The 124,955-nt window shown below is 43.0% G+C and overlaps 11 protein-coding genes across 11 annotated transcripts; 2 read left to right on the top strand and 9 right to left on the bottom strand.

Annotated features, from left to right (window-relative positions):
• Positions 1–7,659: 7,659 nt before the first annotated feature.
• On the top strand, positions 7,660–10,595 carry LOC132831503 (ferritin heavy chain-like). The gene is made up of 4 exons (XM_060849681.1): positions 7,660–7,905; positions 8,283–8,429; positions 8,591–8,716; positions 10,163–10,595. The coding sequence occupies exons 1-4, from the start codon at positions 7,804–7,806 to the stop codon at positions 10,319–10,321; spliced, it is 534 nt and encodes a 177-aa protein (XP_060705664.1). The 5' UTR covers positions 7,660–7,803; the 3' UTR covers positions 10,322–10,595.
• Positions 10,596–12,111: 1,516 nt separating this feature from the next.
• Positions 12,112–21,820, bottom strand: LOC132831502 (ferritin heavy chain, oocyte isoform-like). Its single transcript, XM_060849680.1, has 4 exons — positions 21,518–21,820; positions 15,152–15,298; positions 14,914–15,039; positions 12,112–13,492 (listed from the first exon to the last, which is right to left on the bottom strand). Exons 1-4 carry the CDS (start codon positions 21,761–21,763, stop codon positions 13,337–13,339), a joined length of 675 nt encoding a protein of 224 aa, XP_060705663.1. The 5' UTR covers positions 21,764–21,820; the 3' UTR covers positions 12,112–13,336.
• Positions 21,821–21,956: 136 nt separating this feature from the next.
• On the top strand, positions 21,957–38,518 carry LOC132831504 (ferritin heavy chain-like). Its single transcript, XM_060849682.1, has 5 exons — positions 21,957–22,189; positions 26,960–27,437; positions 31,221–31,367; positions 34,237–34,362; positions 36,641–38,518. Exons 2-5 carry the CDS (start codon positions 27,336–27,338, stop codon positions 36,791–36,793), a joined length of 528 nt encoding a protein of 175 aa, XP_060705665.1. The 5' UTR covers positions 21,957–22,189; positions 26,960–27,335; the 3' UTR covers positions 36,794–38,518.
• An 18,157-nt stretch (positions 38,519–56,675) lies between these two features.
• On the bottom strand, positions 56,676–68,928 carry LOC132831501 (ferritin, higher subunit-like). Its single transcript, XM_060849679.1, has 6 exons — positions 68,827–68,928; positions 67,733–67,879; positions 66,986–67,111; positions 57,791–57,937; positions 57,056–57,181; positions 56,676–56,822 (listed from the first exon to the last, which is right to left on the bottom strand). Exons 1-6 carry the CDS (start codon positions 68,926–68,928, stop codon positions 56,676–56,678), a joined length of 795 nt encoding a protein of 264 aa, XP_060705662.1.
• A 4,983-nt stretch (positions 68,929–73,911) lies between these two features.
• Positions 73,912–84,551, bottom strand: LOC132831238 (ferritin heavy chain A-like). The gene is made up of 6 exons (XM_060849250.1): positions 84,450–84,551; positions 83,414–83,560; positions 82,376–82,501; positions 75,010–75,156; positions 74,284–74,411; positions 73,912–74,056 (listed from the first exon to the last, which is right to left on the bottom strand). Exons 1-6 carry the CDS (start codon positions 84,549–84,551, stop codon positions 73,912–73,914), a joined length of 795 nt encoding a protein of 264 aa, XP_060705233.1.
• Positions 84,552–88,929: 4,378 nt separating this feature from the next.
• Positions 88,930–91,799, bottom strand: LOC132831472 (ferritin, middle subunit-like). Its single transcript, XM_060849635.1, has 4 exons — positions 91,698–91,799; positions 90,019–90,165; positions 89,343–89,468; positions 88,930–89,076 (listed from the first exon to the last, which is right to left on the bottom strand). Exons 1-4 carry the CDS (start codon positions 91,797–91,799, stop codon positions 88,930–88,932), a joined length of 522 nt encoding a protein of 173 aa, XP_060705618.1.
• A 4,429-nt stretch (positions 91,800–96,228) lies between these two features.
• On the bottom strand, positions 96,229–99,168 carry LOC132831438 (ferritin heavy chain, oocyte isoform-like). The gene is made up of 4 exons (XM_060849589.1): positions 99,067–99,168; positions 97,306–97,452; positions 96,558–96,683; positions 96,229–96,375 (listed from the first exon to the last, which is right to left on the bottom strand). Exons 1-4 carry the CDS (start codon positions 99,166–99,168, stop codon positions 96,229–96,231), a joined length of 522 nt encoding a protein of 173 aa, XP_060705572.1.
• Positions 99,169–104,664: 5,496 nt separating this feature from the next.
• LOC132831355 (ferritin heavy chain, oocyte isoform-like) lies at positions 104,665–107,145 on the bottom strand. Its single transcript, XM_060849448.1, has 4 exons — positions 107,041–107,145; positions 105,318–105,464; positions 105,044–105,169; positions 104,665–104,811 (listed from the first exon to the last, which is right to left on the bottom strand). Exons 1-4 carry the CDS (start codon positions 107,143–107,145, stop codon positions 104,665–104,667), a joined length of 525 nt encoding a protein of 174 aa, XP_060705431.1.
• A 3,255-nt stretch (positions 107,146–110,400) lies between these two features.
• Positions 110,401–113,137, bottom strand: LOC132831356 (ferritin, heavy subunit-like). The gene is made up of 4 exons (XM_060849449.1): positions 113,036–113,137; positions 112,113–112,259; positions 111,806–111,931; positions 110,401–110,547 (listed from the first exon to the last, which is right to left on the bottom strand). Exons 1-4 carry the CDS (start codon positions 113,135–113,137, stop codon positions 110,401–110,403), a joined length of 522 nt encoding a protein of 173 aa, XP_060705432.1.
• A 794-nt stretch (positions 113,138–113,931) lies between these two features.
• LOC132831183 (ferritin heavy chain, oocyte isoform-like) lies at positions 113,932–117,087 on the bottom strand. The gene is made up of 4 exons (XM_060849195.1): positions 117,073–117,087; positions 114,488–114,676; positions 114,235–114,360; positions 113,932–114,087 (listed from the first exon to the last, which is right to left on the bottom strand). The coding sequence occupies exons 1-4, from the start codon at positions 117,085–117,087 to the stop codon at positions 113,932–113,934; spliced, it is 486 nt and encodes a 161-aa protein (XP_060705178.1).
• Positions 117,088–118,799: 1,712 nt separating this feature from the next.
• Positions 118,800–121,400, bottom strand: LOC132831337 (ferritin heavy chain A-like). Its single transcript, XM_060849423.1, has 4 exons — positions 121,299–121,400; positions 119,423–119,569; positions 119,166–119,291; positions 118,800–118,952 (listed from the first exon to the last, which is right to left on the bottom strand). Exons 1-4 carry the CDS (start codon positions 121,398–121,400, stop codon positions 118,800–118,802), a joined length of 528 nt encoding a protein of 175 aa, XP_060705406.1.
• Positions 121,401–124,955: the final 3,555 nt, after the last annotated feature.

Here is a 124,955-nt window from a genome sequence, read left to right on the forward strand (position 1 = left end):
TTCTTCACTCTCCTATCTACCTGTGACTCCATTTTCAAGGAGCTATGAACCTGCACTCCAAGGTCTCTTTGTTCAGCAGCACTCCCTAGGACCTTACCATTAAGTGTATAAGTCCTGCTGAGATTTACTTTCCCAAAATGCAACACCTCACATTTATCTAAGTTAAACTCCATCCGCTACTCCTCAGCCCATTGGCCTCTCCTCATTTCAGTTTTAAATGGTTTAGCCTGTACCCTCAGACTGTGACCCCTGTGTCTGGACTCTCCTGACACTTTGGTACTGCGAAGAATTTATGAACAAAGAGGCAGAGAGAGGTCTAAGGGAAAGAATCCCAGAGATTAATGTCCAGGCAGCTGACAGAACAGGAAGTCACAGCTGAGAAGGAAGCTTCGGGGCGGCACGGTGGCACAGTGGTTAGCACTGCTGCCTCACAGCGCCTGTAGACCCGGGTTCAATTCCCGACTCAGGCGACTGACTGTGTGGAGTTTGCACGTTCTCCCCGTGTCTGCGTGGGTTTCCTCCGGGTGCTCCGGTTTCCTCCCACAGTCCAAAGATGTGCGGGTCAGGTGAATTGGCCAAGCTAAATTGCCCGTAGTGTTAGGTAAGGGGTAAATGTAGGGGTATGGGTGGGTTGCGCTTCGGCGGGTCGGTGTGGACTTGTTGGGCCGAAGGGCCTGTTTCCACACTGTAAGTCTAATCTTCATTTATATAGAACCTGTTACATTCAAGGGGCATCCCAAAGTGCTTCACAAATCGTTTTTGAAGTGTTCTCACTATTATTTAGGAGGCAAGTTCAGTTTGCAACCTTGCGCACAGAAAGGCTCTGCAAATAACTCGAGTTTGCAAGCGCAAATCATGCCAGAGAAAGAGTGTCTTGATTAGGCCTTTCTCATTCAGGTTAGGCTGCAAGTTTCAGAATACATGATAATTAACCTCTGTGGACAGCAGGTGACTAGCCAGTCAGCACTGATGAATGAACAGTCAGCATGACTCAGTTGAAATGTCATGGGTTCAAGCTCCAGTCCAGGAGTTGCATGTGTGACCCAGGGTGACACAGCACTGAGGGAGAACAAAAGTACTGTGGATGCTGCAAATCTGAAATGAGAACAGGAAAAGGTTAGAAACACTTGCTGAGCCAGACTGAGGACTGTCTGTGAAGAGAAGATATGGCCAAAGTTTGAGGTCAAAGATCCTTGGGTTCCAACAAAAGAGTGGTTAACCTTCCTTCTTTTTGCTAATGCTGCTGAGAGATCCCAGGAATATCCATTTTATTTCAGCAATGGAGGATTGTCAGTTTGAGGGATTGAGTGAGAGAGGTTCAACTGGGGTATACTCTGTGACTGCTGCTGAGAAAAGAGGCGTGATGCCGAACCCATCTGGATCCTATCAGGACGTAATTGCAAGAATGTCAAATTACAATGGGAACAACAATTTATGCTGTGTGAGAAAAGGGTGCTGATCGGTGGAAAGGTTGACTCTGATTGGTTGAGGCATTGTCCTAGAAATTGCCCAAAGAATTATTCTCCTTAAATCATAAAAGGCACAACATCTAGGTATCCCTGTAGGAGATTGGTATCTGCTTATAAGTTTACAAATCTTCCAACAAGTGCAAGCGAACCATACCGGAAGCTTAACTGATAACCTCAAATTGGATGTTAGTGTAATTCTTGGCACATTCAAATTGTTCTTCAAGTGTTGTCTAAATGTGAAATCACATCAAACCTTAGACATTATATATTCTAGGTTTTACAAACCACACACTGTTTGAGAAGGATCTGTACTCTGCCTATTCCAAATACTCAATATTTCAGTATAGCGCTTCCCCCAATACACTATCTTCCATAAGAATTTTGCTGAGACTCAAGAGTTGGATCATTGGGGGATAGTTAGAAGCTGTATTACTACACTCAGGCAAGAAGATATGGCATGCTCATTAATTTTGTGATGATAAATTTGACAGAGACTGAACATAACGTCTTTAATTTGATTTGATTTATTGCTGTCACATGTACCTGAGTACAGTGAAAAGTTTTGTTTTGCAAGCAGTACACACAGATCATAGCAAACAAGGACATACAGATCAGAGTGCTTAGACAGAGAGAGGTATACAGAGTTACGGCAACAACATTAGGTTTGAAGTGAGTGAGGTCCATTCAGCAATCTGATTACAGCGGGAAAGAAGCTGTTCTTGAATCTGTTGGTGCATATGTTTAAGCTTCTGCATTTTCTGTCTGCCTGCTTGTCTGTTTTATATGCACAGAATGTAACATAATTACAACTTTCCTGATGAAGGAGCTTGGCCCGAAACATCGATTTTCCTGCTTCTCCGATGCTGCCTGACCTGTTGTGCTTTTCCAGCAATACTCTAATCTTGGCTCTAATCTCCAGCATCTGCAGTATCTATTTCTCCCTACATAATTAGAACTGTTGGGTCTCAGATTAACAACATTTTGGACAGGACATTGGAATAATTTTGTACTTTTTCTTTGTATGGTGTTATGGGGATATTTTACATAAGATGCAGACATGGCTACTGGATCAATACTTCTGACAGTACTGTACAGTACTTCTTCAGACCTACACTGGTTTAAAGGCTGAGAGTATGTGCTTATATTGCAGATGACAGTCATGTAGTGGTACTGTCATTAGACCAATATTCCAGAATCGTATTCTAATATTATGGGGATATGCATTTAAAAAGTCTGCAATCTGGGCAGCACGGTAGCTCAGCGGTTAGCACTGCTGCCTCACAACACCAGGGGCCCAGGTTCGATTTCACCCTTGGACGACTAGAGTTTGCACATTCTCCCTGTGTCTGTGTGATTTCCTCCTGCAGTCCAAAGATGTGCAGGTTAGGCAGATTGGCCATGGGAAATTACTCCGTAGTATCCAGGGATGTGCAGGTTAAGTGGGTTAGCCAAGGAAAACGCAGGGTTACAGGAATAGGGTGGGTCTGGATGGGATGACCTTCGGAGGGTCGGTGTGGACTTGATGGGCCAAATGGCCTGTTTCCACAACGTAGGAATTCTAGGGGGGAAAAGATAGTCTAATGGCTAACTCTGTGGTTTCACCAATGGCCCTTAGGGAAGGAAAGTAGTCTGGCCTACATGTGACTCCAGACCCAGAACAATGTCGTTGACTCTTAACTGCCCGCTGGGCAATTAGCGATGGGCAATAAATGCTGGCCTAGACAGTGACATCCACATCCTGTGAACGTATAGTAAAAAAAAACCCAACAGGGAAGAAAATCTGCTGTCCTTACTTGGTCTGACCTACGTGTGAATCCAGACCAACAGCAATGTGACTCTTATGTGCCCTCTGGAATGACCTTTATGTCAAGGGCAATTTAGGGATGAGCAATAAATGCTGGCCTTGCCCTTATCACATGATTAAATTCTTAAAGTTGCCCTCAAGTGACTCATCATCTCACGAGTCTACAGTTGAGTTCATTACCATACTGAATTGCTAATTGCTCCTTATTACTCAATGCCAGCTGGTCAGCAGTATTACAATAAATGACATCATTAATCTTAAAATCTGACAATGATAGATTGAACTGAAGAGAGACATTATGAGGTTGGTGTGAGACGTGTTGAGAACCACCTGGACGCTAAACATGATTCCAATCACATCCCATATCTGGAGTTAATATTTACAACTCATTAATTGGCTTTGCACTCTGCAAATTTTTGTGTTTGCTGCTGATGCATCCATTTGTCATTCTTAAGCCAAGTCCAATTGCCTTGCACTCATCTAATTACTTTGACATGTTTCCTGCTGGGTAGGTAAATCAAAGCCTCAAAAAATGAGACAAATAATTTAATGATGAAGATGCTGGAGGGAAACACAAAAGTGGGAAATCTTCTCTTGTTTGTTTGAAATCTCCACACAGTCAGTTTTACATGAGACGGGTAACAGGGCTGGAAACACTGACTCTGTTTCTCTCGCCACAGGTACTGCCAGAGCTGCTGAATTTCTCCAGCAATCTCTGTGCTTGTATCAATTTCACACACCCTGCCATCCCACCAATTTCAAATTTCAGGTTTCTTTATTCTCTCATTGGACGAGCCAGAGTTTGTTGCCAATCCCTAATTGCCCCTTGAAATAGATGGCTGGCTCGACCATTTCTGAGGGCAGTTAACAGTCAACCACAGTGAGTCTGGAGTCGTGGGTAGGTCAGGTTTCCTTCTCTGAAGGGACAGATGGGTTTTTAACAACAATAAATGAATGTTGTCCTGGTCACCATTACTGAGACTGGATTTCAATTCCAGCTTTTACTCATTCAGTCAAATTTCATCAAATTCCATTAGCTGTCTTATGAACCGGTATCTGAAGAGCTTTAACCTGGGGTTTCTGGATTCATGGTGCAGTGACATTACACAAAGCCACCAACTTGCTACTGAATTTTCCATCGAATCTTATTGAAGTAAAAGGATTGGCATTTAGTTCGTGCCTTTCACAACCTTAGGACATCATAATGCACTTTACAGCTAAGGAGCTTTTGATGTGTCATTACTCTTCTAATGCAGGAAAAAATGGCAGCCAAGGTGTGCACAGCAAAATCCCACAATAATGAGGCAATGACCTAGTAGTATTATTGCTGGCCTGTTAATCTGGAGACCAAGGTAATGTTCTGGGGACCTGGGTTTGAATCCCACTATGGCAGATGGTGGCATTTGAATCCAATAAAAATCTGGAATTAAGAATCTAATGACGATCATAAATCCATTGCTAATTGTCAGGAAAAACCCACCTGGCACACTAATGCCCTTTAGGGAAAGAAATTTGCTATACTTACCTGGTCTGACCTACATGTGTCTCCAGACCCACAGCGATGTAGTTAACTCTTAACTGCCTCTGGGCAATTAGGGATGGGCAATAAATGCTGGCCTAGTGAGAGGTGCCCTCATCCCACGAATAAATAAATAAAAATATGGCATGGGTGCAATGTACACGATCCCATGGACACTGTTTAGAAAAAGATATCTTAGATTACTTACTTACAGTGTGGAAACAGGCCCTTTGGCCCAACAAGTCCACACCGACCTGCCAAAGCGCAACCCACCCAGACCCATTCCCCTACAGTTACCCCTTCACCTAACACTACGGGCAATTTAGCCAGGCCAATTCACCTAACCTGCACATTTTTGGATTGTGGGAGGAAACCGGAGCAAACCCACTCAGACACGGGGAGAATGTGCAAACTCCACACAGACAGTTACCTGAGGCAGGAATTGAAGCCGGGTCTCTGACACTGTGAGGCAGCAGTGCTAATCACTGTGCCACTGTGCCGCCCAGCATTGGAGTCAGGCCAGCGAGCTTGGCGTGAATATTGGACAGGGACCAGGATATCTTCTTCCAAACAGTGTCCGTGGGATTGTTTACATTGCACCCAAGTGAGAACTCAGGCATGCCCTCGACCTGAATGACTTGAAAAACACGGTGTTCCCTCAATGCTCCCTCACTGTCAGTGTCACTGAGTCTCTAGTGTGGGCTTTGATGCCACAACCTCTAACTAGGAGAAAGTGCCAGCCACTGAAGTCACAGCCAATACAAATGCAGTAAGTCGGTCTGCACGTGTCCCGATGCTTCACTGTCTGTGACAATCGATGGCCCTGCATTGTACTATGAATGATCCAGAGGTGCGACCACTGTCTCTGCACATACTTTTCAATTAAATAGAAAGATAATGAATTTCTTAACTCAAGGGGATAAACCATTTCCACTTAGCATTTGTAAACTCATGAGAAAGCATTTCACTCAAAAGCCCAGATAGAAATAATGTATTTTTTTGTCGAAAGCCATGAAATAATATTCTGACATGTAAACATTCACAGAGTGCCTGAATCCTCATTCATTTGGAATTTAGGTTGGTATTGAAGGAACAGTCCAGATTGACAACAAGGAGGTGGGACTTATACTAATCCTGGACACGCTGGATGGTGGAGGAACATTTACAGAGGCTGCTGAGTTCAGGAAATCATTTTACCTTTAAAAACATCTTATTGTGTTTACAATGCGATGCTGCAAGAGAGGGCAGGATCATGTGACATTGTATCAGCTCTTCTGATGATGAACACTGTCTCATTAGAATCACTCACTATCAGACTTAACCCCTTACACTACAGTGTCAGCTGCTTGCTCTTAAGAGTTGTCTCGTCATAGGTGGCTGGCAACATTTCCAAACTCAAATGAGTGTGAGGTACACACAGATGCTGAGTTTCGCCAGTAATTTCTGATTCTCTAACATTGTGAATGAAGCAGGTTTACAGGATCATTTTTGTTAAGAGCTTCTCACTAACGTGACTACAGATTGCAGTTATTCGGGAACAGGTACCATCAACTCCAAAGTGTTTTGTTACACCTGCCCATCCGTTGGTGCTGACTGCAAACTCAACCTTAGTTGTTGAGACACTGGGTAGTGAGCAGGCCCATCCACCTCACGTAGGTCAGGGATGGTCCCTAGTGCCCACTTAGCATTAGAAGGCCTGCTGACTGGCTGGGCCAGAGCAGAGATGTGTCTTAGGCTAAAGTCCTAGGAGCATGAGTTCAAATCCCCACCACGGCAACCGGTAGAATTTGAATTTTATTGATAAATCTGGAGTTGAAAGCCATTGCCAATAAATGGAGAGCATTATAGTATAATCGATAGTCAGAAAAGCAATATTTGGTCCAGTCATGCCCTTTTAAGGAGGGAAATCTATGATCTGGCCTGGCCTACATGTGACTCCATACCCACAGCAGTGTGGTTGTTTCCTAACAGCCCTCAGTGAGTACTGCATATGGTGGTCTTGCCAGCAATACCCAAATCCTATGAAAGAATGAATTCAAAATATTGATAAAATTGTTGGGCAAGTTTTCAGAATTATCTCCATATATAGAACTTCGATTATCTGAACAAGATGGACGGGGAGGACTTTGTCCGGATAAATGATTGTTAGGAAACTGATTGTTTGGATAATGGATAATGTTTTTACATGCCAGGTTTGACTCAAAACAATGGAAAACTTCCCCCAATTCCTGTTGACTCCAGTCTTGCCAAGGTTCCTGAATGTCACACTGGGTAATCCCATTTTCCAGCACTTGGCCCATAGTCCTGTATGTTTTGGAATTGCAAGTGCACACCTTGGGGCTGCATGATGGCTCACTGGTTAGCACTGTTGGCACATAGCGCCAGGGATCAGATTCAATTCCATCCTCAGGTGACAATGTGGAGTTTGCACATTCTCCCTGTGTCTGGCGGATTTCCTCTGGGTGTTCTGGTTTCCTCCCACAGTCCAAAGATGTGCAGGTTCGGATGGATTGGCCATGGGAAATTGCCCTTTATTTCCAGGGATGTAGGTGGATTTCCATGGGAAATGTCAGGTCATGGGGATATAGGGGAGGAGTCTGGGTGGGATGCTCAGACTCAATGGGCTGAATGGACCCCTTGTGCACTGCAGGAATTCTATCGCAATGTCTATCACCCCTCAAACTGGCTATCAATGTCTCAAGTTCCAACATGAACAGATTCCTTTGTTAATTCAACGTGGTTAAGGAGTTGACGGTAAGGAGCCCAGTACTGGAGGGGTTAACCATTTTTTGCTGAATCATCTCAGAGAGGCGGTAACAAGATTGTGGGCGGTGTGTAGCGCGATAAATAAGAGGCTCGGGGGCGGATGTAGCTCAGAATTCGGGTTGTATTCTTGCTTCAACAGTGTTTGAACGGAATAGAACCCTAGTTTCTTCCTCCCTAGTCCAACTTTTTCAAGAAAAATTTTTTTTTAACACTTTTCCTTTGGACAACCACAGCAAGATCAGATCATGGCTTCCCAGGTTCGCCAGAATTACCACCAGGATTGCGAAGCGGCGATTAATCGCCAGATTAACATGGAGCTCTATGCTTCTTATGTCTACATGTCTATGGTAAGGCTGGGCAAATGCTCTTATCAATTTTTTTTTCATCAGCCTCTGCATTAAAGTTGAATCTGTTCTAGTTTCTGGATTGGGGGGAGGTGGGTAGTTCTAAATTAACCTCTGTCTCTCATAAAGCCGTAAACCTTTTTTAAAACCAAACTTGTAGCTGATTCCTTTGTCTCTCTCTCTCTCTCAAGCAACGCCCTTTCCCTCCCAGCACGGTAACTTCATTCTGGCTAGAAGATTTCAGTTTGTTTTACGAAACAAGTAAACAGTAACTTCACTCAACTTTTTTTTAGCCTTTCACTGTAAGTTCAATATTTTGTATTTTTAAAATGCGTTCCTTTAACTTTTTTTTCTTCTTTCCCCCCCACCCCCCTCCTCAGTATGCCTTCTTTGACCGGGATGATGTTGCTCTGAAACACGTTGCCAAATTTTTCCAGCATCAGTCCCATGAGGAACGGGAACATGCAGAGAAGCTGATGAAGTTTCAAAACGAACGAGGGGGCCGTGTGATCCTTCAAGATGTCGCGGTTAGTTTTAGAAACAAAGCCACATAAATGGCCTCTACGTGCAAGCAGCAGACTACATCATGTCTGTCGTCGTCTTCAAGACTTGTCTGTCTAATCACCACCTTTTTTTTAAAAAAAAACTTTAATCTGATCTATCTTTTCTTTCCCCCTCCTCCCCCCAGAAACCTGACCGTGACGAATGGAGCAATACTCTAGAAGCCATGAGGTGTGCCCTCCATCTGGAAAAGACTGTGAACCAGTCTCTGCTGGAGCTGCACAAACTGGCTTCTGATAAGGGCGATCCTCATGTGAGTATCGATTCCTTTGTTACCTCCCAAACTGATCCTAACCTGCTTTCTCCTCTCCACCCACCCAAATAGAGCTTTTGTTAATCAAAAGTACTAAGTTAACAACAGGGTTCCTAGCACAACTTTGTACATTTAATGCTGTTCAGGCCTTTGTATTTATACAGATCATCCTTTTTCAAACTTTATCAAGTTTAAAAACAAGGGCTGTAGATGCTAGAAACCAGATTCTAGATTAGTGGTACAGGAAAAACACAGCAGTTCATGCAGCATCCAAGGAGCAAGAAAATTGATGTTTTGGGCAAAAGCCCTCCATCAGGAATAGGTATTCCTGATAAGCCCTCTTGCCTGAAATGGTTTTTTTCAAATTTTAGTGTTGAAAGTGTTGCTGGAAAAGCACAGCCAGTCAGGCAGCATCCAAGGAGCAGGAGAGTTGACACGAGCCCTTCAGGAATTCTCTGAAATGTTGACTCTCCTTCTTGGATGCTGCCTGACCTGGTGTGCTTTTCCAGCAACACTTTCAGCTCTGATCTCCATCTGCAGTCCTCACTTTCTCTTTTTTTTCAAACTTTAGGCAAGTTAACACAGCAATGCTGAATGGAGTGCATTTAAAATATCTTGTGCACTAGTTCTGATTAGTTTATCAACACAATTGGCTTATGGGTTCCTAAAAGATTAGGATTAAATATTCACTTAAACAGTCACCATAGGACCATTTCCTGGCATGACTGGTGAATGTAAGCTGAGCTTCCTCACCTCTGGCAAGGGGAGGGCTGTGATAGTGGGACTGCACTGGTGAAAATAACTAAGTGTTGAACACTTGCTGGTAGCACTACAAACCAGCTACTCGCAGCAACTCTAGTCAGTTGCTTATCAGTTCATCTGTTCGAAATGTACAGCATGGAAACAGACCCTTTGGTCTGACTTGGCCATGCTGACTAGATATCCCAATCTAGTCTCTCCTGCCAGCACTTGGCCTATACCTCCAAACCCTTCCTATTCATATACCCATCCAGATGCCTTAATGTTTTTTTCACAACTTTGTTGAAGGTGGCAGTGACTCCAGTGGTTGGCACTGCCCACCCTCATGCCAGAGGCCTGGGTTTACTCCAGCCTACTGTCTGTTGCATGGTCTACTTGGGAATCTGCTGGGTACTTTGGCTTGTCCTCCCTCCTTCTGCCCCTGCCTCAAAAGCTGGGCAGTTTAAATTAACCAGGATTTGGGGGGGGGGGGGTGTGGAAAGCTTGAATGGAGTCCTCTGCAGAGTTGGTATAGATTCAGTGGGCCAAATGGCCTCTTCCTACAGATTTTGACCACTTGAGGATTGACTGACTAAATATGACAAAGTGCTGTTCTTATCAACAAACAAGTTCAAGTCTTACCTGCTTGTTCTAAAACCAGAACACATTTTCTAAAAGCCTAACTACTCTTAATATCCTGCCTCCTAGATGTGTGACTTCCTGGAAACTCACTATTTGGATGAACAAGTCAAAGCTATCAAGCAGCTTGGTGATTTCATCACCAACCTGGTCCGTATGGGAGCTCCCCAGACTGGCATGGCAGAGTACCTGTTTGACAAGCACACCCTAGGAGAGAGCAGCAGCTAAAAGATCCACCACTTTGAAATCAGTGTGCCTCTAAAACCACCTACAAAATGTTCTTTTTTTAACAAGTGAATGTGTTTTTTGTCTTTGAATGGAGTTAAGTCTTTGGTACTACCTTTTTTCATGGGTATTAACTTTGAATTTTTGAGTAAGGGAAAGGTGAAAGTAAACATGCTTTTGGGTCAACTTCAGTGAAACTTTCTATCAAGTACACACATTGTGAAGCTATATGGCACAGCTGCTGATTTAAGGAAATAAAGGTTTTCAAGTGTTGAAACTGTCTGTTGATTGATTTAAAATGCACTTCATCTATACTCCAAGTAGCTGTAATCTTTTTCCAGTCTCTCCACCCCCATCTAGCAGTCAATTTTCAACATGTACTTGAGTTCCCCTCTGTTTGTGCTTAGCCTGTATCCTTCTGCCTTCATCCTACCCTTCCTCTGGAAGTTCACTCCACACCCAAAACACTTTGATTTTAAAACAAAATAGCCCCTTTAGATGTTAGTCTTTCCCTGGTTGGTTTTTTTTTGGAAGCCCTCAAGAGGAAAAACAGCTGATAGCTATTAACATTCCACACAATAACTCACTAATTCAAACACTTCATTCCTAGCAATAGTCTTAAGTCTTTCCTGAACTGTCTCCCAACTCCATATCCTCTAATATGGAGCCCTTGCTCAGCCTGCAAGTCTGGTCTGGAGCCTCCTGGTTCGAATGGAGCCATGTTCACCTTGTCCTGGCTTTGCTTTCCCACCAATACTGGAGATATCCCCTTTTGCCATTTAATTTAGCCTTACTACTCTTCATATGCCACCATCTTAATTAGCCTTTTTTTTGTGTAGCACTTGCTGCTGCAATTGAGGTAAGACCTGCTTTACAGGAAAGCAGATGGACAAGCCCTGCACTCTAACCTGAATGCTGCTACTCTACCACCACCTTGAAGCTAGCTAATTAGCAAACTTGCCCTGAATCACATGATCTAATTAGCCCTTCATGCAGAATATTAAGGGCTTTAGTAAAGTACAAGTAAACAAGTGTCTTAGCACTCTGCCCTCCTCAATCTTCTTGGTTACTTCCTCCAAAAATAAAGTCCAGTTTGAGAGATAATTTCCTTTGCAAAACCATGTCAACTATCCCTAATTCCTTGCTTTCATAACTTCCCACAACAACCTGAGACACATTAGATCAGGTCCCAGAGATTTATGCACCTTTATATTTTGAGACCTCCAGCATTTCCTCTTCTGTAATGTGAATTGTTTTTAAAAAATGTCTATTTAAATTTCCCTGAATTCTTCCAGCCTACATTTTCTCCACAGTAAAAACTGACAATGTTCATTTAATATATCTAAGGCTCAACACAAAGATGATCTATAAGGGGCCCCATACTTTGTCTAGTTGTTGATGGGCGTGGCAATGGTGATTATACTCTCCAAGTGATTCTGGATGGCTTATAAATTAAAGGATGCTCTGCTTTATAATTTACTTATCAGTCTGATCAGGGATATTTATTATACACCTCTGGAGCAGGTAGGACTTAAACCTGGGTCTCCTGGCTTAGAAGTAAGGACATGACCACTATACAAACAATTGTTTCTTTTGAAATGTATAACTTATTTTGCATCTATCCTAGTCAATGTTTAAGACAAAAATAGACTTGCGAATGCTTTTTCTCAGCAGTACTCACATTCGATATCACTGAATGACTGTACAAAATTTTCCTTTCTACAATTTCCTTGTTCAATGAACAAGCACTTTAATTGTTTCTGGGTACATTCTCTGTAAAGGTAATGCCTTAAACACAGTCCTCTTGCCATCAGTCAACTGCCTCTGCTCATGAAGATCTTCCAGTGGGGAGTGGTAGCAAGCCATATATTTAGCAAAGAAAACCAGGCTTGTAATAGACTTCGTACAGAATGATGTCCAAATGTTAGTAGATCCATTAGATTAGCATCTATAAAACTAGCCCTTTAAAATAATTAAACTCTTGGAAGTACAAATACCAGTGTCGCTATATTCCTCCAGCTTGCTTACCATCTTTGTTCAATATGAACCTTGTGTAACTTTTCCAAACTGTGACCTCCATCTGCTGGTTCAAGCCCCAATCCTGAGATTTTGAACACAACCTCATCTGGCATTGCCAGGATGGTAGTGAAGGAGTGCTGCACAGGTTGACCTGCTGTGTTTTGTATTTGATGTTCAGCCTGTTTGGCAAACATTCATCCTCCACCAACAACATTTGGCCATCGTGTCTTTTCTGCTGTACACACTGGCTTCCCTCCAGATGTGTGACACCACTTCAAAAAGACTTCATTGGCTGTGAAAGGCTCACCCATAAAGGTAAGTTCTTTGAGGTGCCCTTGCAGATTTTGTTTCTTAAGATTTTGTGTGGGACTGGAGCACATAGGTCAGAAAGGATTCCAGTTTAACCATGGGTCTGGATGATTATATTGTCACAACTGCAACACTACACAAGGTGGGTCCAGGTTCATGTAAATTAGGCTCGAAAGAAGTTGGTTCCTGAGACTGATTGCTATTAAGGAAACAACAGGCAGGAAAAGACCAGCAAGTCATCAAGGTTTGTCACTAGGGCAAGTTACACAGGGAGAAATGGAGGAGGCATCTGACAGGTTACCCAGCCAAGCACAGGAGTTCCTCCATATTCATACACTGACCCAGTGCAAGTTTCCTCAATTTTAAAATGAGCCCCAATCTTTCCTTGTGGATCCAAGAAACAGCGAAAGGCAAAACAGTAAACACTTAACCACTTTTATTTGGGAACAGATTGCTAAGTGTATTCTTTCTGGAAGTACTTATCGAATGGATTACTGTTGCCAAAATGGATTCACTTTAATGCCACAGTCCATTTATTCCAGCAATAACAGTGCTATAATGTAACATATGGGACAACACGATCTACTGTTCAATTTTGCTATAGATTCCCATCTGGCTGGTCAGGGTGATAACTTGGCAGAACATGAGGCTGTGCTCTATTGACATACGATGGCCAGGTGTCCTTGACTGTTAGCTACCTTCCCCCAGGGTGTGCTTGTCGAACAGGTACTCTCCCATGCCATTCTCAGGAGCTCCCAACCGCTTCAGGTTGGTGATGTGATCTCCAAACATCCTAATGGCCTCAATTTGCTCATTCAAGTAGTTAGATTCCAGGAACTCACATAGCTGAAATAGAAAGAAAATGTAGTGCTGAGGACTGCCTCTATACCAATACTTGTGTCACTCCAGACTCTACTGATAGATTTGGTTACCAGCCTCAGTTCACGTACATTGTTCAGTTGAATAGTGAAGCACATTTCAAGCTCAAAATTATCCACAACCAGTCAGAGTGTTTAATGATTAGATCCTACTCCTGAATTGGTAATTGGCTAGCTCATTTGGCTGGATGGCTGATATTTGATGCAATGTAATGCCAACAGCGTGGGTTAAATTTCCGCACTAGCTGAGGTTACTGTGAAGGATTCTCCTTCTCACTCTCTCCCTATGCCTGAAGTGTGGTTCACCCTCACATTAAACCACCAACAGTTGTCTCTAATGAAAACAGCAGTCCTTTTGTCAAGTCAAGACTACGGCAACTTTACTCGAGTCAAAATCCCACAACTCCCTCCCTAATGACATTGTGGGGCTACCAACAGCTGCAGCAGTTCAAGAAGGCAGCTCACCACCATGTTCTCAAGGTCAACTAGAGATGGGTAATAAGCCAACAGCGCCCACATCCTCTGAATGAATTTTTAAAAGTTTCCTGATACAATAGACTATTGAATCTTTCTGCTATCCTTCAAATAAACGCTGTTGTAGTTTTCTCAGATGAGAAATAAGTTTACACTATAGGTTTGTTCCCCTTCTGTAAGATGGCTATAAACCCTTGAGAATGTATCCAACTAGTCACTGGCTAAAGAGGGATTTTCTGATGTCCACTAACTGATCTGAGCGTTTGTGATATGTGTTTCCAAGTGTTTTATGCAGAGTCACTGGCCTAACACCAGCTTACAATCACAGGTTGAAACTGAGGGGGCGTTTCTATCCTTTCTGGGTGCAATGTCTCTTTGTATTAAATCGGTAAATCATGGCCATGAGCTTGTCTCCTGGTTTTATAACCAAGGTGAGTCAAACAAAACAGCTATTAAGTACGTTGCTTTGTACGTTCGCCCCTCTATGTTTAATCATAGAACTGCTTAGCACAGGAGACTATGCAACCTCACACTTCTATGCTAGCTAAAAGGAAGAGTCATCCAGTTTCTCCCACTCTCCTCCTCATTCCCCACAGCCCTTCAAATCCTCCTATATTTATCCCTTTGGTAAGTTACCAGAATTTGCTTTCACCATCCTTTCATAATGCTCTGTGTTAAGTTTAAAAAAAACACGATCCATTGCTCTGTTTCTTTTGCCAATTATCTTGAACCCTAATCTTTTTGATATTGACCTTCCAGCCAGCACAAATAGTTTCTCCTTACTGATTCCAGGAGGGTCTCTTATAGCTTTAAACGACTGCGTTAAATCTATACAGAACTATTCCAGTTCTTAGGGCAACAAATGTATACATCAATTCAGAGTGGAAAGGGTTTGGCAATGTTTGGTGAACTCACAACAAGATCGTTGTGCTCGGATGCCACTTTGTGTAGAGCCAGGATAGATTTGTTCACTGTTTTCTCCAGCTCCAGGGCCTGTTCCATAGCTTCTAAGCCATTTCCCCACTCATCCCGGCTGGGTTTCTATGAATAAAGACAATTGGGTCAATGGAGTTGAACCAAATCGCTTAACATTAAGAAGAAGGCATTGGGAACAGGGAAGAAAAAAGGGTAGAGAGATCTCTCACCCACTAACCTTGATGTCCCAGAAGATGATGCGGCCTCCACGTTGATTCTGAAAATCCATCAGCAACTTTGCATGTTTCTGTTCCTCAAGTGCCTGCTCAAAGTAGAACTTGGCAAAGTTCCGCAAAGCAACATCTTCCCGGTCAAAGTAGTATGACTGAGGCAGAAAAGAACACCGCACAATGACAATATTTAAAACACCACCTTCAAGGGACATGCCACCCCAACATGAATATACCCAACCTTTCATTTATAGTCACCCTGTCAACATCCTATCATTCATAACCAACTCAAAGCAGACTATGAAACCTTTAAGGCTTCAAGAGGCAATCACATAATCTTCTCAGGGCAAGTAAGAATATGTGTCAGCTTTGTACCAGTATGTAACACACAGACCTCAGAAAAATCTGAGTTTGCATTTCTCTCCAGAGAGGATACATGTCCATTGTAGTCATTTACGTGCACCTCAAGAAGTTCTCCAAAGTGACATCTTCCTTTGCAAAACACCCTCAGAACATATGTAAAAAACCCAATGGTTTTATTATATTTCAGAGACCAGGCCTGTTATCCCTGGTTTCCCAGCCAGTATTTATCTTTCTACCATAACCAGTAAAACAAACAGGTGACTTAGTAGAGAGAAAGCAGTTAATGTCCCGAGTTCAGTGACCCTTCTTCAGAACTGTTCTGGACTCCAAACATTAACTCTGCTCTCTCTCCAGAGAGGTTGCCAGACCTGATGAGTTTCTCCAGCAATTTTTGCTTTTGTTTCAGATTTCCAACATCCACAGTTGTTTTATTTGGTCACTGTCTTAATGATTCTGTCAACTTTTATTCTTATATAAGAAGCAAGAGTGTAACTAGAGAAAGGGTTGGTCCACTAAAGGATAAGGAAGGAAGGTTGTGTGTCGAACCTGAGAAAATGGGTGAGATTCTCAATGGTTACTTTGCATCATTGTTCACTGAGGAACAGAGGTGATGAATGCTGAAATTAGAGACAGAAGTTTGTTTACTCTGGATCACGTTGACATGAGAAGATGTATTGGGTAGGCTAAAGGATATTAAAGTAGATAAGACCCCAGGGCCTCCCAGGTTGCTGAGAGAGGGAAGAGTGGAAGTAGCTGAGGTCCTGACAGATATCTTTGTAGCATCCTTAAACACAGGTGAAGTGCCAGATGACTGGAGGGTTGCTCATGTTGTCCCCCTGTACAAGAATGGTATTAGGGATATTCCAGGTAACTAGAGACCAGTGAGCCTGACGTCAGTGGTGGGAAAGTTTGGAAAAGAACGGGCTTATCAGTGATAGGCAACATGGTTTTGTGTGAGGTAGAGAGGACGTGACCAAGTTGAGAGATGAAGGAAGGACTGTAGATGCCATATACATGGACTTGAGTAAGGCATTTGATAAGGTTCCCCATGGTAAACTCATGGAGAAAGTGAAGTCACATGGTGTGTAGGGTGTTCTAGCTAGGTGAATAAAGAACTGGTTGAGCAACAGGAGACAGAGTAGTAGTTGAAGGGAGTTTCTCCAAATGCAGAAAGGTGACCAGTGGTGTTCCACAGGGGCCAGTGCTGGGGCCACTGCTGTTTGTAATATCCATAAATTATCTGGAAGAGGGCACTGTTGGTCTGACCAGTAAGCTTGCAGATGACTTGGAGTAGCAGAAAGCATAGGGGACTGTCAAAGAATACAGGAGAATATAGATAGACTGGAGAGTTGGGCGGAGAAGTGGCAGATGGAGTTCAATCCAGGCAAATGTGACGTGACGCATTTTGGGAAGTTTAATTCTAGAGCCAACTATACTGTAAACAGAAGAGCCTTGGGAAAAGTTGATGAGCAGAGAGATCTGGGAGTTCAGGTCCATTGTACCCTGAAGGTGGCTGCGCAGGTGGGTAGAGTCGTCAAGAAGGCATTTGATATGCTTTCCTTCATTGAACGGGGTATTGAGTATAAGAGCTGGCAAGTCATGTTAAAATTGTACAAGACATTGGTTTGGCTGCATTAGAATACTGTGTACAGTTCTGGTCGCTACATTACCAAAAGGATGTGGATGCTTTGGAGAAGGTGCAGAGGAGGTTTAAGAGGATGTTGCCTGGTATTGAAGGTGCTAGCTATGAAGAGAGGTTGAGTAGTTTAGGATTGTTTTCATTAGAAAAAAGGAGATTGAGGGGGGACCTGATTGAGGTCTGCAAAATAGGGTATAGATAGGGCAGATAGAGATAAGCTTTTTCCCCACATGAGGGATTCAGTAACGAGAGGTCATGCGTTCAAGGTGAGAAGTGAAAAGTTTAAGATGGATACACATGGCAAGTACTTTACGCAGAGGGTGGTAGATGCTTGGAACGCGTTGCCAGCAGAGGTAGTAGAGGCAGGCACGGTAGATTCATTTAAGATGCATCTGGACAGATGCATGAGTAGGTGGGGAGCAGAGGGATACAGATGCTTAGGAATTGGGTGATAGGTTTAGGCAGTAGATTAGGATCGGCTCAGGCTTGGAGGGCTGAAGGGCCTGTTCCTGGGCTGTAAATTTTCTTTGTTCTTTGCTTTGAGGAAACTGGTATCCTGTGTTTTCTGCATACGTGAATAAATATCAGCAAAACACCTTGCTTGCTGTTAAGTATTTTGGGATGTCGTTAGGTTAAGAAAGGAGCTATACAATGCAAATTCTTTCTTTATCAATGAAATTGCTAATGTAAACATGTCACACTGCAGTTACATCCTCCTGCCACTGGAGGTTCTTCAGCAGCTCCAACTATCATAAGGTGTAATTACAATATGACAAGCTTATACACTTTATAAACAGGCATCCGCATCCATAAACACCAACTAGCCATGAAACGACACGACCAGCTATCCTCAGTAGCCACACACACAGATGACAAGCAACATGAATTCGACTGGGACAACACTACTATTATAGGACAAGCCAAACAGAGAACAGCCAGGGAATTCCTAGAGGCATGGCACTCATCCATGGATTCAATCAAGCACATCGAATTGGACCCCATATACCGACCACTGCAGCGGACAGCTGGAACTGACAACTGGAAGCGGCAGATTCAAACCACTACAAATGCCAGAGGAAAGATCACAGAAGCACTTCACAGGAGGCTCCCAAGCACTGAGGATGTCACCTAGACAGGGGACAAAACGTCTGCAACACAAATTCGGCGAACAGAACCACAACAGGATTTTGCTATTTTTATACTCATTTCTCTTTGCAATAAAGACAAGTGTTCCATTTGCTTTCACAATTACTTGGTGTAACTCCATGCTCACCATTGTGATTAATATATGATAAGCCAGATCCCTCTGTAATGCAGCATTCTCCAGTCTCTCTCCATTAAATAATATTTCATTTTTTTAGATTAGATTAGATTTCCTTCAGTGTGGAAACAGGCCCTTCGGCCCAACCAGTCCACACCGACCCTCTGAAGAGTAACCCGCCCAGACCCATTTCCCTCTAACTAATGTACCTAACACTATGGGCAATTTAGCATGATCAATTCACCTACCCTGCACATCTTTGGACTGTGGGAGGAAACCGGAGCACCTGGAGAAAACCCACTCAGATACAGGGAGAACATGCAAACCCCATACAGACAGTCGCCCAAGGCTGGAATCGAACCTGGGATTTCTATTCTACTGAAGTGTACACCCTCACATAGTCCAACATTATACTCCATAACTTAACCTATCCATTTCTCTTAAACTCCTATCCTTCTCAGAATTTGCTTTCCTACATATCCTCATATCATCAGTAAATCTAATTACAATACAGTCTGACCTTTCATTTAGGTGATTGCAAATAGTTCAAGTCTCAGCACTGGTCCATTGTCGCTTGACTAGTTAACAGTTCACCAATCTGAAAATGACCTTTTATCCTGACTCTGTTTCTTGTTAGTCAGCCAGTCCTTTTTTTTATTGGAGGATGAGGCCATTACTGGCACAGCCCACATTTATCGTCCATCCCTAATTGAGTTAAGAGTCAATTACATAGCTGTAGGTCTGGAGTCACACGGAGGTAAGGATGACAATTTCCTTCCCTAAAGGACATTAGTGAACCAGATGGGCTTTCGCTCGCCCTCCCACAATCGACTCTTAATTCCAAATTTTAATTAATTCAAATTCCATTACTTGCCATGGCAGGATTTGAAACTGGATCCCCAGAATGTTGCCTGGGTCATAGATTCCAGAGTGTGGAAGCAGCTCGTTTGGCCCATTTAGTCCACATGACCCTCCGAAGAGCATCCCACCCAATCCCTCCCCTCCCAAGCTATCCCTATAATCCTACATTTCCCATGGCGAACCCACCTAGCCTGCACATACCTGGACACGACAGGCAATTTACCATGGTCAATCCACCTAACTTGCACATCTTTAGACTGTGGGAGGAAACACACACTAGGCGCAGGGAGAATATACAAACTCCACACAGTCACCTGAAAATGGAATTAAACCTTGGTCCCGAGCACCATGAAGCAGCAGTGCTAACCACTGAGCCACCCTATTGGATCAATGGATTAACAGTTCAATTATAATATCACTAGGGTGTCACCTCCCTCTATCCATGCTAACACAGCCCCCCAAACACCATGAGCTTGTATCCTGTCAATTAACTGTTTATTCATCCTTTTGAATGCATTTTGTAAATCCAAATATTGCTAAACCCCCTTCTTTACCATACTTGTAACATTCACTTACAACTGTAATAAACCTGTCAGGTTCCCTTTCACAAAACCATGTTGACTCTGCCTGTTTGCATTATGATGTTCTAAATGACCTGCTACATTACTGAATTCTAGCAATTTCCCAATCTTAGATAATAGCTTTATGCTTCCTGGCTCCCCACTTTCTTGAATAGTAATGTTATATACTCTGAACTAGACTTTAATTATTATTAGGGCTACAAATCACACCCACCCATGATGTTTTTCCTTTGTCACTTATCTCCAACCAAACTGAATTTATATTTTGGGATGGGAAAGTGAGGGAAGATGTTGGAATTGTTTCAGGGCATGTGTTTTAATTGAGATGAAAATACAGAGGTCCTCAGCTGTGCTGTGTGGGTTATGTTCCATTGTATAGGTTGCACTGGATTTTATTTGCTACTGTGGAGTCTTGCTATTTCTGCATTGAAGCTGGTGTGTTAATGTAGGGAATGGGATGGCTGGTGTTAGGTTAGACAGTGTGGATGTATGGGAGCACCTTGCTGGGATGTGCTAAAATCCCTTGTGACACATCCTAGACTCTGTAGGATGCATCAGGATATACTGTCTTGAATGGGATGTGCTTGATTGTCTCCTGGGATTTACCTCCAAAGATATGTTCATCTGAATGTGATCTGTCAGACTGTCTCCTTAACATGCTGGGTTTCCCTCCTTGCATGTTCAGAGTTGAACATGACTGGCTGGATTTTTATCTTGGGGTCTCCTGTGGACGTGCTGGGATTCCTTTCTGGGATTTAACAGTGAGAATATGCTTGGATTCTCTCCTGAGATATGCTGGAAACTTCAGGATTTTCTCCATGCTTGTGCTGGGATTCCTTGCTGGAAATGACTGAACTGCATGGGAATATGCCGAGGTCTCTCCTGGGATGTGGCAAAGTGAATGGGATAGTCCAGGACTACCCACATTATGCATGAGGCAGTGAGGATCGGCTGGGTTTCCCTATTAAAAAGTATTGGCATCAGTGGGATCTATTGAATTTCCTGTTGGGATGTGCTAGAGAGAATGATATCTGCTGGATTCCCTGTTGGAAGGTGCTAGAGTGACTAAGAGTCTAGGGTGTGCTGCGTCTGCAGGATTCCTTGCTGGGTGTGCAGTACTGAATTGCATCTGCTGGGTTTCTTGATTTGATGTGTTGGATCAAACGGGATCCATTTGCTTCCTTGTTGTGGGAATGTATTGGAGTGAATGGGATGTGCTGGATCAAATGGTATCTGTTGGATTTCCTGTTGGAATGTGCTGAAATAGGATCCAGGAAATCTTGATGGGGGACATGCTGGAGTGAATAGGGTCTGTTGGGTGTCCTGATGCAAAGTATTGGATCAAATGGGATCCGCTGGGTTCCTTTTTGGGGGATGTGTTGGAGCGAATGGGTTGTGGAGTAGGTTGAACCTGCTGGATTCCTTGCTGGAGTGTATGTGCTGGGTCAAATGGGATCTACTGGATTCCTTGCTGGTGTGTGTGCAGAATGTCCTGACTTCATGTGCTGGGTCAAATGGGATCTGCTGGATTCCTTGTTAGGGGGTGGGCATGTTGGAGTAAATGGGGTGTGCTGGGTGATCGGATGTGCTGTGTTGGATCAAATGGGACCTGGTGGATGTACAGGAGTGACTAGGATCTGCTGGATTCCCCGCTGGGATCCACTCTCACCATGGACAGGTAGACATAGAAGGCGGTGAGCTCCTGGTTGATCTGTCTGTTGATGCCTTCCTCACATTCCCTCGGGTAGTCCTGACGGTTTTTGCCCCATTTCCGCGGGCCCTGGGGCCCCCTCCGGACCTGCAGCTGTGCCCGGGGGGCGAGGGGGTAGCAAGGCGGGCCCGGGGGTGGCAGGAGGCGAGGTGCGACCAGGAGGAAGCGACAACTGCCCGTTAACAGGCGCCACAGGCTGCCCATGGCCTGGGCTCAGGTGGCGTCTCGAGGCGGGGGAGCGCGCACGGCGCCGTGCACGCGCCCGATCGGGGCCACGCGCGCCGACTCCGCTCCCACTGATTGGCTGCAAATGGCGGGGTTGGGGAGCGCGCGCGCTCCAACCGTCATGTGGGGAAGGGGGGAGGGCGTCACGTGGACGCTCCCTTGAGCAGCATCGGGGCGGGTCGCCATTTTGGATGTGGCAGGGCCTCCGCCATCTTGGGTATGGAAAGCCCTCGAGTTGCCACAAAGCTCCGCCATCTTGGATGTGGCGTCCACTCTCCTCTTCCCCACAACAACAGAAATTGGTGGTAAAATCTCAGCAGATCTGGCCGCAATGGTGCAATCTGGATGACAAAAATCTCATTTGTTTGATATGTCGAACTTGAAGCCGGGCCTCCTGGCTCAAAGGTAGGGATACTACAAGAGCTTTTATGGGTGTGCTTTACTTTGTGGCCCCACCAGTAAGAACATCTGTGTATCCAATTGAGTATTTACAAGCAAAGTTCATTATGAGCATATAGATTTACTTTAATTTAACCTTATCAGCCTGTTCAAAGATGTAATTACACACCTCTGGCACAAGTGGGACTTGATCATGGTCCAAGGATAGGGATACTACCACTGCACACAAGAGGGCCCCATTCCCTGTCTTTTTATTTTTCTTTGTCTTAGTAAACGAAGACACGTTGTGACTAGACTTTATTGATTTTTTTTCTCCACCATCAGGAAAGTACCTGTGTGGCATGGGTCTGCATTAGAAGGGCTCAGGTAATGAGTTCCAGCTGGACAGACCATTGCCTATTACCCAACAAACACATGCTCACTGAGCTCCATGTGGAGATTAATTAGTGATTCTCCAGGGGCCTTTATCACAACCCTAATAAAGAGCTCAGTGTTAAGACCTAGAGGCTGTAAAGTGCCTAAGGCACATTGTCAATCGTCAACTTTGCCCTAAGTGGTATGGACTAATTTTCTCCTTTTCGTAGCTAACATTAACATCTAATGACCATCCCGATCACTCCCTCACCACCATTGGCACTCCCTTTGTTTGTTGTTCTGGGCACCCTCACCATTTGTTCCACTTGCTTCTCCTCTGCCTCTATCAACAGCTGAAAAACCACCATCTTCCAACGAAGAGTCACACTGTACTTGCTACATTAACTGTTTACCTCTCCACAGATGTTGAGTTTTGCCAGCTATTTTTGATTTTATTTCTGACCTCCAGCATGTGTAGTATTTTGCTTTTATATTATGTTACTATTGGAAAAAGATGGGATTAGTTGATTTGATCTAACAGATCAGAACTGGCATGCCTATGTTTGCTTGTGTGCTGAATACATGATTCTGCAGTTTGTTTTAAGAAGACGGATCAGAACCAGAAAAACAATAATATAAAAACAAACTACTATACATGCTGGAAATCAGAAATAAAATCAGTAAGTCATGGAGAAACCCTGCAGGTCTGGCAGTATCTGCAGAGAGAAAGCAGAATTAACATTTCAGATCCAGAGAACTTCCTTCAGAACTATTTTAGAATGGGTGGATGTTTGAAGACTGTGTGCAGACAGAATGGAGTGGAGGACCTCTCTCTATCTTGTACAAATTCTGACTCCATTGAAGATGTGGGAGATCTCAACTCAAAGCAGGAAGTGCTAGAGAACCTCCACAGGTCTGTAGCATCTGTGGAAGAGAGAAACAGAGTTAACGTTTCCAGTCCGACATTATCCTTCTTCAAAACACCAGCGAAGTGTGTACCATCTACAACATGCATTACAGAAATTCACTTGGCTCCTTCAACATCTCTTGCTAAACCCATGACTTCCTCCATCTAGAAGGACAAGGACAGCAGAAAAATATATGAACACAACTACTTGAATGTTCCCCTCCAAGCCACTCACCATTCCAACTTGGAAATATATTGTTGTTCCTTAAGTGTCACTGGATCAAAACCCTGGAATTCCCTTTCTAACAGAACTACGGTGGTCCCTACACCCTAAGGACTGAAACAGTTCATGAAGGTGTCTTATAACCACTTTCTCAAGAGACAATTAGAGATAGACCAGTAATACCCGAATCCCAGAATGGATAAAAAGAATTGTGGCTTCCTTCTACACAGTAACCATTGTCTAATTCAATGTATGATATAATCTCATGGAGATTAATAGCTTGTCTTGATTAGAATAGAATTTTATGTATATTAAAGTTTTGAATTCAGTTTGACAAAAAAGATTACTGAAAATGCATTGCATTCTGATATTTATTTTTGTACTTTCCCAGTGCAATTCCACTGGATTCTCCCTGATTTAACAGAGTGAGTGTTCCTACCGTAGGATAGGGGTCCATTAGCTGGCTGGCTAGTTTACGAACAGAGTAATACTCACGTTGTGGGTTCAATTACTGCATCAGCTGAAGTTACCTTAAAGGTCTCTCTTTCCCAACTTCTCCCCTCGTCTGAGACGTAGTGACCCTCAGGTTAAACCCCCGCCTAATGACCGAGCAGCCCTATGGTCTGGTCATACTATAGAGACTTTACCTTATACTTGATAGAATGTTGAGTTTTAAAGGCAAAACAGAAAATAGAAGGTATGACCAAAGTATACAGTACATTGATTGTCCAATGTCTTATACAGAATGAAAGAATTGCTGTGGAGTGACCATTCAGCCCATCTTGTTTGTTCTCTAGGAGAAAGTGAGGTCTGCAGATGTTGGAGATCAGAGTTGAGAGTGTGATGCTGGAAAAGCACAGCAGGTCAGGCAGCATCTGAGGAGGAGGAGAGTCAACATTTTGGGCATAAGCCCTTTTGTCAGGAATCCTGATGAAGGACTTATGCCCAAAACGTCTATTCTCCTGCTCCTCAGATGCTGCCTGACCTGCTGTGCTTTTCCAGCACCATACTCTCGACTCTGCGCTGATTCTCTGAGCATCTCACTTTGTATCATTCTTCCCAACACATTGTCCCTTTATAAATAATGGTTTAGTTGTCTCTTGAATTTAATTTGATTAGAAATTATATGAATTTAATTTAATTCACTCTAGTGCCACTCCTTCCCCACAAAGTTTCCTCTTTAGATAATGATCCAGTTCCCATTTTGATTGAGAACAGAGAGTGCTGGAGAAGCTCAGTGGCTCCAGCAGCATCCCTGGAGAGAGGGATAATGTTTCCAGACCACTATGACTGTTCTTCAGAATGGAGTCATACATGTGCTGGGTTCCAAAGAAAAATCATACAGGACTCAAAAATTAACTTTGTTTCTCCCTCCACAGAAGATGCCAGACCTACTGAGTTTCTCCATTATTTTCATTGTGAGTCTCCAGCATCTGCAGAACCTGATCCAGGCAGTTCACTCCTGATCAGAGCAGCTAACTATTCAACAATGAACTTACAAATGATGAGTGGGAGTAGGCCACCCGGCCCTTCAAGCCTGCTCCAGCATTCACCATGACCATGGCTGGTCTGACTGTGGCCTCGACTTCACATTGCTCCCTTTGCAACACCCACCACCCCACCTTACTACACCCCGAAATCCTTGTTAGTCATGAATCTAACTATCTCCTTAAAAACATTTCACACAGAGAGTGGCGAGTGTCTGGAATGGGCTGCCAGGTGTAGTGGTTGAAGTGAGTGCAATTTAGTCATTTAAGAAACATTTAGACAGATACATGGATGGGATGGGTGTGCAAGGATATGGAAAAAATACAGGTGAATGGGACTAATTTAACGTGAAAACTGGGCAGCATGGACAAGTTGGGCTGAAGGGCCTATTTCCATGCTGTAGACCTCTATGACTCCTTTTCCACCTCATCTGGGGAAGAAAATTCTACAGACTCAAGACTCTCTTGAGAGAAAAACGTTCTTCTCATTTCTGTCTTAATGGGGAGACCCTGTATTTTTAAACTGTGTCCCCTCATTCCAATCTCTCAGACATGGAGAAACCTCCTTTGAGTCTCCAGCTGATCATGTGATTTCAGGACCTTTTATACTTTAATAAGTTCCTTGAAAGCGGAGTTGCAGGAAGACAGGAGAGTGAAGAAGGTGTTTGGTATGCTTTCTTTTATTAGTCAGTGCACTGAATATAGGAGTTGGGAGGTCATGATGCAGCTGTATGGGATAATGGTTAGGTCACTTTTAGAATACTGCATACATTTCTGGTCTCCCCCATATCAGAAGGATGTGGTGAAACTTGAAGGGTTTGGAAAAGATTACAAGGATGTTGCCAGGGTTGGAGGATTTGAGCCATGGGGAGAGGCTGAATAGGCTGGAGCTGTTTTCCCTGGAGCGTTGAAGGCTGAGGGGTAACGTTATAGAGGTTTATAAAATCATGAGGGGCACGGATAGGGTAAATTGACAAAGTTGCTTCCCTGGGGTGGGGGAGTCTAGATCTAGAGGGTATAGGTTTAAGGTGAGAGGAGAAAAAATTAAAAGGGACACAAAGGGCAACGTTTTCACGTAGAGGTGGTGCATGTATGGAATGAGCTGCCAGAGGAAGTGATGGAGGCTGGTATAATTACAATATTTAAAAGACATCTGGATGGGTACATGAATAGGAAAGGTTTAGAGGAATATGAGCCAAATGCAGGCAAATAGAACTGGATTAGTTTAAGATATCTGGTTGGCATAGACGAGTTGGACCGCAGGCTCTGTTTCCGTGCTGTACAACCCTATGACTCTAAGATCACCAACATCAAATATTAGAGGAAATTTTAGGATGAGTGAACCCATTGGGATAGACAGAGAGAGAGAGAGAGAGAGAAATTTAAAAAAAACGGATCAACACCTTTGTTAGGATAACTGACAGAAGACTGTCACACACAAAATGTTTCTGTTTCCCTGCTGATTTCAACAAAAATCATTCCTCACCTAATATGATACAAATAAAAATGTAAGAACTGGGAATAGGATAAGGCCATTCAGCCCCTTGACCTTGTGCTGCGATTGATATAATCATAGCTGATCTAATCTCAGCCTTAACTCCACTTTCCTGCTGTCCATAACCTTTCAACCCGTTACTAATTAAAAATCTGTCTATCTCCTCCTTAAATTTACTCAGTGTCTCGGCACCCACTGCGCACTCTGGGGGAGTGAATTCCACGGATTCATGACCCTTTGAAATAAACTTCTTCTCATCTCTGCTTTAAATTGGCAGATTTATTCCAGAACTGTTGACCTCTCGTTCCAGATTGCCGCACATGAGGAAACATCCTTTCAGAGGGAAAGCTCTGAAGATTCACCTGTCAGAGCCTTCCTGATGCGGACGAAACCACCAGGACAAAGTCAGAAAGCCACCGAGCCGATTTGTCAATCCTTCCCAAATCTCAGGCCATCTCACCGCCACTCCCTGCTGTTCACACCTGAGCTGCTTGATTAGTTGGAAGATCTGTCACTCAATAAGCATGTAGCAACTTGAAGGGAGAGTGGGCTGTGCCTGAGCAATAATATAAATTCGGGGGCACCTGCGACGTATTTTCAGATGTTGACTCTGAATGCCTGGAGCAGCTGTTCCTGAGTCAATACCAGCTCTGAGGATTTGACCCTGTTTTAAAGACCGGTTCAGCATGGACCATAATATCCGCCTGAATTATCACAAGGACTGTGAGAGTGCTGTCAATCGCATGATCAACATGGAACTCTACGCCTCGTACGTTTACCTCTCCATGGTGAGTTTTGAATCTAAAGCAAATTCCAAACCTGTCAGGAATTCATGTTGGTCTTTTCAATCTGTACCCTCCCCTTGAAGGATCAGTGGTAACTTGAACAGAAAACAATTTTTTGATATTTTTCCTTAGCTTAAGTATGGAAAATAGTTCCTTCCCCCAGTCTGTTGCATGAAACGACTGAGTTTATTGACCTTTTGTTGTACTGCTATATGTCTAAGATGAAGAAGATGAGACTAGGTGTGGGCATGGATGGAGTCGGAAAGACTGATGCTCTAAAATTTTTATTTCTTTATTTTTCTAATTTATTCCTATGAACTATAATGCTGAACTATTCCTTTACTTTCCTAATTTTTTTCAAAGTCATAGAGATGTACAGCACGGGAACAGACTCTTCAGTCCAACTCGTCCATGCTGACCAATTATCCTAAATTAACCTAGTCCTATTTACCAGCATTTGGCTCATATCTCTAAAACCTTACCTATTCACATACCCATCCAGATGCCTTTTAAATGCTGTAAATGTACCAGCCTCCACCACTTCCTCTGGCAGCTCATTCCACACATGCACCACCCTCTGCGTGAAAACGCTGCCCCTCAGGTCCCTTTTAAATCTTTCCTCTTTCACCTTAAACCTATACTCTCCAGTTTTGGACTCACCTACTCTGGAAAAAGACTTTGGCTATTTACCCTATCCATGCTCCTCATGACTTTATAAACCTCTATAAGGTCATCCCTCAGCTTCCGACACTCCAGGGAAAATAGCCCCAGCCTGTTCAGCCTTTGCCATAGCTCAAACCCTCCAACTCTGGCAACATCTTTGTAAGTCTTTTCTGAACCTTTTCAACTTTCACAACATCTTTCAGATAGGAAGGAGACCAGAATTGTATGCTATATTCCAAAAACAGCCTAACCAATGTCCTGTAGAGCCACAACTTTACCTCCCAACTCGGATACTCAATTCACTGACCAATAAAGTCAAGCATACCAAGCGCCTTCTTCACTATCCTAAACACCTACAATTGTACTTTCTAAGAATTTGACTTTAAGTATCTGTACTTTTATACCTAAGTAATGCAGCACTTTAATTGTACTCATTTGAGTCCATGTGACAATAAAACTAATTCAATTCAATAATTTCTGGGAGTACAACTTCCAATCATTAGGAATCTTTAACGAGCTAAGACTGTATTCTCAGGTGTGCAGTTTAACACTGTCTTCAATGTGAAATCGCTTTAAGAATATTGTATGTGTCCGATCTAACTTGACTAAAAAAGCCTGGGGCACCTGAGAACTTGACATTTGGGAACCCTCTCTTAGCCTTTACTAAAACAAAGCAGGAAAACTGAAATAAAAACAGAAATTGCTGGAGATCTCTGAATGCATATATGAATAGGAAGGGTTTAGAGGGAATATGGACCAATTGGAACTAGATTAGGTTGGGATATCTGGTCGGCATTGATGGGTTGGACTGAAGGCTGTGCTGCCGTGCTGTAAATCTCTATGATTCTATAAGAGCTGAAACGATAACCCTGCTTTCTCTCTACAGCCAGACCTGCTGAGTTTCTCCAGCAATTTCTGCCTCAGCCTTCATTATTGACCTACCCAAAGCAGCTGAAATCACCTCCAAAGTTTCAAATGTCAATAAGCAAACTGAAGACTGATTTTTAAGCTTCATTAATGACTGTTGGTATGACAGCTGAATGAAAATGCCTTGTAAATAATGAAATCGGACATATGTTTATCGCATGATTTCCCAAACCAGTGAATAGGGACGAGCACGTATTAGTACAATGAAAATAATGGATTGATTCTGACAAAATGATAACAGATTATAAGCCTCAGTAAATTGAAGGGAGCTGAGGCATTTCTCTTCCAATATGTGATAATAACCAACTGGCCATTAAAACTGGGACGCGACTGACAAAATCCTGATTCTAAAGAGACTTTTTTTCTCAATTATGTCACAATCTGAGGGAAACAGCTCCACTGCCACTCCCTCACCACCCGACGCCTGGAGGAAGAACGCTTCATCTTCTGCCTCGGAACACTTCAACCCCAGGGCATCAATGTGGACTTCACAGTTTCCTCATTTCCCCTCTCTCCCACCACCTTACCCAGTTCCAACCTTCCATCTCAGCACCATCCTCATGACCTGTCCTACCTGCCAATCTTCCTTCCCACCTGTCTGCTCCACCCTCCCCTCTGACCTATTACCTTCATCCCAACCCCCATCCACCCATTGTACTCTTTGCTACCTTCCTCCACCTTCCTCTCTGACCTATCACCTCCATCCCCACCCCCATTGTACTCTTTGCTACCTTCTCCCCAGCTCCCCCCCCCTTTATCTCTCCACTATGGAGGCTCCCTGCTCCTCGGATGCTGCCTGACCTGCTGTGCTTTTCCAGCACCACTCTAATCTAGACTTTCCTTCTGCTGATGCCTAATGCAAAAACCACTTGACTCAATGATAATAAAAAATGGAGGAATTCTTTTCCCACCCAGAGGGTGGTGGGGGTTGGGAGGTGGGGGTAGGAGGAGGTCTGGAATGTACTGCCCAGAGGGTAATTGAGGTGGGAAGCCTGAACCTTTAAAACAGTTCTTGGATGAGCATTTGAAGCGTCACAACATTAAAGGCTGTGGGCCAAGTGCTAGAAAGTGGAATGAGTTCAGATTTAGTCTATTTTTGACAGTACAGACTCAATGGGTTGAAGGACATCTTCAGTACTATATAATTTGATGATTGTATGATTCTAAGATAAGGATTAGAAGCTGCATTAGAACAAAGGGGATGGTAGCGTAGTGGTAATGTGTAAGGTTTGTGAAGGTTTGTAGCTCAGGTTGAGGTTTAGGGTGTAAGTTTGCTCGTTGAGCTGTAGGTTTGATATCCAGGCATTTCATTATCTGGCTCGGTAACATCATCAGTGGCGACCTCCAAGTGAAGCGAAGCTGTTGTCTCCTGATTTCTATTTATGTTTGTCCTGGATGGGGTTCCTGGGGTTTGTGGTTATGTCATTTCCTGTTCGTTTTCTGAGGGGTTGATAGATGGTATCTAGATCTATGTGTTTGTTTATGGCGTTGTGGTTGGAGTGCCAGGCCTCTAGGATTCTCTGACATGTCTTTGCTTAGTCTGTCCCAGGATAGATGTGTTGTCCCAGTTGAAATGGTGGGTTTTTTTCATGTGTGTAGTGCTAATGTTGCAGGACTAAGAATCCAAAGACCTGACTCAATGGTCTGGGATGTGAGAATCAGGCCAAGATAAACTGGGAACAGGGTAATAAGATAGCAATATATTTTTGACAGTACAGACTTGATGGGCTGAAGGGCCTCTTCTATACTGTATGATTCAATGACTTCAAGTACTATCACAGATTGACTTCAATTGATGAATAAATCCAAGCTAAAATGCTATTCTAAGTATTAATGACCATCAAACTGAAATTATTGAACCATCTGGTTCACTCCTGCCTCTCAGGAGGAAGAAATCTGCTATTTCTTCATGGATTGGCTTATAGGTGACTCCAGCCTCACAACAATGTGTTTAATTCTCCTTAACACCACATGGACTGTAGTGGTTCAAAAAGACAGCTCACCACCACTTTCTCAAGGGGCAATTAGGGACAGGCAAAAAATACTGGCCATTCTTAGTGACATGCGTACCCTAAGAATGAATAAAATAGAATCCCTCCGTATCTTTCCCATGCTGGCAAACAGATAATCACACTTTGGAAACCCGTTAAATTGATTTTCCTTTCATTTCACCCCATCCTGTCCTCTGTTCTGCAGTCCTATTACTTTGACCAAGGATCTATTGCCCTGAGCAACTTTGTGAAGTTCTTCAAGAAGCAGTCAGACAAGGAACGTGAGCAAGCGGAGAATCTGATGAAATTCCAGAATCAACGAGGAGGTCACATCGCCCTGCAAGATATCAAGGTTAGCCTGTCGAAAGCAACCAATAGGAACAGATTTGTTATATACCAAATGTTGCAAACTTAATGTCTATTAAATTGGGGACGGTTGAGAAAAGACTAATCAGGATGTTGCCAGGGATGGAAGGTTTGAGTTATAAAGTAGGCTTGGATTTTTTTACTGGAGTGTAGGAGGCTGAAGGGTAACCTTGTAGAGGTTTATAAAATCAAGAGGGGTATAGATAAGGTGAATAACAAAGGTCTTTTCCCTGCTTTAGGGGAGTTCAAAACTGGGTGGGTGGGAGGGGTGGCATATTTTTAAGGTGAGAGAGGGGAAAGGTTTAAAAAGAACATGAGGAGCAACTTTTTTATACAGAGTGGTTAGTGTGTGAAATGAACTGCCACAGGAAGTGGTGAATGTAGGTACAGTTACAGTAATTAAAAGACATTTGGACAGGTTAATGATTAGGAAAGGTTTGGAGGAATATAGATCAAATGCTGACAGGCGAGATTAGTTTAGTTTAGGAACACGGTTGATGTGGACTAGTTAGACCAAAGGGTTTGTTTCTATGCTGTATGACTGTATGGTTCTGTAACAGTAGCTTCGACAAAATGTTGCTGGAAAAAGAAACAATCAAGATCTGCACTACTAAAGGTAAAGAGTGAATCCATTCACTTGTTTCAAAGGGTCCAAAACAAACTAGCTATTGACATCATGTTGTGATTGTACAGGACATTGGTTCGGCTAGTTTTGGAAAACTGCATTCAGTTCTGGTCTCCCTGCTATAGTAAAGATATTCAGAAAAGATTTACAAGGATGTTGCCAGTTTTGGAGGGTTTGAGCTATAGGGAGGGGCTGAATAGGCTGAGGCTGTTTTCCCTGGGCCGTCGGAGGTTGAGGGGTGACCTTAAAGAGGTTTATAAAATCATGGGGTGCATGGATAGGGTAAATAGATATGGTCCTTTCCCTGGGTGGGGAGTCCAGAACGAGAGGGCATTTGTTTAAAGTGAGAATGGCAAGATTTAAAAGGAACCTAAAGGGCAACATTTTCACGCAGAGGGTGGTGCATGGATAGAATGAGCTGCCGGAGGAAGCGGTGGAGGTTGTACAATGACAACATTTAAAAGTATCTGGGTGGGTACGTGAATAGGAAGGGTTTTGAGGGATATGGGCCAAGTTCTGGCAAATGGGACTAGATTAGGTTAGGACATCAGATTGGCATGAATGAGTTAGGCTGAAGGGTCTGTTTCTGTGCTGTATAACTCTATGACTCTATGATTGTATAACTCATGCTGTTTTACATTCAGCTCTGGAAGAATTCTTGAACAAATCCATTCTCTATTCATTACTCCATCATTCTGAGAAGGAATTATCACATAGGGGCAGATGGAATGCTCTTCTGAGATTAGGACATTAACATGTTGCTTTAGCAGTAGCCCTGTGTTGTTTCTCATAGCCTCATTCTCTGTTATATTTCAACCCAAAGCTCCACATTAACTCGGCATCCCCTTAGTGCATGTGCTACATGAGATGTTTGTGTCCAATTAACAACAAAGTGAGAAAGGAAGGTAGGAACAAGAATAGGCCATTTAGACCCTATTCTGCCATCTAATGACAGCATAGTTGATCTGTGGCCTAACTCCATCTTGCAGCTTTGGCCCATATTCCTTAATATCTTTGCTTAACCAAAAAGCCTTCACTCCCATGTTACTGCCCATTGTCTCACTCTCTGCAAACTTACTGCCCATCAAAAAGCTTGCTGGAAAATTGTGTAAGATTCTGACACGAGAAACAGGAGCAAGAGTAGGTTATTAAGACCCTTGAGCCTGCTCTGCTATTCAATAAAGTCTGGACTGATGTGATCCTGGTCTTAACTCCTACCCACTCCCTATATTCCTTGACGGTTATAATTAAAAATCTAACTCAGCCTTGAATGTATTGAATGACCCTGTCTTCATTGCTCTTTGGGATAGAGAACTCCCGTACAAGGCGAGACATCTGTGACAATGCCATCACTTTAAGAAAATTATTTTGTCCTTGGTTTTTTTCAAGAGGGGTCATAAAGGCAGAGGTGCCGATATGTCTACTTTAACAGTGGCAGGGGAGTGGCCAGTACTCCCGGTTCAGGTTTTTTCTAGTTTGGTTTAGTTGTAGCAGAGAACCCGCTGGTAGTTGTAGCAGAAATTACCACAGTGCAAAAAAGGTTCAATGTTTCAGCAGATGATCCCTGCCTGACTTTTCTCTCTGAAATCTCTCTTGCCTGTAAGAACCTGTGTTTGAGTTTACCTTTTACCAAGGGGTGTGGTTATGGGAGGTTACAGATCAGCTCATTGGTTAGGTTGTTGTATCTAGTGGTTAATGAAGGGCTTTTGTCCGAAATGTCGATTTTGCTGCTCGTTGGATGCTGCCTGAACTGCTGTGCTCTTCCAGCACCACTGATCCAGAAATAAGTTTTCAAATAGTTAAGTCGTTCTAAATTCTATTTTCTTTTGTTCGTGTTTCAACTGTAATGTTTAAACAAATTCTGTTTCACTTAATGCCGAGTGGTTTGACCAGCTGCATCAAATATCCACTATACACCTGCCTTTAAAATAAGAAAACATTAGGGTCTAGGCTACCTTCTTGAAATATTTTGAGGGGGTCTGGCCTGGTCTGTAAGACATACTTTCAGCACTCACCCTGTCCAATTTATTTTGTGATGCTTCTTTCAATAAAATCACCTCTCATTCTTCTAAACTCCAATGTGCACTGGTCCAAACAGCTTATGGTTTCCTCATAAGACAGTCCTTTCATCCCAGGAATTGATGTTGTGAAGAATAACTGGATAGTTAGATTCCAGGGATTCCCTATGCGTTCTTTGTTTGTCCTGATTATCACTAACTTTTCTCTCTAGAGACCAGAACAAGATGACTGGGACAGTGGTCTGCAGGCAATGCAGTGTGCTCTGCAGTTGGAGAAGAACATTAACCAAAGCCTGCTGGAGCTGTACAAACTCTCGAAGGATAAAAGTGACCCTCATGTACGTATTCAGTAAAAGAAATATAACCTAAGTTTGTTGGGTTGTTGGAATTCAACTTGTAATGTGTTGGTGGAGAGAGATTGAATTTTTTTTGCATAATATTGATATTGTAACGGTCTCTGAAAACCGTGTTAACATGGATGGTCAGGAAATAGAAATGCTGCAAGTGTGCCATTTGGAAAGGCCTCACTATTTGTGACAAGTTTGGCTGCTCCTACAGGCTCAGAAGCTTTCGTAACTACAAGTGCTGTCACGTCTCTTTTTAACTGAATGCTTGAAGCCCTTCCACTCTCTTTGGCTTGCTGCTCCATTCAGATATGTCAACTCAATCCTTTCAGACAAAGAGATTTAGAGTTACTTGCAGACTTGCCAATCATGGCCCCTTTAGTGGTGACAATGATGTTTGAAATCACTCAGTTTTTGGAAGGAGGATATGTTTTGGTGGATGCCAGTGGTTAATAATCCCGGAGGTGGCAGGATTATTGCATGAGGACAGCTTGAGGAGCCCATGCTTCCTATGTGGTGGCTCAGTGGTTAGCACTGCTGCCTCTCAGCGCCAGGAACCCGGGTTCGATTTCAGCCTCGGGCGACTGTGTGGAGTTTGCTCATTATTCCCATGTCAGGGTGGGTTTCCTCTGGGTGCTCAGGTTTCCTCCCACAGTCCAAAGATGTACATGTTAGGTGAATTTGCCATACTACATTGCCCATAGTGTTCAGGGATATATAGGTTAGGTTCATTAGTCAGGGGTAAATGTAGGGGAATGGGTCTGGGTGGGATACTCTTCGGAGGGTCAATGTGGACTTGTAAGGCGAAATGGCCTATTTCCACTCTGTAGGGATTCTATGATGATCTCCAGTTCTGAAGAACGAAAGGTGATCTCATCGAAGAAAGCAGTGTTCTTCCAGGTCTCGTGAGGGTATGAACAGGAAGGATGTTTCCTGTGGCTGGAGGACGGTGATCTAGAATCAGGAGACACAGCCCCAGACTAAAAGGACATTTAGGACTGACAAGATATGAATTTCTCCATTTGCAGAGTGGTGGAATTCTCTCAACCAGAGGGCTGTAGAGTCAAGCCAGCGGAGTTCTATAAATCTAAGAATCTTTAAAATATCAAGTGAGATAAATGGTGTTGAGGTAGAAGATTAGCCATGGTTTAGTTGATGGAGGAACAGAGGGGCTGAATGGCCTACTTCTGCTCCTGTTTTCTACACTCCTGTGAACCTACAAATGAATAGAATGGGCCTGTAGAGATTGATTAGAAAGTGATTATGTTATTTGGAGTTAGAAAAATGAGAGACAAGTCTATTGAAACTTATAGAGTTCCTAGAGAGTTTGATAGGGCAGATACAGAGAGGCTGTTCCCCTGACTGGAGAGTCCAGAGCCATGGATTATAGGGTCACAGTAAGAGGTTAGTTGAGGAGACATAAAGGATGCTTGCCTTTATCAACCATTGCATTGCTGTTAATATCTGGAAAGTCATGTTGGAGCTGTACAGAACTTTGGTTCGGCCACAGCTGGAGTACTGTGTGCAGTTCTGGTCACTTCACTATAGACTAGACTAAAGGGGGTGCAGAGGAGATTCAACAGGATGTTGTCTGAGATGCAGCATGTCAGCGATGAAGAGAGGCTGGATAAGCTTGGGTTGTTTTCTTTGGAGGCAGAAGGTTGTGGTTGTGGTTGATAGAGGTGCGTTCGTTTATCAATAACATGGACAGGATGGATGGAAAACAGCTGTTTCCTTTAGATGAAGGGTCAATAATGTGGGGGGCATAATTTTAAAGTGAAAGGCAGGAGCTTTAGAGGGGGATTTAAGGAAAACCTTTTTTTAATCTAGAGTGTGGTGAAGGTCAGTAATGCGCTGCCTGGGAGAGGAGTTGAGGCAGGAAATCTCACAACCTTTTAAAAAACAGTGTTTGGATGAGCACTTGAAGTGTTCCAACATTCAAGGCAATGGGCCTGGTGGGAGAAAATGGGACTCGAGTAGGTGGCAGTGTATTTTCCTGTAATGGGCTGAAAGGCCTCTTCTGTATTGTTTGATTCTAAGATGGGAAAGTGGACTTATGTAGAAGCTCATCGTGATCTTATTGTCAGGTGGGGAACAGAGTCAGGTGAATAATTCCTGTTCTTTTGCTCACGTTCCCCTTTGCTCAAAATAGGGGACAGTAAACAAAGTCGTACAACTTGTCCTTGCCTGATACACTAGATTTGCTTTAACCTTCAAAAGCAGTCGATGTTTCATGCATAGTAAAAAGTGGTTATATCTCATTCTCTTCCAGTTGTCTAACTTTCTGGAGACCCATTACTTGGAGAAGCAAGTCAAGACCATCAAGAAACTTGGTGACCACGTCACTAACCTGCATCGTTTAGGTGCCCCTCAGAATGGCATGGCTGAATACCTGTTCAACAAGCACACTTTGGGGGGAGAGTAGACCATGCAACACCAGACTCCTCACACCCTCCAACTCATTGACAGCATCTATTTCTCAAAAAATTCTCCAGAGCCTGAAGACATTGTCTGGTTCTAGAATTCTCTGTCGTTTGATACCCATTAGAAAACTCCTCACTGTTTGCCAATTTAGTTTAGCAGCTATCATTGCTGGATTGCCAATGTGTACAACTCCTTTCATTGAATAACTAGGCAGCAGAGTAACAAGTTCCTGACTTTGACTAGGGTAATAACTCACTAGAAGAAATTTTTCCAAAGGTCACAGATGGGTTTGGAACAGGAAGAGGTCGTATGGCCCTCCGAGAGTCTCTACCACTCATAGAGCTGTACAGCACGGAAGCAGACCCTTCGGTCCGACTCGTCCATGCTGACCAGAGATCCTAAATTAATCTAGTCCCATTTGCCAGCACTTAGCCCATTTCCCTCTGAACCCTTCCTATTAATATACCCATCCAGATGCCTTTTAAATGCTGTAGTTGTACCAGCCTCCACCACTTCCTCATTCCATACACACACCAGTCTCTACATGAAAAAGTTGCCCCTTAGGTCCCTTTTAAATCTTTCACCTCTCACCTTAAACCCATGGCCTCTAGTTCTGGACTTCCCCAAAATGAAGATGTCTGCATGCAGCTGCTCCCTCACAACCTGACCTGTTCACAAGGACATGATTGCCAGCTGGTGGCTCCTAAATGATTCTGCCCATCCCTTGTCATCCTCTCCTACTATATGTCAAATTAAATCAAAATTGTTTTTTGTAGCATAGAAATTGAACACTGATGAAGACTTCCTCAACAAACCTTTTCATCTTTCATTCACAGTTTGCAAAAATACCAATTTAAAGGGCAAACCTCAACAAGAGGAGAATCCTAATTACTTGACAATTAATTGCAATGGAACGAGGTGTTGCTATGGAGAATGCACTATTTAATGTGATTGGCAGCTAACTGCCAGGCTCTGTCTGAATTTTCAACCAAAATAGGTGACAAATCTTTACTGATTCATTTCTCAGAAACCAATCAGATGCAAGCTGCCTGGTCCAAAATTTAAACAGAGGCTGACAGTTAACTGTCAGTCATCATTAACTCGCACATTCTCCATGGAAACCGCTCTACCAATAGGTGTCCTCTTGTCAACCAATTAGTACTCTCCTCTCATGCAGTATAAATATTGGTTTTACTTGTGAATTAGTATTTCTTGCAAATGATCCTTTTGAGTGCAAGACACAAAGCATTGAGAAAAATGTGTCCTTTTTCAGCAATCAAAATGGTGACACAGCAACAGACCTTCAAGTTGTTTACCTCCCCTCCCCTCCCCCAACCATGGAACCTGGCCAAGGCATTTGAAAATCTCGGTACGTCCAGACTCTACTCTCTTTTCTCCCCCACCTCCTCTAGTGATTTCCTGGGATCTGGAGCTGCTCCATTTCTGAAGTACAAGGTCAAGTGGTAACTCAACAACTTAGCACCGTGGAACTCAGCTGACCTGCAGGACCCCACTCTGAGCACACCTTCTAAACTGGCAATTGGTAATCTTCCAACTCACCTGCTTTCATTCTTACATAGTTTTCTCAATACCAGTTGTTTGAGCACTGTGTAAAATTGGGATGTTCATTCTGTGAGAAATCCCTAACCCTTCAATAGTGATGAAGCACTCACTGCCATCGCATGTAATTCAAAAAATTTAATCAATAAAACCAGACCATGCACAATGTTGTTGGAGTATTCTGTAAATAGGACCAGTCACTGTAAATGCTTTTAATCATCTCTCAGTAGCTTGATAAGGTAGAATATCTCCCTGACGTTTTGTTGCAATTACTTGTGACTCTCATGAATCATAGTATTGTAGATGACATTAACAGATGTGTGAAACTGGGGATCGTCACTGACTGGGATTGAAGCGATTTGGGGGAATTGGGTGGGAATGTGGAATTGAAGCCTGAGATCAGTCATGATCATGCTAAATGATGGAGCAGGCTTGATGGGCTGAATGGTCTCCAGCTGCTTGCATTTCTTGCCTATTCTGACCCCTGTTTGTAAGTTGCAGGATACAAGGTGCAAGTAAGTGGAGATTGGACACAAGGTTCAGTGCTAAATCAGATCTTAATGTTGACAATTCCAGTGATTGTGTTCCAGTGCACTGGTGCAACCTGAGTCCTCAAAGTGAAACTGTGTTTATTTAGACTTGAACCTCCACACTGCCTTTTGACCTAGAAATTGGTTCTCGATTTATTTAGATTATGGTTAGTTCAATATTAATTCAACATCATCACTTCTCACTTCTTTACTTCATTAATCTCTTTGAAATGATACAGATACAGCCAGTTGGAAGGGAATTGGTCTCATTGATCTATTGAATTGCATGGATATTAAACAACACAGAGACCATCCCCACAGCTCCAGATATCTTTAAGGCACAAATGAACCATCTGCCGCTTACTTAATCAACAATTCCTTCTGCTCCTTTTCTCCATTCTGTATTTATCCATCACCACATTAAATGCCACCCCCTTGGTATCTGGCAGAAGAACCTTTTCTCCCAGCCTGTACAATACAATTACTAACTCCAATGACTGGGGCTACTGCGCAGGTTCTGTGCATCACTGTGGCTGTAGCACACAAAGGTGCCTTGAACCATTTCCATACTGTAAGCAGGAAATTATCGATTGTTGTGAAAAACGCAGTTGGAGCAAATGCCTTTTGAAGAGGAAATCTGCTTGGCTTGTCTAACCTTCCCTATTGGTGATTCCAGGCCCATGGGATGTTTCCTAATTGTTCCTAAAGTGGTTTTGAAAGCTGCTCAGTTAGACACACCTTCTGAAGGGCAGTTAGGGATAGGCAATAAATGCTGGTGTTGCCCATTGTCCACTCTGGATCAACACCAGCCAACACAGTGATTACAGTCTCGATTGTGAATGCAATCTAGGTCTGTATTTGTCACTCAGTCAATTTAACACTGCAGCATCATGTCATAAAATTACAACACAAAGCTGCCTCAGACTCCGATGTGGTATTATCCACGGTGATGAGGGATAGTTACAGTAACTGAGGGGGATCTGTCCCCCTTCCCTGAACTTCCAGCTCAATGGGTCCTGCTTCAGTGATGGTTGTTCATAGATTATGCTGCCAATGGTCTTCAAACATGTGTATGTTTTCTTCTGAAAGTTAGTATCCTGACCAGGACCCTCATGACTCTGAGATCATCCAGGCAAAAGTGAGGATTGCAGATGCTGGAGGTCAGAGTCAAGATTAGAGTGGTGCTGGAAAAGCACAGCAGATCAGGCAGCATCCGAGGAGCAGCAAAATCGACATTTCAGGTAATGTCATTCCTGATGAAGGGCTTTTGCCCGAAACATAAATTTTCCTGCTCCTCGGATGCTACCTGACGTGGTGTGCTTTTCCAACACCACTCTAACCTTGACTCTGAGACCATCCATCCAAGGGTCGTATAGATACAATACATCAGTTTCACTGTCCTCCTGGCTGTTTTTAATTTAGTAACTTTAATAACCACGGTGATCAGGCAGCCTTTTAACAGCCTTTATCAGCAGAACAAGCAATGCCTGGTTCTGTCCTGCACAGTAGGCTATTGGTCCTGTGAAGTTGGCCACTTCTCCCCCATCTCCCTTGTAGAGACTTAACCATTAACCATTCTGGTACGCAATGTTGGAATTCAGATGCAGACAAGTCATGACACAACTGAGCCTACAACACTCATCGCATGAGTACATATAATACAATTCAGGCAAGAATGAGATAGTGCATTGACTGCACAGTCCTGGTTGAAATTCCACCGTACAGAAACAAACCCTTCAGGTCAACTCGTCCATGCTGACCACATTTCCCAACTTAAAGTAGTCCTGCTTGCCAGCATTTGGCCCATTTCCCTCCAAATAAATTCTCTCATCTCCCTTTCCTATTCATGTAACTGTCCAAATATCTTTTAAATATTGCAACAGTACTTACATCCACAGTTTCCTCTAGCAATTCATTCCACATACAAACCATCCTCTGTGTGAAAAGGTTGCCTCTCAGGTCCCTTTTAAATCTTTTCTCCTCTCACCCTTAAAATATACCAACTAATTTTGAACTCACCCACTCTAGGGGGAAAAAAACCTTTGCCATTCACCTTTTTATGCCCTTCACAATTTTACAAATATGTATAAGGCCACCCTTCAGCTTCTATGCTCCTGGGAAAGAAAATCCCAGCCTATCCATCCTCTCGTTATAATTGAAATCTCTAGTTCTGGCAACATCCTGATAAATCTGTTCTGAACCTTCTTCCTATGGCAGGTGACTAGCACTGTACACAGTATCCCAGAAGAAGCCTCATCAACATGTTGTACAACTTCAACATGGCGTCCCAACTCTTACACTCAATGATCTGAGCAATGAAGGAAAACATGTTAAACGTCTTAACCACCCTGTGTCCCGATGATGCAACTATCAAAAAACTATGCACCTGAACCCTTGGGTCCATCAATATTCTAGGGTTTATCAATAACCTGAACTGACCAGCCAACAATCCTGCAACTCACCTCTGACTCCTTAAACCCTGTCCACCATGTACAATGCTCAAGTCAGGTGTGTGATGGAATACTCCCCACTTGTCGAGATGGGTGCAGTTCTAACAACACTCAAGAAGCTTGACACCATCCAGGATAAAGCAGTCCACTTGGTTGGCACTAAATCTACAAACATCTACTCCCTTCACCACCAACGCTAAGTAGCAGCAGTGTGTACTATCTACAAATGCCCACCACAGAAATTCACCAAAGCTTGTAGACAGCACTTTTTAAACTCATGATCATATTCATTTAGAAGGACAAGGACAGCAGATACAATGAACACCGTCCCCTGCAAGTACCCTTCCACATTCATCCTGACTAGGAAATATGTTATCATTCCTTCACTGTCACTGGGTCAATTCCTGGGAATTCCTTCCCAAACATCACTGTGGGTCTATCTACAGCACTTGGACTGAATTGGTTCAAGGGACTACTAATCATCACCCTCTCAAGGGACAATTAGGACTGCAAATTTGTTGCCCAGTGATGCTTACATTTCTTGAATGAATACATAAAAGAGGAGGAGAAATGGAAACATGATCCTTTAGCCTATAGCTAGAAGTGTAATAGGCCTTTCTGGCTATTTGCAACACAGGATCCTTAAAATGTTTAGACAGTAGAGATTAAAAGACAGAGAAACTATCTATTTGCTTTTATAGATGTATTAGAGCTGCTGAAGATCAGCATCTATCAAAACAAGAATTTATTGTAATGTTGGAATCCAGCACTGCCCACACTGTGTAATTGTGCACCTAATGCACCCTTAAACAAACATCTGGAACACCCTGGGTAGATTCATTGCCACCAGTCCTCCTTGTTCCTACTAGAGTATGATACCAGTACCAAAACCCATATGGTGTAAGCCATTTGGCCCATTGAGCCTGTTCCACCATTCAATGAGAACACAGAACACTTTCCTGTCTTTTCCCCATAATCCTTGATTTGCTTACTGATGATAAAAACAGTCTATCTCAGCCTTGAATATACTTAACAACCCAACTCTATGATAAATAATTGCACAGATTCACTACCTTCTGAAGGAAGGAATTTCTCCTCATCTTAGTCTTAAGTATGAAACGTCTTATTCTGGATGATGCTTTCCAGTCCTGGACTTTCTCGTAAGGGCGAACAACCTGTCAGCACCTACCCTGCCAAGTCCTCAAAGAACCTTGCATGTTTCAATAAGGTTGAACCTATCTTCTGCAGTTTCTAGTTGCAGATTGGAAGCAGTAGGAGAATGCAAGATGCTCCAGCTACTGATGAATCTATAGATTTATAGATATGTTTAATGTTCTGATCTTCAGAAATGCACAATTAACTGAATACCATTCATAGTTGGGCTTACTACATGATCATATATTGACTTGAAATTGAGGAAGGGTTGAGATTTAAAAGATAGGCATGGGGTTGGAAAATTGTCTGACAATGGATTTATACATTGTCCCTTCGTTCCCGAGTGTATTTTCAAAATCACAAGGTTATACAGCACAGAAGGATTCCACTCAGATAATTTTTCGTATTTAGAAGCTTTACAATGTACTACTCCTTTTTGCCCTTTCCCCAGTGCTCTATATTTATCCTTTTTATCGTAGTATCTAATTCCTTTTAAAGTTCCTGTTGAATCTCCTTCCACTGCCATTACAGACAAACGTGTTCCAAATCACAGCAACTCGCTGTGGCAAAAAAAAACCCACACCTCAACTCTTGGACTATAATGACAGTTACCTTTGGTAACCAACTTGTCCCTCAATGGAAACTTCCTCATTTATTCCTTCAGAATTTTCAAGACCACTTAAATCTCCCTCTTAACCTGCTCAAAAGAAATCCTCTTCCCTGGTCCAAAGTCCCTTGTCACTGCTATCATTTGGGTGAAACTCAAGTGCACCCTTTCCAATGACTTGACATCATTCCTGAACCATATTGGACCCAGAGTCAGTCAAAAACTCCAGTTGAGGCCTAAATTATTGTCAGTTCCATTTGTTAGTGGTAGCCTTCCTGAGATCCACATTCTTTCACCTTAAATCATTCAACTTTCCAAAACTCTTATGAGATCAGAAGATTACTCTCTCCTCATTTTAAAAGCTGCCATTGCACTTGAATGTCAAGTCAATTATCACCAAGGCTCTGATGTTTGGGTTTTCAGCAGTAAGTCTTTGTGCTTAATCTATTTGATGATTGGAGGGAGTTGCACTTAGGTTAATGGGTGGCAGATATTCAGAATTCACTGTACTGATTTTTCTGTCATTTGTCCAAGTCTAGTTTGGAGCTATGAAAGGAATAGGGTGGGGTATCCTTGGCAAAGCCAAATATTTGTTGTCCACCCGCCACCCCCCATTCCAAATTGCCCTTGAGTAGAGTGGCTCACATGGCTATTTCAAAGTGTAGTTAATGGTCAACCACATTGCTGTGGATTTACAGACACAGCCAGACCGGGTAAGGACAGAGCAGTCACAACCGCAATGAGATTTTTAAAAATGGCAATCAATGTTAGTCCCATGGTCAGCATTCCTGAAACTAGCTGGCCAAGTCCATGGTTTCAATTTATGAATTAATTGAATTTCCCATTGTCTTGATGGGGATTTGAACATGTCACCCCAGATCATGAGCCTGGATTACTTACTCCAATAATATTACCACGACCACTCATACATTATTCTACAGCATGCTGAGTCTGTTACTTTTGAATTGTGAATTGTATTCTGAAATGGCCCTGATAGATCTGAGACAAAACAGAGTAACTGCAGAGAAATAGATCAATTGGCCCATGTAGTTGGTACTAGTATTTCCCTTGCACCCACCAGCATTCTCATCCATCTCACATCAGACGTTTTCTAGTCACTGTACTCGGATAGGAGGAATGAGCTCAGACCTTTGATGGCTCAGAGTTAGCAGAAACTTGAATTTCTACTCTCCTTCCCCCTTCAATTCATCCATGATCTTCACCTCAACTGAAGGCAAATAGGGAGAGCAATGAGGTAAAAAGACATTGAGAGGGAAAGTATAGCAGTAAAAAATACTAGCTGGAAAAGATTGAACAAACAGCTTATATAGAAGCTGATTTCTTTACTCAAAGCCCAGAGGTTCCATCTGCTTGTCAAGTCAAATCACCCTTCACTTGCGGTGGAGCCTTTGTGAATGGAATTTACATAGGTCAGATGTTTCAGGGTGTAACCTTTTTTAAAAGATCAAACATAGATAATTATTGAAGTGCTGCTCTATCCTGTATAAAGGTCTAATTGCAACACTGATGTGCTTCGGGTTATTTTACAAACGGAGGAACCATTCCAAGTGCAAACTAATCGGAAAGTGATTGCTCAGTAGAGCAGAATGCCTGCTGACAAGGTATCTGGGAATCTGTTCGGACCAACTCGTGAACAGAAACTGGAGTATGTATATTTGGTGATCCTCAAAGACTAAGGACAGTTGCTGATGATTGCAATGTTCAACATTATCTTCAGAAACTGAAAATTGTCAGTATCCTGATGCAGTACGACATGGACAACATCTCATCTTGGAATGATAAAGTGCAAGCAAAAGGTCACATTGGGGCAACCCAGTGGCTCACACTACTGCCTCACAGCACCAGAGACTGGGGTTCGATTCCACCTTCATGCAACTGAGTGAAGTTTGCACATTCTCCCTGTGTTTGTGTGGGTTTCCTCCCATATTCCAAAGATGTGCCAGTTAGGGTGGATTGGCCATAGGAAATGCAAGGTTACAGGGATGGGACAGGTCTGGATGGGATGCTCTTCAGAGGTTTGGGGTGGACCTAATGGGCTGAATTGCCTGCTTCCCACTTTCTGGAAGTTATAATTTCCCCTTGGAGAGAGAATCAAACTATCTGTGGAAGGGTCACAGGACCTGAAACATTAACTCTGATTTCTCTCCAAGATGCTGCTAGAACTGCTGAACTTTTCCGGCAATTTTGTTTCTGGTTTCCAGCATCCACAGTCCTTTTGGTTTTTAATCTAACCATCTTCTTTTCAAATTCAAAGGTATAATACACCCACCAACATCCCTATTGTTACGACTGACCAAACCTGAACCAACCTGATGTACCTACAGTATTGAAGAGCAACTTAGAGACAAGGAAATCTACAGCAATGACTCGCTCCTGGAATATTTTGCCACCATCTAATCCACTTGCTTGGATGAATACAGTTCCCTCAACACTCAAAGACTCAGGCCATCGAGGACAAAGCAGTCAGCACTACATCCACCACTTAACTTCATCACCAGGACAGAGAGAGACACAAGTGTACAAGCAGTTACTAAAGCGCCTTCAATTGTGCATTCATTGAACAAAATGAGAGATACATGGAAACTCCACTGACAGTTACATATTGACTTGGAACAGTGTTCCTTTTGCATCACAAGGTAAAAATCTGATACTTCCTAACAGAAGTGTGGCTGCCCTTATCCCTATCCTACCCGAGGACTGCAGTGGTTCAAGGCAGCATCTCGCCACCGTTTCACTTGCAACAAATGATGGCCCAGTCAGCAAAACCTATGTCCCATGAGCAAGGTTTAAAAAAAATCCCTTTGACCATGACACCATGGCAGCTACACCTAATGTTACTCCACCCAGTACGGGGAATCCATCCCCAGTGTCACAGCCTGAGCATCCAAGATGGAACCAGACCCTCCACTGCCTGGAAAGGAAGCCATCACCCCATCATGGTTAATAATAAGATTGCTCAAATCCCAACAAAAACACCTTGGATGATGTGGTCATCTGTGTGAGAGAGGGGAGTGAAATAACTCCACAGAGGCTGGTATCCCAGCATCAAGTAACCTTTTCATGACACATGGAAACTCCTTGCTGTTGGTCTGGCTTCCTCAGAGCCAGCTCTCCAATCGAACAGAACCCCAGACACTCATGCAGGGCTGCCTGATTGGACTAGTTAACTGCCCCAAATCAGGGAACTCATTCTGAGGACAACCTGGCTGACCATGTTAACACTACGCTGAGCCACAGACAAGGACTGCCAAGATTATAAAGGAAGTTTGGCATCTATTGCATGGGAAAGTAACGGTTGTTGTTTTTTCCCTCCGATGGGGAATTTCAAGTCTAGGGGACACATTAAGGACAGAGGAAGAAGATTTTAAAAAGACTAAGGGGCAAACTTTTTACTCAATAGTTTGCATGTGGAATGATCTTCCTGCAGAAGTGGTAGATGTGGGTACAATTACAACATTTAAAAGATATTTGGATAAGTTCATGAATAGGAAAGGTTTGGAGGGATATGGGCCAGGAGCAGAAGGGTTTGGTTTGGGATTGTGTTCGGCATGGATGTTTGGCATGGACTGGTTGGGCCGAAGGGCCTGTTTGTGGTGTCTGACTGAATAACTGACCAAACAGATGAAGAACAGAAGTAGGCCAACCAATCCCCTGAGCTCTATCAGAAGCAGCAAGATCAAGGCTTGTCTTCTGATGAAGGATGAACTGATACGTTTGAGTTGACAAATCAAATGTCAGTTATTCTCCAGGTATTTTATATTAATGTTAAAGTAAAATCAACATTCCACTTAAATTTTCCTGAAGGGTTTGATTTTTCTCCAGTTAAATGTTTTCAGCAATAACATGCCCAGCAACTGCACCCTCATGTCAAACCCAATAACCATCAAATAAAAAAAACACATTTCACTCAGGCAGCAACTATAGAGTGTTTGATAAATGAAGCACCTCCAAAGCTGATTAGCCCAAATTTGGAAAACAGGATATTACTCATTAGGATTTGTGCCAATTAACTAGTTATTCCATTTTAGCAGGATGTTAAAAAAAATTAAAGAAATTTCTGATGAGCATTGAACACCACCCTCGTGGCAATGGATCAGTATCCTGAAGTTATAGATGAAGGAGCACTGCTCTGAAAGCTTGTGATTCCAAGTAAACTTGTTGGACTATAACCTGGTGGGATGTGACTTCTGATTTTGTCCAGCTCAGTCCAACAGCTTGGTATCAGAAGTAAATTCTGTGACTGAATGAGAATTGTGGAATTGGACCCATCATGAAAACGTCAAAACACATCATTCCTTCCTGCCCCCACCCCCTTTCAGCATTAAGTAATCTCCTGCAGATATAAAGATGCATGACCCTTCCCTACACCAAGCTGAAGAAGTTAAAAAGTAATTGCAATCTCTTGTCAGTTATAACTATTGTGAACAATGTGCTATATGAGCAATTTGATATTAGGTAGGTAAGGAGGAAGAAAGGATCACCGTGAGGTGCTGCATTTTGGGAAAGCAAATCTTAGCAGGACTTATACACTTAATGGTAAGGTCCTAGGGAGTGTTGCTGAACAAAGAGACCTTGGAGTGCAGGTTCATAGCTCCTTGAAAGTGGAGTCACAGGTAGATAGGATAGTGAAGAAGGCGTTTGATATGCTTTCCTTTATTGGTCAGAGTATTGAGTACAGGAGTTGGGAGGTCATGTTGCGGCTGTACAGGACATTGGTTAGGCCACTAGTGGAATATTGCATGCAATTCTGGTCTCCTTCCTATCGGAAAGATGTTGTGAAATTTGAAAGGGTTCAGAAAAGATTTACAAGGATGTTGCCAGGGTTGGAGGATCTGAGCTACAGGGAGAGGCTGAACAGGTTGGGTTTGTTTTCCCTGGAGCGTCAGAGGCTGAGGGGTGACCTTATAGAGGTTTACAAAATTATGAGGGGCATGGATAGGATAAATAGACAAAGTCTTTTCCCTGGGGTCAGGGAATCCAGAACTAGAGGGCATAGGTTTAGGGTGAGGGGGGAAAGATATAAAAGAGACCTAAGGGGCAACTTTTTCACGCAGAGGGTGGTACGTGTATGGAATGAGCTGCCAGTGGATGTGGTGGAGGCTGGTACAATTGCAACATTTAAGAGGCATTTGGATGGGTATATGAATAGGAAGGGTTTGGAAGGATATGGACCGGGTGCTGATAGGTGGGACTAGATTGGGTTGGGATATCTGGTCGGCATGGACGGGTTGGACCGAAGGGTCTGTTTCCATGCTGTACATCTCTATGACTCTATACCAGCTTTTGTCAGGAAGAACAGGACAAAAAATAAAATCACTTTACCAAAATTCAATTCTATCCAATGAGATGGTTCTATCTAAACTGAACTGAGTTTGCATTTGACTTCACTTTACTCAGTAAGTTCAAGGCTGGTTAAAAATTAACTCTTTCAGGATGGGAAAAGACATCCAAAAAAGGAGATTTCTGGATGATTTAGGGGCATTCTGTCTGCAACAGGAAATGAGGTAACTTCTCCCAGGGAAGACAGTCATTGGCAAACAGCACTGACATTATGGCAACAAGTTACAATAGAATGGAAAGCTATCATTAGTTTAGTTAACAAACTCAGGGAAGAAAACCCATGGCAAGAATTCTGCCCGAAAGGGCAGAACTGTCTTGTTAGTAGGCAAGAAATTAGGCATTTAACATCAACCCCATTAAATAGACAATAGACAATAGGTGCAGGAGCAGGCCATTCTGTCCTTCGAGCCTGCACCACCATTCAATATGATCATGGCTGATCATCCTCAATCAGTATCCTGTTCCTGCCTTATCTCCATAACCCTTGATTCCACTATCCTTGAGAGCTCTATCCAAATCTTTCTTAAATGAATCCAGAGACTGGGCCTCCACTGCCCTTTGGGGCAGAGCATTCCACACAGCCACCACTCTAGGTGAAGAAGTTTCTCCTCATCTCTGTCCTAAATGGCCTACCCCTTATTTTTAAACTGTGTCCTCTGGTTCGGGACTCACCCATCAGTGGAAACATGTTTCCTGCCTCCAGAGTGTCCAATCCTTTAATACTCTTATACGCCTCAATCAGATCCCCTCTGTTGTTCTTTAAAAGCTTCCAAGTCCTCTGTTTTCCCACTTATCTTTGCTATGTTATACTTTTTCTCTTTTGACTTTATAGGTTTCTTAACTTCCCTCGTCAGCTACAGCCACCCCTGTCTCCTCATAGGATCTTTCTTCCTTTTAGGAATGAACTGATCCTGCATCTCCTGCACTATACCCAGAAATATCTGCCATTGTTCCTCCACTGTCATCCCTGCTAAGGTATTGCACCATTGAACTTTGGCCAGCTCCTCCCTCATAGCTCCATAGTTCCCTTTATTCAACTGAAATATTGTCACTACCGATTGTATCTTCTCCCTCTCAAATTACAGATTGAAGCTTATTGTATTATTGTAGTGGTTCTGTTCGCCGAGCTGGAAGTTTTTGTTGCAAACGTTTCGTCCCCTGGCTAGGAGACATCATCAGTGCTGTGGAGCTCCTGCGAAGCGCTTTTTTGATGTTTCTTCCGGCATTTACAGTGGTCTGTCCTTGCCGCTTCCAGGTGTCAGTTTCAGCTGTCCGCTGTAGTGATTGGTATATTGGGTCCAGGTCGATGTGTCTGTTGATGGAATTTGTGGATGAATGCCATGCCTCTAGGAATTCCCTTGCTGTTCTCTGTCTGGCTTGCCCTATGATAGTAGTGTTTTCCCAGTCGAATTCATGTCGCGACATGAATTCGACTGGGAAAACACTACTATCATAGGGCAAGCCAGACAGAGAACAGCAAGGGAATTCCTAGAGGCATGGCATTCATCCACAAATTCCATCAACAGACACATCGACCTGGACCCAATATACCAATCACTACAGCGGACAGCTGAAACTGACACCTGGAAGCGGCAAGGACAGACCACTGTAAATGCCGGAAGAAACATCAAAGAAGCGCTTCGCAGGAGGCTCCACAGCACTGATGATGTCTCCTAGCCAGAGGACGAAACGTTTGCAACAAAAACTTCCAGCTCGGCGAACAGAACCACTACAACAAGCACCCGAGCTACAAATCTTCGCACAAACTTATTGTATTATGGTCACTACCTCCTAATGGCTCCTTCTCTTCGAGGTCCCTGATCTATTCTGGTTCGTTGCACAAGACCAGATCCAGAATTGCCTTCTCCCTGGTAGGCAGCACCAGCTGTTCTAAGAATCCATCTCGGAGGCACTCCACAAAATCTCTTTCTTGAGGTCCAATACCATTCTGATTCTCCCAGTCTACCTGCATGTTGAAATCCCCCATAGCAACTGTAGTAACATCTTTGTGACAGGCCAATTTCAGCTCCTTATTCAACTTACACCCTACATCCATACTACTGTTTGGGGGCCTGTAGATAACTCCCGAGAGGGTCTTTCTACCCTTAGAATTTCTCAGCTCTATCCATACTGACTCTACATCCCCTGATTCTAAGTCCCCTCGCGCAAAGGACTGAATATCATCCCTTACCAACAGGGCCACCCCACCCCTTCTGCCTGTCAGTCTGTCCTTACAATAGCATGTATAGTCTTGAATATTCATTTCCCAGGCCCTGTCCACTTGAAGCCACGTCTCAGTTTCCCCACAATATCGTAGCTGCCAATTTCCAAAAGAGCCTCAAGCTCATCCATCTTATTTCTAATACTTTGTGCATTCATATACAGTATTTTTAATTTGTTACTGCCCTCACCCTTCCTATCAACCCCTATCCTATTTCACTCAACCTTACAGCATGATCCCTTTTTGGGTTTTCTGCTTCATTGATATCGTTGTCTTTCTTGACTTCCTTTGTTCTAACTTTCCCTTAAATTTCCTTCTTTAACTTCCAGCTTGTTCCCCGTGCCTCCCCACCCCCCCACTATTTAGTTTAAACACAGTTGTGTTGCAGTAGCAAACCTGCCTGCCAGAATTCTGGTCCCCAACCTATTAAACCATCTCTTTTGTATAATTTATGCTTACCACAAAACATACCCCAGTGATCCAAGAATTTAAATCCTTGCTTCCTGCACCAGTTCCCCAGCCACACATTCAAGTCCATTATCTCCTTGTTCCTGGCCTCTCCAGTCCAAGGAACTGGAAGCAAACCGGAGATAACCACTCTGGACGTCCTGCTTTTCAGCCTTCTTCCTAGTTCTCCGAAGTCCCACTGTAGTATGTTCCTCCTCTTCTTCCCGACATCATTTGTGCTGACATGTACCACCATCGCTGGCTCTTCACCTTCGCCCTTGAGGATTTCCTGCACTTTGTCTGCGATGTCCTTAAGAACAAACCACTATAAATACCGGAAGAAACATCAAAGCAGCACTTCACAGGAGGCTCCAGTAGCACTGATGATGTTCCCTAGCCAGGGAACGAAACGTTTGCAGCAAAAACTTCCAGCTCGGCGAACAGAACCACAACAACGGACACCCGAGCTACAAATCTTCAACCAGACTTTAGATGTCCTTAATCCTGGCACCAGGAAGGCTACACACCATCCTTAAATCTGGGCCAGTTGTGACTGAGTCGTATTCTTAGATTACTTACAGTGTGGAAACAGGCCCTTCGGCCCAACAAGTCCACACCGACCCGCCGAAGCGCAACCCACCCATACCCATACCCTTATATTTACCCCTTACCTAACACTACGGGCAATTTAGCATGGCCAATTCACCTGACCCGCACATCTTTGGACTGTGGGAGGAAACCGGAGCACCCGGAGGAAACCCACGCAGACACGGGGAGAATGTGCAAACTCCACACAGTCAGTCGCCTGAGTCGGGAATTGAACCCGGGTCTTCAGGCGCTGTGAGGCAGCAGTGCTAACCACTGTGCCACCGTGCCGCCCACAAATTAGTTACTCAACTGAATCTGAATAGAATATCCTTGGTCACGAGTCTGTACTGCACTTGCAGTTTACATCACCCCTCATGGTACCAGCTTAAGTATAGGTACAAATCTAAGACACAAAGAGAAATGAAAAAGAAAAGTTGCATTATCGTAGTGGTTCTTAGATGACAGTTAAGAGGATAAACGTGAAATTATAGACAAGCATTAGCACAAGCACAGCACAGGGGTTCCACATGTGCTCTGACCAGTCTTCCAAGCTACTGACTGTCTGCACCAGCTTAGTTCCTGCTCTGCTCCAGAGCTCCAGCTCCCTTGCTCCAACTCTCAGCTGCTTCAAGTTTTACCATTCGAGAAAACAAATCTTAGGAAGTCTGGAACTCAAGTACACTGTTTGGGGATATGAAGAATCCCACCATGGCAGATGAAGTTTGAATAAAGTGCAAGATTAGTGGTGACAAAATTATACAGTTTACTTTAAGTCCTTTAAGGAAAGAAATCAACCAACCTTACCTGGTCTGGCCTAAACATGACTCCACACCCACAACTGTGTGGCAGACTCACCAGCATTCTGGGTAATTGGGAAATGCTTATTAAAACTGGCCAAACAAGTGACACACCATCAGTGACTAAAATTAATGGACATCATTGTTCAGAAAAATGGCCTCATCCACTCTAACAGTGGAAACGGAGGCATTAGAACTTGAACTGATTTTACCCAAAAAGGGCCTAGAATGTAGAACATGAACACTCATGAGAATGTTTCAGGTTGAGGTGATAATCTAGGTTTGGTTATTTGTTTGTAATTCTTGATTTATAGAAAGCCATTTCATGTTCAAGCACTTATTTTTACCTGGTGACAATTTCAAGAATTCTTGAGACTTCAGCACCTGGTGATTTCTTCCAAAATCTGAATCTAAACCCACCATGTTCCCAAAACAAAAACAGCTTGTCAAATCACAAGCTTGCTCATGTCTGGGAGATAAGACTAGTTTTTTCAGATGCAGTCTTGCTCCCTGCAGTCAATTCAGTCACTCTCCTCCATCCCACATCTTCGTAACAAAGGTCTCCTCTTACTTTTGTCTGCTCCAAGGAGAATAAGCTCAATTTCTTTAATCATTCCTTTTATCTAAAATCCCTCATTCCTAGTGTCATTCTTGTAAATCTCTTTTGCACTCTCTCCAGGGCTTTACTGTCCTTCCTTGAATTAAGGTGTCCGGAACTGAACTGAACACTGCAAATGTGGTCTGACCAATGATTTGTAGAGGTGTATCATCATTCCCCTGCTTTTATGCCTCACTTTAAAAACATAAGGATCCTATAAGCCTCCTTAACAACTATTTCATCTTCCCTAGACACCTTCAGCAAATCATTTACTTGAACCCCTAAGGTCCCTCTGCCCCTGTACTCCCCTCAGAGTTGTTCCATTGAATCTGCATTGATTCTCATATCAAATGCATTACATCGCATTTCTCTGCATTGAGATTTGGAAATAATTGCCAACATCAAATCTTGCCCTGTAAAAATGTACTAATATTAGTTTTCAAATTTTCAGTTGGCCCTATGTGCATGCATGGGTGTATCATACACGTTTGTATTTTGTGTGCTTGCGCATATATGTGCATGTGTGTGTGTGTTTGCATGTATGTGCATCCACTATCCTTCCTGTGAAGAAGCCATTCTTAACATCATGCTGGACAGTTTAGTTCTAATGTGAAGATTATAATCTCATTCCACATCATCAGTTCTACTTGACCCATTGAGAAGAAACCGTTCCTCTGTATCTACTCTGTCAAATCCATTAATTGCAATTACATTCATCCCTTAACCTTCTACCCTGAGGATTGTGGGCAAACTGTTGATGTCATTTAACCAGCTCTTTATCGCGGAGTTCATTCAGAAATTCAGGGCTGCACCATCTCCGCCTGAACTGAGCACTCCAGATGTGGTTGAACCAGAAATTGACAATTTTATAAAGATCCTCCATCCAGAGGGATTTGAACCTCTTTCAGATCAGGACTAATGTTAAATTAGTTTCTTTGCTTTGTGTTTTTACATCTGTTCACTACATTTCTGTCCACTTGTCTGAATAATTTCATTTTGATCATTAGCTTTGATGACACAGCAGAAGATGTCACCTTTTATAAAACACCGTGAATTGTCTTTCTTGGTCAGAAGTGGATCACTTTACGCTTCCCCTCACTATCCTGTAGCTACCAGTCTTGCCCACTCCATTAAACTTTGCAACATTCTGCTCTCATGATAATGTGGCAGCTGATGTAGCGTCATCATTTTATTAATGATCCTTCATTCCTTCATCTAGAACATTGATCAATCTCATGAAAAGTGGTGTTTCCCAGTGCCTCTCCTTGGGAAAAGCAATCAGATCTTGCTATTTTTTTAATGCACTCGTGGGATGAGGGTGCTGTTGGCTGGACCAGCATTTATTGCCCATCCTTAAATTACACTTGTGAAGATGGTGGTGGTGATGATTTGCCTTCTTGAATTTCTGCTGTTGCCCATCTGATGGAGGTAGACCCACAATCCTGTTAGGGAGAGAATCCAGGATTTTGACTCAGCAACAGGGGAAAGAAGAGTGACATAATTCCAAATCAAAATGGTGAGTGGCTCAGAGAGGAACTTGCAGGGGGTGGAGTTCCCATGTATTTTTGCTCTTGTTCTTCTAGGTGGAAGTGGTCATGGTGTTAGAATATACTGTCTAAGGTCCTTTGGTGAATTCCTACAGCATTTGGTAGATGGTACACCTTGCAGTTCCTAAGTAGCTGGAAGGAATGTAGGTAAGTAGGTGGAAGGAATGAATGTTGGTGGCTATTGTGCCAATCAATCACGGTGGACTACTTTGAACTAGAGGGTGTCAAGATCCTGGACTGTTGTTAGCACACTTCCCATTATCCTGACTAACAACCCCTCCCCAAACCAGTTCCCCACCCACATTCTGTATTTTCATTTCTCCCAGTGATCACGTGTGATCCCCTATCAATGAAATCATTAAAAGGTGGCAGCTTTGTCAACAGCCAAACTGAAGCTGATAACATCCATCCTCCACATTAAATGGTCAGCATAAATCAAGATGCACACAGGGAACTACCACCTCCAAACATAACCAAATCCCTGGTAGCATTATTACTTGGAGCGTCAGTTCTAGTATCAATATTCAGAGCCTAGTCAAGCCTGCAAAATGGACTCATGTTTGCAGACTGGGAGCCACACCGGCGCAAAGCCCCACACCTTGAATTTGTACTTCTGCAGAAGAATAACATCTTAGATGGGAAATATTATCTTCCCCCATACCCCCAACGAAGAGTACTGCCCCCTTTATCTCAGTTCAACTTGTTAAAAGCCTTATGATCAAATATTCAGAGCTACTTTGTGTCCCCCTTATTCTATTGTGGGACATGAGCATCCCAAGCAAGATCACCATTAGTCAGCCAGTAGATTTCCCTTACACTAAGAAATTACCACATTGCCCTGCATATGACTGCATGTGCAGTGCAGGCTATATCAAGGGGGAGCTGATTTCCTGCAAGTTTACAAAAATTGGAACAGATTGCTGCAAATGCTACTTGGGTCCTGTAGGTTTATTAGGACCAGCTGCCCTCCATATGAGGGAATTGCTACTCTTGTCCACATGGGTTAAGGTAGGCACTGCTGCATTTCCTGATATAGATCTTAGTTAGGAGCCAAGCAGACTAGAGACACTGATGCCAATCAAAAAGCAGTATCCTTTTATCTAATGTTCCAGACTGGAGAATAAGAGAAACTTTCTCAGCTTGGGAAACTGCTGTAGAGCAATCAAGTATTGTGTATCCAAGAATAGTTGAAGGTATTGTATAAGATATTCAACTTTTATATTCTTGTAAAGGGGTAGGTTTACATGATTTAAATCATAACCTAAGCAATAAAACAAATTGCTGGAACACAGTCTGGTCTGACAACATCTGTTGTGAGAAAGTAATTATATTTCAAGTCTAGTGACTCTTAACTGATTCACTCCAGATGCTGCCAAACCCAAGTTTTCCTTCCTGATTTCCAGGAACTAGTTTTTGGCTTCTTTATAAAGACCCCTAAGCATTGGTTTTCCAGCAATTTGTTTAATACTTAGGTTATTATTTAGTAGATGCAAAACTCTTTATAAGAATATAAAAGTTGAATATCTTATACAATACTCTACCTTTGACTGTTCTTGGGTAGACAACACTGGATTGCTCTACAGCAGTTTCCCCAAGCTGAGAAACAGTTCCTCTTGTATTCAGTTGGTGTCAGTTGATTAGATTGGGAGGAGATTTCAAACTATTAACTAGAGGGTGTTGCTGCAAAATACCCTGTGAGCACTGGCAGATAGTGAGCATTCCTTACTAGCCAAAAAGCTTAAGCAGTTGTGGAATTTCCAATGAAAATTGCTCACATACTCCAAATCCCCCTCCACAGACCAGAATAAAACTGAGCAAATTACTGGGACAAGCATTGAAACAAAGTTGAGAAAAAAGGATTTAATGATCAGATGTTAAACAGCAAAACCCCAAGAACCAAATGAAGCTAAGAAATTACAGTACTCAGTTCCATGGTGAACACTAATTTTGTGCAAAGTACAACCAAAGTCATCCACTAGAATGAAGTCACCATGTCCAACAAATGGAGTTCTTGAATCCCACTCAGCTCAGGGTGAGCCTGTCAAACAGGTACTCTCCCAGGCCATTCTCAGGGGCTCCCAGTCTCTTCAGGTTGGTGATGTGATCTCCTAGCTTCTTGATCATCTTCACTTGCTCATCCAAGTAGTGCCTCTCCAGGAAGTCACACAGCTGGAAGAGGAGAAAAAGATTAGCCTCAAGGAACAAAAAAAAAAGTGACCTCCCATTACAGATGTGACCATCAACACATTGTGGTAAGGGAGATGTGAACTCAGGGGATGCCTTTTGAAATTTTTTTTCAGCCTGCACAAGGCAGTTAGAAAATAATTGGATTTCCCCACCCTCACAGGGAGGAGACAAACAGATCATTTCCTGCCAAGTTTGAGAGAAAATTAGAAACTCACATGAGGGTCAGTGTGGCCAGAGGAGAGTTTGTGCAGATCCAGCAGACTCTGGTTCACATCCTTCTCCATCTGCAGAGCTCTCTGCATTGCCTCCAGACCATTGCCCCACTCATCCTGCTCTGGCTTCTGGAGGGAGGAAAGTCAGGAGAGAAAAAACAGCTTATCTCAGACAGGTAGATCACAGGCTACATCAGTTCGTTATCCTCCAAGCATCACAAGAGTTAAATTTCAGGCCAATTGTTTTACTGACTTGCTTAGATTACACTGTTCTTGGAGCTTAAATTTCAGAAACATATCACACTGTTAAAGATTATAACATTTTTAAAATGCACTAAGTGTACAAAGTGTGCACCAATGGTGGTCATTCCTTGACCTACCATTTTGTAAATTTGGATCCTTTTGACCAGCCAGTTCGAAATATCTTCTATGCAGAAAGGAGATGCTGCTACCTTCTGCTCCTGTAAACTCCTACCACAGATAAAGAGGTGTTGGAATTGACATCTGGGGTTATATAGTTTCTCATTCTTACATGGGAAATTTGCACTCCATCCTGTATTCTAGATCATCCCAATTGCTGTTTCACAAGTGTAAAACAACATCTTTAAATTCAATGCATTGTTTTTGTGAACCACCTCCAATTCATACAGCATTTATTCAATCCTGAGCCTAAACAGGTTGAGTGATACCAGTTAGTTGGAGTTCACACAAAGGTCCTCAAAGTTTACAGAATCCAACCTTGACATCCTGCAGGAGGACTCGGCCTCCACGTTTATTCTGGAATTCCATCAGTTTCTCAGCGTGTTCCCGTTCCTCATGGGACTGCTCCTTGAAGAACTCAGCAAAGTGATGCAGGGCAACATCATCCCGGTCAAAGTAAGAGGACTGCAAGTAGAGAAATGGGAAGCAAGTCTCAATCTCATCCATGGCTCACAATCACAAACTAACCCATTCACCATATCAACTTCAATCAATCAATTTAAAAAAAGGTGAAATCAGAGAGTCATTATCTCCAGTGGATTGTGGCCTAAGGGGCAGACTTTTCTGAGAGCAAAACAGAATCAATATCAACTGCAACCCTTGGCCTGTATCTTAAGGAGATAGTGTGCTAGTGTGGCAAATAGTATTGTGAAGGCCCCAGTTGTGGACAGCCATTAGATATCCCTGCACATCAGGAACCCTCTTGCTCAGTGCTGGAACCACTGAGGTCATTGACCAGTAAACAGGCCAACAGGTTGACTAACAGGTCAAAAAAACCATCAGCCAGCTACCTCATTACCAATCTCACCTAGCTGAATAACCAATGACCTACCATCCACTCTGCATAGAATGCTGACTGCAATTTAGATAATTCACATTAAGTGAAAAAAGTGCACATTTAACCACCTTTCCTCAGTGATTAATAAACTAACTTCATCTTCAGTAGAGACAACAGCTTGGTTATTTGGGCTACTTTTAAAAAAATACATTTGGTTTAAGAGAACATTTTTCAAAAACGAAAAAAGGATTATAACCAACTAAAGAATTAAGACAATACCTGTTCTCTATATAGTCAGGAGACTAACTACACTGAAGAGTTACAATAAACCAAAGAACTCTCACCTAAGGGCCAGTTATAACTTAAGGAAGGCCTAAAATTTCAATACAGTTTCAGGGTGAAGCGTGCTGCAAGTGTGGTCCCCAACGCCTTATTTTCACTATGGACATCCAGTCCCTGTACACCTCCATCCCCCATCACGAAGGACTCAAAGCCCTCCGCTTCTTCCTTTCCCGCCGCACCAACCAGTACCCTTCCACTGACACCCTCCTTCGACTGACTGAACTGGTCCTCACCCTGAATAACTTCTCTCTTTTCAATCCTCCCACTTCCTCCAAACTAAAGGAGTTGCCATGGGCACCCGCATGGGCCCCAGCTATGCCTGCCTCTTCGTAGGATATGTGGAACAGTCCATCTTCCGCAACTACACTGGCACCACCCCCCACCTTTTCCTCCGCTACATCGCTGACTGTATCGGCGCTGCCTCGTGCTCCCACGAGGAGGTTGAACAGTTCATCAACTTTACTAACACCTTCCATCCCGACCTGAAATTCACCTGGACTGTCTCAGACTCCTCCCTCCCCTTCCTAGACCTTTCCATTTCTATCTCGGGCGACCGACTCAACACAGACATCTATTATAAACCGACTGACTCCCACAGCTACCTGGACTACACCTCCTCCCACCCTGCCCCCTGTAAAAACGCCATCCCATATTCCCAATTCCTTCGTCTCCGCCGCATCTGCTCCCAGGAGGACCAATTCCAACACCGCACAGCCCAGATGGCCTCCTTCTTCAAGGACCGCAGATTCCCCCCAGACGTGATCGACGATGCCCTCCACTGCATCTCCTCCACTTCCCACTCCTCCGCCCTTGAGCCCCGCTCCTCCAACCGCCACCAAGACAGAACCCCACTGGTTCTCACCTACCACCCCACCAACCTCCGCATACAACGTATCATCCGCCGCCATTTCCGCCACCTCCAAACGGACCCCACCACCAAGGATATATTTCCCTCCCCTACCAGCGTTCCGCAAGGACCACTCCCTTCGTGACTCCCTCGTCAGATCCACACCCCCCACCAACCCAACCTCCACCCCCGGCACCTTCCCCTGCAACCGCAGGAAATGCAAAACTTGCGCCCACACCTCCACACTCACTTCCCTCCAAGGCCCCAAGGGATCCTTCCATATCCGCCACAAGTTCACCTGTACCTCCACACACATCATCTATTGCATCCGCTGCACCCGATGTGGCCTCCTCTATATTGGAGAGACAGGCTGCTTACTTGCGGAACGCTTCAGAGAACACCTCCGGGCCACCCGAACCAACCAACCCAATCACCCCGTGGCTCAACACTTTAACTCTCCCTCCCACTCCACCGAGGACATGCAGGTCCTTGGACTCTTCCACCGGCAGAACACAACTACACGACGGCTGGAGGAGGAGCGCCTCATCTTCCGCCTGGGAACCCTCCAACCACAAGGTAAGAATTCAGATTTCTCCAGCTTCCTCATTTCCCCTCCCCCCACCTTGTCTCAGTCGGTTCCCTCAACTCAGCACCGCCCTCCTAACCTGCAATCCTCTTCCTGACCTCTCCGCCCCCACCCCACTCCGGCCTATCACCCTCACCTTGACCTCCTTCCACCTATCACATCTCCATCGCCCCTCCCCCTAGTCCCTCCTCCCTACCTTTTATCTTAGCCTGCTTGGCTCTCTCTCTCCTTCCTGATGAAGGGCTTATGCTCGAAACGTCAAATTCTCTACTCCTGAGATGCTGCCTGGCCTGCTGTGCTTTGACCAGCAACACATTCGCAGCTGTGATCTCCAGCATCTGCAGACCTCATTTTTTACTTAGGGTGAAGCGTGTCTACAGTAGGGGAAAGGACAACATTTTCAAGAGACCAGATATTCAAACTCAATCTAGTCCCACTTGCCAGCATCCAGCCCATATCCCTCCAAACCCTTCCTATTCATACACCCATCCAAATGCCTCTTGAGTGTTACAATTGTAACAGCCTCCTCCACTTCCTCCAGCAGCTCATTCCATACACATACCACCCTCTGAAAAAGTTGCTCCTTGGGTCTCATCTTTCCCCTCTCACCCTAAACATATGTCCTCTAGTTCTAGACTTCCAAACCCAGGGAAAAGACTACCCATTTATCCTATCCATGTCCCTCAATTTTGGGAACTTCTACAAGGTCACCCCTCAGCCTCCGACACTCCAGGGAAAAACAGCACCAGACTGTTCAGCCTCTCCCGATAGCTCAAATCCTCCAATGCTGGCAACATCCTTGTAGATCTTTTCTGAACCCTTCAAGTTCCACAACAATCTTTCCGATAGAAAGGAGACCAGAATTACACAATATTCCAACAGTGGCCTAACCAATGTCCTGTACAGCTGCAACATGACCTCAACTCCTGTACTCCATACTCTGACCAATAAAGGAAAGCATACCAAGCACATTCACTATCCTACCTACCTGTGACTCCACATTCAAGGAGCTATGAAACTATACTCCAAGGTTTCTTTGTTCAGCAACACTCCCTAGGACCTTACCATTAAGTGTCTAAGTCCTGCTAAGATTTGCTGTTTCTATGCTGTACATCTCTATGATTTTTCTAGGAGAAAGTGAGGACTGCAGATGCTGGAGATCAGAGCAGGAAATGTGTTACTGGAAAAGCACAGCAGGTCAGGCAGCATCCAAGGAGCAGGCAAATCAACACTTCAGGCATGAGCCCTTCTTCAGGAAGGCTCATGCCCAAAGTGTTGAGTTGCCTGCTCCTTGGATGCTGCCTGACCTGCTGTGCTTGTCCAGCAACACATTTTCATCTCTTATGATTCTACATAACTTACTCAAGCATATAACCAAGGAAATTCCTAAATGCTCCATACAGTCATATTCAAGTCTTAACTTTAAAACAGAACCGTCAAAACCCCAAGCCTCACCATGGAGAGGTAAACATAGGAGGAATAGAGCTCCAGGTTGATCTGCTTGTTAACAGCATCCTCACAGTCCTCGTGGTAGTTCTGACAAACTTGGGAAACCATCTTCACTATTCCTGCTCACTGTCACCCAGACAACTCCAGACCTGAACCACCCTCCCTCAAGCTCTTGTATTTACCCTGCTGGGACACTCTGCACTCAACCAGAGAGAGGGAGCACCAATGATGATTGACAATCTCTGACAGCCAATCAGGAATCACCAATGAATGTACACCCCAATGAGAGAGAGGTGTGTGTGTGTGTTATCAGAGCAGTAGATTAGAGTCAGGTCTGGATGATTATTCTGTGATTGGAACAGCAGGAGGTCACTCAGTAGTATCTCAATCAGGTCACGGTGAGTTTGCGTCCTTTTAAAGAAATGGGTTTGGATGAGGAAAGGTTTTCAAGTTTTCTTTTAAAATAAAGTTTGTTGTGACCAACTTCAAGAGGTGCTCAATGAAGAAAGAGAGTCAGTTTCTCAGCCTGTTGTTGGAAATGGGAGAGAAAGGTGGGAGATTGGTGCTAGGACAAGGCAATTGTGACAGGAGCAGATGGGGCAGAGACTGGAAAATGTTCTCAATGACCAGAGATTTCAGAATGGGGTAGGTCACAGTCTACTGACACTGGGTAAACTGCTTAGGACTGAGATGAGGAGAAATGTCTTCACCCAGAGAGTGGGGAACCTGTGGCATTCTCTGTAACAGAAAGTGGTTGAGGCCAAATATTGAATGTTTTCAAGAAGGAGTTAGATATAGCTCTTAGGGCTAAAGTGATCAAATTTATGGGGAAGGTGTAGGAAGATGGTACTGAGTTAGATGATCAGGCACAATCATATGGAATAGTGGAGCAGGCTGGGAGGGCTGAATGCCTCACTCCTACTCATTTTTTCTATAATTCTATGTTTCAATAACCTGGGTAGTAAGGGTCTTGTGGCACAGGGGTAGTGTCCCTCTGTCTGGGTCAGGAGGTCTAGGTACAAGAACCTATCTGTTCCAGAGGTGTCTGACAATATCTCTGGACAGGTTCATGAGGAAATAACCAGAGCTGATGCAGGCCCAGTGGACTGAATGGCCTCCCCCTGTGCCATAACAATTCTGTGATTCTGTGGTTGATCTGCATCTGACCAGCGATTCCCTGCCTCTGTCTCCTGACTGACCTTTCTGTGGATTGTCACCTCTCTGTGATGGAGAGCCTCGAGTGTCCCATTGAGTCTGAGAGTGATACTTCAAGAGATTTCCACCTCCTGACAGGACCACGCAGGACGGTAAGGTCAGAGAGAAGGATCTCGATAAAGTGTAGTGCAAAACAAGTCCTCAACGGCCATCCATCCAGGCAGAAGGTATTTGTCTGCTATCCACGAGGGTGGGTAAAGGCTACATCAGGAGGGAAATCCCCAGCCGACATTTCCTTGCCATTTGAGCTGGACCTACCTTCTGTAAAGGATCGTGTCTGTGCTGATGTCCAACAGCATTCCCATGCTTAACGATGCTCTGTACACAGTGTCTACCTAGAGGATTCTAACCCCCTCCCCAAACACATTGTCCACCCTGGAAAGTCAGTCAGAGGATTTTACAGAAGGAGGTCATTCAGCCCTCCCCCATGTCTGTACTCCCTCCGAAAAGAGCTACCCAGCTAGTCCCAGTCTCTAGCCCTCTCTCCATAGCCCTCTAACTTCATCCCTTTCATGTATATATCCAGCTCTCTGTTGAAACCTCCTATGGAATCCACCTCCCCCACTCTCCCAGGCAGCGCAGTCCAAATCCTAGCAACTCTCCGAGTTAAGAAATTTCTCTTCACCTCACTCTGAGCTCTCTTGCTGACTAATTGTGACCCCTAGTAACTGGCATACCAACTGGTGAAAGCAGAACATCCTCCTTCACCCTGTCAAAATTGCTCATAATTTTGAACACCTCAATAAGGTCACCTCTTAATCTTCTCTGCTCCAAGGAGAATAAGCCCAATTCCTTTAATCTTTGCTTGTATCTAAAATACCTCACTCCTAATATCATTCTCGTAAATCTCTTTTGCACTTTCTCCAGGGCGTTAATATCATTCATGATTCATGAATAAGATGTGCAGAACTGAACACAATATTGCAAATGTGGTCTGACCAATGATTTGTAAAAGTGAGGCATCATTCCCCTGTTTTGATGCCTCTCTTTTTAAAAACTTAAGGATCCTATAAGCCGCCTTAATGACTGTTTCATCTTCCCTGGCCACCTTCAGAGAGTCATTTACTTGAACCCGAAGGTCCCTCTGCCCCTGTACTCCCCTCAGTTGTTCCATCTGAACCTGCATTGACTCTCATACCAAATGCATTACATTGCATTTCTCTGCATTGAGATTCGGAAATAATTGCCAACATCAAATCTTGCTCTGTAAAAATGTAATATTAGTTTTCAAATCTTCAATTAGTTTTGTGTGCATTCACTATCCTTCCTGTGAAAAAGCTGTCCCTAACATTAGCCTGAACAGTTTAGATCTACTGTGAAGATTCTAATCCCATTCCATATCCTCAGTTCTATTTGACCCATTGTGAAGAAACAGTTCCTCTCTATCTACTCTGTCAAATCCATTTATCACCAAAAACATTTCAATTACACTCACCCCTTAACTTTCTACCCTGGGGAATGTGGACAAACTGTTGATATCATTTAACCAGCTCTTTATCTCTGAGTTCATTCAGATAATCTAGGATGCCCCATTGGCCACAGAAAATGTCACCATTTATAAAACACTGTGAATTGTCTTTCTTGGTCAGAAGTGAATAACTTTACACTGCCCCTCAGTGTCCTGTATCTGTCAGTCTTGCCCATTCCATTAAACTTTGCAAGGTTCTACTTTCATACTAATGTGCCACCTGATGGAAATTGTCATTTTATTGATGACCCTTCATTCCTTCATCTAGAACATTGATAAATCTCATGAAAAGTGGTGTTTGGGATGACGGTGCTGTTGGCTGGGCCAGCATTTATTGCCCATCCTTAATTACTCTTGTCAAGGTGGTAGTGGTGATTTGTCTTTGTGAATCGCTGCTGTTGTCCATTTGGTGGAGGTAAATCCTATTAGGAAGGGAATCCAGGATTTTGACTCAGCAACAGGGGAAGGATAGTGACATAATTCCAAGTCAAAATGGCGAGTCACTCAGAAACTTGCAGGGGATGGATTTACCATGGATCTGCAGCCCTTGTCCTTCTAGCTAGAAGTGGTCATGGTATTGAAATGTGTTATCTAAAAGAGCTTTGGTCAATTTCTACAGCACTTGGTAGAGGGTACACCTTGCAGTTGCTAAGTGTCAGTGGGTAGAGGGAATGAATGTTGGTGGTTATTGTGCCACTCAAGTGGGCTGCTTTGAACTGGAGGGTGTCAAGATCCTTGTTGTTGTTAACACACTCTCCATTATCCTGACAGACACCCCTTTCCTGGAACCAATTCTCGACCCACATTTAGCATTTCCATTTTCCCATGATCATGTGATTCCCTGTCAATGACATCATTAAAGATGGCTCCTTTAGCTTTTCACAAAAGGAGGCAGAACATCCATCCTCCAAATTAAAGGATCAGCACAAATCAAGAGAATATAACCAAATCTAGAGTAGCCTTATCACATGGAGCCTGGTCAAGCCTGTAAAATGGACTCTGTTTGCACACTGGGAGGTTAAATTTCCATGCACTGCTCAGGCCAAAGTACATGTGTATTTTCAATCCCATTAGTAGTGAACAGGTGTAAAGTACTAGAGCTTAAGTTTGTACTGGACTTCTGCAGAAGAATACCTTACAGGGGAAATATTGTCTTTCCCCTCAGGCAAAACCCCTGCCCCATCTATCAATTCAAGCTGAGAAAAAAAAGTGAACAGTGCAGCCTTCAGAAGACCTTAGACCAATTATTAACTGAGTTACTTGATATCCCCCTTATTCTAAAGGTCAGCTAGGAGCATCAGTATTAATCCAATGGATTTTCCTTGATCCACAACATTGCCAGATTGGCCTGTTTATGATTCTACACCCAATGTAGACCATATTCAAAAGGAGAGCTGATTTCCAGTAAGTTAGAAGGAAAAAGTGGAACAGAATCCTGCAAATGCTACTTGGGTTCTAGAGCTTTCTTTGCACCAGCTGCCCTCCATGGGAGGCCTCTGGATTGCTAGAGCAGTAAAAAGGGAATTGCTACATTTGTCCCACATGAGTTAAGGTAGGCACTGTTATATTTCCTGATGTAGAAGATAGTTATTAGCCCAGTGGAGTAGACACACTGATGCTTATCAAAAGCAGATTCTTCATTCTCCAGCACAGAACGTGGAGAAGAGAGAAACCATTTCCCAACTTGGGAAACCATTATAGCAATCAAGTATTGCTTATCTAAGATAAGAGTCAAGAATAGTGAAGATTATGAACAAGATGTTTAACCTATATTCTTGTAAAGGGGTAGTTTTACATGATCCACTTAAGCATTAAGACAAATTGCTGGAAAACACTGACAGCAGCTGTTGCAAGAAAGTTAAAGTATTTCAAGTCCAGTGAATGTTAACTGACTTCATGCCGTAGATTCTGCCAAACCAATTTTCCCAGTTGTGGTTCCTCCTGATTTCCAGCAGCTAGTGGTTTTTTAAAAAACAATTTTACAAATACCTCTAGGAATGACTCAGTACACCAGTTTCAAACATTAGATTGAAACTTGTTCCCAATCAAGCTATTGCTACAAAATAGTTGATGAGCACAGGCAGATAGTGAGCATTGCTTACACGCAGGACAGCTTAAACATTTGTGGAATTTCCAATTATGAGTTACTCACTCAATCTCCCCACAGAATAAAACACGGAACAAGTTACTGGGACAAGAATTGAAACAAGGTTGAGAGAAAAGGATTTAATGATCAGATGTTAAACAGCAAAAGCCAAGAACCAAAATGAAGTTAAATAGTTAGAGTACTCAGTTCCATGGTGAAGAACACTTCAGTTGTGCCATGCACAAAATTAAGTCATCCACTAGAATAAAGTCACCATGTCCAACAAATGGAGTTCTTGAATCCCACTCAGCTCAGGGTGAGCCTGTCAAACAGGTACTCTCCCAGGCCATTCTCAGGGGCTCCCAGTCTCTTCAGGTTGGTGATGTGATCTCCCAGCTTCTTGATCATCTTCACTTGCTCATCCAAGTAGTGCCTCTCCAGGAAGTCACACAGCTGGAAGGGGAGACAAAGATTAGCCTCAAGGAACAAAATGCACCTGAATGTAACATCCCATTACAGACACTACTATCACCACATTGTGGTAAGGAGAGGTGCAATCAGGGATGCCTGTTTAAATGTTTTTCAGCCTGCAGGAGGCAGGTAGATAATTGGATTGTACCCCAGGGAGTACACAACAGATCATTTCCTTCCAGGTTTGAGAAAAAAAAATTAAGAAACTCACATGAGGGTCAGTGTGGCCAGAGGAGAGTTTGTGCAGATCCAGCAGACTCTGGTTCACATCCTTCTCCATCTGCAGAGCTCTCTGCATTGCCTCCAGACCATTGCCCCACTCATCCTGCTCTGGCTTCTGGAGGGAGGGAAGTCAGGAGAGACAAAACAGCTCATCTCAGACAGGTGGATCACAGGCTACGTCTGATCAGTTCATTATCCCCAAACATTGCAGGAGTTAGATTTCAGGCCAATTGTTTTACTGACACCTTTAGATTTCACTTCAGGCTAAGAAATTTTAGAAGCCAAACATACTGTGAAAGTGCATTTTAAGATCCAGTAGTCCAAATGTATCTAAAATTGCACCAATGGTGGTAATTCCTTGCTTTACTGTTCTTTCCCTTTGGATCTTTTGACCAGCCCATTAGAAACATCTTGGAGATGCAGACAGGAGATGCTGCTACCTTCCACCCCTGTAAAAGGCTCTCATTCTCACCTCATTAATGGAGGTTTTGGAATGGACATCTGAGGTGATTAGTTTAATCAGACATGAGAATGCTCTCCATCCAGTATTCCAGATCATCCCTATTGCCTACTGCTGTTTGTGTAAAACAATTTATTTAATTCAACGCATTGTTTTGGTGAGCAGCCTCCAATTCAAATCGCATTTATTCAATCTTGAGCCTGAACTGGTTCAGTGATACCAGTCAGTCAATGAGTTCACAAAACACTAGAATTTCTAAAGTTTACAAAACCCAACCTTGACATCCTGCAGGAGGACCCTGCCTCCACGTTTATTCTGGAATTCCATCAGTTTCTCAGCATGTTCCCGTTCCTCATGGGACTGCTCCTTGAAGAACTCAGCAAAGTGACGCAGGGCAACATCATCCCGGTCAAAGTAAGAGAACTGCAGGTTGAGATAAAGTGGGAAGCAAGCATTAATTTCATTCTTGGCTCAATCAGAAAGTGACCCATCCCACCATTTCAATTCCCTTCCAATTAATTGAAGTTAGGTGACCAAAACAGAAGCTCATCGCCTGTGGATTGTGGCCTAAATAGTAGACAGTATTTTGTTCTTCCAGAAATTAAGATAATTCTGCAACCCTGACCTATAGGGTAGGGAGACAAGTGCGTAGGTGTGGCAGAGAGTACAGTGAAGGTCCTAGATGGGGACAGCCATTAGACATCCTGCACATCAGAAACCCCTCTTGCTCAGTGCTAGAAGCTAGTGTGGTCATTAACAAAACAGAACATTAACATGTTGACTAACAGGTAGAAACCTCAGTCAGCTACCTCATTAGCTAACTCAGTCACCTGAGTAACCACATTGTCCTTTCATTTACTCAGCACAGAATTCTGAGTCTTATTTAGATGGGTCACATCAGTTGTGAAAGCGTCTCATTTAATCACCTATCCTCACATTCAATATGAAAGTCACTTCATCTTCAACAGACAGACCAACCAACACAGTCAACAGCTTCCTTATTTCAATACAAAGGATTTGTCTTGGAGGAAGTACTTTTTTGGGAAAAAATATTGTTTACAAGCAACTAAAGAATTAAGCAGCAAAATCATCCCCTGCATTCAATAGGAGAAAAAAAAACCCACCAGTGGTTATACTGTGCAGAGTCACCATAAGCTGGGGACCCTTACCCAGATGCCAATTATTACTTGAGAGAGTCCTAAGATTTCAAGTGTTTCAGGGTGAAGTATGTCCAGGAAAGAGGAAAAAAAGGACAAAAGTTTCAATATATGCTTGAGCAAATTATATAGCCAAGGAAATTCCTAGATACTCCATACAGTTATATCACAGTCTTAACTTTAAAAGAGAACCTTCAAGCCCACATGCCTCACCATGGAGAGGTAAACATAGGAGGAATAGAGCTCCAGGTTGATCTGCTTGTTAACAGCAGCCTCACAGTCCTTGTGGTAGTTCTGACATACTTGGGAGGCCATCTTCACTATTCCTACTCACTATCACCTAGACAACTCTAGAAATGAGTCTCTCCCGCAGCTCTTGTATTTATCCTCCTGGGACATCCTGCACTCAACCAGGGAAAGGTAGCACCAATGATGATTGACAATCCCTGACAGCCAATCAGAAATCAGCCATAAATGTACACCCCCAATGAGAGAGAGGGGGAGGGTGTGTTAACCAGAGCTGATCAGAGGTGTGGATTAGAGTCAGGTCTGGATGATTATTCTGTGATTGAAACAGCAGGAGGTCACTCAGCAGTATGTCAATCAGGTCACGGTGAGTTTGTGTCTTTTTAAAAGAAATAGGTTTGCATGAGGAAATGTTTTCAAGTTTTCTTTTGAAATAAAGTTTGTTGTGACCAACTGCAAGAGGGGCTCAATGAAGAAAGGGAGTCAATTTCTCAGCTTGTTGTGTTGGAAATGGGAGAGAAAGGTGGGAGATTGGAGCTTGGACAAGTCAATTGTAATAGGAGCAGATGGGGCAGAGACTGGAAAATGTTCTCAATGATCAGAGATTTCAGAATGGGGGTGTGGGGTAGGTCACAGTCTATGACACTGGGTAAGCTGCTTAGGACTGAGATGAGGAGAAAGGTCTTCACCAAGAGAGTGGGGTGCCTGTGGAATTCTCTGTCATAGAAAGTGGTTGAGGCCAAATATTGAATGTTTTCAAGAAGAAGTTAGATATAGCTTTCAGAGCTAAAGGGATCAAAGTGTTGGATGGAGAATGGGAAGATGGTACTGAGTTAGATGATCAGCCATAATCATAAGGAATGGCGGAAGTGTGAACAGCTGACTCCCATTCCTTTTTTCTCTAATTCTATATTTCAATTATCTGGGTAGTAAGGGTCTTGTGGCACAGGTGTAGTGTCCCTTTGTCTGTGCCAGGAGGTCTAGGTACAAGACCCTTTCTGTTCCAGAGGTGTCTGATAACATCTCTGGACAGGTTCATGAGAAAACAACCAGAGATGCTGCATGCCCAATGGACTGAATTGCCTCCTCCTGTGCCATAACAATTCTGTGATTCTGTGGTTGATCTGCATCTGACCAGCGATTCCCTGCCTCTATCTTCTGACTGACCTTTCTGTGGATTGTCACCTCTCTGTGATGGAGAGCCTCGAGTGTCCCGTTGAGTCTGAGAGTGATATTTCAAGAGGTTTCCATCTCCTGACAGGACCACCTAGGACGGTAAGGTTGGAGGGGAGGATCCCGATAAAGTGCAATGCAAAACAATGCAAAACAAGATAGCCATCCATCCAGGCAGAAGGTATTTGTCTGCTATCCACGAGGGTGGGTAAAGGCTACATCAGGAGGGAGATCCCCAGTTGACATTTCCTTGCCACTTGAGTTGGACCTTCCTTCAGTAAAGGATCGTGTCTGTGCTGATGTCCAACAGCATTCCCATGTTAAACAATGCTCTGTACACAGTGTCTACCTAGAGGATTCTAACCCCCTTACCCTAACACATTGACTCTCCAGGGTGGACAGTTAGAGGATTTTACAGAAGGAAGCCATTCAGCACTCCCCCCCATGTCTGTACTCACTCTTAAAAGAGCTACCCAGCTAGTCCCAATCTCCAGCCCTCCCTCCATGGCCCTCTAACTTCATCCCTTTCATGTATATATCCAGCTCTCTGTTGAAACCGCCTATGGAATCTACCTTCCCCACTCTCCCAGGCAGCGCAGTCCAAATCCTAACAACTCTCTGAGTTAAGATGTTTCTCTTCACCTCACTCTGAGCTCTCTTGCTGACTAATTGTGACCCGTAGTAACTGGCATACCAACTGGTGAAAGCAGAACATCCTCCTTTACCCTGTCAAAATTGCTCATAATTTTGAACACCTCAATAAGGTCACCTCTTAATCTTCTCTATTACAAGGAGAATAAGCCCAATTCCTTTAATCTTTGCTTGTATCTAAAATACCTCACTCCTAATATCATTCTCGTAAATCTCTTTTGCATTCTCTCCTGGGCGTTAATATCATTCATGATTCATGAATAAGATGTGCAGAACTGAACACAATATTGCAAATGTGGTCTGACCAATGATTTGTAAAAGTGAGGCATCATTCCCCTGCTTTGATGCCTCTCTTTTTAAAAACATAAGCATCCTATAAGCCGCCTTAATGATTGACTGACTGTTTCATCTTCCCTGGCCACCTTCAGAGAATCATTTACTTGAACCCGAAGGTTCCTCTGCCCCTGTACTCCCCTCAGTTGTTCCATTTGAACCTGCATTGACTCTCATACCAAGTGCATTACATTGCATTTCTCTGCATTGAGATTCAGAAATAACTGCCAATATCAAATGTTGCCCTGTAAAAATGTAATAATATTAGTTTTCAAATCTTCAATTAGTTTTGTGTGCACTCACTATCCTTCCTGTGAAAAAGCTGTCCCTAACATTAGCCTGAACAGTTTAGATCTACTGTGAAGATTCTAATCCCATTCCACATCCTCAGTTCTATTTGACCCATTGTGAAGAAACGGTTCCTCTCTATCTACTCTGTCAAATCCATTTATCACCAAAAACATTTCAATTACACTCACCCCTTAACTTTCTACCCTGGGGAATGTGGACAAACTGTTGATATCATTTAACCAGCTCTTTATCTCTGAGTTCATTCAGATAATCTAAGATGCCCCATTGGCCACAGAAAATGTCACCATTTATAAAACACTGTGAATTGTCTTTCTTGGTCAGAAGTGAATAACTTTACACTGCCCCTCAGTGTCCTGTATCTGCCAGTCTTGCCCATTCCATTAAACTTTGCAAGGTTCTACTTTCATACTAATGTGCCACCTGATGGAAATTGTCATTTTATTGATGACCCTTCATTCCTTCATCTAGAACATTGATAAATCTCATGAAAAGTGATGTTTGGGATGACGGTGCTGTTGGCTGGGCCAGCATTTATTGCCCATCCTTAATTGCTCTTGTCAAGGTGGTAGTGGTGATTTGTCTTTGTGAATCGCTGCTGTTGTCCATTTGGTGGAGGTAAATCCTATTAGGAAGGGAATCCAGGATTTTGACTCAGCAACAGGGAAAGAACAGTGACATAATTCCAAGTCAAAATGGCGAGTCACTCAGAAACTTGCAGGGGATGGATTTACCATGGATCTGCAGCCCTTGTCCTTCTAGCTAGAAGTGGTCATGGTATTGAAACGTGTTATCTAAAAGAGCTTTGGTCAATTTCTACAGTATTTGGTAGAGGGTACACCTTGCAGTTGTTAAGTGTCAGTGGGTAGAGGGAATGAATGTTGGTGGTTATTGTGCCACTCGAGTGGGTTGCTTTGAACTGGAGGGTGTCAAGATCCTTGTTGTTGTTAGCACACTCTCCATTATCCTGACGGACACCCCTTTCCTGGAACCAATTCTCTACCCACATTTAGCATTTCCATTTTCCCATGATCATGTGATTCCCTGTCAATGACATCATTAAAGATGGCTCCTTTAGCTTTTCACAAACTGAGGCAGAACATCCATCCTCCAAATTAAAGGATCAGCACAAATCAAGAGAATATAACCAAATCTAGAGTAGCCTTATCACATGGAGCCTGGTCAAGCCTGTAAAATGGACTGTTTGCACACTGGGAGGTTAAATTTCCATGCACTGCTCAGGCCAAAGTACATGTGTATTTTCAATCCCATTAGTAGTGAACACGTGTAAAGTACCAGAGCTTAAGTTTGTACTGGACTTCTGCAGAAGAATATCTTACAGGGGAAATATTGTCTTTCCCCTCAGGCAAAACCCCTGCCCCATCTATCTCAGTTCAAGCTGAGAAAAAAAAGTGAACAGTGCAGCCTTAGACCAATTATTAATTGAGTTACTTGATATCCCCCTTATTCTAAAAGGTCAGCTATGAGCATCAGTATTAATCCAATGGATTTTCCTTGATCCACAACATTGCCAGATTGGGTGTAGAATCATAAACAGGCCAATGTAGACCATATTCAAAAGGAGAGCTGATTTCCAGTAAGTTAGAAGGAAAAAGTAGAACAGAATCCTGCAAATGCTACTTAGGTTCTAGAGCTTTCTTTGCACCAGCTACCCTCCATGTGAGGCCTCTGGATTGCTAGAGCAGTAAAAAGGGAATTGCTACATTTGTCCCACATGAGTTAAGGTAGGCACTGTTATATTTCCTGATGTAGAAGATAGTTATTAGCCCAGTGGAGTAGAGACACTGATGCTTACCAAAAGCAGAATCTTCATTCTCCAGCACAGAACATGAAGAGAGAAACCATTTCCCAGCTTGGGAAACCATTATAGCAATCAAGTATTGCTTATCTAGGATAAGAGTCAAGAATAGTGAAGATTATGAACAAGATATTTAACCTATATTCTTGTAAAGGGGTAGTTTTACATGATCCACTTAAGCATTAAGACAAATTGCTGGAAAACACTAACTTTCTTGCAACAGCTGCTGTCAAAGTATTTCAAGTCCAGTGAATGTTAACTGACTTCATGCTGTAAATTCTGCCAAACCAATTTTCCCAGTTGTGTTTCCTCCTATTTTCCAGCAGCTAGTGGTTTTTTCCAAAACCACAATTTTACAAATACCTCTAGGAATGACTCAATACACCAGTTTCATCAAACATTAGATTGAAACCTGTTCCCAATCAAGCTATTGCTGCAAAATAGTTGCAGAGCACAGGCAGATTGTGAGCATTGCTTACCCGCAGGTCAGCTTAAACATGTGGAATTTCCAATTATGAGTTACTCACTCAATCTCCCCACAGAATAAAACACGGAACAAGTTACTGGGACAAGAATTGAAACAAGGTTGAGAGAAAAGGATTTAATGATCAGATGTTAAACAGCAAAAGCCAAGAACCAAAATGAAGTTAAATAGTTAGAGTACTCAGTTCCATGGTGAAGAACACTTCAGTTGTGCCATGCACAAAATTAAGTCATCCACTAGAATAAAGTCACCATGTCCAACAAATGGAGTTCTTGAATCCCACTCAGCTCAGGGTGAGCCTGTCAAACAGGTACTCTCCCAGGCCATTCTCAGGGGCTCCCAGTCTCTTCAGGTTGGTGATGTGATCTCCCAGCTTCTTGATCATCTTCACTTGCTCATCCAAGTAGTGCCTCTCCAGGAAGTCACAGCTGGAAGGGGAGACAAAGATTAGCCTCAAGGAACAAAATGCACCTGAATGTAACATCCCATTACAGACACTAATATCACCACATTGTGGTAAGGAGAGGTGCAATCAGGGATGCCTATTGAAATGTTTTTCAGCCTGCAGGAGGCAGGTAGATAATTGGATTGTACCCCAGGGAGTACACAACAGATCATTTCCTTCCAGGTTTGAGAAAAAAAAATTAAGAAACTCACATGAGGGTCAGTGTGGCCAGAGGAGAGTTTGTGCAGATCCAGCAGACTCTGGTTCACATCCTTCTCCATCTGCAGAGCTCTCTGCATTGCCTCCAGACCATTGCCCCACTCATCCTGCTCTGGCTTCTGGAGGGAGGAAAGTCAGGAGAGACAAAACAGCTCATCTCAGACAGGTGGATCACAGGCTACGTCTGATCAGTTCATTATCCCCAAACATTGCAGGAGTTAGATTTCAGGCCAATTGTTTTACTGACACCTTTAGATTTCACTTCAGGCTAAGAAATTTTAGAAGCCAAACATACTGTGAAAGTGCATTTTAAGATACAGTAGTCCAAATGTATCTAAAACTGCACCAATGGTGGTAATTCCTTGCTTTACTGTTCTTTCCCTTTGGATCCTTTTGACCAGCCCATTAGAAACATCTTGGAGATGCAGACAGGAGATGCTGCTACCTTCCACCCCTGTAAAAGGCTCTCATTCTCACCTCATTAATGGAGGTTTTGGAATGGACATCTGAGGTGATTAGTTTAATCAGACATGAGAATGCTCTCCATCCAGTATTCCAGATCATCCCTATTGCCTACTGCTGTCTCAGTGTAAAACAATTTATTTAATTCAATGCATTGTTTTGGTGAGCAGCCTCCAATTCAAATCGCATTTATTCAATCTTGAGCCTGAACTGGTTCAGTGATACCAGTCAGTCAATGAGTTCACAAAACCCAACCTTGACATCCTGCAGGAGGACCCTGCCTCCACGTTTATTCTGGAATTCCATCAGTTTCTCAGCATGTTCCCGTTCCTCATGGGACTGCTCCTTGAAGAACTCAGCAAAGTGACGCAGGGCAACATCATCCCGGTCAAAGTAAGAGAACTGCAGGTTGAGATAAAGTGGGAAGCAAGCATTAATTTCATTCTTGGCTCAATCAGAAAGTGACCCATCCCACCATTTCAATTCCCTTCCAATTAATTGAAGTTAGGTGACCAAAACAGAAGCTCATCGCCTGTGGATTGTGGCCTAAATAGTAGACAGTATTTTGTTCTTCCAGAAATTAAGATAATTCTGCAACCCTGACCTATAGGGTAGGGAGACAAGTGCGTAGGTGTGGCAGAGAGTACAGTGAAGGTCCTAGATGGGGACAGCCATTAGACATCCTGCACATCAGAAACCCCTCTTGCTCAGTGCTAGAAGCTAGTGTGGTCATTAACAAAACAGAACATTAACATGTTGACTAACAGGTAGAAACCTCAGTCAGCTACCTCATTAGCTAACTCAGTCACCTGAGTAACCACATTGTCCTTTCATTTACTCAGCACAGAATTCTGAGTCTTATTTAGATGGGTCACATCAGTTGTGAAAGCGTCTCATTTAATCACCTATCCTCACATTCAATATGAAAGTCACTTCATCTTCAACAGACAGACCAACCAACACAGTCAACAGCTTCCTTATTTCAATACAAAGGATTTGTCTTGGAGGAAGTACTTTTTTGGGAAAAAATATTGTTTACAAGCAACTAAAGAATTAAGCAGCAAAATCATCCCCTGCATTCAATAGGAGAAAAAAAAACCCACCAGTGGTTATACTGTGCAGAGTCACCATAAGCTGGGGACCCTTACCCAGATGCCAATTATTACTTGAGAGAGTCCTAAGATTTCAAGTGTTTCAGGGTGAAGTATGTCCAGGAAAGAGGAAAAAAAGGACAAAAGTTTCAATATATGCTTGAGCAAATTATATAGCCAAGGAAATTCCTAGATACTCCATACAGTTATATCACAGTCTTAACTTTAAAAGAGAATCTTCAAGCCCACAAGCCTCACCATGGAGAGATAAACATAGGAGGAATAGAGCTCCAGGTTGATCTGCTTATTAACAGCATCCTCACAGTCCTTGTGGTAGTTCTGACACACTTGGGAGGCCATCTTCACTATTCCTACTCACTATCACCTAGACAACTCTAGAAATGAGTCTCTCCCGCAGCTCTTGTATTTATCCTCCTGGGACATCCTGCACTCAACCAGGGAAAGGTAGCACCAATGATGATTGACAATCCCTGACAGCCAATCAGGAATCAGCCATGAATGTACACCCCAATGAGAGAGAGGGGGAGGGTGTGTTAACCAGAGCTGATCAGAGGTGTGGATTAGTGTCAGGTCTGGATGATTATTCTGTGATTGAAAGAGCAGGAGGTCACTCTGCAGTATGTCAATCAGGTCACGGTGAGTTTGTGTCTTTTTAAAAGAAATAGGTTTGCATGAGGAAACGTTTTCAAGTTTTCTTTTGAAATAAAGTTTGTTGTAACCAACTGCAAGAGGGACTCAATGAAGAAAGGGAGTCAATTTCTCAGCCTGTTGTGTTGGAAATGGGAGAGAAAGGTGGGAGATTGGAGCTTGGACAAGGCAATTGTAATAGGAGCAGATGGGGCAGAGACTGGCAAATGTTCTCAATGACCAGAGATTTCAGAATGGGGGTGTGGGGTAGGTCACAGTCTATGACACTGGGTAAGCTGCTTAGGACTGAGATGAGGAGAAAGGTCTTCACCAAGAGAGTGGGGTGCCTGTGGAATTCTCTGTCATAGAAAGTGGTTGAGGCCAAATATTGAATGTTTTCAAGAAGGAGTTAGATATAGCTTTCAGAGCTAAAGGGATCAAAATGTTGGATGGAGAATGGGAAGATGGTACTGAGTTAGATGATCAGCCATAATCATAAGGAATGGCGGAAGTGTGAACAGCTGACTCCCATTCCGTTTTTCTCTAATTCTATATTTCAATTATCTGGGTAGTAAGGGTCTTGTGGCACAGGTGTAGTGTCCCTTTGTCTGTGCCAGGAGGTCTAGGTACAAGACCCTTTCTGTTCCAGAGGTGTCTGATAACATCTCTGGACAGGTTCATGAGAAAACAACCAGAGATGCTGCATGCCCAATGGACTGAATTGCCTCCTCCTGTGCCATAACAATTCTGTGATTCTGTGGTTGATCTGCATCTGACCAGCGATTCCCTGCCTCTATCTTCTGACTGACCTTTCTGTGGATTGTCACCTCTCTGTGATGGAGAGCCTCGAGTGTCCCGTTGAGTCTGAGAGTGATACTTCAAGGGGTTTCCACCTCCTGACAGGACCATCCAGGACGGTAAGGTTGGAGGGGAGGATCCCGATAAAGTGCAATGCAAAACAAGATAGCCATCCATCCAGGCAGAAGGTATTTGTCTGCTATCCACGAGGGTGGGTAAAGGCTACATCAGGAGGGAGATCCCCAGTTGACATTTCCTTGCCACTTGAGCTGGACCTTCCTTCAGTAAAGGATCGTGTCTGTGCTGATGTCCAACAGCATTCCCATGTTAAACAATGCTCTGTACACAGTGTCTACCTAGAGGATTCTAACCCCCTTACCCTAACACATTGACTCTCCAGGGTGGACAGTCAGAGGATTTTACAGAAGGAGGCAATTCAGCACCCCCCCATGTCTGTACTCACTCTTAAAAGAGCTACCCAGCTAGTCCCAGTCTCTAGCCCTCTCTCCATAGCCCTCTAACTTCATCCCTTTCATGTATATATCCAGCTCTTTGTTGAAACCTCCTATGGAGTTTAGAAGATTAAGGGGAGACTTAATAGAGACGTACAAGATAATACATGGCTTGGAAAGGTGAACGCTAGGAAATTGTTTCCATTAGGTGAGGAGACTAGGACCCGTGGACATAGCCTTAGAATTAGAGGGGGTCAATTCAGAACAGAAATGCGGAGACATTTCTTCAGCCAGAGAGTGGTGGGCCTGTGGAATTCATTGCCACAGTGTGCAGTGGAGGCCGGGACGCTAAACGTCTTCAAGGCAGAGATTGATAGATTCTTGTCTCGAGGAATTAAGGGCTACGGGGAGAACGCTGGTAAGTGGAATTGAAATGCCCATCAGCCATGATTGAATGGCGGAGTGGACTCGATGGGCCAAATGGCCTTACTTCCACTCCTATGTCTTATGGTCTTATGGAATCCACCTCCCCCACTCTCCAAGCAGCGCAGTCCAAATCCTAGCAACTCTGAGTTAAGAAATTTCTCTTCACCTCACTGAGCTCTCTTGCTGAATAATTGTGACCCGTAGTAACTGGCATACCAACTGGTGAAAGCAGAACATCCTCCTTTACCCTGTCAAAATTGCTTATAATTTTGAACACCTCGATAAGGTCACCTCTTAATCTTCTCTGCTCCAAGGAGAATAAGCCCAATTCCTTTAATCTTTGCTTGTATCTAAAATACCTCACTCCTAATATCATTCTCGTAAATCTCTTTTGCACTTTCTCCAGGGCGTTAATATCATTCATGATTCATGAATAAGATGTCCAGAACTGAACACAATATTGCAAATGTGGACTGACCAATGATTTGTAAAAGTGAGGCATCATTCCCCTGCTTTGATGCCTCTCTTTTTAAAAACTTAAGGATCCTATAAGCTGCCTTAATGATTGACTGACTGTTTCATCTTCCCTGGCCACCTTCAGAGAATCATTTACTTGAACCCGAAGGTCCCTCTGCCCCTGTACTCCCCTTAGAGTTGTTCTGTTTGAACCTGCATCGACTCTCATACCAAATGCATTACATCGCATTTCCCTGCATTAAGATTCGGAAATAATTGCCAACATCAAAACTTGGAGTAAAAAGTGAGGTCTGCAGATGCTGGAGATCAGAGCTGAAAATGTGTTGCTGGTTAAAGCACAGCAGGTCAGGCAGCATCCAAAGAACAGGAAATTCGACGTTTCAGGCCAGAGCCCTTCATCACCTGCACCTCCACACACATCATCTATTGCATCCGCTGCACCCGATGTGGCCTCCTCTACATTGGGGAGACGGGCCGCTTACTTGCAGAACGCTTCAGGGAACACCTCTGGGACGCCCGGACCAACCAACCCAACCACCCCGTGGTTCAACACTTTACCTCTCCCTCCCACTCCACCGAAGACATGCAGGTCCTTGGACTCCTCCATCGCCAGAACATAACAACACGACGGTTGGAGGAAGAGTGCCTCATCTTCCGCCTGGGAACCCTCCAGCCACAAGGGATGAACTCGGATTTCTCCAGTTTCCTCATTTCCCCTCCCCCCACCTTGTCTCAGTTGATTCCCTTGAATTCAGCACCGCCCTCCTAACCTGCAATCCTCTTCCTGACCTCTCCGCCCCCATCCCACTCCGGCCTATCACCCTCATCTTGACCTCCTTCCACCTATCACATCTCCATCGCCCCTCCCCCAAGTCCCTCCTCCCTACCTTCTATCTTAGCCTGCCTGGCACCCTCTCCTCATTCCTGATGAAGGGCTCTGGCCCAAAACGTCGAATTTCCTGTTCCTTGGATGCTGCCTAACCTGCTGTACTTTAACCAGCAACACATTTTCAGCAACATCAAATCTTGCCCTGTAAAAATGTAACAATGTTAGTTTTCAAATCTTCAATTAGTTTTGTGTGCATCCACTATCCTTCCTGTGAAAAAGCTGTTCCTAACATTATCCTGAACAGTTTAGTTCTAATGTGAAGATTCTAATCCCATTCCACATCCTCAGTTCTATTTGATCCATTGTGAAGAAACAGTTCCCCTCTATCTGCTCTGTCAAATCCATTTATCCTCAAAAATTTCAAAAACTCATCCCTTAACTTTCTACTCTGGGAACTGTGGACAAACTGTTAGTGTCATTTAACCAGCTCTTTACCTCTGAGTTCATTCAGATAATCTAGGCTGCACATCTCTACCAGGACTGAGCAATCCAGATGTGGTTGAACCAGGACTTGGCAATTTTACGAAGAAACTCCATCCAAAGGGATTTGAACCTCTTTGAGGTCATGACTAATATTAAATTAGTTCCTTTGCTTTGTGTTTTTACATCTGTTCACTACATTTCTGTCCACTTGTCTGAATAATTTCATTTTGATCATTAGTTTTGATAATAAGCAGAAGGTGTCACCATTTATAAAACACTGCATTGTCTTTCTTGGTCAGAAGTGGATCACATTACACTTCCCCTCAGTGTCCTGTATCTGCCAGTCTTGCCCACTCCATTAAACTTTGCAACCTGATGTAGAGTCATCATTTTAATCGATGGACCTTCATTGATAACATTTACAAATCTCATGAAACGTTATGGCTCCCAATGTCTTTCCTTGGGGAAAGCAATCAGATCTTGCTATTTTTAATTCACTCCCTGGCTGAGGGTACTGGTGGCTGGGCCAGCATTTATTGCCCATCTTTAATTACCCTTGTCAAGGTGGTGGTGATTTGCCTTCTTAATTGCTGGGAGATTGGAAAAGAACATTTGACCTAGCAGTGCGTGCAAATTTAAAGCACATTATGCATTGTCAATCCCAATAGTATTGAAGTGTAAAGCACCAAAGCTTACATTTGTAGCAGACATTTACAGTAGAATAACATTTTTGATGGGAAAATACTGTCTCCACAGCCCCCAAAGCCAAACACCTGCCCCATTTATCTCAGTTCAATCTGAGAAAAAATGAACAGCATTGCCTTATGATGATTGAGCAGTCATAACCAAGTTATTTAGGGACTCCTTTATTCTATCATGGGCTGTGAATAAGACACAGCTGATCCATACTAGTCACCTATTAGATATTTCTAGGAATATATCAATGCCACCACAATCTACCTGTGACTCCACACGAGTATAATTGAAGGAAAGCTGATTTTATGTAAATTAAAGGAAAAAAAAATTGGAACAAACTCCTGCAAATTCTAGTTGGGTCCTATAGCTTTCTTTACACCAGCTGCCTTCAGTATTTGACACCCCTGGATTGAAAGGCCAGTAAAAAAAGGGAATTGCTATATATTTGTCCCACGTGGGACAAGGTAGGCACTGTTGCATTTCCTCACCTAGAGGATAGTTATTAGCCAAGTATACTAGAGGCACTGATGCCAGTCAAAAGCAGAATCTTCATTCTCCGACATGGAATGAGGAGAAGAGAAACCATTCTCCACTTGGGAAACCATCATATAGCAATCAAATATTGCTTATCCAAGAACAGTCAAAAGGAAGTATACTATAAAAGCAAGCTATTTAACCTTTATATTGTTTAAAAAAAAAGGAGTAATTTTAGATGATCAGCTAAATCAATCTAAACATCAAACCAAATTGCTGGAAAACAGTATCTATTGCAAGAACTAATTAATATTTCAGGTCTAGCAACTGTTCTCAACTGATTTTACACCACATACTGCCAACCCCACATTTTCCTCAGCAGTCTTCTTCCTGATTTGCAAGAGCCAGTTTTTTTGCTTCAGTTTAAAAAAAGTTAAATAAATGCTCAGAGTATACCAGTTGTGTCAAACATTTAGACTGGGATTATATTTCGAACTATTGCCGAGAGGCTGTTGCTGTAAACGTATTCCAGTGAGCACAGGCAGTTAGAGAGTATTCCTTACAAGCCAAAAAGCTTAAGCTGTTGTGGAATTTCCAATTCTGAGAACTGCTCACTTAGTCCATAAATCCCTCTACACAGAAATAAAACAACATATTATTGGGACAAGCATTGAAACAAGGTTGAGAGAAAAAGGATTTAATGATCAGATGTTAAACATCAAAACCCCAAGAACCAAATGAAACTAAAGTAGTTACACAGAGTACTCAGTTCCATGGTGAACACTAATTTTGTACAGAGCACAACCAAAGTCATCCACTAGAATGAAGTCACCACGTCCAACAAATGGAGTTGTTGAATCCCACTCAGCTCAGGGTGAGCCTGTCAAACAGGTACTCTCCCAGGCCATTCTCAGGGGCTCCCAGTCTCTTCAGGTTGGTGATGTGATCTCCCAGCTTCTTGATCATCTTCACTTGCTCATCCAAGTAGTGCCTCTCCAGGAAGTCACACAGCTGGAAGGGGAGACAAAGATTAGCCTCAAGGAACAAACCATGCACCTGAATGTAACATCCCATTATAGACGTGACTACCACCACATTGTACCCCTCCCTCACCACAATCAGGGATGCCTTCTGAAAATTCTCTGGATTTCAGCCTGCAGGAGGCAGGTAGACTAGAATTGGAATTGTCCCCCCAGGGAGTAAACAAAGATTTCCTTACAAACTTGGAGAGAAAATGAGAAACTCACATGAGGGTCAGTGTGGCCAGAGGAGAGTTTGTGCAGATCCAGCAGACTCTGGTTCACATCCTTCTCCATCTGCAGAGCTCTCTGCATTGCCTCCAGACCATTGCCCCACTCATCCTGCTCTGGCTTCTGGAGGAAGGAAAGTCAGGAGAGAAAAACAGCTCATCTCAGACAGGTGGATCACAGGCTACACCTGATCAGTTCATTATTCCACCAAGTAGAGTTAGATTTCAGGCTAATTGTTTTACTGACCCCTTTAGTTTTCACTGTTCCTTGAGCTGAAGACATTTTAGAAGCACGGTGGCACAGTGGTTAGCACTGCTGCCTCACAGCACCTGAGACCCGGGTTCAATTCCCGACTCAGGCGACTGACTGTGTGGAGTTCGCACGTTCTCCCCGTGTCTGCGTGGGTTTCCTCCGGGTGCTCTGGTTTCCTCCCACAGTCCAAAGATGTGCAATTCAGGTGAACTGGCCATGCTAAATTGCCCGTAGTGTTAGGTAAGGGGTAAGTGTGGGGGTATGGGTGCGTGGTGCTTCGGTGGGTCGGTGTGGACTTGTTGGGCCAAAGGGCCTGTTTCCACACTAAGTAATCTAATCTAAAAAGATCCTACTGTAAAACTGTTTTAAGATACTATAATCCAAATGTATCTGAAAATATGCACAAATGGTGGTAATTCCTTGCTGTACTGTTCTATCCCTTTTGACCAGCCCATTAGAAACATCCTGGAGATGCAGGAAGGAGATACTGCTACCTTCCACCCCTATGGATTCTCTCATTCTTACCTCAGATTAAGAGGGGTGTTGGGATGGTTATCTGCGGTTATATAGTTGATCATTCTTACATGGGAATGTTGCTCTCCATCCAGTATTCTGGACCATTCCAATTGCCTATTGCTGTTTCACATGTGTTAACTAGTTTTTTTTTAATTCAATGCATGGTTTTGGTGAACAATTAATTCAATCTGGAGACAAAACAGGTTGTGAGATACCAGTTAGTTGGAGTTCACACAAAATAAACCTTCAAAGTTTACAGAAGCCAACCTTGACATCCTGCAGGAGGACTCGGCCTCCACGTTTATTCTGGAATTCCATCAGTTTCTCAGCATGTTCCCGTTCCTCATGGGACTGCTCTTTGAAGAGCTCAGCAAAGTGACGCAGGGCAACATCATCCCGGTCAAAGTAAGAGGACTGCATGTGGAGATAAAGAAGGAAGCAAATCTCAAATCAGAAAGTGACCCATCCCACCATTTCAATTCACTTTCAATTTATTGAAGGAAATGACAAAAGCAGAAAGTCATCTGTGATTTTTGGCCCAAATAACACATTTTGATCTCCTAGAACTGAAGATCAAAATACCAACTGCAACCCCTGGCCTGTATCTTAAGGAGGCAATGTGCTAGTGTGGCACAGTACTATGAAGGTCCCAGTTGAGGACAGCCATTAGACATCCCTGCACTGCAGGTTAGAAACATTCTTGCTCAATGCTGGAAGCTGGTGAGGTCATTCACCAACTGAAACTCAGGACATGAACATATTGATTAACATGTGAAGTCTCAGTCAGCTATCTCATTACCAACCTCACCCATCTGAATAAGTATCCACAGAATTTTGACTGCTATTTTGTAAATCATTCACATTTCAAAAGTGTGAAAGTGTGCCATTTAACCACCTTTCCTCATTCAAAGTTAGTTATGAAACTTACTTCAACAGAAACAGCTTTATTAGCTCAACTTTTAAAATTGATAAGCTTTCTCTAAACCAAGTGTTTCAAAAAAGATGAGTCATAACCAGCTAAAGAGAATTAAGACATCACCTGCCTCTGTAGTCAGGAGGGTAATTGCCAGTGGGTACACTGCAGAGTTACAATAAACTAGGGACCCTCACCCAAAGGAGGGTTATAACTTAAGGGCATCCTTAACAGGGTTTCAGGGTCAAATGTGTCCAGGGAAGGGGACAAGGACAACAGTCTTAACAGATAATTTGCTCAGACACATGACCAAGGAAATTCTTAGATGCTCCATATAGTTATATCACAGTCTTAACTTTAAAACAGAACCTTCAAGCCCACAAGCCTCACCATGGAGAGGTAAACATAGGAGGAATAGAGCTCCAGGTTGATCTGCTTATTAACAGCATCCTCACAGTCCTTGTGGTAGTTCTGACACACTTGGGAGGCCATCTTCACTATTCCTGCTCACTATCATCCAGACAACTCCGGACCAGAGCCTCTCTCCTATAAACTCTTGTATGTATCCCCCAGGGAACATCCAGGGAGAGGTAGCACCAATGATGATTGACAATTCCTGACAGCCATTCAGGAATCCCCCATGAACATAGGCTCCAATGAGAGAGAGGGGGAGGGTGTGTTAACCAGAGCTGATCAGAGGTGTAGATTAGAGTCAGGTCTGGATGATTATTCAGTGATTGGAACAGCAGGAGGTCACTCAGCAGAATCTCAATCAGGTCACAGTGAGTTTGCGACCTTTTGAAAGAAATAGGTTTGGATTAGGAAAGGTTTTCAAGTTTTCTTTTAAAATAAAGTTTGTTGTGACCAACTGAAAGTGGGGCTCAATAAAGAAGGGCAGTCAGTTTCTCAGCCTTTTGTGTTGGAAATGGGAGATTGGCGCTAGGACAAGGCAATTGTAACAGGAGCAGATGGGGCAGATTTGAAGACTATAATCCCATTCCACATCCTCCGTTCTATTTGACCAATTGTGAAGAAACAGTTCCCCTGTATCTTCTCTGTCAAATCCATTCATCCTCATTAAAATTTCAATTGCGCTCATTCCTTAACCTTGTACCCTGAGGATTGTGGGAAAACTGTTGATGTCATTTAATCAGCTCTTTATCACGGAGTTCATTCAGAAATTCAGGGCTGCACCATCTCCGCCTGAACTGAGCACTCCAGATGTGGTTGAACCAGAATTTGACAATTTTACAAAGAATCTCCATCCAGAGGGATTCAAAAGAACAAAGAAAATTTGTAGCCCAGGAACAGGCCCTCCAAGCCTGAGCCAATCCAAATCTACTGTCCAAACCTGTCGCCTGGTTCCTAAGCATCTGTATTCCTCTCATCCCCACCTAATTGTGCATCTGTCCAGATGCATCTTAAATGAATCTACGGTGCCTGCCTCTACCGCCTCTGCTGGCAACGCGTTCCAGACAGTAACCACCCTCTGTATAAAGTACTTGCCCCATTTATCCTCCTTAAACCTTTCACCTCTCACCTTGAAAGCGTGACCTCTCGTTATTGAATCCGTCACCCTCAGAAAAAAACTTATCTCTATCTACCCTGATATTACCCTTCATCATTTTAAAAATTATGAGGGGCATGGATAGGACAAATAGACAAAGTCTTTTCCCTGGGGTCAGGGAGTCCAGAACTAGAGGGCATAGGTTTAGGGTGAGAGGGTAAAGATATAAAAGCGACCTAAGGGGCAACTTTTTCACACAGAGGGTGGTATGTGTATGGAATGAGGTGTCAGAGGATGTGGTGGAGGCTGGTACAATTGCAACATTTAAGAGGTATTTGGATGGGTATAGGAATAGGAAGGGTTTGGAGGGATATGGGCTAGGTGCTGGCAGGTGGAACTAGATTGGATTGGGATATCTGGTCGGCATGGACGGGTTGGACCGAAGGGTCTGTTTTCATGCTGTACAACTCTATGACTCTACTCAACCTCTCTTCATAGCTAGCACCTTCCCTACCAGGCAATATCCTCATAAACCTTCTCTGCACCCTCTCCAAAGCATCCACATCCTTTTGGTAATGTGGCGACCAGAACTGTACACAGTATTCTAAATGTGGCTGAACCAATGTCGTGTACAATTTTAACATGACCTGCCAGCTCTTATAAAAGAACAAAGAATGTCTTTGAGATCAGGACTAAAATTAAATTAGTTCCTTTGTTTTGTGTTTTTACATCCGTTCACTAAATTTCTATCCAATTGTCTGAATAATTTCATTTTGATCATTAGTTTTGATGACACAGCAAAAGATGTCACCATTTATAAAACACTGTGCATTATTTTTCTTGGTCAGAAGTGGATCACTTTATACTTCCCCTCACTGTCCTGTATCTGCCAGTCTTGCCCATTCCATTAAACTTTACAACATTCTGCTGTCATGGTAATATGTCACCTGATGTAGAGTCATCATTTTGTTGATGGCTCTTCATTCCTTCATCTATAACATTGATCAATCTCATGAAAAGTTGTTTCCCAGTGCCTCTCCTTGGGAAAAGTAATCAGATCTTGCTAATTTTTAATTCACTCACACATTGAGGGTGCTGATGGCTGGGCCAGCATTTATTGCCCATGGCACAGTGACTAGCACTGCTGCCTCACAGCGCCAGGGTCCCAGGTTCGATTCCAGCCTTGGGTGACTGTCTGCGTGGGTTTCCTCCCACCTTACAAAAATGTGCAGGCCAAGTGAATTGGCTATGCTAACTTGTCCATAGTTGTTAGATGCATTAGTCAGAGGAGGGTGGGTTACTCTTCAGAGGGTCTGTGTGGACTTGTTGGGCCAAAGGGCCTGTTTCTATATTGTAGATAATCTAATCTTAACTACACTTGTCAACATGGTGGTGGTGATGATTTGCCTTCTTGAATTACTGCTGTTGTCTATTTGGTAGAGGTATTCCCACAATCCTGTTTGGGAGGGAATCCAGGGGTGGAGTTGCCATGTATTTCTACCCTTGTCCTTCTAGATAGGAGTGGTCATGAGTTCGGACCATGTCTGAGGAGCTTTGGTGAACTCCTATAGCATTTGGTAGATGGTACACCTTGCAGTTGCTAAGTGTCAGTGGATGGAAGGAATGAATGTTGGTGGCTATTGTGTCAATCACGTGGACTGCTTTGAACTGGAGGGTGTCAAGATCCTTGACTGTTATTGGCACACTCCCCAGTATCCTGACTTTGACACCCCCTCCCCAAGCCAATTCCCCACCCATCATGTGATTCCCTGTCAATGACATCATTAAGGTGGCAGCTTTGGCTTTTCATGAACTGACGCTGATAACATCCATTCTCCAAATTAAAGGGTCAGCACAAATCAAAATGCACGCTAGGAACCACCACCTCTGGACTAATGAATATAACCAAATCCATAATAGCCTTGTCACTTGGAGCATTAGTTCCACATTCAGAGTCTGGTGAAGCCTGTCAAGTGGACCATCTCAATTTGCACAGTAGGAAGATTGGAAAAGAACATTTGCCCTCACAGTATGTGCAAACACAAAGCACGTGTGCATTTTCAATCCCAAAATCATGGAAGAGGTGGCAAGTATCAACGTTGCCTTTTGTATTAGACTTCTGCACAAGAATAACATTTTTAGATGGGAAATAGTCTTTTCTTCCCCTCCACAGCCAAGCATCTGCCCCATTAATCTCAGCTCAAGCTGAGAAAGATGAACAGCACAGCCTTAAAATGGCTGAGTAGTCATTGACCAAGTTACTTTGTGTCCCACATTGTATTATGGGCAGTGAGCATCCCAAATAAGATCAGCATTCATCACCTATTAGATTTCCTTTGAACTAAGACTCCACACTCAAGCGCAGCCTTGATATAAAAACAGGAGCTGATTTCAATTAAGTTAAAAGGAAAAACATTTGGAACAAGTTACTGCAAATGCTAGTTGGGTCCTATAGCTTTCTTTGCACCAGCTGCCCTCAGTATTGTGGAGGGTGCTGGATTGCTAGAGCAGTAACAAAGGAATTGTTACAATTGTCCCACAGAGGTTAAAGGTAGGCACTATTGCATTTCCTCACAGATATTAGCCAGTTAGACTAGATGCACGATGCCAATCAAAAGCAGAATCTTCATTCTCCAGCCTGGAACTTGGATCAGAGATAAACCATTTCCTAGCTTGGGAAAACCACCGTATAAGCAATCAAGTATTACTTATCCAAGAACAAGTGTAGTGTACCTTTGAGCAAAATATTCAACTTTTAATGTTTAAGGGGTCATTGTAGATGATCCACTAAATCAGAATCTAAGCATTAAAAAGGTAATTGCTGGAAAATAAAGTCTGACAATAATCAGTTACACAGTAATTAATATTTCAGGTCCAGTGACTAACTCCACAGATGCTACTAAACCCAAGTTTTCCCAACTGTGTTTCTTCCTGATTGGCTGCTGGAAATGTTTTTTCAAGAAAAACCTTAAGCATTGTTCAGTGTACATGAGTTGTGTCAATCATTCAGACTTCAAACTATTGACTAGAGTCTGTTGCTGCAAACTTGTTCCAATGAACACAGGCAGGTGGTGAGCACTGCTTACAAACCTTAATACCACAACTGCTTTCCAAGCAGGAGTTGTTCACAGACCAGAATAAAAACAGAACAAGTTACTGGGACAATCATTGAAACAAGGTTGAGAGAAAAGGATTTAAATGATCAGATATTAAAATATCAAAAACCCAAGAACCAAATGAAACTAACAAATTACACAGTACTCCGTTCCATGGGGAACACTTTTAATTTTGTGCAAATCACAACAAGAGTCATCCACTAGAATGAAGTCACCATATGCAACAAATGGAGTTCTTGAATCCCACTCAGCTCAGGCTGAGCCTGTCAAACAGGTACTCTCCCAGGCCATTCTCAGGGGCTCCCAGTCTCTTCAGGTTGGTGATGTGATCTCCCAGCTTCTTGATCATCTTCACTTGCTCATCCAAGTAGTGCCTCTCCAGGAAGTCACACAGCTGGAAGGAGGAGACAAAGATTAGCCTCAAGGAACAAACCATGCACCTGAAAGTGATGTCCCAATACAGATGTGGGAAATCTCCACCTTGCAGAGAGGGAGAGGTGCACCTGTTGAAAAGTTTGTGATTTCAGCCCGCAGGAGGTAGGTCAATGATAATTGGAATTCCACACCTCCACCCTCCAACACCCCCCCCCCCCCCCCAAAAACAAGGGAGTAAACAGATTATTTCCTGCCAGATGTTGGGAGAGAAAATGGAAAACTCACATGAGGGTCCATGTGGCCAGAGGAGAGTTTGTGCAGATCCAGCAGACTCTGGTTCACATCCTTCTCCATCTGCAGAGCTCTCTGCATTGCCTCCAGACCATTGCCCCACTCATCCTGCTCTGGCTTCTGGAGGAAGGGAAGTCAGGAGAGAAAAAACAGCTCATCTCAGACAGGTGGATCACAGGCTACATCTGATCAGTCCATTATTCCAAAGGATTGAAAGAGTTAGATTTTACTGACTCCTTCAGATTTCACTTCCCAGAGCTTACATTTTAGCAGCATACCATACTGTGAAAGCACATTTTAAAATATATAATCCAAATGTCTACCCCTTTGGATCCATTTGACCAGCCCATTAGAAACATCTTGGAGATGCAGCTACCTTGCACCCCTGTGGATTCTCTCATTCTTACCACTGAAGGGAGGCATTGGAATTGATAGCTGAGGTTATATAGTTGATCATTCTTACATTAGGATGATTCTCTCCATCCAGTATTCTGGATCATCCCAATTGCTGTTTCACAAGTGCAAAATAGTCTCCAATTCAGCGCATTGCTCACCAATACAATCTCCAATTCATATAGCATTTATTCAATCTTGAGGCTCAACAGATTGGAGTGATACCAGTTAATTTGAGTTCACACAAAACACAAGTCTTCAGTTTACAGAACCCAACCTTGACATCCTGCAGGAGAACTCTGCCTCCACGTTTATTCTGGAATGCCATCAGTTTCTCAGTGTGTTCCCATTCTTCATGGGAATGCTCCTTGAAGAACTCAGCAAAGTGACGCAGGGCAACATCATCCCGGTCAAAGTAAGAGAACTGCAAGGAGATAAAGTGGGAAGAAAGCATTATTTTCATCCTTGGCACAAAGTGACCCATCCACCATTTCAATTCCCTTTCAATTAATTGAAGGAAATGACAAAAGCAGAAAGTCATCTGTCAATTGTGATCCAAATAGCAGACATTATTTTGACCTCCCAGAAGTGAGGATCTGAAAAAAACTGCAACCCCTTGCCTGTATCTTAGGGAGGTAAAAGGGCTTTTGCCCGAAACATCAATTTTGTTGCTTGTTGGATGCTGCCTGAACTGCTATGCTCTTCCACACCACTGATCCTGTATCTTAGGGAGGCAGTGTGCTAGTGTGGCAGAGTACGGTGAAGGTCCTTATTGGAGATAACTATTAGACATCCCTGCACTGCAGGTTAGAAATATTCTTGCTCAGTGCTGGATGCGAGCAGAATCATTGACCAACTGAAACACAGGACATGAACATGACTAACAGGCAGAAATCTTAGTCAGCTACCTCATTACCAACCTCACCGTCCTATTATCTACTCTGCACAGAATCCTGACTGCTATTTAGATCATTCACATTTCAAGTGAAAAAAGTGCTATTTACCATCTTTCCTCATTAAGTAAACACTTAATCTTCAAGAGCCAACAGCTTCATTTGGGCAACTTTTAAAATCAATACATTTAGTTTAGAGAAAGTTTTTTTGAAAATGATGTTATGGAGTCAGATATACAGCACATAAACAAGCCCTTCAGTCCAACTCATTATGCCATCCAGATATCCCAACCCAATCTAGTCCCACCTGTCAGCACCCAGCCCATATGCCTCCAACCCCTTCCTATTCATATACCCAGCCAGATGGCTGTTAAATGTTGCTATTGTACTAGCCTCCACCACTTCCTCTGGCAGCTCATTCCATACACATACTACCTGGAGTGGAAAAGTTGCCCCTTACGTCTCATACCTTTCCCCTCAGCCTAAACCTATGCCCTCTAGTTCTGGACTTCCATACTACAGTGAAATGGCTTTAGCTATTTATCCTATCCATACCCCACATCATTTTATCAGCCTCTGAGGTCACCCCTCAGCCTCCAACACTCCAGGAAAAACAGCCCCAGCCTGTTCAGCCTCTCCCAATAGCTCAAATCCACCAACCCAGGCAACATCTTTGTAAGTCTTTTCTGAACCCTTTCAAAAGTTTCACAACATCTTTCCAATAGGAGGGAGACCAGAATTGAACACAAAATTCCAATAGTGGCCAAACCAGTGTCCTGAACAGACTATAACTAAAGAGAGTTAAGACAATACCAGCCTCTGCAGTCAGGAGGGTAATCACCAGTGGTTACACTGTGCAGGGCTACAATAAACTAGAGACCCTCACTCAGAGGATAGTTATAATTTAAGAGCATTCTAAAATTACAATAGGGTTTCAGGGTTAAGTGCATCTCAATATATTGAACGTGCTCAAGCATATGACCAAGGAAATTCCTGGATACTCCAGACAGTTATAATCACAGTCTTAACTTTAAAATAGAACCCTCAAAACCCCAAGCCTCACCATGGAGAGGTAAACATAGGAGGAATAGAGCTCCAGGTTGATCTGCTTGTTAACAGCATCCTCACAGTCCTTGTGGTAGTTCTGACACACTTGGGATGCCATCTTCACTATTTCTACTCACTATCACCTAGACAGCTCTAAAACTGAGCCTTTCTCCCACAAGCTCTTGAATTTATCCTCCTGGGACACCCTGCACTCAACCAGGAGGAGATATCACCAATAATGATTGGCTGACAGGGATTGTCAATCAGTAATCACCCATGAATGTATACCCCAATGAGAGAGAGGGGGAGGGTGTGTTAGCCAGAGCTGATCAGAGGTGTAGATTAGAGTCAGGTCTGGATGATTATTCAGTGATTGGAACAGCAGGAGGTCACTCAGCAGCATCTCAATGAGGTTACAGTGAGTTTGTGTCCTTTTAAAAGAAATAGGTTTGGATGAAGAAAGGTTTTCAAGTTTTCTTTTCAAATAAAGTTTGTTGTGACCAACTGCAAGAGGGGCTCAATGAAGGAGGGGAGTCAGTTTCTCAGCCTGTTGTGTTGGAAATGGGAGAGAAAGCTGGGAGATTGGCGCTGGGACAGGGCAACTGTAACAGGAGCAGAGGGGGCAGAGACTGGAACGCTGTTCCCAATGGTGGGGATTTCAGAATACAGGGTGGAGTCACAGTATAGTGACACGGGATAGGCTGTTCAGGATTGAGAAGAGGAGAAAGGTCTTCATCCAGAGTGGGGAGTCTGTGGAATTCTTTGCTACAGAAAGTAGTTGAGGCCAAATATTGAATGTTTTCAAGAAGGAGTTAGATATAGTTCTTAGGGCTATAGGGATCAAAGGATATGGGGGAGGGTGTGGAAAGATGGAATTGAGTAGATGATCAGCCACAATTATATGGAATGGCCGACTCCCATTCCTTTTTTTCTCTAATTCTATGTTTCAATAACCTGGGTAGTAAGGGTCTTGTGGCACAGAGGTAGTGTCCCTTTGTCTGGGCCAGGAGTTCTAGGTACAAGACCCTACTGCTCCAGAAGCATCTGATAACATCTCTGGACAGGTTCATGAGAAAACAACCAGAGATGTTGCAGGCCCAATGGACCGAATGGCCTCCCCCTGTGCCATAACAATTCTGTGATTCTGTGGTTGATCTGCATCTGAACAGCATTTCGCTGCCTTTGTCTCCTGAATGACCTTTCTGTGGATTGTCACCTCTCTGTGATGGAGAGCCTCGAGTGTCCCGTTGATTCTGAGAGCGATACCTCAAGAGGTTTCCACCTCCTGGCAGAGCCACCCAGGACGGTAAGGTCGGAGGGGAGGATCCCGATAAAGTGCAATGCAAAACAAGTCCTCAACGGCCATCCATCCAGGAGAAGATATTTGTCTGCTATCCACGAGGGTGGGTAAAGGCTACAGCAGGAGGGAGATCCCAAATCAACATTTCCTGGCTACTAGATCTGAATTTTCCTTCTGTAAAGGACTGTGTCTGTGCTGATGTACAACAGCATTCCCATGTTAAACAATGCTCTGTACAAGGTGTCCACCTGGAGGATTCCAACCCCCTCCCCAAACGCACTGACTTTCCAGCATGGACAGTCAGAGGATTTTACAGAAGGAAGGCATTCAGTCCATAGTCCCCTAACTTCATCCCTTTTAGTATCTATCCAGCTCTCTTTTGAAACCTCCTTAGGAATTCACCTCCCCATTCCCCCAGACAGCAAATTCCAAATCCTAGGAAAGAAGTTTCTCCTCATCTCACTCCGAGCTCTTTGCTGACTAATTGTGACCCCTAGTTACTGACATACCAACTGTTGAATACAGAACATCCTCCTTTACCCTGTCAAAATTGGTCATAACTTTGAACTCCTCAATAGGATCATCTCTTAATATCCTCTGCTCCAAGGAGAATAAGCTCAATTTCTTTAATCATTCCTTGTATCTAAAATCCCTCACTCCTGGTATCATTCTCCTAAATCTCTTTTGCACTCTTCCCCTGGGCTTTAATATCCTTCCTTGAATTAAGGTGTCCAGAACTGAACACAATATTGTAAATGTGGTCTGACTTGTAGAAGTGTACCATCATTCATCTGCTTTGATGTCTCTCTTAAGAACATAAGGATCCTATAAGCCTCCTTAGCAACTGTTTTGTCTTCTCTGGCCACCTTCAGAGAATCATTTACTTGAACCCCCGAGGTCCCTCTACCCCTGTGTATTTTTGGGTGCTTGAGCCTGTGTACGTGTTTAGATGTGTGTGCATCCAATATCCTTCCTGTGAAGAAACGGTTTGTAACATTATCCTGGACAATTTAGTTCCAATGTGAAGATTCTAATCCCATTCCACATCCTCAGTTCTAGTTGACCCATTGTGAAGAAACAGTTCCCCTCTATCTACTCTGTCAAATCCATTTATCTTCATAAAAATTGCAATTACACTCATCCCTTAACCTTCTATCCAGAGGAATGTGGGCAAACTGTTGATGTCATTTAACCAGCTTTTTATCTCAGGAGTTCATTCAGAAATTCAGGGCTGCACCATCTCTGCCTGAACTGAGCACTCCAGCTGTGGTTGAATCAGACTTTGACAATTTAATAAAGCACCTCCATCCAGAGGGATCTGAACCTCTTTCAGATCAGGACTAATGTTAAATTAGTTTCTTTGTGTTTTTACAATTGTTCACTATATTTCTGTCCACTTGTCTGAATAATTTCATTTTGATCATTAGTTTTGATGACACAGCAGATGTCACCATTTATAAAACATGTGAATTGTCTTTCTTGGTCAGAAGTGGATCACTTTATACTTCCCCTCATTATCCTGTACTTGCCAGTCTTGCCCACTCCATTAAACTTTGCAAGAATCTGCTGTCATGGTAATGTGTCTCCTGCTGTAGAGTCATCATTTTAGTGATGGCCCTTCATTGATAACATTGACAAATCTCATGAAACATTATGGCTCCCAGTACCTCTCCTTAGGGAAAGCAATCAGATCTTGCTATTTTTAATTCACTCCCTGGCTGAGGGTACTGGTGGCTAGGCTGGCATTTATTGCTCATTAATTGCCCTTGTCAAACCGATGCACATAACCAACTCCATAGTAGTCTTACCACATGGAGCATCTGTTCCAATATCAACATTCAGACCTTGGTCAAGCCTGCAAAATGGATCATCTCAGTTTGCAGACTGGGAGATTGGAAAAGAGCATTTGATCTCATGGTGGGTCCACATATAAAGCACATTGTGAATTTTCAATCCCAATAGCATTGAAGATGTGCAAAGCTCCCAAAAAAACTTACATTTGTACTTGACTTCTGGAGGAGAACATTTTACATGGAAAAAATGTTGTCTCTTCCACCCCAGAAAAGCACCTGCCCCATTTCAAGCTGTTAAAACTAAACTGCTCTACCATCTTCTGAAGACAGCTGTCATTGACAGAGTTATTTTATGTCCCCCTTACTCTATTATGAGCCAAGCATCCCAAGCAAGATCAGTATTAGTCACCCATCAGATTTCTATTGAACTATGACATTGGCCTGCATTAGACTCCACAGCCAGTACTGACAATAAAAGTGAGAGCTGACTTCCTCCAAATTGTTTCCTTAACTTGGAACAGATTCCTGAAAACACTACTTGGGTCCTACAGCTTTCTTTGCTCCAGCTACCTTCAGTAGCAGAGGCCTCTAAAGTAGTTAAAAGAGAATTGCTACATTTGTCCCACATGGGACAAGGTAGGCACTGCTGCATTTCCGCATAAAAAGGGATAGTTATTAGCTAAGCAGGCTAGAAATAGAGATACGGATGCCAATCAAAAGCAGAATCTCTGTTCTCCAGCATGGAACACGTGTAGGAGAGAAACCGTTCCAATTTGGAAAACATAGCAATCAAGTATTACTCATCTAAGAGCAAAGGTAGCATACCTTTGAGCACAATATTTAATGTTTTTCTTGCAAAGGGATAGCTATAGATAAACTAAAGAAAAAAAAAATCAGATTCTAAGCATTAAAAACAAATTGCTGGAAAACTTAGATGTTATTACAGGTCCAGTGACTGTTCCTATCTGACTACACTCCACAGATACTGCCAAACCAGTTTTACCAGCATGTTTCTTCCTGATTTCCAGTAGCCTTTGCTTCATTTTAAAAAGCAAAGCATCATTTGGAGAGTACGTTAGTTGTGTCAAGCATTTAGATTGAGAAGTGGTTTCAAACTATTGACTAGAGGCTGTCGCTGCAAAAGTATAGATAGTGAGCATTTCTTACAATGCCAAAACACTAAGCAGTTGTGGAATTTCCAATTATGAGAGAGTTGTTCACTCACTCAAAGTCTCTCCACACAGAATAAAACATTGAGCAAATTATTGGGACAAACACTGAAACAAGGTTGAGTGAAAAGGATTTAGTGATCAGATAGTTAACAGCAGAAACCCAAGAACCAAATGAAGTTAGGAAGTGACAATGTACTCCGTTCCACAATGAACACTATTTTAATTTTGTGTTGAGCACAACCAAAGTCACCATGTCCAACAAATGGAGTTCTTGAATCCCACTCAGCTCAGGGTGAGCCTGTCAAACAGGTACTCTCCCAGGCCATTCTCAGGGGCTCCCAGTCTCTTCAGATTGGTGATGTGATCTCCCAGCTTCTTGATCATCTTCACTTGCTCATCCAAGTAGTGCCTCTCCAGGAAGTCACACAGCTGGAAGGGGAGACAAAGATTAGCCTCAAGGAACAAACCATGCACCTGAATGTAACATCCCATTACAGACATGACTATCATCACCATTGGGGTGAGGAAGAGGTGCACTCTGGGATGCCTGTTGAAGTGTTAATGTTTTCAGCCTTTTTGAAGGTTTTTGAAAGGAAAAATGAAAAACTCACGTGAGGGTCCATGTGGTCAGAGGAGAGTTTGTGCAGATCCAGCAGACTCTGGTTCACATCCTTCTCCATCTGCAGAGCTCTCTGCATTGCCTCCAGACCATTGCCCCATTCATCCTGCTCTGGCTTCTGGAGGGAGGGAAGTCAGGAGAGAAAAAAACCCACTCATCTCAGACAGGTGGATCACAGGCTATATCTGATCAGTTCATTATCCCCAAACATTGCAGGAGTTAGATTTCAGGCCAATTGTTTTACTGACACCTTTGGATTTCACTGTTCTTAGAGCTTAATTTTAGAAACACTGAAAGGGCATTTTAAAAAAGATACTATAATCCAAATGTATCTAAAAATATGCACCAATGGTGGTAAATTCCTCATTTCACTGTTCTATCCGTTTTGATCCTTTTGACCAGCCCATTAGAAACATCCTGGAGATGCAGAAAGGAGATACTGCTACCTTCCACCCCTATGGATTCTCTCATTCTTACCTCAGATTACTAGGGGTGTTGGAATTGACATCTGAGGTTATATAGTGGATCAGTCTTACATGGGAATGTTGCTCTTCATCCAGTATTCTGGATCATCCCAATTGCCTATTTCTGATTCACATGTGTAAACAAATTGCTTTAATTCAATTCATTGAATTGGAGGTTGCTCACCAAGTCAAACAGCATGTAATTGAGACTAAACAGGTGGAGTGATAGTCATTTAGCATTCACAACTGAAATCTTCAAAGTTTACAGAAGCTAACCTTGACATCCTGCAGGAGGACTCGGCCTCCACGTTTATTCTGGAATGCCATCAGTTTCCTAGCGTGTTCCCGTTCCTCATGGGACTGCTCCTTGAAGAACTCAGCAAAGTGACGCAGGGCAACATCATCCCGGTCAAAGTGAGAGGACTGCAAGTGGAGATAAAGTGGGAAGCAAATCTCAATCTCAATGGCTCAATTCACCATATTGACTTCACTTCGTTAGTTGAAGTTAAAGAGAGTGACAAAAGCAGAAAGTTAAAAATCACAATTTTTATTGTGATTGGAAGCACACTAGCTTTCGGAGCAATGCTCCATCAGGTGATTTTGGAGGGCTTGATCATAACCAAATTTATAGCAAAAATTTGCAGTGTGATGTAACTAAAATTATACATTGAAAAATTGATTGTCTGCTAAACATTTCATCTGTTAGATGACAGTGATAATTTCACTTCATGTGTAAATCACAAAACCCTTTTTTAAAAAAAAAGTTGCATTCTTGGGTTAGCTGTTAACAATGGTGATAACTAGACAATATGAAGGTGTTAGCTCCCTGTGTTCTCTGTCTATGACCTGATGTTTAGATTGTTATCTCACTTTTTTTTAAAGATTAGAATCAACTAAACATCAGGTCATAGACAGAACACAGGGGGCTAACACCTTCAACATGTTGTTCAGTTATCACCATTGTTATGAGCTAACCCAAGAATGCAACCTTTTTTATTTATTAAAAAAGGGTTTTGTGATTTACACAAGTGAAACTATCACTGTCATCTAACAGATGAAATGTTTAGCAGACAATCAATTTTTCAATGTATAATTTCAGTTACATCACACAGAATTTATAGCAAAAATTCAGTGTTACGATTGAGCTTTCCACAATCACCTGAAGGAGCGTCACTCCGAAAGAGCGTGTGCTTCCAAATAAACCTGTTGGACTATAACCTGGTGTTGAGAGATTTTTAATTTTGTACACCCCAGTCCAACACCAGCATCTCCAAATCATGACAAAAGCAGAAAGTCATCTCCTGTGGATTGTGGCCCAAGCAGCAGGCATTACATTGCTCTTTCAGAAATTAATAAAGAACTACAACCCTTGGCCTGTAACAGTGGGCTAGTGTAGTATAGTACTGTGAAGGTCCCAGTTGGGGACAGCTGTTAGACATCTCTGCATAGAAACCCACTTGCTCAGTGCTGGAACCACAGAGGTCATTGATCAACTGAAATTCAGAGCATGAACATATTGACTAAGAGGTAGAAATCTCAGTCAGCTACCTCATTACCAACCTCACCTACCTGAATAACCAGTGATCTACCATCTACTCTGCACAGGTGTCTGACTGTGCTATATAGATAATTCACATTTCCTCATTATTTAGTATTGAAACAGACAGACAGCTGCTTTGTTGTTTGGACAACTTTTAAAAACACCAATGTTTGGTTTAAAGAAAGTTTTTTGAAAAAAAAAGTTGGTTATAACCAGCTAAACAATTAAGATAATACCTGCCTCCACAGTCAGAAGGGTAGTCACCAAAGGCAACACTGAAGAGTGACAATAAACTGGGAACCCTCACCAAAGGGCCAGTTATTAATTTAAGGAAGGCCTGAAATTTCAGGGCAAAGTGTGTCCAGGGAAGGTGACAAGGACAACAGTCTCTATATATAGTTTGCTCAAGCATATAACCAGGGAAATTCCCAAATGCTCTGTACAGTTATTTCACAGTCTTAACTTTAAAATAGAATCCTCAAAACCACAAGCCTCACCATGGAGAGGTAAACATAGGAGGAATAGAGCTCCAGGTTGATCTGCTTATTAACAGCATCCTCACAGTCCTTGTGGTAGTTCTGACACACTTGGGAGGCCATCTTCACTATTCCTGCTCACTATTACTCAGACAACTCAAGGAGTAAATCTCTTTCGCCCAAGCTCTTGCATTTATCCTCCTGGGATATCCTGCACACAACCAGGGAGGGGTATCACCAATGATGATTGACAATCCTTGGCAGCCAATCAGGAATCACCTATGAATGTAGACCCCAAAGAGAGAGAGAGAGGAGGTGGGTGTGTTAACTGGAGCTGATCAGAGATATAGATTAGCGTCAGGTCTAGATGATTGGAACAGCAGGAAATCACTCACCATCTCAACTTGCTGGGGCGCTTATTCAGGTCATGGTTAGTTTGCATCCTTTTAGAAGAAACAGTTTTGGATGAGGAAAGATTTTCAAGTTTTGTTTTAAAAATTAAGCTCATTGTGACCAACTGCACGAGGGGCTCAATGAAGAAAGGGAGTCAGTTTCTCAGCCTGTTGTGTTGGAAATGGGAGAGAAAGGTGGGAGATTGGTGCTAGGACAAGGCAATTGTGACAGGAGCAGATGGGGCAGAGGCTGCAAAATGTTTCCAATGACGGGGAGTTCGGCATCAAGGGGTGGGGTCACAGTCACAGTCTAGTGATACAGAGTATTTAGGACTGAGATGAGGAGAAAGGTCTTCATCCAGAGAGTGGGGAGCCTGTGGAACTCTCTGTCACAGAAAACATTGAGATCATAATATTAAATGGTTTCAAGAAGAGTTAGATATAACTCTTAGGGCTAAAGAGATCAAAGTGTTAGGGGAGGGAATGGGAAGATGGTACTGAGTTCGATGATCAGCTATAATTGTATGGAATGGTGGAGCAGGCCGAATGGCCTCCTCCTGTGCGATAACAATTCTGTGATTCTGTGGTTGATCTGCATCTGACCAGCGATTCCCTGCCTCTGTCTCCTGACTGACCTTTCTGTGGATTGTCACCTCGCTGTGATGGAGAGCCTCGAGTGTCCCATTGAGTTTGAGAGTGATACCTCAAAAGGTTTCCGCCTCCTGATAGGACCACCCAGGACGGTAAGGTCGGAGGGGAGGATCCCGGTAAAGTGCAATGCAAATAAAGTCCTCAATGGCCATCCATCCAGGCAGAAGGTATTTTTCTGCAATCCCTGAGGGTTGGTAAAGTCTGCATCAGGATGGAGATCCCCAGTTGACATTTTCTTGGCACTTGAGCTGGATCTACCTTCTGTAAAGGACTGTGTCTGTGCTGATGTACAACAGCATTCCCATGCTAAAGGATGCTCTGTACAAGGTGTCTACATAGAGGAACTCCAACCCCTCCACAAACACATAGAATTTCCTGGGTGGACAGTCAGAATTTTACAGAAGGGGGCCATTCAGCCCATCATGTCTGTACCAGCCCCTGAAAGAGCTACCCAGCTAGTCCCAGTCTCCAGCCCTCTCTCCATAGCCCTCTAATGCCATTCCTTTTCAATATCTATCCAGCTCTGTATTGAAACCTCCTATGGAATCCACCTCCCCCACTCTTCCAGACAGCACATTCAAAATCCAAGGAAAGAAGTTTCTCCTCATCTCACTCTGAGCTCTCTTGCTGACTAATTGTGACCCCTAGTTACTGGCATACCAACTGGTGAAAACAGAACATCCTCCTTTACTCTGTCAAAATTGCTCATAACATAGAACATGTAGAACATAGAAGGATACAGCGCAGTACAGGCCCTTCGGCCCTCGATGTTGCGCCGACCGAATCCTACCTAACCTATACTAGCCCAATAACTTCCAAATGCCTATCCAATGCCCGCTTAAATGACCATAAAGAAGGAGAGTTCACCACTGATACGGGCAGGGCATTCCATGAACTCACAACCCGCTGTGTGAAGAATCTACCCCTAACATCTGTCCTATACCTACCACCCCTTAATTTAAAGCTATGTCCCCTAGTAACACCTGACTCCATTAGCGGTAAAAGGTTCTTAGTATCTACCCTATCTAAACCCCTAATCATCTTATACACTTCTATCAGATCTCCCCTAAACCTTCTCTTCTCCAATGAGAACAGCCCCAAGTGCCTCAGCCTTTCCTCATAAGATTTTCCTACCATTCCAGGCAACATCCTGGTAAACCTCCTCTGCACTCGTTCTAAAGCTTCCACATCCTTCCTATAGTATGGCGACCAAAACTGCACACAATACTCCAGATGAGGCCTCACCAGAGTCTTATACAACTGCAACATGACCTCAGGACTCCGGAACTCAATTCCTCTGCCAATAAAGCCCAGTACACCATATGCCTTCCTCACAGCACTATTTACCTGGGTGGCAACTTTCAGAGATCTGTGTACATGGACACCAAGATCCCTCTGCTCATCCACACTACCAAGTAGCCTACCATTAGCCCAGTAATCCATCATCTTGTTATTCCTACCAAAGTGAACGACTTCGCACTTAGCTACATTGAATTCCATTTGCCACATTTCCGCCCAGCTCTGCAACTTATCTATATCCCGCTGTAACCTACCACTTCCTTCCTCACTATCCACAACTCCACCGACTTTTGTGTCATCCGCAAACTTGCTTACCCAGCTTTCAAGTCCTTCCTCTAGATCATTTATAAAGATAACAAAAAGCAATGGTCCCAAAACAGATCCTTGTGGTACACCGCTAGTAACTGCGCTCCAAGATGAACATAATCCATCAACTACTACCCAAATCCATCAACTACTACCCTAATCCATCAACTACTAACTTTGAACACTTTAGTAAGGTCACCTCTTAATATTCTCCGCTCAAAGAAGAATAAGCTCAAGTTCTTTAACTTTTCCTTGTAACTAAAATCCCTCTTTCCTAGTACTATTCTCATAAATCTCTTTGTGCTCTCTCCAGGGCTTTACTATCCTTCCTTGAATTAAGGTGTCCGGAACTGAACACAACACTGTAAATGTGGTCTGACCAATGATTTGTAGAGGTGTAGCATAATTCTCCTTCTTTGATGCCTCTTTTTAAAAACACAAGGATCCCATAAGCTTTAACAAAAGTTTCTTCTTGCCTGGCCACCTTCAGAGAATGATGTACTTGTATCCCTGAGGTCCCTGTGTTCCTGTACTTGTCTCAGAGTTGTAAAATTTAGATTGTTTTATCTCTTCATGTTTCTTCCACTAAAATATATTTCTGCAGATTGCTCTGCTTTGAAATGAGATGATTGCTAACATCAAACTTTACCCAATAAAAATCTAATAATCCATTTTGAAATCTTCAGTTCATCTGTCAAGATGCATGTGTGTGTGTGTGAGGATGCAAGCTCCTATGAGTATACTTGCAGTATCCTATGAAGAAGCCATTTCTGACATTATACTGGACAGTTTAGTTTTAATTTGAAGATTATAACCCTATTCCACACCCTCGATGGCCCATCGGGAAAGAAACAGTTCCTGCGTATCAACCTGTCAAATCCATTAATCCTCTGAAAGATTTCAATTACCGCCATTCCTTAACCTTCTAACCAGAGGGACTTAGGCAAACTGTTGTCATAATTTAACCAGCTCTTTATGTCAGAGTGGGTACTGAAAAATTCTGCACTGTACCATCTGCATCCAACATACCAGAACCGAGCAGTCTAGATGTGGTCTAACCAGAACATGACAATTTCAGAAAGAACTTTAATTCAGAGGTATTCAAACCCCTTTGTAATCAGGGCTTTTATTGAGTTTAAACATAGCAATTTACCTTCTTGAATTCATTGCCCACTTGGTAAGCATACCCAAAATGGCACGAAGGACAGAATTCCACTCCAGAACTAGTGAAGGAATGGTGATAGATTTCCAAATTAGGACTGAGAGTGGCTTGGAAGGGAACTTTCAAGAGGAAGTATTCTTACATTTAGGACAAGGGCAGAAAATAGGTAAGTGACAGGGGGGCTTGGTGAGTGTTGGTTAATGAGCCTTTGAATGTCGACAGTATGTGGTAGATAGTGCACTCTATAGCTGAAAATGTGTTGCTGGTTAAAGCACAGCAGGTTAGGCAGCATCCAAGGAATAGGAAATTCAACGCTTATGCCCGAAATGTTGAATTTCCTATTCCTTGGATGCTGCCTAACCTGCTGTGCTTTAACCAGCAACACATTTTCAGCTGTGATCTCCAGCATCTGCAGACCTCATTTTTTACCCAGTGCACTCTATAGTTCTTGTCTGTCAGGAGTGGAGGGAACTGAGCGTTTGTGGATATTGTACCAACTCAAAACAGCCCCCTTGACTGGAAGCTGTCAAAATTCTGATGTTAGAGTATACCGGTTGTCCTAATCCTATCTCTGACACCCTCTAATGATCAGATGAAACCCCTCACTGAAATCATTCAAAAGACAGTAGCTTTACTGTCCTCAAACAGCTTATAAATGTCTGTTCTCTAAATCAGATTCAGCACAAGTCTGTGTTCAGGTGAGAATACTCCCTCTAGGATGGTGATTTAACAAAACCATTATCTGGAGCATCAGGTCCAATACCAAGACTCTGAAGGATGAGCTACACCCGACACCTTGGTAAGGTCTCTAAACCAATTGCACTGGCCCATTTTACAGCAGAAAACTTAGAGAACTTTTGACCCAACATTGCAAATTTAAATCACAAGCTAGAGTCTCTCAGTTATATGTAGAACTAATGTTCTGATATTTAATTTATGCTTTTCCTTGAAATGAGAGAAGTGTTTTACATGGGAAATATGTCTTTTCCCCCAAAGACAAGCTACCTGTCCCATCTCAGTTCATGCTGAGAAAGTGATAGCTTATTTTATGGTTTGAACAAATCAAAAAGCAGATTCTCCAGCAATAATGTCTGCTACTTGAGAAACCAACTCCTGAGCTTTGTAAACTATAGCTTATCTAAGCAAGTCAAGAGTGATGGGTCATGCATGCAAATACCTTCATTCTTGTAGGGGACAATGTTATTTATCTACTAAAGTCAAAGAGTCTATCCATTAACAAAACAAGTTGTTGGAAAGAATTCAGGTCAGGCAGCAGAGGAGAGAAAACAGCTAGTGTTTCAGCTCCTGGGTGAACCTTCAGAAGGGTTTTCTCTCCCCAGATTTTCCAATAATCTGTTTTGATTTACAGTTTTGTATTTTTAAAAATCCGAGCATTGCTATGGACAATACAGTCGGTGTCTAACATTTAGACAGTGGACTGAGTTCTGTGTTTAGTGAACAGAGGCTGTTCCTACAAAATTGTCCACTGACCGCAAGACTGGTGAATCAACATTACTTCTAATGCTAAAAGGCTTGGACAGTTGTGGGATTTCCAGAGAATTGCTGTATTTAAAAAGCTGTAAAATACTTTTTTGGAATCCACTGAGTAAGTTACTGGGGCAGGTATTGAAGCAAGACCAAGCAGCTCAAGATTAAATAAATCAAATGTTAACAGCTAAAGCCTTCAAGAACTTGCACAAAGTACTCAGTTCTGTGGTGAACACTATTTTAATTTTGTTTAGAGCACAACCAAAATCATCCACTAGAATGAAGTCACCATGTCCAACAAATGGAGTTCCTGAATCCCACTCAGCTCAGGGTGAGCCTGTCAAACAGGTACTCTCCCAGGCCATTCTCAGGGGCTCCCAGTCTCTTCAGGTTGGTGATGTGATCTCCCAGCTTCTTGATCATCTTCACTTGCTCATCCAAGTAGTGCCTCTCCAGGAAGTCACACAGCTGGAAGAGATTAAAATTTAGTCAAGAAGGTCATCAAAAACACCAGATCAGAAAGTGACCTCCCATGACAGATGTGATCATCACTGCCATGTTGGGGATGAGGGAGAGGTGCACTCAGGGGATGCCTTTGAAATTTGTAGTTTTAAACAGCCTGCAGAAGGCAGGATGATAATTGGATTTTCCCCTCTAGGGAATACACAAAGATCATTTTCCTCCACATAGAAAAACTCACATGAGGGTCAGTGTGGCCAGAGGAGAGTTTGTGCAGATCCAGCAGACTCTGGTTCACATCCTTCTCCATCTGCAGAGCTCTCTGCATTGCCTCCAGACCATTGCCCCACTCATCCTGCTCTGGCTTCTGGAGGAAGGGAAGAGGCAGATATTTCACTCAATGAAATGTGAGCCAAAACAATGGAATAAGGTAAAGTTAACCATATAATATTACCCCTTGGGAAAGAATGCCTCAAATATTTAGTACTGTTAATTGTAATGTAGGATAGACTAACCTTGACATCCTGCAGGAGTACTCGGCCTCCACGTTTATTCTGGAATTCCATCAGTTTCTCAGCGTGTTCCCGTTCCTCGTGGGACTGCTCCTTGAAGAACTCAGCAAAGTGACGCAGGGCAACATCATCCCGGTCAAAGTAAGAGGACTGCAATCAAGGACAAAAATCATTGCTGCCAACATGAAGTCTCAATTCCAGAGGAGGAAACAATATATAAATAAAAATATAAATAAACTGACTCTAATCAGGTGAATTATTTGCAAAGTGTCATTATAGCACAAAGTGATCCAATTATCCATGCCAGCCAATTTTACCCAAGCTAAACTAGTCCCAGTTGCTTGGGTTTGAACCCTATCCCTCTAAGCCTTTATTCATGTCCAAAGGGGTGTTAGATGTTGTAGCTGTACCTGCAGCTACAACTTCCTCTGGTTGAGGATTCTGACCATAAACCCCCACTGAAAATTGTCCTCCAGCTTTTTCAAGTCCCTCAAGCATATCCCTCCTAGTTTTGGCCTCACTGACAAGATATTTTGCATGTTCACCCTACCCATGCTGTTAGTGATTAAGCCTCTTCAAGGTCATCCTCCACCTTCTCTTTAGGAAGGCAAACCCTCCAATCCTGTGCACACAGTCTCTTCAATTTAATATCATTCTTATAGGTGTTTAGCCAGAATTGGAATTGTTTGAGGAGGGGCTTCACCAACATACTATTGGAATCTCAACATGACATCCCAACTCTATACTCAAAGTAAAGAAGGCAAACAATGCTAAACCACTCCTTAACCACCCTTACATACCTATGACAAAACCTTCCAAGGAATTATGGACCGGAATCTTTAGGTCTCAATTCTACAATACTACCCAGCACCCTACCATTATTCATAATAGTCTTGCCCTGGTTTAAAGGACAAGACCTCACATCCAAATTAAATTCCATCTACCACTTCACCCCAACTGAGAAAATTGATCCAGATCTTTGTAATCCAAGATAATCTTCAAAATCCACCAAGTCACCCATTGTATGGCATCCACAAACTTAGTAAACATGCCTCAAGTCATTTTAGGAGTGACAAGATTAGGCCCAGAACCATTCCCTGCACAACATGACTGGCCACAGGCCTGCAGTGCCAAAAGTAACAATACAAGATTGGCTTGATTGGAGCCAGTTAGCAAGCTTCCTGAATCCCACATGATCTACTTCACTAAATTAGTCTACATGCAGAACCTATGGGTTGAAATTCCTTCCTTGTGAATGAGGAAAGGAAGAGGGATACTTAAATTCAAGCTAAAACATTCAGGAAACTTCTTGTCACTTATGGCCATTTGGAAACAACACCCAGCCTCAGTAAGGGAATCTTTCAACCCAAAACAGGCCTCTCCACTCAATTTGCAACAAGTTAACTGGTTAAGCACAGTCAGGTATTAGGGTTCAGGGTAATACTAAGAGGGGCCCAGGTTAGTGTTCCATATGCTCTAGAGATAGGTCAATATATCTGGAGATGTTGATTAGGTTGTTTATTTAGGATAGTGAATCCAATTAAATTGAGCAGACAAACTATTTTCCGGTCACATCAATAATACTAGACAGCAGCTGATTAGCAAGACCTTCTGTAAGATAAAACAAATACTCCCTTCTAAACATCATAAATTGACTGCAGAGAAATACTATATCTTCAATATAATATAGCTGCAGCTTTAATTCTGAAATAAACACAAGCCTCACCATGGAGAGGTAAACATAGGAGGAATAGAGCTCCAGGTTGATCTGCTTGTTAACAGCAGCCTCACAGTCCTTGTGATAGTTCTGACATACTTGGGAGGCCATCATCACTCTTTCCACACACTATCACCTAGATAACTGTAGAACTAAACCTCTCTCCCACAAGCTCTTGTATTTATCCTCCTTGGCCATCCTGCACTCAACTCGGGAGCGGCATCGCCAATGATGATTGACAATCCCTAATAGCCAATCATGAATCTCCATGAATCCAGGCACGGAAGAACAGAGAGCAGAGACTGAGACCGAGAGCCAATCAGAGATTTGGGATACAGACCGGTTCAGATGATGATTCTGTGATAAGGAGACCATGCAGCCTCTCAGATCTATCCCCCACCCCACCCCCACCATTCTATTCCATTCCATTATATCAGCACGAGTCTGTCTCTTCATTTCATATCTTTGCCTTGGGTTCCATATTGCATCATATTCTCAACTTATAAAACTCAACAAAACAGTTTTGAAATGTTCTATTGACTTTCAGAATGTTGTGGGAGATAATGTAATTTGTGTGAAGAAATCATCATCATGATTAACATAGCTCTGATTTGAAATTATTCTCCCTTTTCCAGGATTATTTTACCTTAGGAAATATTTTTTCTCTAACAGTACAATTAGATCTATCCAAAACGCCTGAATAATATTCATCCTTGAGTCTTCCAAGCTCTTGCAAGGACAAGACTAGTCGATGTAAACTGCACTCATAATGTAACCCCCAGCTTGGAGCTGAGATAATGCTGGTGAATCTCTGCTAACCTCCCTCAGAAACCCTATCAGAACTAAACACTGTGTTCCAAATGTGGTCTAATGAGAATTCTACACTGTTGGAATATGACTTATCTGTGACAAAACCTAATATGCTCTGGTCTTTTTCATTAGGCTTTCATATCCAAGCAGTGTCACAGAGTTATGACAGTACAGAGGGTGGCCGTTCAGCCCATTGTATCAGTACCAGCTCGCTGAGCATCTCACCAATTGTCATTCTTCTGCATTGTCCCTGTAACCTCTGTGTTTATCCCTTTCAGATCTCAGTCTAATTCCCTTTTGAATGCTTTGATTGAACCTGCCTCCACCACACTCTCAGACCCTCACCAATTGATGTGTTGGAAGAATATTTTTCTCACATCACTTCAGCTTCTTTTGCCAATTACTTTAAACCCACACTGTCTTGTTCCTGATCCTTTCCCAAACAGGAACATTGTCCTCTATTTGTTCTGTCTGGATCCCCTGTGAAATTGAAAAGCTCTTAGCCTTTTGTTCTCCAGGGAGAACAATGCCAGCTTCTCCTGTCTATCCTCACAACTGAAATTCCTCAAACCTGGAAGCATTCCAGTAAACCCCTTCCACTCTCTCTCCAATGCATTTATATCTTTCCTCAAGTTTGATGTCCAGAACTAGACACAATACTCCTTTTGAGGTCAAACTTAAGCAAGTTCAGCATAACCCCTTGCTCTGGTGCTCTATGCCCCTATTAATAAAGCTCAAGCACCGTGTGCTTCATTTCCCGCTCTCTCAACCGATCTTTGCACCATTAATGACAATGCACATATGCACCATCCGAGTTCGCCCACTCCTGTGCCCACTTTAGAGCTGCACCTTTTATTTGATGTTGGCTCTTCATGTGCTTCCTGCCATTTTTTTCTGTATTGAACTTCATCTGCTATTCCCTTGCTCGTTCCACCAACTGGTCTATGTCCTTTTGACAGTCCATACTGTGCTGCTCACACTAAGTGTCTTATCATACACAAATTCTGAAATTGTGCCCTTTATGTCAAGGTCTAAGTCATTCATTTGGACTGGAAAAAACATGGCTCCCACCCTGGAAGCTGTGGAGCTCCATTACAAACCATCCCCCCCAGGTCCAAAGAACATCCATTAGCCATTACGTTGTGTTTCCAGTCACTCAGCCAACTCCCTATCCACGTCACTGTGCTGCCTTTTATTCCAGGAGTTTGAACATTGTTCACAAGAGTGTCATGTGGCATGGTATCAAAGGTCTTTTGGAGGTCCACATTGACCACACTGACAGCAACCCTCTTGGTTAGCTCTTCAAAAAACTCCTGTAAAAGTAGTTAAATGTGGTGTTCCTTTATGATATCCATGCTAGATCTCCTCAAATGATCTGCATTTGTCCAAGTGACTATTATGTAATTTTCTACTCCCATCTCCAGTACTTACTGTCACTCACCCCACAGCATCACTCTCAAAAGGGGATAGGGACTCTACTCCTTCATCGATCCCATTTAGTTATGGAATGAGAAACCTGATGCTGTAGAACAGTACAGCTAGAAGTTGTAGCTTGGTCTCAGAGTTCATAGCTCACTCCCCCATTACTCCCCAAACTCAAAACTATTTCTCAACCAGATCCTCTCCAAATAAAACTTGTGGATTATGCTGATGTGGGGTTTCTAGTTGAGCAAAGCCAATGCTTTGCTTTCAGACCTTTACAATATTGGAGCTGAACAAGTTAGTAACTAGGACCTTGCCTTCGGAGCGTAATCCATCCCACATTCCCACGGTGTGGTCCCTGGCTGAGAGCACGGCTTTACAACTAAATTGGAAAGGTCACCTGCATGGGAGCCAGATGGAAGTAGGAAACAGAACAAGAGGGTGAAATGCTTTGAGCCTAACTTCACTTCCTTGGTTGTTCGCAGGCTAAGGCTTATTCCCAAGAAATCCTCAGATTACAGCTAGGACCTAGTTTGCGTTCTCTCTGCAAACTGAGTCTGAAAGCAAGACCTTTAGTCTGATGCCGTAAGTGTTTTCACTGCTATTTCACAGATGTTGCCCTGGAAGGTGTAATGGTGGATGGAAGGAGATCTGAACAATTGATGGCTTGTCATTGTCAGCTAAAAGACAAGAGCACACGTCAGTATTTGGTTGTAAGGTCAGAAAAGGAAAACAAAATGTAGCTAAGTGTCTAAATTCTTCTGGAAAAGTGGATAACATGCTACAGAATACAAAAGGTAAAGAACTAGAGGACTAACATATCATGAAGTTTTTATTAATATAACCAACACTTCACTGAGAAATCCCTTTGCAGGAACAAATGATGCAAAATTTCCCATGGAACTGTATTAATGCACACAGAAACCATTCCAACAACAGCAGGTGTTGAAGTGAGTAGAATTTATACTGTAGATATTTTCCAGTTATGTTTCCCTGGCTGGCCAATACTCAAAATCAGACAAAAAAAGAGATTAAAGCCAGTTCCACACATTTTATTTCCATGTAGAATGACAGTATAAATCAAAGCATTCACCAGAATTGGGTCATTATATGGAACAGTTTGTTCAATAACCCTAGTCAGCTCAGGGTGAGCCTGTCAAACAGGTACTCTCCCAGGCCATTCTCAGGGCATTCCAGTTGTTTCAGGTTGGTGATGTGATCTCCCAACTTCTTGATCAGCTTCACTTGCTCATCCAAGTAGTGCCTCTCCAGGAAGTCACACAGCTGGAATATGAAAGTGAGGAGCTTGTTAATGTGAAGGAGAATCTACATGGGGTAGAATTTAAAAGAGAGACTTCCATCAACTGTGATTCTGGGAAGTAATGACAGGGATTGATATTTGAAGCCTCACAGCACTGGAATTTACTAAATGACAAGTTACTAATTTCCCAATTAAGATGTACAAAGTACAAGAAAACAAACTGTTCTGAGGCTGCCTATTGTATATTGAAAGCCACTTGCAGGTCTGCATTTGTTACAAGTTTGCAGTAGTGTCCACTGTCACCTCAACATTCCCCCATCGACCTCATCTACATCGTAGCATCAATCAATTGCCCTTGGGAAGAGAGGGCAAGACCTGATGGAGGCCAAATTAAAGTGTCCTAAAGCCACAGGTTTGCCACCATTGATGCTGGCCTTGGTTTCAGAATGTGCAAGAGGAGCAGTTAGATTCTCAAACGGGGCTTCGAGTTGATTTTGTTCAGGATCAGCAGAAAGAACCGAGCTAAAAGCAACACAAACATTCACCTCACAGCTCAGCAAGTTGGCATTTCCTAATCAACAAGGGTCAAGCCCTGAAAACTTGCTTTCAATGGGATCTAAAGTCTAAAGTCTAGAGAGATTGTACATTTAGACAAGATAGAGAGCCCATGGTGTTGAGGTCGTACAATAACAGAGAGAAGATAGTCAGCTATTATTTAGCCAGGGTGCAGATAAGGTGAAGATTCAGGGCCTCGTCACTGGCATGTGACCCTGGGGATAGGTGAATAGTTTGAAGGGAAGAGGTCAAGCCTGTACTCGGCATAGAAGAAAGAAAGGAGATCTCACTAAAACCCAGGATTCTTTTGGGGATATCACAGGGTATATGTGGTATTGGGATTTCTCCTTGAAAGTGAGCGAGCGGGACCTGAAGGCATGATCTCAGGTCAGAGGTTAGACAGGAAACCCTTGGGAGTGAATCCATGGAATTCTTGGCTTCAGAGGGTTGTTGTGGCTGGGACATTAGTATTAAAAACACAAAGGGAATCAAGATTTAGGGGGACAGAGGCTGGAAAATAAAGTTGAGGTTTCAGATTGGCAAAGTCAGAGCAGACTTGATACTTTCTTAGAGAAGGATCGAGAAGGTGAAGCACTATTCTCAGGTAAAAGATATTGACCTAAAGGTTGAAATGCTCAGTTGGAGATACAATTCTTGTTATTAAGATTCAAACTGAGTAATTTTCATACAACTTCAATCACATGGATAAAGCCAGAAGGAACTCACATGAGGGTCAGTGTGGTCAGAGGAGAGTTTGTGCAGATCCAGCAGACTCTGGTTCACATCCTTCTCCATCTGCAGAGCTCTCTGCATTGCCTCCAGACCACTGCCCCACTCATCCTGCTCTGGCTTCTGGAGGGAAAAAAGATTGTTTACGTTCTTAGAAATGGTGTCCAATCCAGTAAAATTGGTCACGAGAAAGAGGGGCTAACAAGTATAAACTTGCCATAAACCAACAGGGTTAAATTACTTCAAATCCATATGGACGGAAGTTGATTTTAATGAACTAGATGAAACACTAAATTAATCCAACCTTGATATCCTGCAGGAGGACTCTGCCTCCACGTTTATTCTGGAATTCCATCAGTTTCTCAGAGTGTTCCCATTCCTCATGGGACTGCTCCTTGAAGAACTCAGCAAAGTGACGCAGGGCAACATCATCCCGGTCAAAGTAAGAGGACTGGGGGAAGGAGAGCATCAAACAATTCACATCACATTTAAAATTATAATAAGCAGTTCTGTTTCAGAAGTTAAAAAAAAGTTTGAGACGCTTATTTTAAAGTTTGATGGGCAGGTCGCACTGAGACAAGCGAGAGTGTTTACTTTAAGATGTAATTTTAAACTGAAATTATTGTCAGAGTATGCCACCCCTTGTCCTCAGGATGAGGAATTTCTTGCAGCTTCATTGCTGTTCACAGTGGAACTCACTCCAAGAGAACAGACATCGGAGAGACAGTTTACTGTCAGAAACTGACCAGTGTTTCCTTCAGTAGTGGCAGTTGTTACTGATTACTCACATTCTAGTGTCATAGCTAGAACGCGCGAATTACATTAGTCCCTCACATTGCTAATCAATGTCATACCTTCCTGGAGCAAGGCTCATCAGAAATCTCAAAACTACAGCTAAAGGTGAAGAATATTAATGAGCACATATTCACTATTGCACCAGCTATAGTCACCCTATTAGGGACTATTAATTAAATCACTAGCCAGTTAACCTGGTTGCATTGTTGACTAGTTACATAAGAAGTAGTTGAGCTAGTCCAGCATTAAACCCCCACAGAAAACAACTGCTACAAGGAGCATTAACTTAAATGTTAACTTCAACAAGAAGCCCATCACTACTCAAAATGGTTGCCCTCCCAGTAATAGGGTACAACTTAAACTATTCCATTAAACCGGGGAAACTCCAATTTCTCCAAATTGGAGTGAGAAAAAACGATATAAAAGCCTCACCATGGAGAGGTAAACATAGGAGGAATAGAGCTCCAGGTTGATCTGCTTGTTAACAGCAGCCTCACAGTCCTTGTGGTAGTTCTGACACACTTGGGAGGCCATCTTCACTATTCCTGCTCACTTTCACCTAGACAACTCTAGAACTGAGCTTCTGTCCCACAAGCATTTGTATTTATCCTCCTGGAACACCCTGCATCCAACCAGGGAGAGGCATCACTGCTGATTGGCTATCGCCCGTTGTCAATCAAGAATTACCCATGCATCCAGGCACCAAATGAACAACAGAGAAGGAGCTTAGGGAATGCCAATAACCCAGAGCCTTAGAATTAATCTTGAGGAGGTCATTGTTATTAGACTAATAGATTCTGACCTAACCCTCAACTTACTGCTGGTTTATGGCTGGATAAGGATGAAGTGATTTAAAAATTAAATCATCTGACCTAAACTGGCCACATGAACAGAAATGTTTTTGAGTGTTGACACTGTTCTAGTCAATGAGGATTTGAGATGCAGGGCATGTCCAATGGTCACAAGAAGCTTTGTTCAAACTGCTGGACATCACATGGCCACCCAGGTAGACAGTACACACTGATTATAGGCTATATCCAAGTGATAGGCAAGGCAGATGGACTGTTGGCTAGTATCACACAGGGAATGGAGTATAAAAACAGGAGGCCTTGCTATCACTATTACAATAAGGCTGCTTCTCATTGTCTGCTTGAACTACTTGCAAGTAGTATGTTCACCCAAACTAAGAAACAGTGTGATATTGAGCAGTTTATTTACATTTATTATATTTCATAGTGGAGATCAGGTATGGTCTGTTTTTACATACAGAGCATAGAGCCAGTCCAGGTCTCCCATAATACAAACATGATAAAGCTTGCTCCATCCAGTCAGTCACTCTCCCCCAGGGTGAGCCTGTCAAACAGGTACTCACCTAGGCCATTCTCAGGGGCTCCCAGTCTCTTCAGGTTGGTGATGTGATCTCCCAGCTTCTTGATCATCTTCACTTGCTCATCCAAGTAGTGCCTCTCCAGGAAGTCACACAGCTGGGAAGATAAAGTATGAGGGAAACTGTTGTTCGCTCAAAATAGCATGGATCTTTGTACTTCAATGGTATATACTGACAGTTTCATTTAACCTCAGACATCACCATGATCACCTTCAGCTGAAAATTTATTCCTTGAGGAACTCACATGAGGGTCCATGTGGCCAGAGGAGAGTTTGCGCAGATCCAGCAGACTCTGGTTCACATCCTTCTCCATCTGCAGAGCTCTCTGCATTGCCTCCAGACCATTGCCCCACTCATCCTGCTCTGGCTTCTGGAGGGGAAAAACTCACTCAATGTATTAAATAGTACACAAGGATGAATAGGTAACTCTTTCCACAAGCTTAATACACATCGCAGTTCCAGTCTAGGAGGATTAAAATACTAAATAAAAACCCAACCTTGACATCCTGCAGGAGGACTCGGCCTCCACGTTTATTCTGGAATTCCATCAGTTTCTCAGCGTGTTCCCGTTCCTCATGGGACTGCTCCTTGAAGAACTCAGCAAAGTGACGCAGGGCAGCATCATCCCGGTCAAAGTAAGAGGACTGCAAGTGAACATAAAGTGGGAAGTAAATCTCAATCAGGACCTAACCCACTCACCATCTTGATTTCACTTCGTAGAAATGGAAATTGACAGAGATAGCAGTAAGTTGTGGATTATGGCCCAAATAGCAGGCTGTTTTTAAAAGCAAATGCTGGAATCTGCAAACAAAAAAGAGAAAATGCTGGAAAATTTGACAAAGGGTCAGTTAAACTCAAAACATCAACTCTTTTCTCTCCTAACAGATGCTGCCAGACCTGCTGAGATTTTCCAGCAGGCTGTTTTTGCTCTTCTAGAAAATAAGATAAAGAACTAACTGCAATCCCTGGCCTGTATCTTAGGGAGGCAGTGTGCTAGTGTGACATGGAGTAGTGAAGGTCTCAGTTGGGACAGCCATTAGACACCCCTGCACCGCAGGTTAGAAACACTTGTTCAGTGCCGGAAGCTAGTCAGGTCACTGCCCAACTAAAATAGAGGACATGAACGTGTTGACTAACAGGAGGCAGAAATCTCAGTCAGCTACTTCATTACCAACTTCACCCACCTGAATAGCCACACTGTCCCACCATACTCTGCACACAACTGACTGGGCTGTTAAGAAATTTCACACTCCAAGTGTGAAAATACAACACATTTAGTCACCTTTCCTCACATTCACTAGCTAATAAACTCACTCCTCAGGGAGGATCACTGAGCCCAGAATGTGAAATGGTTTCTCTGCATGGACACTGCCAGACCAGTGGAACTTTAACAGCTTCTCATTTCCAGCATCTCGGTTTTTTTTCCCCAATTTTGTTTTTTAAAAAAATACTCACTTGTTCAGATCAGAGGACAATCTGGTTAATTGGGAAACTTATATAGTAAAAAAAGGGACATCTGGATTGGGGAATGTTTCATCATGCAACAGATTTAAAAACCTCAAGACTACCAGTAATAAAACAAAAAGGAGCTGAATTAAGCTCACTCCCTGCAGTCAGTTCAGTCACTCTCCCCCAGGGTGAGCCTGTCAAACAGGTACTCTCCCAGGCCATCCTCAGGGGCTCCCAGTCTCTTCAGGTTGGTGATGTGTTCTCCCAGCTTCTTGATCATCTTCACTTGCTCATCCAAGTAGTGCCTCTCCAGGAAGTCACACAGCTGGAAGGGAAAGAGGGGAACTGATTATATCCAACATCAAATGCAGTTTCCTCAGACACTTGAATTCCCATCAGTATGTGGAGTGGACAGTTAGGTGATGTCATTGACATTACTAAGAACCCTCCAGAAAGTGCTCAGACCTTGGGAACACCAGTAACTTGGCCCACCCCAATCAACACTTCCCACAATTTAGAAAGAGATCTTGAGGCTAGAGGGCCAGATGTGTTACCTTTTCTTTTAAGCCAAAACCTAGATTTAAATACACCAGGAACTGACATGAGGGTCTGTGTGGTCAGAGGAGTTACATCCATGTTATTCCCATTTGCACATTGAGTGAATTCAATGCCCCTATCTACAGGAATTAGTGGGGCACAGTTCCCCAGAGATGCCAACCCGGCCACTTTCTTAACTTCGTTCATTTTGGAATGTTGTTGAGAAATTGAGAACCTGCGCTGACTTGTTTCAAATAGTGAAAGCTATAATCAGAGTTTAGAACTGAACCCGTGGAACTTCCAATACTGGTCCTCACTGACTGTGTGCAAGGTTAGACATCCTGATGCAGTAATTGTGGAATGGAGAGAGGACCTAGGTCTATCAGCTGTTACAGGGACTGTGACACATTATGTGGATTCTTCAAGCTCTCAGACTGGCACTTTCCTGTAGTTATTGAATTAAATCATGTGTAAGGCTATAAAATGGCACCAGAAATGTCCAACCTTTTAGGTTGGATCCTGATATGACAAGTCAGTATCCTCAACCCTTTAGGCACAATTTAATGATTGTGTGTGGATAAGCCTTTATCTTTGCATTCAAAAAGAAAAGCCAGACAGAGTTTAATACTATCTCTAATCAAACTATGGTTCTCCAAGTAATCATAAATCCTGTCTCTCAGAATCCTCTCCAACAATTTGCCCACCAGAGACGTAAGACTGACTGGTCTGTAATTCCCAGGATTATCCCTATTCCCTTTCTTGAACAAGGGAATAACATTTGCCACCCTCCAATCATCTGGTACAACTCCACTGGACAGTGGGGACCCAAAGCTCATCACCAAGGGTGCATTACTCTCTTTCCTCACTTCCTCTAGCACCTTGGGTATATCCTGTTTTGTGCAGGGGGCTTATCTATCCTTATGTTTTCCAAACTTTTCAGCACATCCGCTTTCACATATCAGTCCGTTTCACGCTGTCCTCCGCAACATCAAATTCCCACTCAGCTTTAAATACTGAAACAAAGTATTCATTAAGTACATCCCCTACTTCCACTGACTCTAAGTGCAAGTTCCCTCTGCTATCTGATCAGCCTTACCCTCACACTGGCCATCCTCTTGTTCCTCAAGTGTAGAATGCCTTAGGGCTTTTCCTTAATCTTACCCACTAAAGCTTTCTTATTGCCCCTCCTAGCTCTTCCAAGTCTTCCTTCAGCTCTTTCCTGGCATCCTTGTAGCCCACTGAAACCCTGTCTGATCTTTGCCTCCTCAAACATAAGCTTTCTTCTTCCTTTTGATAAGATGGGGTGGCCCTATGGCTCAGTGGTTAGCACTGCTGCCGCACAGCACCAGACACCTGGGTTCGATTCCTGTGTGGAGTTTGCATATTCCCTCAGTGTCTGTGGTGGCTTCCTCCCATAGTCCAAAGATGTGCAGGAAGGTGAATTGGTTATGCTAAATTACCCATGAAGTTATGTGTATTAGTCAGGAGTAAACTGGGGAATAGGACTAGGTTACTCTTTGGAAGGTTGGTGTGGACAAGTTGGGCCAAAGGACCTGTTTCCACACTGTAGGGAATTTAGTTTAATCTATTGTCACCAGAGTTTCATTCAATCTACTAAGTGTGAAGTGATTCACTTTGGAAGGTCAAAATTGAATGCAGAATACAGGGTTAAATGCAGGATTCTTGGCAACATGGAGGGACAGAGGGATCATCAGGTTCATGTCCAAAGATCCCTCAAATTTTCAACCCAAATCAATAGGGTTAAGGCAGCATGTGGTATGTTGGCTTTCACGAACTGAGGATTGAATTTAAGAATTGTGAGGTTATGCTGCAACTCTATCGAACACTGGTTAGGCCACACTTGGAATATTGTGTTCCATTCTGGTCACTTCATTATCAGAAAGCTGTAGAAGCTTTAGAGAGGATGTAGTGGAGATTTACCAAGATACTGCCTGGACTGGAGGCAGTGAGGGAAGCTAGGGCTTTTCTCAGAGTGAAAAGGATGAGAAATAACTTTGTAGAGACGTACAAGATTTAGAGGCTTTAGAGGCACTGACATTTCCCTCCCCCCCGGCCCTGTGGAAATGGCTATTGCAGGATGGATAACATTAAAGGTGTTTGGAAGGAGGTTTAGGGGAAAGATGTCTGTTCTTTACAGGGTGGTAGGTGTATGGAATGCACTGCTAGTAGAGTCTAAGATATTAGGGACATTTAATTGAGTCTTGGATAGGCACATAGAAGTGAGTAGAATGAAAGGACAGTACAACATTGAGGGCCAAATGGCCTGTATGGTTCTATGTTCTAATATTGTGACGGCAGCAGAAAATTCCTGAGAAGGCTTGCTCACATTTAGTGATGCAGGGAGTGGAGAAGCTAGTTTTGAATTTGAAGAACCACACCAGCTGATGTTTGATTGGTGAGAGCTGGACATGTAGGAAAGCTATTAGAGAACAATGCCACTGGTATGTCCACCTAGGACTACATTTAATCTTTCCCTTGAAGGAAAAGCTTTTGGTAGCTAAGTGTCCAGTTGTCAGAATGCCTGTCTTGCATTATACTGAAGAAAATTTACTTCATAAGCCTAGGTCAGTGTACATATCATGTGATATAGGCATAAGACAATTCGCTGCCAGGGGAAGTATGGGACCAGATATAACTAGTGATCGAGATTGCTAATGACAGGCATTTCACAGCACAGACTAACTCAATCCAACAGGAGTTTATTTACAGTTGGTAAATTTCATGATCAACCCCAGAACAGTTAATTGCTTCACTCCAGATCACATACAGAAAACCAAACTTTTCTCCCTGCCATCAGTTCAGTCACTCTTCCCCCAGGGTGAGCCTGTCAAACAGGTACTCTCCCAGGCCATTCTCAGGGGCTCCCAGTCTCTTCAGGTTGGTGATGTGATCTCCCAGCTTCTTGATCATCTTCACTTGCTCATCCAAGTAGTGCCTCTCCAGGAAGTCACACAGCTGGAAAAGAAAAAATAAAACAGGGTTTTGAGGAACTTGTGCACTCCATTTGAAATTAAGTTGGTGACATCATGTCAAGTTTCTACATTCATTGCAACTTCATGTGGTTCCTAATATATGAACCCATATTCTTGACCCCACCCTCTTGTTTGACAACTTCATTGGAAAACTGGCTCAAAAATCTAAAGTGTTATTGAAATCAGAAGAACTCACATGAGGGTCCATGTGCCCAGAGGAGAGTTTGTGCAGATCCAGCAGACTCTGGTTCACATCCTTCTCCATCTGCAGAGCTCTCTGCATTGCCTCCAGACCATTGCCCCACTCATCCTGCTCTGGCTTCTGGAGGGAGGGAAGAGACAGATGTTTCTATGAACTAGAATGTCAATAGTTACAGCATTGAACCAATGGTTTCAAAACATTTGTTGCCACAAGATCCAGTGAAGCTGGTTAGAGGTATATCTAAACCTAACCTTGACATCCTGCAGGAGGACTCGGCCTCCACGTTTATTCTGGAATGCCATCAGTTTCTCAGCATGTTCCCATTCCTCATGGGACTGCTCCTTGAAGAACTCAGCAAAGTGATGCAGGGCAACATCATCCCGGTCAAAGTAAGAGGACTGTGGGAAGGGACAAAACAGGATTCATTTCAGATCAAGATACAATTAAGATTCAATGCAGTGGAGGCTTTTCCAGAATCACAAATATACTTGTTGCTTGAACAGGGAACAGCACCAATTGTTAGGTTCAGCCAGAAAGTTAACTTAAAATTCCACATCAGAAATAAAGTTAGAAATCAGAGTCTTTAGCACAGCCTTAAAGCCACATGCTCCTATCCATTTCTCAGCATTATTTTCAGAAGGTAGGTTCCACCATTTTAGTTCCAGGTTCTCTGCAGTGCAGCCCTAAATATTGATATTGCAGTGAACAGCAGCAGATCAATCCTTCACCTGCAGGGAGAAGTTACAAGTGACTTGTTAGAACCTGACTTTTCTTCCTGGAATTTTAGAAAAGGGTTATGAACTAGAGGTTACTTTTTAAAAAGTAAGGTAAACAGATCAGACAAGTTTATTCATGAAGCCAGACTTGAAAGCTTAGGGATGGGTGGTTCTGGTCAAAGTCCTGCAGACATGTACTTGGTGATCACATTAGTTCACTTTTACCTATTGTAAACAATGACACTAGTACCTAGAAATTGGTTCCAGCAAGTCTGGAAAGACCCATGGTCAAATGCTCATTTTGGCAACTAGGATCTCATGAAAGGAGTCTGTCAAGGAAGGGCCAGAGTCAGAATTGGTTTGATAGAAAGTTTCCTAGAGAAAAAAAAAGGTTGCAGCAAAGATTTGAAAATACCTTGACTAGCCTCCCATGAGCAGTTTTTGGGACACTCAGTATAGAGCAACCAAAGTTACAAGTATTACTGCTTTCAAGTGAATGGAAGATCATCAAGAAACTATTTATGCCTATAGGACATAAAAACAAGTAATCTGGTCAGTTTTGTAACTTGGTTTCTTTTTATTGTAAACTGGTAATTAGGTCTATAATCAAAAAAGGTTTCTGGGTTTGTGATGTAGATGAATTTAAATACTAGTTTTTACTCTGCTGAAGTTACCTATACTGTTAGGTAAACTAAGCCTGTCGAGACTAGACTGTCTGGGAATTGCTACTCAAAAAAAGTCTGGTTACAAACCACGAGAGTCAACTGAGGGTCTTGCTAGGTTACAAATTCCAAGGCAGAAAAGCTGATAATGAACTAAGTTAGTCTCCAAGTCATTACACAACACCAACATTGTCAGAAGCAAAAAATTCAGACACAACCAGGTTGGGCTTCTTCAGCTGAAGATACTTTAGGTTAGTTCAGAGGTACTTAAATCCAGCCAGCCATTCAGAAATGTTAACACATCTCCAGAGCAGATAAGCTTTATACCCTTGAGACAGAAGGATTGTGTATAGATATTAACACCTTAACAGCCCTTGCTATTTTAAGCAAAGCACACATCCTGGCAGAGTGTGATATTTCAACCAAGACCTTCTATTCCTGAGGAACAAGCACAATCACTACATCACAAGACCTCCTGCCCAGCTGGTTCGAGATCTCCTAGTCAACTAGTTCATAGATAACGACAACAAATCTTCTGAAGGATATGGGACATGAACATTTGAAACCTCTAGTCAGCTGTTACAGCACATATCACTCACTCAACAGTTAAGCAGCACTGGAACTGACTAACACGCCATAGGAAAGCCACCTATTCCCAGGATAGAAAACCAATCTAACTTCAGGCCACATCATCAAACTCACAAAGAGCTAACTTTTTCAAAATCAATTCTCAGGAACACTAAACTCACCATGGAGAGGTAAACATAGGAGGAATAGAGCTCCAGGTTGATCTGCTTGTTAACAGCATCCTCACAGTCCTTGTGGTAGTTCTGACACACTTGGGAGGTCATCTTCACTATTCCTGCTCACTATCACCCAGACAACTCTAGAACTGAGCCTCTCTCCCACAAGCTCTTGCATTTATCCTCCTGGGTCACCCTTCACCCAACCAGAGAATGACATCACCAATTATGATAGACATTCACTGATAGCCAATTGGGAATCAACTTTCAATCCAGGCACCAATGACGAGGGAGATGGGGCTATGGGACCGGTGAAGAGACCCAGGGCCAATCAGAGATTGGAATACAGAGAGGTTTGGGAAATTAGTCTTGCTGATGCAATTGCTTTTGGAGTGATAAATCCTTAACACACTGTAAACTAAGTAACTGTTTGGAGTTGGATATGTGGTGTAGTGGGAATATCTATGCCTATAAGATTAGAAAATGTTGTGTTTGAGTCTTAATGTTTCTAGAACTGGCTGCTCAGTAATATCTATAGTGGGACAAGAATTGATTGATTTAAAAATGATAACTTTAGTGAAGCACTTTTTCAGCACCTGATACAATCTGCTTCTTTTTGTCTCTGCTGTTTCTCTAATATCCCAAGTGTTCACAACTAGTTTCATGATAAAAGATTTAAAAGGGACCTAAGGGGCCTTTTTTTCACACAGAGATGCTGCGTGCATGGAATGAGCTGCCAGAGGAAGTGGTAGAGGTGGGTATAATTACAGCATTTAAAAGATATTGGGAGAGGTGCATGAATATGAAACGTTTACAAGGTGTGACAATACTGTGGCTTTAAAAGGTGTATTTTGGCCTTTTCTTTTAAGTGAAGAAAGGCTGAGACAGAGGTGTCAAGCAGTCTACCAGAACCATTAAAATAAGCAGCTTTTTTTTCGATGTTGGAACAATAGAAGCAGCCTGAACGAGTCGGGTCAAGCACTCACAGAGTCAGAATTTTTAGATTTAGTTTTCAGCGGTTGCTGTGGTCTTGAAGGTGAAGGTGGAAACCCATTTCTCCTTTTTCTGTTACAGTTAAAAGCTACGGTTCTCTTTCTGCTGCTAAAATTGTGTATGAGGCAATCTATTTTACTGAACTTGCCTTTGCTTGTTTTGTCTATATTTTAATTGTTGTGTAAAAATCAAGTGTGTTTTACTTAAATGCGGTCATTTTAATTGCAATGCCTTACACTTACACTTAAAATTAACAAAAAATAGGGTCCAGATTACCTCATTAATATGTAATATGGTCCATGATTAGGGTTATGGGCCAAATGCAGGCAAATGGGACTCGTTCCGTTTGAGATACCTTGTTGGCATGGATGAGTTGGACTGAAGCCTCTGTTTCCGTGCTGTATGACTTTGTGTGGTTCAGTCCTGGATTAGGTGATGAGATGTGTTCCCCTGGATTAAACTCTGGATTAGTTGGGGGGGGGGGGGGGGGGAAGGAAGCCTGTGATTGGCAGCAGGATCCACCAATCACTATCTAGGTACACCCTCCTGGGACACCAATGGGCACGGCTAACCCGCACAAACAGAAAATGTATCGGAGATTGACACACGTCCTTGTCAAAATGGATCTGAGATACAGGGAATATCGCAATGGACCTTATCCAAACTAACGGACATCACGTGGTCGCTGAATGAACACCAGAGACTTTGATGAATGATTGTGGTGATTGGCTCTGTGGGAATAGATGCTGTTCCTGGTTTACTCTGTGGCTGTCCATCTCTCATAAACCATAGAGAGTCCCCTATTCTTGTTGAGTTAGATATGACGTTTATTTACAACATTAAATATTTATAACAATACACTGCTATAATATCATGATACAACATTGAAGACGAGGTTAAAATAATCTTTCTGCCATGTGTCTCTGTGGATAACTCGGACTGGTGGCAAATGTCAGAACACATGGGCAGAAAAAGTTAAAGAAACCTTTGTAAGTCATTTCTACCTTGTGATGTTGGCATCTTTTGTACATCTTTTATTTTGGCAGGATGAGGTCTATTCCCAACTCAGTAGATTCAACCAATTAAATTGATTTGGCTGAAATTAATTTGACGGTTTGTATTGTTCAAAACAAGGCCATAATTCCTTGCTACTGTCAGGAGTTGATGAAGGTTTGTGTTTTGCTAAAGTCTAGTTCTTCTAAGAATAGTATCTGCCAGACATCTATCATGACAGGTTCTAAATGATGTGGTCCTTCTATTGGCTGTCCTGACTGACAAACTGTTCCAGACTTCATTGGCATGGGTTCTTGCTTTGCCCTTCACACAGTTGGGTTACAACTTGGGCTTCTAGACTTCTGACAGATTTGAGCTCAATCTGCTCATGGAGAGCACAACTTGCACATATCTTTTGAAGGATGGGCACTGCTTTGGTGAGTGAGACAAGCCACATCTGATTTAAAAGTTTGGTGGAGTTGTTCCTGGGGCTTGTCAGAATAGATTTGAACTTGCTACCTTCACCTAGCTGTGCATTAATGGTACATTCTTAATGTTTACCTGGAGGTATTTGAAAAAAGGAGTTGATGGATATATGGATAATGGCAAATTCCAAAACTCTTGCAACTAAATCAGTTTCAGTGAAATCACTTTTCGTATCTCTCCTTCAACCTCTAACTCCAAACTGGCCAATCACTGCCCCTGGCCAGTGACAGTATATATCAGAAATGCCAGAGGAGGTTATCCTTCCCACCCCTACAGTACCCAAAGCCAGAACAGGTTTTACTGTATACCATTCTGTCAGTTAACCGCTGATCCAAAATGTAAGATTGACTCTCTTATTCCAACTGAAGCTCTGACAGAAGGTCAATGGTGTGCCAATCCTTAGTTTATATTGTTGCTTTCCATCCTTCTGATCTTTAAATGGCAGTGTATTTTGCTTTCTTGTAGTTTTGTTGGCTTTTTTTTTCCTGGTTTTGTTAGGTAGATGTCCCAGCCCTTTCTAATAGCAGGTTTTGCTGCTGATGGCATCTATACCAAAAGTGTGATCATATGGTAACAGTTCCTGTTTGCTGTCTCTTCCTTTGTTCTTTGAGAAAAATGACTATTCTAAAGTCTAAGTGTCTGACTCCATCACAAGCTTGTTTGAATAAGTCTCCTGCTGCTCGGAATTCCCTCTAAAGCAGAGGAGGGGTATTATATAGCAGAAACAGACCCGCTGGTCTAACTCATCCATGATGAGCAGATGTCCTAAGTTAACCTAGTCCCATTTGCCAGTATTTGGCCCACATCCCTTTGAACCATTCCTGCTCATACCCACCCAGCTGCCTTTTAAATGTTTGATTAACCCAACCTCCACTTCCTCTGGCAGCTCATTCCACCCTCTGACAAAGCTGCTCTTAGATCCCTCAAGTCTTTTCCCCCCCTCAAACTGATGCTCTCTAGTTTGGGGCTCTGCTACCCTGGGAATAAGTGACTTGACTATTCATCTTATCCATGCCCTCTATGGATTTTAAAAGCTTCCATAAAAAGGTCACCCCACCACCTCTGCTCTGGGAGATAACTTCAGCCTATTCCTACAATTCAAAACCCTGACAGCATTTTAAAATGTCAGAAGATTTACAAAAGTGCAAGAACAGTATCTTTCCTACAGCAAGGAGACTAGTATTAAATTGT

The sequence above is a fragment of the Hemiscyllium ocellatum genome, chromosome 33, assembly GCF_020745735.1.
Source record: "Hemiscyllium ocellatum isolate sHemOce1 chromosome 33, sHemOce1.pat.X.cur, whole genome shotgun sequence".
Lineage (NCBI taxonomy): Eukaryota > Metazoa > Chordata > Chondrichthyes > Orectolobiformes > Hemiscylliidae > Hemiscyllium > Hemiscyllium ocellatum.

Excerpts from the sequence above, each read along its gene's own strand:
- LOC132831183 (XM_060849195.1), bottom strand. Across the intron at positions 114,361-114,487 it reads TCCTCCTGCAGGATGTCAAG|AAGCCAGAGCAGGATGAGTG; the intron begins GTTGGGTTTTTA and ends TTTCCCCTCCAG. Across the intron at positions 114,088-114,234 it reads CTGGCCACATGGACCCTCAT|CTGTGTGACTTCCTGGAGAG; the intron begins GTGAGTTCCTCA and ends TTATCTTCCCAG.
- LOC132831356 (XM_060849449.1), bottom strand. The coding sequence starts at position 113,137 with ATGGCCTCCCAAGTGTGTCAGAACTACCACAAGGACTGTGAGGCTGCT. Across the intron at positions 111,932-112,112 it reads TCCTCCTGCAGGATATCAAG|AAGCCAGAGCAGGATGAGTG; the intron begins GTTGGATTAATT and ends TTTTCCCTCCAG. Across the intron at positions 110,548-111,805 it reads CTGACCACACTGACCCTCAT|CTGTGTGACTTCCTGGAGAG; the intron begins GTGAGTTCCTTC and ends TTCATATTCCAG.
- LOC132831504 (XM_060849682.1), top strand. The coding sequence starts at position 27,336 with ATGGACCATAATATCCGCCTGAATTATCACAAGGACTGTGAGAGTGCT. Across the intron at positions 27,438-31,220 it reads CGTACGTTTACCTCTCCATG|TCCTATTACTTTGACCAAGG; the intron begins GTGAGTTTTGAA and ends TCTGTTCTGCAG. Across the intron at positions 31,368-34,236 it reads TCGCCCTGCAAGATATCAAG|AGACCAGAACAAGATGACTG; the intron begins GTTAGCCTGTCG and ends TTTTCTCTCTAG.
- LOC132831355 (XM_060849448.1), bottom strand. The coding sequence starts at position 107,145 with ATGATGGCCTCCCAAGTATGTCAGAACTATCACAAGGACTGTGAGGCT. Across the intron at positions 105,465-107,040 it reads CCTATGTTTACCTCTCCATG|TCCTCTTACTTTGACCGGGA; the intron begins GTGAGGCTTGTG and ends CCTTGATTGCAG. Across the intron at positions 105,170-105,317 it reads TACTCCTGCAGGATGTCAAG|AAGCCAGAGCAGGATGAGTG; the intron begins GTTAGTCTATCC and ends CCCTTCCTCCAG.
- LOC132831472 (XM_060849635.1), bottom strand. The coding sequence starts at position 91,799 with ATGGCATCCCAAGTGTGTCAGAACTACCACAAGGACTGTGAGGATGCT. Across the intron at positions 89,469-90,018 it reads TTCTCCTGCAGGATGTCAAG|AAGCCAGAGCAGGATGAGTG; the intron begins GTTGGGTTCTGT and ends CCCTTCCTCCAG. Across the intron at positions 89,077-89,342 it reads CTGGCCACATGGACCCTCAT|CTGTGTGACTTCCTGGAGAG; the intron begins GTGAGTTTTCCA and ends TCCTCCTTCCAG.
- LOC132831503 (XM_060849681.1), top strand. The coding sequence starts at position 7,804 with ATGGCTTCCCAGGTTCGCCAGAATTACCACCAGGATTGCGAAGCGGCG. Across the intron at positions 7,906-8,282 it reads CTTATGTCTACATGTCTATG|TATGCCTTCTTTGACCGGGA; the intron begins GTAAGGCTGGGC and ends CCCCCTCCTCAG. Across the intron at positions 8,717-10,162 it reads CTGATAAGGGCGATCCTCAT|ATGTGTGACTTCCTGGAAAC; the intron begins GTGAGTATCGAT and ends CCTGCCTCCTAG.
- LOC132831238 (XM_060849250.1), bottom strand. The coding sequence starts at position 84,551 with ATGGCCTCCCAAGTGTGTCAGAACTACCACAAGGACTGTGAGGATGCT. Across the intron at positions 75,157-82,375 it reads CTGGCCACACTGACCCTCAT|TTCTCTTACTTTGACCGGGA; the intron begins GTGAGTTTCTCA and ends CTCAACCTGCAG. Across the intron at positions 74,412-75,009 it reads TCCTCCTGCAGGATGTCAAG|AAGCCAGAGCAGGATGAGTG; the intron begins GTTGGGTTTTGT and ends TCCTCCCTCCAG.
- LOC132831438 (XM_060849589.1), bottom strand. The coding sequence starts at position 99,168 with ATGGCCTCCCAAGTGTGTCAGAACTACCACAAGGACTGTGAGGATGCT. Across the intron at positions 97,453-99,066 it reads CCTATGTTTACCTCTCCATG|TCCTCTCACTTTGACCGGGA; the intron begins GTGAGGCTTGTG and ends CTCCACTTGCAG. Across the intron at positions 96,376-96,557 it reads CTGACCACATGGACCCTCAC|CTGTGTGACTTCCTGGAGAG; the intron begins GTGAGTTTTTCA and ends CTCCCCTTCCAG.
- LOC132831337 (XM_060849423.1), bottom strand. The coding sequence starts at position 121,400 with ATGACCTCCCAAGTGTGTCAGAACTACCACAAGGACTGTGAGGATGCT. Across the intron at positions 119,570-121,298 it reads CCTATGTTTACCTCTCCATG|TCCTCTTACTTTGACCGGGA; the intron begins GTGAGTTTAGTG and ends CCCTTCCCACAG. Across the intron at positions 119,292-119,422 it reads TCCTCCTGCAGGATGTCAAG|AAGCCAGAGCAGGATGAGTG; the intron begins GTTAGGTTTAGA and ends CCCTCCCTCCAG.
- LOC132831502 (XM_060849680.1), bottom strand. The coding sequence starts at position 21,763 with ATGGGCAGCCTGTGGCGCCTGTTAACGGGCAGTTGTCGCTTCCTCCTG. Across the intron at positions 15,299-21,517 it reads TCTATGTCTACCTGTCCATG|TCATACTACTTTGACCGGGA; the intron begins GTGAGAGTGGAT and ends TTTCTGCCTCAG. Across the intron at positions 15,040-15,151 it reads TCATCTTCTGGGACATCAAG|AAACCCAGCCGGGATGAGTG; the intron begins GTTAGTGGGTGA and ends CTTTATTCATAG.
- LOC132831501 (XM_060849679.1), bottom strand. The coding sequence starts at position 68,928 with ATGGCCTCCCAAGTATGTCAGAACTACCACAAGGACTGTGAGGCTGCT. Across the intron at positions 67,880-68,826 it reads CCTATGTTTACCTCTCCATG|TTCTCTTACTTTGACCGGGA; the intron begins GTGAGGCATGTG and ends CTCAACCTGCAG. Across the intron at positions 67,112-67,732 it reads TCCTCCTGCAGGATGTCAAG|AAGCCAGAGCAGGATGAGTG; the intron begins GTTGGGTTTTGT and ends CCCTCCCTCCAG.